This window comes from Aulonocara sp. 'chitande type north' Nkhata Bay, linkage group LG10 (genome assembly GCF_057382095.1).
Source record: "Aulonocara sp. 'chitande type north' Nkhata Bay isolate Kocher_YH1m ecotype deep benthic linkage group LG10, A_spYH_male_GT1.1, whole genome shotgun sequence".
Lineage (NCBI taxonomy): Eukaryota > Metazoa > Chordata > Actinopteri > Cichliformes > Cichlidae > Aulonocara > Aulonocara sp. 'chitande type north' Nkhata Bay.
In genome coordinates this window covers 37424-168527 of record NC_141353.1, presented here as the reverse complement: position 1 = coordinate 168527, position 131104 = coordinate 37424, and the positions used below count along the sequence as shown (strand labels likewise).

The 131104-nt window shown below is 42.1% G+C and overlaps 3 protein-coding genes and 2 long non-coding RNA genes across 6 annotated transcripts; 4 read left to right on the top strand and 1 right to left on the bottom strand.

Moving 5' to 3' along the window:
- Positions 1-23685: 23685 nt before the first annotated feature.
- Positions 23686-41198, top strand: LOC147319935 (rab3 GTPase-activating protein catalytic subunit-like). The gene is made up of 7 exons (XM_086307643.1): positions 23686-23813; positions 36218-36383; positions 37374-37473; positions 39804-39896; positions 40037-40209; positions 40818-40906; positions 41050-41198. The coding sequence occupies exons 2-7, from the start codon at positions 36228-36230 to the stop codon at positions 41066-41068; spliced, it is 630 nt and encodes a 209-aa protein (XP_086163769.1). The 5' UTR covers positions 23686-23813; positions 36218-36227; the 3' UTR covers positions 41069-41198.
- A 2001-nt stretch (positions 41199-43199) lies between these two features.
- Positions 43200-48898, top strand: LOC147319934 (uncharacterized). 2 transcript variants are annotated; one of them, XM_086307642.1, is made up of 3 exons: positions 43200-43256; positions 45712-47010; positions 47667-48898. In XM_086307642.1, exons 2-3 carry the CDS (start codon positions 46092-46094, stop codon positions 47768-47770), a joined length of 1023 nt encoding a protein of 340 aa, XP_086163768.1. In that variant the 5' UTR covers positions 43200-43256; positions 45712-46091; the 3' UTR covers positions 47771-48898. The 2 variants fall into 2 exon arrangements, with proteins under 2 accessions (XP_086163768.1, XP_086163767.1); XM_086307641.1 differs by having other exon boundaries at positions 45712-48898.
- Positions 48899-58688: 9790 nt separating this feature from the next.
- LOC147319933 (uncharacterized) lies at positions 58689-60644 on the top strand. Its single transcript, XR_015131178.1, has 3 exons — positions 58689-58980; positions 59056-59141; positions 59659-60644. It is a non-coding gene; the product is annotated as an uncharacterized LOC147319933 (long non-coding RNA).
- A 2607-nt stretch (positions 60645-63251) lies between these two features.
- On the top strand, positions 63252-64558 carry LOC147319932 (uncharacterized). Its single transcript, XR_015131179.1, has 3 exons — positions 63252-63354; positions 63430-63515; positions 64096-64558. It is a non-coding gene; the product is annotated as an uncharacterized LOC147319932 (long non-coding RNA).
- Positions 64559-66755: 2197 nt separating this feature from the next.
- Positions 66756-84627, bottom strand: LOC147319931 (rab3 GTPase-activating protein catalytic subunit-like). Its single transcript, XM_086307639.1, has 7 exons — positions 84499-84627; positions 71995-72160; positions 70905-71004; positions 68486-68578; positions 68173-68345; positions 67476-67564; positions 66756-67332 (listed from the first exon to the last, which is right to left on the bottom strand). The coding sequence occupies exons 2-7, from the start codon at positions 72148-72150 to the stop codon at positions 67314-67316; spliced, it is 630 nt and encodes a 209-aa protein (XP_086163765.1). The 5' UTR covers positions 72151-72160; positions 84499-84627; the 3' UTR covers positions 66756-67313.
- Positions 84628-131104: the final 46477 nt, after the last annotated feature.

Below are 131104 nucleotides of genomic sequence, written 5' to 3'. Positions count from 1 at the left end.
CAGTCTCTCTGCTGTGATGTCAAATATCACTGCCAGACTCGCTTCTCTTTTATGATGTCAAATATCACTGCCAGATTCATCTCTGTTGTGATGTCAAATATTAATGCCAGACTCGACCTCTCTGTTGTGATGTCAAATATTAATGCCAGATTCAGGTACTCCACTCCTTCAGACGTACTCAGACTAGAACTTCTGTCCAAGGAGCTTTAGACCTTTATTTTATTGCTGCAGCCACCAGTGTCGTCCAGTTGGGTGGTCTTTTGCTCTTCTTTCTTCAACCTCAGGGGTTAGACAACCCTTCAGTCGTTGCACAGATCAGGGGATTATTCTGCCCCGATTTCAAACAACAATCTGTGTATCCTCCGGTCCGGTGTATCCTCCAGAAAAAGGAACAGGAACGTGTCCCCCTTTTGCCCAAGAGCCTCTCGAACCTATATTTATCCAAACAGATGGGACCAATAATGCTTCACTGAGTCAGAGACTTTAATGTCTCTTCTATGTAAGAATGTCTCGTGCTGATATACCTGCAAACTTGACAACAAAGGTTTTTCAGACTACATGTAGCTGTCCTCTATGTCAGCTAACACATTTACATTTATGTCACACTTATTTCTGCTTTCCCATTTTATAATTATTACTTACATTTTGATTAGATACCTTGAGTTTGTAAATGATCAGATTACATAATTGGAATACAATGTATCCAATTCAGGGTTGCGGGTGGATGAAGCCTATCCCAGCTGATACAGGACAAAGACAGGCTGCCAGTTTATCGCAGGGCTAACACAACATGTGTAACAGAAAATCCACTTAAATGTTTGATATTTCTTATAATAATCATAATTATGACTATTATTTAAAGGTTTCTTTATAAATACATTTTGATTTTTTTATAACCTCTAAAATATAAACCTGAGCTGTTTCAGATTCTGACCTCTGACCTCACTGCAGCTCCCTCTTGGAAGTATGTCTGCTTCTTGTCCCCAGTGTTGACCGCCTGCCCTTGATATCACGTACTGTACCTGAGGAACAAAAAAGGACAAACACTTGCCTTCATTTAAGAAGTACATTCATACAGAGGTAATCTATGGAAACACACTAGTTCAACCTTTGGGAGAAATCAGTTCCTGTGAAACATTTCTGTAAATGAACATCATGTGGAGAATGAATGAAATGAGTTCTTCAGGTGACTCAGCAGTCCTACACTGACAAATGAAATCTAGTTAAACTATTAAGCATATTTGCTCTTCTGAAATCCGTGTTAAACAACAACAAACATAAATTAGTAACAAAAATACAGCTGAGTAGAGGCTTTACAAACCAGTAGCAGCCATAATGCTAAATTTTAATCTTCAAATGTTTCTGAGCCGTCTTCAACCTGCTTTTAACACATTAAAGTCCCACAGTCAATGCAGCCTGACTCAATCCTAGATGTTCAGCACACAGAGGTGCTGTTTAAAGTTTAGTGATAACCTGAGTCACTGATCATTTGCAGTATTACAGAGTCTGGCAGTCTTTGCATGATTTCCACGTCACTGTAAGTTTCTAGCTGACTCTCAGGTGTGACAGGTGTGCCAGCAGGAAAGAGTAATAATAACCAGCATCCTGAGGTTTGTCATACAGGATTAAATTTACAGTGGCTTTGTTCACACAGCTGGGATTGTATTTTACACTGACCCTGGGTCAGTATAAGTATCATACAGTTTAAACGAAGCAGTGAAACTTGCACATATTTATTACAGATGCACTGAAGCTAATCGAGATATTTGCTGTCAACCTCTTTTTTTATTAAAACCACCTTATAGAACATCACATCAGTTACAATGTAGAATCAATGTCATTTATAGTTTACAAATGACAAAATGTTTACACAAAATCATGACAGTGTTTACATGATATCACCCACTACTAACATTACTTTATTTACTGTATCTTTTGAAAAAATACAGCAATTTTAACAACACAAGACTTAAGAATATTTAACAGGAGCAGGTTTCATTTTTCCCTGGTTTTATTATCACACTGTTCACCAAACGCAGCAAACCTTCACCATCTTATCCAAAGCTACTTGTAAACTGTGTCATAAAATTGGACATTTTGCTTGTGTCTGCTGCTCATCCAAGACAAGAGATGTACGGGAAGTCCATTTGCCAAAACTCACAGTCCTTTACTTAACAGATCCTTCTCATGCATCAAAAGGATTGCAATGCAGCATAAATGTGAGCACACCTACGTCATCAGCTAAGGACATTGAACTGATTGTGGACACAGGTTCTGCAGTTTCTATCCTGCCTAACCACATCTACGAAGAGCACTTCAGTGGTACGCCACTAAAACCACCTGACCTTCAACTAGCTACTGACTGAGTACCACTGTTCAAAAGTTGAATAAAGAAACAAACTAATTTTTGCCTCTTTTTTTATTAAAACCACCTTATAGAACATCACATCAGTTTTATTATCACACTGTTCACCAAAACGCAGCAAACCTTCACCATCTTATCCAGGAGGGTCACCTCTTCACCCTCACATGGAAGAAGTAATCTGATTGGCATGGTGGTATGTTTGAAGCAGGTCCCTTGTGTAGCGCTGGAACCCAGTCATGATGTGTTTCACCCATTTCATAGGCTGGTTTACTACAATAATGCCAAATAATTAGCAACTCTATAAATAGAAGGTAGTTCTGCAAAATCACTCAGTAGGATGTTTGTTCTAATTTGCTATGAGCTCAGAGCGCATAGAAAATAAAACTAATAGGCTATAAAGAGTGATATGAACATATTTAGAACTTACCGGAATGAAAATGTCAGGAGCATCAACAGATATTTGGAGATGGAAGAGAACTGGATATCAGCTCGTCTCACAGCTGCTATCCAGGCTAGACACCTTCGTTTGGTAACATCAATACACGAGCTGCCTCGTGTTGTGCCTCGTGCGATCGAACATTGCAGACGACCACACAGCAAGAACGAACCATGGCTGTTGGTGTGTGCCTGTTGGTGTGTGCCTTCGCTCCCTCTTCACTTGTGCTAGACCCCCAAAATGGCGGATCGGGCCAAAATCCTTTCCAAGCCCACCCCCGTGACATCACGCTCCAAAGCCCTATAACTGTGTCCAGGTGTTAAATTCATCCATGTGATTCAGCAACACTGTAAAATAATATTCATTTCTTCGGTAAGAAGTGTGTGTTTCTAAAAAAAGCTAAACAATTCTCAGTTATCGACTGGGAATGAAGAGATTATAAATATATTCGAGAATGCATATAGAGATGGACCCTATCAAAAAATCATTTACAAATTATATTGTTCACTGATCAATCTACGGGGTCATGATACAAGATATGTTAAAGGAAGATGGGAAACAGAGAGCAATCTATTCTTAACAGGAGAGGAATGGGATGGGATTTGTAGGCAGCAGTGGTCAGTAACAAGCTCCCCCTCGTGGAGGGAATTCAGCTGGAAGAATGTATTTCGTTATTTTATTACCCCAGCCCAAAAATCCAATTATTCTCAGAACACAACATGCTGGAGGCATTGTGGACATGCAACAGCAAATCATTTTCACATTTTTTGGGAAGGTCCCCGTGTGGTTCCATTTTGGAAGGAAATACATAAGGTCATGGAAACAATCTTCCAAAAGAAAATACAATTTCATTTTGCATTATTGTACCTAGGCAACCTAGAGAGTCTTAATCTATGCAAACCGGATAAGTATTTGTTCAGTGTGCTGTCGGTAGCTTGCAAAAAGGCCATAACTCGCCTTTGGATTAAAGAGGATATTCCTACCATAGATGAATGGATTGATGTGATATATAATATTTTTGTTATGGAAAGAATAACTTTTAGGCTAAAGTGCCAGGCGGACTCTTTTGAAGAATATTGGTTGAAATGGTTGAAATATGTACAAAATGGGAGGCCCGATTTTGTATAATGTCATTGTATTTCTTGGTTTGTTTATTCTTGTGTTTTGTTTGGTCTTGTTTTGGTCCGTTTGTCTCTTCTGTTGTTGTTCGGTTTGGTTTTGCTTTCCCCCTCACGGTGATTAAATTGAATTTGTTGTATATGTTGTATAAATAAGAAAACTAATAAAACATAAATTTAAAAAAAAAAAGTGTGTGTTTCTGTCGTCATTATTTTACGCGTCGGGAGTGAGAACGGGTTGATTTCACTCACATGTGCTGTACCAGTGTACCTGCACATGTGATGTGACAATAAGTGATTTGATTTGAGAGTTCAAACTCACTGCTGTAATAACTTATAATGATTAATATAATAACTAGAATATTGGCCACATATATTTACACTGACTTTAGTCTCATGAACAACATTAGCTAATTGTTCAGGGCCCTAGAGTGCGACCAATATGGTCTTGTGATAATAACAGAAACAGATGCATCTATGTCATTATCTTTGAGCTTTTAAACTTAGCATAATTATAAAAACATGAGTATAAAAGGTGTTAAAACTCTGATGCCATCTTGGAATACTGCACTTTGTTCATGTCATTACTCATTACAACATTTCTCTCTTTCTAATCATACATCTAGATGTTATGTCAACACACATTTAATCTACATTATAAGAGTGCCTTTGTGATAAATGTGTCTTTCATTCTTGAATTAACTGGTTAAATATTTAATCTAACTAAACCATAAAGATGGAGTCAGAAGACAACAGTCACCTGAAGGGGCTGAAAATTGTAAAGACCCTACAGAACAATCAGTAAATGTGAGTAAATCTGTGATTCTGGCAGTAACACACTGGGTTCAGTTTGGAGGTTGAACTCTCACTCACCAGGATTGACAGCTGTCTGTGCCACAGTTAAACTCATGCAGTGCTAATTTAAAAACTCTCAAATGTTTTGGACAATTTATATTTTTCTATCACAAAAAATACACGTCTTCATTGAAATAAACACACAGAGCAACTAGAAAGTGCATTTTCTGAAGAAACTGCAGTGTGAATGCTTGAATCTGAATGTATGCACTGAAATGAATTAATTGCTGAATTTTGAGTTAAAAATATTGAATGAGATTAAAAAAAAACAAAAAAAACCCGAATTTAACCTGAAAACAAAGGTGCTGAACTGCTAAAAGCTGAAGGTTACACAGAAGAAGGAGTTGGAAAAAAACTGAAAATGTTTTAAATGTAAATTAGAAAACCCTAAGAAATGAGAAAAGAACATTTAGAGTCAGAAAACATCTGAATGAATATTAAAAGGTCATATTCTTTGAATCACTGAATGACTCAAATGTGATCCCTCCACTTTGATCCACACAGTTTAAAAAGTTTAAATGCCTGAGCTTTGAAAGACACGGTGTTGGAAAGAGAACAATAATGGCGACAATTTGAGGGTAAAATGATGGCTGTAACACTGTGGACACAGCAGCAGTTGAAAGAGAAGTGCTTAAGATGAATCTTGGCACAGTGGCAGGCAGAGCTCGTTAACATTCCGTCCCATACACACCCATTATAAACTCTGAAACGGCTGAAAAAACATCATGAAACTTAAACTGGAACTGAAGAAAAAGTATAATAGATATTGAAAAGATAAATACAAGTTGAATAGTTGAATGTCTTGTCTTCGTTTTAAAGTTTGAATGGTGGCTCTATGTCAATGTATGTGGAAGTAGTAAGAGTTTAAAAATGAGTAAGTTGAATGAGGATTTGAAGGGTCTCCCCATTGAAATACATTATAAATTTTTGTTGAATAAAGTTGAATAAAATTAAAAATATAAATGTTAAAAATATGAAAAATAGAAGCAGTGTTGTCCAAAAGAATAGGAATCTAACGGTGTTTGAATGGTTTTTCTAAGTTGAACGGTTTTGAAGTTATAGGATTACAAAAAACGTACGGAATACAGAATAAAATATAATAATAATAATAATAATAAAGATTAGAAGAACAATACTGTGAATGCTTTTCAAGCATTCACACTAATTAATATATATTTTTAAATATAATTTTTCTTTATTTTAATTAGCAAGTGAGGGCAAAATAAAACTTAACATAAATGAGAGCAGAGTATAGTTATTATGTTATAAGCAGCCAATCAAGGTGGACAGGTAAGCTGCACCGAAGATGGGGCCCATTATGGCAAGACCTAGACCTAGACCTAGACCTAGACCTAGGTTGCCAAGGGCACTCTGTGGTGCTTTCTCACGCCTCCTTTCCTTTCTGAACTCCCATTCAAGGTTGTCCATCCTAGCACTAATCGTTCTATTTTCCTCTATGAGGAACTCTAAACGCTGAGCTATTCTCTCCATTGGCTCACTTTGGAGCTGCTGCAGGGACAAGGTCCAAAACAGCGATACCTGCTCCACGTCACGGGTTCTATTTATGGACTCACCTGGCAACTTTAGTGATGTCACTGCTTATGTTGTCACTGTTGGTGTGACCTCATGACTCATTCATGCTATCTGAATTGTGGTGTAATTATGAGGTCACAGGGGGACGTGAATTTATTCATAAAGTTGATAGAGAGTTTGGGTCATAACTCAAAGATGCAATGATGCAGTCAAATAATTTGGAATTAAATATCTCTGAATCTGGTGTCCTTAGGGACTAGTAAAGCGCTATACAAATACAGGCCATTTACCATCTGTAAATTACAACATTTAAAGGGTTCTGACATCACAGTCATCTTTGTGACATCACATCCAGTCTCTCTGTTGTGATGTCAAATATCAATGCCAGATTCGCTTCTCTGTTGACATCACAGCAGAGAGATGAATCTGGCATTGATATTTGACATCACAGCAGAGAGATGAATCTGGCATTGATATTTGACATCACAGCAGAGATATGAATCTGGCATTGATATTTGACATCACAGCAGAGATGAATCTGGTGTCCTTAGGGACTAGTAAAGCGCTATACAAATACAGGCCATTTACCATCTGTAAATTACAACATTTAAAGGGTTCTGACATCACAGTCATCTTTGTGACATCACATCCAGTCTCTCTGTTGTGATGTCAAATATCAATGCCAGATTCGCTTCTCTGTTGACATCACAGCAGAGAGATGAATCTGGCATTGATATTTGACATCACAGCAGAGAGATGAATCTGGCATTGATATTTGACATCACAGCAGAGATATGAATCTGGCATTGATATTTGACATCATAGCAGAGATGAATCTGGTGTCCTTAGGGACTAGTAAAGCGCTATACAAATACAGGCCATTTACCATCTGTAAATTACAACATTTAAAGGGTTCTGACATCACAGTCATCTTTGTGACATCACATCCAGTCTCTCTGTTGTGATGTCAGATATCAATGCCAGATTCGCTTCTCTGTTGACATCACAGCAGAGAGATGAATCTGGCATTGATATTTGACATCACAGCAGAGAGATGAATCTGGCATTGTTATTTGACATCACAGCAGAGAGATGAATCTGGCATTGATATTTGACATCACAGCAGAGAGATGAATCTGGCATTGATATTTGACATCACAGCAGAGAGACTGGATGTGATGTCACAAAGATGACTGTGATGTCAGAACCCTTTAAATGTTGTAATTTACAGATGGTAAATGGCCTGTATTTGTATAGCGCTTTACTAGTCCCTAAGGACACCAGATTCATCTCTGCTGTGATGTCAAATATCAATGCCAGATTCATATCTCTGCTGTGATGTCAAATATCAATGCCAGATTCATCTCTCTGCTGTGATGTCAAATATCAATGCCAGATTCATCTCTCTGCTGTGATGTCAACAGAGAAGCGAATCTGGCATTGATATTTGACATCACAACAGAGAGACTGGATGTGATGTCACAAAGATGACTGTGATGTCAGAACCCTTTAAATGTTGTAATTTACAGATGGTAAATGGCCTGTATTTGTATAGCGCTTTACTAGTCCCTAAGGACACCAGATTCATCTCTGCTGTGATGTCAAATATCAATGCCAGATTCATATCTCTGCTGTGATGTCAAATATCAATGCCAGATTCATCTCTCTGCTGTGATGTCAAATATCAATGCCAGATTCATCTCTCTGCTGTGATGTCAACAGAGAAGCGAATCTGGCATTGATATTTGACATCACAACAGAGAGACTGGATGTGATGTCACAAAGATGACTGTGATGTCAGAACCCTTTAAATGTTGTAATTTACAGATGGTAAATGGCCTGTATTTGTATAGCGCTTTACTAGTCCCTAAGGACACCAGATTCAGAGATATTTAATTCCAAATTATTTGACTGCATCATTGCATCTTTGAGTTATGACCCAAACTCTCTATCAACTTTATGAATAAATTCACGTCCCCCTGTGACCTCATAATTACACCACAATTCAGATAGCATGAATGAGTCATGAGGTCACACCAACAGTGACAACATAAGCAGTGACATCACTAAAGTTGCCAGGTGAGTCCATAAATAGAACCCGTGACGTGGAGCAGGTATCGCTGTTTTGGACCTTGTCCCTGCAGCAGCTCCAAAGTGAGCCAATGGAGAGAATAGCTCAGCGTTTAGAGTTCCTCATAGAGGAAAATAGAACGATTAGTGCTAGGATGGACAACCTTGAATGGGAGTTCAGAAAGGAAAGGAGGCGTGAGAAAGCACCACAGAGTGCCCTTGGCAACCTAGGTCTAGGTCTAGGTCTAGGTCTAGGTCTAGGTCTTGCCATAATGGGCCCCATCTTCGGTGCAGCTTACCTGTCCACCTTGATTGGCTGCTTATAACATAATAACTATACTCTGCTCTCATTTATGTTAAGTTTTATTTTGCCCTCACTTGCTAATTAAAATAAAGAAAAATTATATTTAAAAATATATATTAATTAGTGTGAATGCTTGAAAAGCATTCACAGTATTGTTCTTCTAATCTTTATTATTATTATTATTATTATATTTTATTCTGTATTCCGTACGTTTTTTGTAATCCTATAACTTCAAAACCGTTCAACTTAGAAAAACCATTCAAACACCGTTAGATTCCTATTCTTTTGGACAACACTGCTTCTATTTTTCATATTTTTAACATTTATATTTTTAATTTTATTCAACTTTATTCAACAAAAATTTATAATGTATTTCAATGGGGAGACCCTTCAAATCCTCATTCAACTTACTCATTTTTAAACTCTTACTACTTCCACATACATTGACATAGAGCCACCATTCAAACTTTAAAACGAAGACAAGACATTCAACTATTCAACTTGTATTTATCTTTTCAATATCTATTATACTTTTTCTTCAGTTCCAGTTTAAGTTTCATGATGTTTTTTCAGCCGTTTCAGAGTTTATAATGGGTGTGTATGGGACGGAATGTTAACGAGCTCTGCCTGCCACTGTGCCAAGATTCATCTTAAGCACTTCTCTTTCAACTGCTGCTGTGTCCACAGTGTTACAGCCATCATTTTACCCTCAAATTGTCGCCATTATTGTTCTCTTTCCAACACCGTGTCTTTCAAAGCTCAGGCATTTAAACTTTTTAAACTGTGTGGATCAAAGTGGAGGGATCACATTTGAGTCATTCAGTGATTCAAAGAATATGACCTTTTAATATTCATTCAGATGTTTTCTGACTCTAAATGTTCTTTTCTCATTTCTTAGGGTTTTCTAATTTACATTTAAAACATTTTCAGTTTTTTTCCAACTCCTTCTTCTGTGTAACCTTCAGCTTTTAGCAGTTCAGCACCTTTGTTTTCAGGTTAAATTCGGGGTTTTTTTGTTTTTTTTTAATCTCATTCAATATTTTTAACTCAAAATTCAGCAATTAATTCATTTCAGTGCATACATTCAGATTCAAGCATTCACACTGCAGTTTCTTCAGAAAATGCACTTTCTAGTTGCTCTGTGTGTTTATTTCAATGAAGACGTGTATTTTTTGTGATAGAAAAATATAAATTGTCCAAAACATTTGAGAGTTTTTAAATTAGCACTGCATGAGTTTAACTGTGGCACAGACAGCTGTCAATCCTGGTGAGTGAGAGTTCAACCTCCAAACTGAACCCAGTGTGTTACTGCCAGAATCACAGATTTACTCACATTTACTGATTGTTCTGTAGGGTCTTTACAATTTTCAGCCCCTTCAGGTGACTGTTGTCTTCTGACTCCATCTTTATGGTTTAGTTAGATTAAATATTTAACCAGTTAATTCAAGAATGAAAGACACATTTATCACAAAGGCACTCTTATAATGTAGATTAAATGTGTGTTGACATAACATCTAGATGTATGATTAGAAAGAGAGAAATGTTGTAATGAGTAATGACATGAACAAAGTGCAGTATTCCAAGATGGCATCAGAGTTTTAACACCTTTTATACTCATGTTTTTATAATTATGCTAAGTTTAAAAGCTCAAAGATAATGACATAGATGCATCTGTTTCTGTTATTATCACAAGACCATATTGGTCGCACTCTAGGGCCCTGAACAATTAGCTAATGTTGTTCATGAGACTAAAGTCAGTGTAAATATATGTGGCCAATATTCTAGTTATTATATTAATCATTATAAGTTATTACAGCAGTGAGTTTGAACTCTCAAATCAAATCACTTATTGTCACATCACATGTGCAGGTACACTGGTACAGCACATGTGAGTGAAATCAACCCGTTCTCACTCCCGACGCGTAAAATAATGACGACAGAAACACACACTTTTTTTTTTTAAATTTATGTTTTATTAGTTTTCTTATTTATACAACATATACAACAAATTCAATTTAATCACCGTGAGGGGGAAAGCAAAACCAAACCGAACAACAACAGAAGAGACAAACGGACCAAAACAAGACCAAACAAAACACAAGAATAAACAAACCAAGAAATACAATGACATTATACAAAATCGGGCCTCCCATTTTGTACATATTTCAACCATTTCAACCAATATTCTTCAAAAGAGTCCGCCTGGCACTTTAGCCTAAAAGTTATTCTTTCCATAACAAAAATATTATATATCACATCAATCCATTCATCTATGGTAGGAATATCCTCTTTAATCCAAAGGCGAGTTATGGCCTTTTTGCAAGCTACCGACAGCACACTGAACAAATACTTATCCGGTTTGCATAGATTAAGACTCTCTAGGTTGCCTAGGTACAATAATGCAAAATGAAATTGTATTTTCTTTTGGAAGATTGTTTCCATGACCTTATGTATTTCCTTCCAAAATGGAACCACACGGGGACCTTCCCAAAAAATGTGAAAATGATTTGCTGTTGCATGTCCACAATGCCTCCAGCATGTTGTGTTCTGAGAATAATTGGATTTTTGGGCTGGGGTAATAAAATAACGAAATACATTCTTCCAGCTGAATTCCCTCCACGAGGGGGAGCTTGTTACTGACCACTGCTGCCTACAAATCCCATCCCATTCCTCTCCTGTTAAGAATAGATTGCTCTCTGTTTCCCATCTTCCTTTAACATATCTTGTATCATGACCCCGTAGATTGATCAGTGAACAATATAATTTGTAAATGATTTTTTGATAGGGTCCATCTCTATATGCATTCTCGAATATATTTATAATCTCTTCATTCCCAGTCGATAACTGAGAATTGTTTAGCTTTTTTTAGAAACACACACTTCTTACCGAAGAAATGAATATTATTTTACAGTGTTGCTGAATCACATGGATGAATTTAACACCTGGACACAGTTATAGGGCTTTGGAGCGTGATGTCACGGGGGTGGGCTTGGAAAGGATTTTGGCCCGATCCGCCATTTTGGGGGTCTAGCACAAGTGAAGAGGGAGCGAAGGCACACACCAACAGGCACACACCAACAGCCATGGTTCGTTCTTGCTGTGTGGTCGTCTGCAATGTTCGATCGCACGAGGCACAACACGAGGCAGCTCGTGTATTGATGTTACCAAACGAAGGTGTCTAGCCTGGATAGCAGCTGTGAGACGAGCTGATATCCAGTTCTCTTCCATCTCCAAATATCTGTTGATGCTCCTGACATTTTCATTCCGGTAAGTTCTAAATATGTTCATATCACTCTTTATAGCCTATTAGTTTTATTTTCTATGCGCTCTGAGCTCATAGCAAATTAGAACAAACATCCTACTGAGTGATTTTGCAGAACTACCTTCTATTTATAGAGTTGCTAATTATTTGGCATTATTGTAGTAAACCAGCCTATGAAATGGGTGAAACACATCATGACTGGGTTCCAGCGCTACACAAGGGACCTGCTTCAAACATACCACCATGCCAATCAGATTACTTCTTCCATGTGAGGGTGAAGAGGTGACCCTCCTGGATAAGATGGTGAAGGTTTGCTGCGTTTTGGTGAACAGTGTGATAATAAAACTGATGTGATGTTCTATAAGGTGGTTTTAATAAAAAAAGAGGCAAAAATTAGTTTGTTTCTTTATTCAACTTTTGAACAGTGGTACTCAGTCAGTAGCTAGTTGAAGGTCAGGTGGTTTTAGTGGCGTACCACTGAAGTGCTCTTCGTAGATGTGGTTAGGCAGGATAGAAACTGCAGAACCTGTGTCCACAATCAGTTCAATGTCCTTAGCTGATGACGTAGGTGTGCTCACATTTATGCTGCATTGCAATCCTTTTGATGCATGAGAAGGATCTGTTAAGTAAAGGACTGTGAGTTTTGGCAAATGGACTTCCCGTACATCTCTTGTCTTGGATGAGCAGCAGACACAAGCAAAATGTCCAATTTTATGACACAGTTTACAAGTAGCTTTGGATAAGATGGTGAAGGTTTGCTGCGTTTGGTGAACAGTGTGATAATAAAACCAGGGAAAAATGAAACCTGCTCCTGTTAAATATTCTTAAGTCTTGTGTTGTTAAAATTGCTGTATTTTTTCAAAAGATACAGTAAATAAAGTAATGTTAGTAGTGGGTGATATCATGTAAACACTGTCATGATTTTGTGTAAACATTTTGTCATTTGTAAACTATAAATGACATTGATTCTACATTGTAACTGATGTGATGTTCTATAAGGTGGTTTTAATAAAAAAAGAGGTTGACAGCAAATATCTCGATTAGCTTCAGTGCATCTGTAATAAATATGTGCAAGTTTCACTGCTTCGTTTAAACTGTATGATACTTATACTGACCCAGGGTCAGTGTAAAATACAATCCCAGCTGTGTGAACAAAGCCACTGTAAATTTAATCCTGTATGACAAACCTCAGGATGCTGGTTATTATTACTCTTTCCTGCTGGCACACCTGTCACACCTGAGAGTCAGCTAGAAACTTACAGTGACGTGGAAATCATGCAAAGACTGCCAGACTCTGTAATACTGCAAATGATCAGTGACTCAGGTTATCACTAAACTTTAAACAGCACCTCTGTGTGCTGAACATCTAGGATTGAGTCAGGCTGCATTGACTGTGGGACTTTAATGTGTTAAAAGCAGGTTGAAGACGGCTCAGAAACATTTGAAGATTAAAATTTAGCATTATGGCTGCTACTGGTTTGTAAAGCCTCTACTCAGCTGTATTTTTGTTACTAATTTATGTTTGTTGTTGTTTAACACGGATTTCAGAAGAGCAAATATGCTTAATAGTTTAACTAGATTTCATTTGTCAGTGTAGGACTGCTGAGTCACCTGAAGAACTCATTTCATTCATTCTCCACATGATGTTCATTTACAGAAATGTTTCACAGGAACTGATTTCTCCCAAAGGTTGAACTAGTGTGTTTCCATAGATTACCTCTGTATGAATGTACTTCTTAAATGAAGGCAAGTGTTTGTCCTTTTTTGTTCCTCAGGTACAGTACGTGATATCAAGGGCAGGCGGTCAACACTGGGGACAAGAAGCAGACATACTTCCAAGAGGGAGCTGCAGTGAGGTCAGAGGTCAGAATCTGAAACAGCTCAGGTTTATATTTTAGAGGTTATAAAAAAATCAAAATGTATTTATAAAGAAACCTTTAAATAATAGTCATAATTATGATTATTATAAGAAATATCAAACATTTAAGTGGATTTTCTGTTACACATGTTGTGTTAGCCCTGCGATAAACTGGCAGCCTGTCTTTGTCCTGTATCAGCTGGGATAGGCTTCATCCACCCGCAACCCTGAATTGGATACATTGTATTCCAATTATGTAATCTGATCATTTACAAACTCAAGGTATCTAATCAAAATGTAAGTAATAATTATAAAATGGGAAAGCAGAAATAAGTGTGACATAAATGTAAATGTGTTAGCTGACATAGAGGACAGCTACATGTAGTCTGAAAAACCTTTGTTGTCAAGTTTGCAGGTATATCAGCACGAGACATTCTTACATAGAAGAGACATTAAAGTCTCTGACTCAGTGAAGCATTATTGGTCCCATCTGTTTGGATAAATATAGGTTCGAGAGGCTCTTGGGCAAAAGGGGGACACGTTCCTGTTCCTTTTTCTGGAGGATACACCGGACCGGAGGATACACAGATTGTTGTTTGAAATCGGGGCAGAATAATCCCCTGATCTGTGCAACGACTGAAGGGTTGTCTAACCCCTGAGGTTGAAGAAAGAAGAGCAAAAGACCACCCAACTGGACGACACTGGTGGCTGCAGCAATAAAATAAAGGTCTAAAGCTCCTTGGACAGAAGTTCTAGTCTGAGTACGTCTGAAGGAGTGGAGTACCTGAATCTGGCATTAATATTTGACATCACAACAGAGAGGTCGAGTCTGGCATTAATATTTGACATCACAACAGAGATGAATCTGGCAGTGATATTTGACATCATAAAAGAGAAGCGAGTCTGGCAGTGATATTTGACATCACAGCAGAGAGACTGGATGTGATGTCAGAACCCTCTAAATGTTGTAATTTACAGATGATAAATTGTATAGCGCTTTACTAGTCCCTAAGGACCCCAAAGCACCTTACACATCCAGTCATCCACCCATTCACACACCGGTGACGGCAAGCTACATTGTAGCCACAGCCACCCTGGGGCGCCCTGACAGAGATATTTAATTCCAAATGATTTGACTGCATCATTGCGTCTTTGAGTTATGATCATAGGCTTAGGGTTAGCACCACTGTTCAAAAGTTGAATAAAGAAACGAACTAATTTTTGCCTCTTTTTTTACAGGCCATTTACTATCTGTAAATTACAACATTTAGAGGGTTCTGACATCACAGTCATCCTTCTGACATCACATCCAGTCTCTCTGTTGTGATGTCAAATATCAATGCCAGACTCGCTTCTCTGCTGTGATGTCAAATATCAATGCCAGATTCATCTCTCTGTTGTGATGTCAAATATCAATGCCAGATTGATCTCTCTGCTGTGATGTCAAATATCAATGCCAGATTCATCTCTCTGCTGTGATGTCAAATATCAATGCCAGATTCATCTCTCTGCTGTGATGTCAAATATCAATGCCAGATTCATCTCTCTGCTGTGATGTCAAATATCAATGCCAGATTCATCTCTCTGCTGTGATGTCAAATATCAATGCCAGATTCATCTCTCTGCTGTGATGTCAAATATCAATGCCAGATTCATCTCTCTGCTGTGATGTCAAATATCAATGCCAGATTCATCTCTCTGCTGTGATGTCAAATAACAATGCCAGATTCATATCTCTGCTGTGATGTCAAATATCAATGCCAGATTCATCTCTCTGCTGTGATGTCAAATATCAATGCCAGATTCATCTCTCTGCTGTGATGTCAACAGAGAAGCGAATCTGGCATTGATATTTGACATCACAACAGAGAGACTGGATGTGATGTCACAAAGATGACTGTGATGTCAGAACCCTCTAAATGTTGTAATTTACAGATGGTAAATGGCCTGTATTTGTATAGCGCTTTACTAGTCCCTAAGGACACCAGATTCAGAGATATTTAATTCCAAATTATTTGACTGCATCATTGCATCTTTGAGTTATGACCCAAACTCTCTATCAACTTTATGAATAAATTCACGTCCCCCTGTGACCTCATAATTACACCACAGTTCAGATAGCATGAATGAGTCATGAGGTCACACCAACAGTGACAACATCAGCAGTGACATCACTAAAGTTGCCACATGAGTCCATAAATAGAGACATTGCCCCGCAGCAGCTCCAAAGTGAGCCAATGGAGAGAATAGCTGAGCGTCTTGACGTCCTCATAGAGCAAAATAGAATGCTCATTGCCAAGATGGACAACCTTGAAAGGAATTTGAATGATGTCCATAAGGTGAGGCATGAGGAAGGAGCACAGACCTCCGTTGCCAACGTTGTGCGCATCCTAGGCCTAGGCCTAGGCCTTGCCACAACGGGCACCATCCTCGGTGCAGTCCTCGGCAAGATGGCTCACCAACCTTAGGGCAAGTCAATAAACTAATAAATGCATCAAAAAATTGTGATATTGTAATTCATTTGTATTTGTAATAAGGTTTTTGAAGAAAGGAAGGAGAGGCACACCTGGACAGGTGTGCCTCTCCTTCCTTTCTTCTTACAGGCACACCTGGACAGGTGTGCCTGTAAGATGTGTTGAATTATAATATCATTTTATGGAGTCGAGAACAACTACCGGTAAGTGGCTTCACCACTTCACCGTCTGAAACGGTGCTTTGTGCTTTTTTGGACACAGTTAAATTGAGTTAGGGACTTTAGGGATTAGACCGTTAACATGACCGTTAACATGTGCAACTTAGAAGTAGTCAGAGGTAACTGGATGTTCAATGGGATTAAATGCAAGGTTGATTGGATTATATCTGAAGATCATATGCTATTCGTGATAACTCTGCTAGACTCCAAATTGCGGCTCGTCCATGCAGGAGTATCCCAAAATTAAATGAAACCACTTAACACTATTTCCCTAAAATGGACTGACATGGGACACATTAAAGTTGGATCGGAACCAGCTAATCAGTCTGAAGGTAAGTGTTTTTTTCACTTATTCGAGAGAAGTCCGAAATGCGTTCTTAGTACTGTTTGTTTTGACTTTTAAGCTACCCTACCAGGATATTTTCATTCAAAGACAAAATGTCAATATCTATGAATGTGGAGACTCAAAAGACTGGTTAGGTAATAGTTGCCGATGGATTTATGAGACTTGATAGAAACTTGGACGTTTGCAACAGGTGAATCGGTGAACTACCGAGGTTGCGCCCAAATGCTTAAAGCTGTTAGCTGGTCAGTGTTTTCAGGTGTGCTTGTACTACCTGTACGGTGCGGAGTGCTGACTAAGTCATGTTAAACCCATTAAAGCGTCGAGCTCAAATATCTTTTCATTTTTGTGCACTGTTCTCTTGTTGGCACACATTTTCTGTTTATTGAAGCCTTTTGTGAATAATTTTGATCATGTAAAAACTGGGAATTGGTCCCTATTGACAATACTCTTATTTTTTGCATTGCATATGTCCTTTAGCAAAGGTAATTGGTCACTGAACTTTTTGCAACTGTGTATTTCTAAATTTTGTGGCTTCAGTGCACACAAATTTATATTGTTCAGCTTGCATGTTAAAAGCCTGCCAAGCACCCCAAGGCTGATTATGCTTGGTAAGAAGTCATTTATGAAATAGAGCTGATTAGACCATATTAAAATTTCTGTTTGGCACAGGAGCTTTTCGTGGACACAGGTATCCAGTCTCTGTTTTGTTAGCTCAAATTTCTGTAATTTCCTTTATAAACCAAGGTTGTTGGACATGTGTCTCAGTGAATCCAGCAAAGTAACAATATCAAATTTCACATTACATATTACTGATCAACATAGTAGTCTAGCTACACCAACAGCAGGAATACTGAAGTCAATACTGTAAAGTTTAACAGCAGCACAAACTATAAACTCCAAAATAACCATACAGTTGATTCACCTCCGGTACTTTAACTGGGCTGACTCTTTGTTAGGTGTGTTTAATGGGCAGAATAATTCCCAATTATGTACAATTATAATATGTTAAAATGGACTTGTGTACATAAGGCCATTAATAATTAACTGTACGTAGCTATTTGCTTTATGACTATCTAGACAGTGTGAAGAAGTGAAGTATTGAAATTATTTTATGTTGCATAATGACAACATGTTGCCCCTATACATTTAAGGACAAAGTTCAATGACCGCCACCTGCTGGATGGTGAGTGCAGAGGGGCGTGTAATTGTTGAGCTGGACAAAGAGAACACCTGTGCTGATGCAATGTCAGTCTTCTTTGGTTCATTCTATGTATTGAACCTGGAATACCAGGAGTCAGCGGGTGCAAGGTTTTTTGTAAGGATAAACCCTGAAGAGGGAACAAAATGTACCTCCAAGGTTGGGACAAGCAGGAAGACTGGGACCACTGTGAAGCGAAAGGTTGTTCACATTAACCCTCATGTCACAACTTTCCTCCAGTGGCTTACTGAATTTGAGTGGAGAACTTCAAATTAGGGAAATTAGTAAATTTCTTGTATAATTTAAGTGACCAATGTGTTGTTACCCATGTCTCCACAGATGATCCATGGCCCATGCTTTCTGGACATTTACACAAGACGAGCAACAATGAAGACAAGCTCTCTCGCCATCTTGCAAGACGCTGTCTCTGTCCAATAGGTTTTTTTGAGTGCAACAGTTTTGATTTTTTTTCCTTCTTTTACCCATCCATCCATCCATCCATTCGCTTCCGCTTATCCTTTTTCAGGGTCGCGGGGGGCGCTGGAGCCTATCCCAGCTGTCATAGGGCGAAAGGCGGGGTACACCCTGGACAGGTCGCCAGTCTGTCGCAGGGCCAACACATAGGGACAGACAACCATTCACACTCACATTCACTCGCACATTCACACCTAGTGGCAATTTGGATTATCCAATTAACCTATCCCCACAAGCTGCATGTCTTTGGACGGTGGGAGGAAGCCGGAGTACCCGGAGAGAACCCACGCAAACACGGGGAGAACATGCAAACTCCACACAGAAAGACCTGATGGTGGAATTGAACTCAGGACCTTCTTGCTGTGCAGCACCAGTGCTAACCTTCTTTTACCCGTTTGTTAAAAATTATTTCAGCTACTTACACTTTAATTGTCACATGTATTGGCTCACCCTACAAATCAACGAACTCAGTCCACAAAGCAAGATCAGGGTTCAGTGCAGGTCAGTCAAGTTCCTTCACACCACACACGCTCATCCATGTCCTTGTGGACCCTGTTTTGTGCAATGATTTGGTCGTGTGAGCCAGTATTTTGGACAAAGTGTATATAAAGGCAGACGTGTGGGGCTTGATATTATATCCATTACAATTCAGTTTATTTGTATGGTGCCAACAAAATGAATGCCAAGGCACTTCACATTGTAGGTTTGAGACCCTACAAAATATAAGTAAGGAAACCCAACACTTGAGCATGTGTTGTCTGCCATGATATGGATATGACATAATATCGTTATTGTTTGGACAACCATCTGAGAAAATAATGGATTACATGGTTTAGTAAAAACAAGTGCTTCCTCAATGAAAATATGTTTTCAGTTCTTTTCAGTTTTTGATTTTGGAAATGTGTATTTCAGCAGGGAAGAATCAGAATTGAAATAAAGTGGTGCAAAGCACATGAATTATATTTTGTGTGTGTGTGTGTGTGTGTGTGTCTATCCATCCATCCAATTTTTTTGGAACCCTCCAGTCTCTTACAGTATGTTACTGTTAACTGAAATTACGGTAAATTACGACCTGTTAAAAGAGTAAATGACCGCCTGTTGGGACACGGTATCCTCTAGCAGAGATGAATATTTTTGGTACTGATGATGCGTGATAACGGTAAGTTACTGGTTAATATATTGCAGTTTATTACCTTGCAGCGGGCTTACAGTGACATACCGTGAATAAGCGGTAGTATACCAATTTCTTAATCACAGTATGATGTTACTTTGTTGACGTAATTTACGACATAACGACATAACGGTATCTCACTGACATAACTGTCGCCAGTGAGATACCGTAAAAAAGGCTACGGTGCGTTACCATAATTTGTCCAAGAGTATTATACCACACCAGCAAAAAACGGTATCATCCTGCAGAAAGGTAAGCTAGCGTAACACGGCGTCACGGTATGACGCTGGCAGCAGTGACGCCAGTATGTTACCGTAAAGTGGCGATGAAAAGTCTAACGGTGCAGATACACGGAGTAATCAGAAAAGTTTAGCATGAATCTGGACATTAGATTTAAGATTTAAGCTTATCAGATATCACTTGTTAGAAGCTCCTTACCGTTTGAAGAAATCTCTTCTCAATCTGCTGTCCTCTTCTGCTTGCATCTTTTTTTTTTCATCTAACACTGACGTTATTCCATGTTAATTATTTTTTCTCCGTGAAAAACACAGCAACTCATCTTATCCCGGGGTGCCAGGAAGTCGAGCTGCGGATCTCAGCAGAAAACTTTTCAAACTGATTGCAGGTTGATCCAGGTATACATTTGAAACAGGTTCTCCTCTGTGACGTGACAGTCGGAACGCATCTGCGTAACCATGGTTACAGGGGGACGCTTTGGAGCTCTGCTGCTCAGCAGCAAAATATTTCAGATCAATATGTAAATACTCCAACTCTAAAACCAAGTAAAATAAATATGCTGCATATGTGTATAGTGCGTTCATGTGTGTGTGTGCGCTGCGTGGTAACGTAGGCGCGTGCATGTGTGCCCCGGTCACAGCTCCTTTCAGCATGGCCGGAGGTAAGTCACTGCCACGTTGCTCTCAGCTAATTAAAGTTTGTTCAGATCCCAAGCTGCAATGTGAATACAGCCAAACCGCCGCGTTTTTGTTTGTCATTAAGAGACTCATTCGGGATAAGTTTTGTGGAGGGCGGAGTTCACTAATATACACTTATAATGAGTTTTAGCCGAGAACGCAGCTAAAATGCTAGCATGCTAAGTTAGCCTGATTGCTAGCGGCTACTCGCGGCAGTCTTTTTTTAACAGCATGCACTCTTTTTTCCTTCGTCAGGAGAGGTGTACTGGCAGTCGCGTGACACACACAGATCAGACACATATTTCTGTGTTGCAGATATGGAGATGTTCTTATGTTTTGGAGATGCAGTCTTTCAGTCATTGTTTTTATAAGTACAGTGTTGTACTGCCTGTTAGATGGCGGTTATTAATATAATTGTACTGAAGTATAATGTTTGAACTATAAGTACCAGAATATTGGGTCCTGGTTATTGAATTGTATTTATCTGACTGTTTATTTGTTTTTGAATTATTTTGTTTATTGTTCTTATAAGTTGTTTTTGATGTTTTTTCAGTGACATATTATTTATTTTGTGCTTTTTGTTTTTGAGAGCTTAAGTTGTATTTGATTCATTATATTATTGTAGTGTTAATGAAGCTGCAGACACAGCTGCTTTCAGCATGGCCGGAGGAGAGGTGTACTGGCAGTCGCGTGACACACACAGATCAGACACATGTTTCTGTGTTGCAGATGTGCAGTAAAGAGCCAAAGACCCAGTACTGTCTCCTGCCTCTTACTTTCACGCCAGAACACAACGCAAGAACAACAGGCGTAACACATGAACGGGTTACACATACTGAGGTGAGTTGTTGAGGATATGTCGAGCTGTCGATAAGCACGGCTGTTTTTGTGCTCTTATATACTGTTAGCCTGTTTTGCTGGCGTTAGTGAAGCTGTTTTCAACTGGATGTAACATTGTTGAACTCTGATGATTAATGAATAAACTCTCGATGTGACGACGTGAGCATGTAATTGTAACCCTGTGTTCATTTAGTCGTTTGATACCGTTTAATATCCAGTACATCTATTGGGTGTTTTATAACATGCCCTGGAATCATTTTAAGTTTTACAATGCCGGTGATTTACGACTCTTTCGCGACAGTCAACTGTGGCGTAAACTCTGGCGGGTCTCAGAGCTAGCTTATGTGAGCCAGCAGTGACATCTATACATGCAGTAGCCTTAAAATACTGATTATTTATTCTCCTGCTAGGTAAGAATTTGTGTTTTATACGTTTATTGTCACATTGTGCGCCATGTTATTGTTTCGGTGAAATGAATTTCTACAATGGCGGACTTAGACAAAATAGTGTTACTGTTAATTTGACTCTCTGCAGTGTTTAAATGCTTACATATACACACACAGTTACTGTCCCTCCACACGTAGGACTCAGTTCTGCTTCTATGCCCCATCTTTGTTTACTCTTTCCCACCCAACAAGTGCATAAATAAGATGTTAAAAACGTCATCATCATATCAAACATGATCGATTTGGGGGGAGTTTGTTTGGCACATGCTGACTGCATCTAATTATAATCAGAAGAGGAGGCGAGAGCAGAGAACGAGAGTGCAGCAGTTTGGTGAAAGGAACAGGTGAAGAAGAGGTGAGCATCCAAGAGACGAGCAAGAGGACGGTTTCAAAGCAGACATTATGGCACAATAAAAGCTGTAAGAGCAGAGATTCATTCATATCTTTACTATTTTTCTTTAGCTTTTACTCCGGCTGCTTACAATAAATCCGAGATAAAGAACAAACAAGAACAACTCACATGGCATTGATTGTTTAGTTCAGTGTCACTCTGTGATTGTTTGACATTTCATATAAATGTGACTCTAAAATATAGCCAATAATAAAAAGCTGCTGTTACTGAGTGAAACTTGAAGGATTATGATAAACTTCAGTTCTTACTGAATCTGTAACATTGCTTTTTTTAAAATTGTTAAATGACTTTTGTGTCACTGTGCACAGTGAAAAGCTCACCTGATGTAGTGGTGAGGCCATGTTCACCACTAGATGGAGACAACCTGGCACAGGTATTTTCTATACACTAAATTTCACACTGAAAAGCCTTGGTGGGAACTTTTGTTTCATAGAAAGTAAAGGAAAACATGTCTTGAGGTCTTTTTCCAGTGTTTTCAAAATTGTGTTTTTCACATACACATCAAAACTTCACACAGACAAACACACACACAAAACAACAAAATATGTCAAATTACATATTTTGTTGACTATTTTGTTGACTATGCACCCCTACCCATAATAAATGGGTAGGGGTGCATAGTCAGTAAAAGTCACCAAGGCTCTGCAGAGCTCCAAACCTGCTCTGCCACAGACAGAAGCATCAAAAATGTGCGCTGGGAGCTTCATGGCATGGATTTCTACAGCCAAGCAAATCTATATGTGTGTGGCCAAGAACCTTAGTCCATGTAGGGCATCTTAGCACAGTTTACTTGTGTCAGCTAGTGGGAGGGCAGAGAGGGCAGCCTTTACATTGTTTTATTGTAGAGTGACAGGAACTGCCTATGAGCTTCTAATCAAGCAGAAGTGTTGACGGAAAATCTATCAAAGGAAATACATTGATGAAAATCAAAGAAGAGAAATATTTATGTGATGTTCCATTTTCCTGAGAGCTGATTGGCTGTGATGACTCCTTCAAGTACTACATGCTACTTTGTCCTGCTAGTTAAGCCTGCTGTCTGTTCTCAGGCCTCCTCCTGTTTCACTGCCATATATCCACCACCAGAGGGCTCCACTGACCTGCCTGCTGACATCAGAGCACACCCCTGTGTCATGTGACCTGGCAGGAGTAGCAAAGCTGGACTCAGACCTGGCCAGGCAAGTTCAAAGGCAGCTGTGGTAGAGAGAGTATATGGGCTCAAATTGTGGTCATAAATATTTTGTACTTGTAAATCAGGATTTGTGTGTGTATGGGATCAGAACGATGCCACCTTGAAATGAAACCGAAAAAAATATTGAAACTGAAAAAAATATTGAAACTGAAATAAATGTACAGCGCGGCTGCAGTCACGGACAAACTTGCATGTGTCTGTTCGGGAATGGCAGATGCTGAGAGGTCCAGCGTTTACATTACCGGCTATTTCAAAGTGACAGCCTGAGGTGTTCTTCAGTAAATTGGACTACCAGACAGGAGGACCTGAGGCCCCACCGTATTATTTTCGGTAAGTTAAATGTGTGTGTAAGCTAATCCGTAACTTAGGTCCTTAGGTGAGCACTCGGCTGTCGGGGAAACTTGTTTTGTAAAGTTCGTTTAGCTAACCCGTGCAGGTGAATGAATTTACCCTGACTAAAGAAATCAAGAGAAACGCACCGGGCTGCTCAGTGACTAACCACGGTTACTGTACTTTCTTTATGAGTATTATACTGTAAGAGCAACAGGCTGGACTCTGCTTCTGCTCCTGTGCAGAGCTGATTATTAAATATGTGCAAACAGCAGCATGTTTTCTGTCGCTTTCCACATGTGGAACGACATTAACGCCAACTTTTAAAAACCTGGCACTTCAGTAACCCCTCATTAGTCAATAGCTACGGATTAAATAGCAAAGCCCGATACTTATGTACTGAAACCAACTACTTCCGCTTGGCAGCTTAAGTTAAAATGTTAATTTTTTCCTCTGATTATTTTTTTAGCACTGACTCTGTATATTTTTTGTTTGTTGCAAATATTCAGGTTAAAAAACTGTCCGAATTATATTTAATGAGGTATGTTCACAAAGTCATATGTGCAGTACTCTGTATAGCTTGCATCCTTTAGGACAAATAATTTGAAGCATTAATATTTCTTGTTCAATACTGAGCTGATAACACCTCCGTATTGTCATGGCCCTGGGTCATGTGACCCAGTATTCTGAGTTTCTTGGTGTTTTGTTATTCTTTTTAGTCTAGTTTCATTTCGGTTTATCTAGTTCAGGGGTGCCCAATCCCGGTCCTCGAGAGCTACCGTCCTGCAGCTTTTAGATGCATCCCTACTCCAACACAGCTGAATCAAATGGTTTGATTACCTCTTCAGCATGCCATCGTGTTTGGCAAAGGCCTGATAACAAGCCATTCATTTGATTCAGCTGTGTTGGAGTAGGGATGCATCTAAAAGCTGCAGGACGGTAGCTCTCGAGGACCGGGATTGGGCACCCCTGATCTAGTTACATTCTGCCATGTTTCATGTCCAAGTTTTCTTTGTTTGTCAAGTTCATGTCACGTCTAATCTCCATGTTTTCTGTTTTACTTTGAAAGTCTGTATTCAATGTCAGTGTATTCAGTTTCATTTCTCCTGTCCTGTCGTTAGGTTCATGTGTGTCAGCTGTGCTCCCATGTGTGGCCACTTCCCCTGATCATCCCTCATGTGTATTTAGTCTCTGTGTTTCATACAGTCTGTGTCGCGTCGTCTGTGTACTTCCCCCCGGTCAAGTTAAGTGTTTTTCAGGATTCTGTGCAGTTCATGTTTGCCATTTGGTTTATGTTGTTTTTCATGCAGCCGCACGATGAGGTTCCGTGCAGGTCATGTTCATGTCTCTTTCGTCACGCCACTTGGTTCACAGTTTCCATGCATCTGCACAGCATTCTGTTCACAGTGATCATAGTTATGCCTTTCAGTCAGGTTAGTGTTTTTCCAGTTTAGGTTTTTGGTTAGTTGCAGTCTCAGTCCCTGTTATGTTTTGTCTACTCCCTTCTGCATCAGCCCAAATTCAATTCAATTCAATTCAATTCAATTTTATTTATATAGCGCCAAATCACAACAAAAGTCGCCTCAAGGCGCTTCATAATAAAGGCTCGCTTTCAGTTTAAGTTTTCCTTAAAGTGTCCTTAAGTGTCCTTCCCAGCGCTCATGAGACTGCTTTGCTGCACTGTGGTATGAGGTGCTAACCTGTTGACAGTGTTAATTTTAAAATGTATTCCACCAAAGATAATAGAAGTAACATATTCTGAATACTTTACAACTACATGAATATCCTATTGCTGTGTGATTTATTACTATTACCGAAGGTTACTCTCCATACCAACACCAACTAGATGTTTAAATCTTAATATAAATGAGTAACAGTAGGTGCACATTAGGTAAGGCTGCACTTTTTGCAGTGATAAAACAGGTCCGCGGCTCCGAACCGTAGTAAAGGGACCTCTGGCTAATACGTTGGGGTCTTTTTTTTTTTTTTTTCCTGGATCACCTGTTGAGAAAGAAAAAAGAAAACAAGCAGAAGAAGACTAGAGCAATAAAATAAACAACACCATGATGATCTATGGGAATATAACAGTAAATACTAAATGTTAAACATTATTGTGCAGCACGTAAGATCGACAGCGCACAGTGTGCTTTAAGGTAGGAGCCAAAAAGGAGCAGAGCAGCGGCGTTAAGGACGTCCTCGCCGTACCTGGGTCCATCAGGTCCTCCAGACGCGTGAGCAGTTTGGTGAGTTTCACCATTTGCTCCAGGAGCTGCGCCTGGATGACGGCAGATTCCAGCAATACCACCGTCTTTCACTCGCCCAGTTTGAGGACCTGCTGTCCCGCGTTGGTCCCAGCATTGCCCGCCTTGACACCAACTACAGACGCTCAATCCCACCTGCAGAGCGCCTGTCCATCTCCCTGAGGTTAGTAAAAGTGTTTAATACGGTAGTCCTTTATTGATACCTGTGCTAACATGGATGTGCTATGCTATCAATGAATGCTGTCGGTGTTTACTGATAGCAAGCTGTGGTACGGAGACGACTGTTTATAATATTTCTAGTGATACTCGGGTCTCATCAAGTCCCGATTTACAGTGGGGCAAAAAAGTATTTAGTCAGCCACCGATTGTGCAAGTTCCCCCACTTAAAATGATGACAGAGGTCAGTAATTTGCACCAGAGGTACACTTCAACTGTGAGAGACAGAATGTGAAAAAAAAATCCATGAATTCACATGGTAGGATTTGTAAAGAATTTATTCGTAAATCAGGGTGGAAAATAAGTATTTGGTCACCTCAAACATGGAAAATCTCTGGCTCTCACAGACCTGTAACGTCTTCTGTAAGACGCTTTTCTGTCCCCCACTCGTTACCTGTATGAATGGCACCTGTTTGAACTCATCATCTGTATAAAAGACACCTGTCCACAGCCTCAAACAGTCAGACTCCAAACTCCGCCATGGCCAAGACCAAAGAGCTTTCGAAGGACACCAGGAAAAGTATTGTAGACCTGCACCAGACTGGGAAGAGTGAATCTACAATAGGCAAGCAGCTTGGTGTGAAAAAATCAACTGTGGGAGCAATCATCAGAAAATGGAAGACATACAAGACCACTGATAATCTCCCTCGATCTGGGGCTCCACGCAAGATCTCATCCCGTGGGGTCAAAATGATCATGAGAACGGTGAGCAAAGATCCCAGAACCACACGGGGGGACCTGGTGAATGACCTGCAGAGAGCTGGGACCAAAGTAACAAAGGTCACCATCAGTAACACACTACAACGGCAGGGAATCAAATCCCGCAGTGCCAGACGTGTTCCGCTGCTGAAGCCAGTGCATGTCCAGGCCCGTCTGAAGTTTGCCAGAGAGCACATGGATGATACAGCAGAGGATTGGGAGAATGTCATGTGGTCAGATGAAACCAAAGTAGAACTTTTTGGTATAAACTCAACTCGTCGTGTTTGGAGGACGAAGAATACTGAGTTGCATCCCAAGAACACCATACCTACTGTGAAGCATGGGGGTGGAAACATCATGCTATGGGGCTGTTTTTCTGCCAAGGGGACAGGACCACTGATCCGTGTTGGGGACAGGACCACTGATCCGTGTTAAGGACAGAATGAATGGGGCCATGTATCGTGAGATTTTGAGCCAAAACCTCCTTCCATCAGTGAGAACTTTGAAGATGAAACGAGGCTGGGTCTTCCAACATGACAATGATCCAAAACACACCGCCCGGGCAACAAAGGAGTGGCTCCGTAAGAAGCATTTGAAAGTCCTGGAGTGGCCTAGCCAGTCTCCAGACCTCAACCCCATAGAAAATCTGTGGCGGGAGTTGAAAGTCCGTGTTGCTCGGCGACAGCCCCAAAACATCACTGCTCTCGAGAAGATCTGCATGGAGGAATGGGCCAAAATACCAGCTACTGTGTGTGCAAACCTGGTAAAGACCTATAGTAAACGTTTGACCTCTGTTATTGCCAACAAAGGTTATGTTACAAAGTATTGAGTTGTATTTTTGTTATTGACCAAATACTTATTTTCCACCCTAATTTACGAATAAATTCTTTACAAATCCTACCATGTGGATTCATGGATTTTTTTTTCACATTCTGTCTCTCACAGTTGAAGTGTACCTCTGGTGCAAATTACTGACCTCTGTCATCATTTTAGGTGGGGGAACTTGCACAATCGGTGGCTGACTAAATACTTTTTTGCCCCACTGTAATTCGATTTATGCCGTTATCAGTGTTTGAATGATAGCATGGCTGTGGTGTCATATCAATGTATGCTCTCGCTGTTTGCTGATATCAAACTGTGGTATGAGGACCACTGTGGGTTAATCTTTGTAGTGATACTCACTCCTTTCTTTTTATTTAGACCTGGTTTAATTCTGGGATAGTTGAATATTTGTATATAATCCCAGCAGACTGTTTTAGATTATATCTAATATATATCATGTAATTATCCTTGTAATTACAAAAGGTTTTATGTAAGATTTATGTTTTGTAATTTAAATCTGACATCACAAAAGTATTTTGGAATTTGAATAATGTATTTTGTAACTGCAGCATTTTGTCCAGGTTCCTTGCCACCGAGGACTCCTTCAGGACCATCGCATTCAGTTTTCGAGTTGGCGTGTCCTTGGTGAGCCAGATCACCCCCCAGGTAGCGACGTCCATCTGGGACTGTCTAGTGGACGACTTCATGGCTGTGCCTTCAACTGAAGACTGGCGGTGCATTGCAGAGGGATTCCAGGAGCGCTGGAACTTCCCTCTCTCCCTCACAGTAGAGGTTGTATCTGCGCTCCATGGAGCTCCGTCCTGAAATTGCGGAGAAGTGTGTGAAGGCAACGTGTGTTCTCCACAATTTTCTGTGCTGTTTGGACAAGAGAGGGGCACCTGCTGTGAGGGGTGTGGCACCTGCTGTGAGGGGTGTGGCACCTACTGTGGTGGAGCCGTTGCAAGGCCTGGGTCGTGTAGCAGCAAACAACTCCTCCAGAGAGGCTGTCCTGGTGGGGGAGAAGTTCATGGCCCACTTCTCGGCGGAGGGAGCCGTGTCTTGGCAACCAAAGGAGTAGCCTGTTTGAAGTCTGAGTGACTTCCCCACAACGGCTCTTTTGAGAGCCACCCACAAACCTCTAAAGAGTGTTCCTGTCTTTTTTAATTTTTCTTAATAAATGGAGCTCTACTCCAAAATAAACTAACCTCTCTTTACTCTCTTAAAGACATATTTACATATAATTGTTACACAAAGTTTTGGCTGTCTCACCTTGTTTTGGTACAATCTGCCAGGTGTAACAATTTTTAATCATGTTTTTGCTGGAGAAGTGCAAGGTTTTAGTCAACACCATCAGACACAAAGAAATGTAAAAATATATATTTTAAATTAAGTTGTTTCAGCTATTTTGACTATTACCAGCTTCTCTGTTCTACTGTTTATGCACATATGTTTTCAAAGTAATTATACCACATTTAAAAGTAAGATTGTTTTGGCTTTTTATTATTAGAGTTAGGCAGCACGGTGGTTAGCACTGTTGCCGCACAGCAAGAAGGTCCTGAGTTCAATTCCAACATCAGGCTGGGGTCTTTCTGTGTGGAGTTTGCATGTTCTCCCCGTGTTTGCATGGGTTCCCTCCGGGTACTCCGGCTTCCTCCCACCGTCCAAAGACATGAAGCTTGTGGGGATAGGTTAATTGGATAATCCAAATTGCCACTAGGTGTGAATGTGCGAGTGAATGTGAGTGTGAATGGTTGTCTGTCCCTGTATGTTGGCCCTGCGACAGACTGGCGACCTGTCCAGGGTGTACCCCGCCTTTCGCCCTATGACAGCTGGGATAGGCTCCAGCGCCCCCCGCGACCCTGAAAAGGATAAGCGGAAGCGAATGGATGGATGGATGCATGGATTATTAGAGTTACAGTCATACATATTTTCAGAAGCTTGTATTTAATCTCCATAAGAAACGATCATATTTAGCAGCGTGAAAATTACATATTTATTTAGAAAATTACGTATTTTTATTGGAAGATCATGAGGGAGGAAAATATATGGTTCTTCAAAACAGAAAAATAAACAAAAAATCCATATTATGGAGTTGACAAGTGGTGACACATGAGTAGAAAACAGGATATTATTTCTTTCAAAATGACCATTAAACCTTAACAACCTTTGTAATATCACAAGACACATCATAACAATTCTGTTTTTGCACATGTCAAGTTCTACATCTTAATAGTTCACCAGCAAGTAGCTGCCTACTGCTCCTTGATTCCTAAAGTACTCTGTGGTTGTGTGTTTAGACGCTGCTGGACTTTCTCTCCTTTTGACTCTCTGTGCTTGTTTCCAAAACCTTCTCTTCTGCCTTTTTTTCTCTTCCTTTCAGATCACTGATGTTCTTTATTTTTCCCTCTTTCACTCTATTTCTCCATCTTTCCCTTTATGAGAAACTCAGGCTGGCTGTTAATTTTTTCTCTACTTATTTTTTGATCATCCCTGTTCCTTCTCTTTTGTTCCTCTACTGACAGCTTCCTCTTTGCTATTCTAGCCTGAAATGTACCATTTTGTAATTGCTATAATTTTTCTGAAGCATATGCATTTACACATATTAAGGATGAATATTCACAACACAAATATGTATTAAGCAACAGAAATGCTATCCGGTCTTTAAGTCTGATGTCATTAGCCGTTTCCAGGTCCAAACTCCGCTGCAGATCCCAAAGTCAAAGGAACTCTGCGGCATCACTGAGAGTTACAAACTGTCTAAATTCTTTCATCTTTAATAAAATGATCAGTGTGGCTGTTTTACCAGGTGTAACATCCAGGCATCCATGAAAACAGAATATATGAAATTTAACAGAGTTAGAAGTTAGCTCGCCGGTTTCCACCTTAACACCAGCTCTGCTATCACTTCCAACATAAATGAAGACAAAACTAAACAGCACTGGCGTTTGTAGGGTTACTGATGTTGGACTAGCTGGTATATAATGATGTGCTACGTGATTGCTAGCAACACAGCTATGTTAGCGTAACATAAACACAGTGAAACTTTTTTCCACTTGATAAAAGTTAACGTGAGGGTTCCCGATGGTTAGGCTGACAGTGATCACTGACTGTTTTTAGGGGCTTGTTCAGATTAAATAGAACAAGATAAAAAAGAATAAAAACATGTTAAAACACAACAGCCTTAATAAACACAGAGTAGTTTGGACCCGAAAGCAGGGTTCATACATCATCACTTAAAAGACCAGCTCTCGGGGCAGAGATAGCTCAGTAGATAGTGTTTGCCCCATGATCGTTGGGCAGGGCTCTAGACTAACTTTTTGCCATGGGCGTACGCGTACCGGCACAAAAGTTAGGCGCACACAAGTTTTATAATAATTTATATAATATAATGTGTTTTTCTGGATACACTGTGCTTTTTCAGCATTCAAAGATTGATGACACCGTGTCAGAGCACTGGCTATGAATTTCAGAAGGATCAGGCCTTAACTTAACAGAAAAGTTAGCAATAGTTCTTTTCCTGTTACAGCTACATCCACTTCTGTCGTGCCCAGGCTGCTCACTAGGGCTGGGTATCATCACTGATTTCTATAATCCATTCGATTCCGGTTTTCAAAGTCCCGATTCGATTCAACTTAGCCTCAGACAGTCAGAAATATTATAATTCTGATCATTTATCAGTACTGACTTCATCAGAATTGTGAACATCACAGCAGATTCCTTTGTGTGAAAGTAACTGAGAATAAAACACAGAAAAACATGAAGGAGATTTTCCTGGTCTGGCTTTTTATAGCAGATAACCTTAAAAATATTCTACAATGTTCTGCATATAAAGTTTAAATTTCTTCAGTATTGAACAACAGAAAAAATAGGCTTTCTTGAAGAAAAAGACAGTAGCCGACAGCACTGTAAACAACGGTAGACTGGTGGGTAATAAGCGAATAAATAATACAGAAAACAGAGATTGGAGACGGGAAACTGTTCTTGAAGTACAGAGAGAGATAGAGAGAGAGCTAGCTGTGCATGGATGTGATTTTAATAGTCGTGGAAGCAAAACAGCAAAATTCAGCTCGGTGAATTTTGGTTGGAGAGAGACAAAACCTGCAGCTCAGAATCAGCGCAAAAAGACGTAAACACATCGCGGACCGGACGCATCAGATTCGCTAAGCTCCGACAGCGTGTCCGTCTACGGGCCGTCGGGTGAGAAAGCCGAGAAAGACAAAGTTAATTCTGATGCGTCGGGTCCGCTCTGTGTTTACGTCTTTGTGTGGAGTCCGTGTACCTGCTCTGATTTGCTGTTTGGTTGTTGTTGAACTGGTTTTGTGAGCTTTAATCTGAGAATCTGGCGTTTCTGGCAAAACACAGTTATATTTAAAAGTCGATTCAGGATTTAATGAATTGATATCGCTTTATTCAAGCTACTCACCTCCCACTTCCACCTGCACTTTCAACTGGACCACGGCCAATCAGAGAGGTCCCGCCCCTTACTATCTCTGATTGGTTTAGTCCACGATAGGGACAAAATGTGTGTCTGTTGTTGACCACAGGGAAGGTTGCAGATTTTTTTTTTTTTTTTTTGCTACCCGAACAGTTGGTCGCACAGGTGCAACCAAATATTTTTTTTTAGTCGCACCACTGAAAAATTTGGTCGCACTCTAGAGCCCTGTTGGGGGTTCAAATCCACCAAACAGCGGCTATCCTGAGATACCCTTGAGCAAGGTACCGTCTCTACACACTGCTCCCCGGGTCATGGATTGGTAGCTGCCCACTGCTTCACTGAGTAAATGGGTTAAATGCAGAGGACTAAGCATTTTCCTACAGGATTAATAAAGTATACATTAACTATGAGATTCAAGATCAGGCAAATTCCATAATATTCGACACATCTGTAAAGCAGAAATATCAGTAAAATGCACAGGAAGTAATATGACTGAAATAGTAATAAAAATAACTTAATATAATTAGTGAATAGGACACTTTTGTGACATTTGCCAAAATCATTAGAAAAAGGGTCAACACCGTCAGGCAAAAATCCTGATGGTGCTGACAAAATACCCTACTTTCTCTCATAGCACGTTTTTCTGACAGACGCCATCTTGTTGTTCATCAGTTGCTTATGGCCTCTACTGTGGTGTTGATGCACTATGGTTGTGACACAGAGTTTTATCAGAAAGGTATGCAATAAATGAAATAAAAATGAAAAAAACTCACCAGAGCAGTGACCTCATGGCATGTGTATCAAACAGGAAGTGGTAAAGGGGTCCTCACAGTGTAAGTTACCCACAATAATTCCTGATTTTTTTGTACTTTTTAAAAAATCTGATGGTGTTGACAGAAACTTTGGACATGTTTTGTCCCTTATCTCAAGAATCACTGATATATTCTCAAAATCTTTCATAAACTGCCTGCTTTTCAGGAATGAGGTGGTAATTCGATTTTGGAGCAGTTCTTGAGCCATAACCAATGATGAGCAGCTTTCCTCACTGTCACTGGTACGGTGCTGCACTGATGCCTTCCTGAGAGCCAATGCAAGCACAAAGAGTTAAGTCAGCAGTTTTTTGATGAGCTTTCAATATTTCCTTTAACTAACGGGGAGTGAGGTCCTTTTATCTCAGGCATGTCAGGAATACTGAAACCTGGGCTGACTGACCTGACCACAGCCTCTATGACTTCAGCATCACTGTGTCCTTTACACAAGAGGCTGACTGGCCCACAGATCTTGACACCTCTCCTTACTGTCACTTCTTGAAGCCTGTTTGCTGCTGTAGGAAACACGTTTTATGGAGCTGTCAGCTGACTCGGCGATGTTCTGTTCACTCTTTGACACACCCTGCTAATTGCTTATATTAACATCTCTTGGCTGGTCTGAGAATGGGTTGGCGTTCCCCGGACAAGCTGGAGGAGGCTTCTCTGCTTGGGCTGCTGCTGTGTTACTGCTGCATTTCTGCTCATCAGACTCACCTAATGAGATGGCTGGAACTGTTTCTTTTTGGCGAGGTGTCTGATGTCAGCTGGCAGTGATGATGATGATGCCACTCGAAGCTGCTTTTTCAAGTTTGATTCAGTTAGTCTTGAGTGGAAGCGCCTCTTTGCAAGAGTCAGTTTTGAAAAGACCTGTTCAAAGTGGTACGTTGTCCCAAACAGAGATGCAAATTTCAGGGCATGTCTCGCCAGGATGGGAAAAGCCTCAGCATGAACGTACAGTTTGTGAAAGTCCAGCAGAGAGAGGCTGTTATACTTAGCTTTGAGCTCGTAGTTGTTTTGCAGCCCAATTATTTCCACTTGGAAAGTGTCTGGCACAGATGGTTGCACATTAAACGGCGTAGCAAACATCTCCAGTTCCTTTTGGATATTCTTCACATCTTGAAACCTGTCATCAAATGCCTGAATGAGTTTTGCACAACGACTGTTGTTGTGATTTGGCGCTACACAAATAAAATTGAATTGAATTTAGAATTGTCCCTATTGCCAGTCTTGGCAGCCGGGGGTCAGTCCGCCAGGGCCTCCGCTCCTGGCCGCCACCCGGCACACAATGCACCCAGCTCGCACTGGAACGTTTCGCAGCCGAGTGTGAAGCAGCGGGAATGAGGATCAGCACCTCCAAATCTGAGGCCATGGTTCTCAGCCGGAAAAGGGTGGAGTGCCCACTCCGGGTCGGGGATGAGTTCCTGCCCCAAGTGGAGGAGTTCAAGTATCTCGGGGTCTTGTTCGCGAGTGATGGGAGAAGGGAGCCGGAGATCGACAGACGGATTGGGGCTGCAGCTGCAGTAATGCGGACGCTGCACCGGTCCGTCGTGGTGAAGAGGGAGCTGAGTGTAAAAGCGAAGCTCTCCATTTACCGGTCGATCTACGTCCCTACCCTCACCTATGGCCACGAGCTGTGGGTAGTGACCGAAAGAACGAGATCGCGGATAGAAGCGGCAGAAATGAGCTTCCACCGAAGGGTGGCTGGCCTCTCCCTTAGAGATTGGAGCCTCCTGGGCGCCTCCTGGGTGAGGTGTTCCAGGCATGTCCCACCGGGAGGAGGCCCCGGGGCAGACCCAGGACACGCTGGAGAGATTATATCTCTCGGCTGGCCTGGGAACGCCTTGGTATTCCCCCGGATAAGCTGGAGGAGGTGGCTGGGGAGAGGGAGGTCTGGGCCTCTTTGCTTAGGCTGCTGCCCCCGCGACCCGGCCTCGGATAAAGCGGATGAAGATGGATGGATGAATTTAGAATTTGTTTGTTTTATTTTATTGTGAAAGAACTATAGAGGAAGCGACCACCTTTTCGCACATGCGTAGAAAAACATCCTAATTTCCTGAACCGATCAGGCAGCCAAAGGCAACAACATGGCTGCTGATAGCGATGTGAGTTTGTTTTGTAACATGTCAGTGGTCGTGTCCAAATTCATGGGCTGCATCCTCCTGAGGACCCGGCCTTCGCGGTCTATGTGGGCCGGGTCCTGAGAAGGTCGGGTAGGCCGGAAGTAAACGGCTGTTAAATTGGACGGTCTCGCCTTCGGATTAGCGTCACTGCTGTCTCGGTGGAGTTTAATAAACTCGGCCGTCTGCTCCTTGCTGTCTAAAATATAACAGGACACTGGAGTAAACTCTCGACCATCTCACACTTCTGTTTAATCAGTTTTCTGTTTGACGTTTATTCAGCTGTGTGAAAACCAAGGAGGAACCCACCTGGGGGATTAATAAAGTTTTATTTTATCTAATCTAATAACTTTAATCTCAGCCAAACCGATTTACTCACGAACAAATAAAACACTGAAAAAAGTCCAACAATAACATTTTTAGGTTGTCTAAGTGACTTATATATCACGTTTAACCTGAGTAGCGAAAGTCTGCGGTGATCTGAATATGATGTGCCGGGAGTTGTGCCGTTCTCTGCGGCTTCAGTGACCCTCGAGCTCCCGGCTAGCTATCGAGCTGGTGGGTAGCAGACGTGTAGGGACCTTGCTCAGGGGTACCTCAGCTTAGCTTTTCACTTGATTCAAACCCCCAACCTTCTGATCCCGGGGCAGCCACTCTACCTACTGACCTATCCCTCACACACGTTTACATCGTTGAACAAGTCTGTGCCACAGAGCACGCTGCATCGCTGCATCGCTGCATCGCTGCATCGCAGCAAAGAATGGGTTTGGAGGATTTTTTTAGAAGTGATGAATTGCTGCAGCCCCAGATTACGCCAATGAGCACAACATATTAAAACCAGTCTGTGTAGCACTCAGTGGTCCGTGCAGTGACAGTGCTGACATACATGCCAGTACAATGCAGTTCTGCAGCTTGTTGCTCTGTGTTTCAGTCGGACTGTTTAGTTTAGCTGGATTGTTGCTGGTTGAGAGAAACTGAAGCTGGATGTCGGGCGTGTACCAGAGATCCTGCTAGTAATGCCTTCTGCTGTTTATCTTGTGTTCAGTCAGGTGCCGATGTTTGTGCAGATCCAGCAGAAGTGGAGGCGGATGTATGCCGGAGAGTGCAAAGGACCAGGCGTGCGCACCGACTTTGAGATCGTTCACCTGCGTCGAGCGCCCGTGCAGTACAACCACCTGTCCGGCCTGCTCGACATCTTCAAATCTAAGATAGTAAGTGCTCTGGAACAAACATCTTTATATGGATCATATTTCAAGGTTGTTTGTTTGTTTTTAATAAAGAAAAATTAAAATTGTGCAGCCACAGAGCGTCATGTACCCATGTTCTACAAGTATCACCTCAGCATCCTGTTCCAGACGATTTTAGGACGATGTGAATCCTGTTAAATGCAACTAATAATCATAAAAGCATCCACGAAGTGCATGTAAATGTATTTTCTAAAACATTTATTCATCTGGTTTTTCCTGCTCATGTACAGTCTCTCCTCCTCCTCCTCCTCCTGCTGTGCTCTGACAGTCACACAAAAACTGTATTCAACTTGAAAATAACACAAACATCTTATCTTATAATAAGAATATATTCTTGTAATAGTTCGTCAAAGAGCAGGTTGATAACAGTACAGCACACTGCTTAGTTATGTGAACATTGGGAAAACAGAAGAGGAAGAAGAAGACGTCTAATTCTGTGTAAATTCGGTTTCTGGATTTTTGTGGAGTTAATTTGTGAATAAAATAAAGACTGTTAGGAAGTGGATGTCGGTTTAATGATCAGTTTGTTTGAACTTTGTTTATTCCTATTCCTGGAAACACAATGGATTCCCAGACATCACGTTGTTTAACCCTTTCATGCACAGTGGTCTGCAGCTATTCAAAGGCTGTTTTCTTGTATTTGTGTTGGTGTTGATGGTAAACTTGCACAGAAACACTACACACTGATGTCTCCATACCCTTCATAAGTCAAAACCGATGTTGTCCACCTAAGTGGACATTTAAAAAATGAAGTTCAAAAATCTTATATTCATTCCTAAAGAAGAATAAAAATCCTGATTGATGTTGTCATCATCCACACATGAGGGTTAAATGTGTTCAGTATGTTCCCAGAAACAGCCGACAATGACGAGGTGTAATCCACGCCTGTACAGAGAGATTAATGCTGCAGCTTGTTACCATAAACATGAGCTGATGTCTTCCTGTTGTCATCAGGGTTGTTCCCTGTTCCCTCTGCCTCCAGTCAACATCGCCATTCGCTTCACCTACGTGCTCCAAGACTGGCAGCAGTATTCATGGCCACAGCAGCCTCCAGGTAGGCAGTACATGTCATGTCATTAATACACAAATAGAAAAATGTAATATTATTATTAAGAAATTATTAAATTTTTTTTAAATACATGTCAGCAAGTGGCTGACATCCAGAAACCCTGCCAGTGGCTTTTAGGAGTCGTGTGTGTGATGCAGGTCATGTTGTTGTTTCCTGTGGAACGATTGTACCTGCTGGTTCCAGGTCGTTCTTCTGATAAGTCTTTTCACTCGTCTGTCTGAAATCGTGTGGGGAGCGCTTGGTCGTGGCTGGTTTATCGTAAATAAATAAAAACCCTGCAGGGGCAACGCCAGGTTTATGGCCCCAACAGTGCTCACTGGAACCTTCAGTAACTTAGAAGTTCTTCTGTAGCCGATGCCATCAGTCTTAAGTGTGCAAAGGTCTTGAGAGAGCTTGTTGGTTTTACCCATCATGAGACGCTTCTTGTGTGAAACCTGGCTAATGAGGCCATAGTTGGGACTGAACCGGCTGATATTAATTTGCACTAAGTGGCAGGATTGCTCTGTAATTACTCATAAATGTGTCTTTTTGCACCTTTCTTTCTGTCCAATACATTTCCCCCGTGTCATTCTTCATTGTTAGACGTCATGTATGGACATCTATGGTGGCGCTGGGTGATATGAGGAAAATGTAATATCACAATATTTTTTTGCTATATCACAAAACACGAAATAAATCACGATATGTTTAAGTTATTTTCAACCATATAGGATCTAAATTTGCACTTATTCAAACCGACCATTCAGGATGGTTTTCTATTGTCAACATAAAAATGATCTGAATGAACTGAAATGTTTTCTTTTAACCATCAGCTGCACACAGAGGATTTTCACAGATTACAGTATAATCACAGTAAGTCTCTTTCTGTGGTCAACACTAGACTTTAACATCAAAAGATCACAGCAACAAAAAACGACGTCAAGAAAAAAATCATGAGTCAAAATAAAACGACTGAAATGAAAAAGCTGCTCTGTTGTTCTTATAAAAATGGCAAAATAAAAAAAATGGATGACATCAAATTACAGAAACAAGTCGAGACAGTGACTATAAAACAGTTTATTTAATGTTTGCTTGGTGTGCAGGGAGACGTTGACATGCAGGGTTTAAAACATCATTTCTTTTGCAGCGAGATTCATTCTCTCACCGTCTGAAACTCCTGATGTCGCCATATTTTTACCTGTTCAGTTCAGTTCAGTTTTATTTATACAGCACCAAATCACAACAACAGTCGCCTCAAGGTGCTTTATATTGCACAGTAGATCGTACAATAATAGATACAGAGAAAAACCCAACAATCATATGACCCCCTATGAGCAAGCACTTTGGGGACAGTGGGAAGGAAAAACTCCCTTTAAACAGGAAGAAACCTCCAGCAGAACCAGGCTCAGGGAGGGGCGGAGCCATCTGCTGTGATTGGTTGGGGTGAGAGAAGGAAGACAGGATAAAGACATGCTGTGGAAGAGAGACAGAGATTAATAACAGATGTGATTCAATGCAGAGAGGTCTGTTAACACATAGTGAGTGAAGAAGAAACACTCAATGCATCATGGGAATCCCCCGGCAGCCTGCGTCTATTGCAGCATAACTAAGGGAGGATTCAGGGTCACCTGGTCCAGCCCTAACTATATGCTTTAGCAAATAGGAAAGTTTGAAGCCTAATATTGAAAGTAGAGATAGTGTCTGTCTCCTGAATCCAAACTGGAAGCTGGTTCCACAGAAGAGGGGCCTGAAAACTGAAGGCTCTGCCTCCCATTCTACTTTTAAATACTCTAGGAACAACAAGTAGGCCTGCAGTGTGAGAGCGAAGTGCTCTAATAGGGTGATATGGTACTACAAGGTCATTAAGATAAGCACAGAGGAAACTATTTCTAAGCTAAAATTCATGCATCAAATGATACGCAGCAGATAAGACGGATGTAATCAAGCTACCGATAGAAAGAACATAGTAAAGGACAAATAAAGTGTCTTTTTTTCCTCATTGTTCTATGTGTGGGCCTCCTACTTCCTCCCACAGTCCAAAGACATGCAGTTAGTGGGGACAGGTTCATTGGGGCCCTAAATTTCCCACGGTGTGAATGTCTGTCTCTGTGTTTGCCCTGCGGCAGACTGGCGACCTGTCCAGGGTGTGCCCCGCCTCTCATGACAGCCCCAAGCACTTTACATGTGATGTAAAGTGGACTTTTCTTTTGTTGCCACGTCCATGATTTAGAAAATGTTACACAGATGTTGTCCTGCTTCGCTGTGCTGAAGCGTGTGCTTCATGAAAAGTTTGAATAAGAAAATATCAGGTCAGTAACTGTTTGTGTTCCCTGTAGGTGAGGCTGTGACAGAGCTCTTTAAACTCTGCTGTAGGACTGAGTGTACAGAGGAGATTCCTGGAAGAGGATACGCTGAAGATGAGGGCAAAGGTCAGGTTCCTGGCTTTACTTGTTGAGTGACCATACTGCATTCTGGAAACGTGCGTAGCTTACTGGGAGATCTGGGCATCTGTGCTGACCCGGGCCTCAGCAATTGAACAGAAACTCTTGGATGTGTTTGTCGTCTGTAGAAAACAGTGATATCAGCTCTGCTTTGTCCAAGCTGACCGAGCCAGCAGCAACTGTGCCCATTTCCAAACTGTCTGTCTCCAACATGGTGCACAGTGCCCGGAAGCACATTCGCCGCCATCGACGCATCGATGAGTCGCCCCTTAACACCGAGATACTCAATTCTGTCCTTCTGGTAAGAGTTAATCATGTAACCTGTTTAAAAGGCATTAACTAGTCGGAGTTGACTAATACTTGACTGAGTTTTAATGGTTTCAGCTCATTTTATGAGGAAACTGATTCTGACAGAAGAGGTGTGGATCCCGTGTTAGGAGACGGTGAGCGTGATATTCAGAGCAGCAGAGACCTCGGAGCGTGTGGTAGTTTGACTCGTACTGATGTGGCTCCTCTGCTTCTTTTCACAAACAGTTTTTCCTTCCTGGTTACTGTTGAGCCCGTCACACTCAGCAGCTCGAGCTCGAGCTAAGACAGCCTTGAATCTTAAAACTACAGCCGTAATTGCATTTATGTCTTAGAGTGCTGGCCACAGATATTGATCCCATCTGACAGCAGCTCAGTAAAGCACAAGAGCGTCATCTTAAACAGGATATCAGGCAGCGTTCTTATTTTTATTGTCTACTTCTGGTCACATCCTGCTTTTGCCACTGAGCGATCAGCATCCTGTGTTTTATCATGAAGTGATGACTACGTGAGCTGCACTTGTTTAATTCTTCTAACATCTAGAAAACAACAGAGTTTCTAAATGACAGACTTATTTATTTGTGTTTGTGTCTCTGTTTCCAGATGCTGCTGTGGAGAAGTCTGACTGTAAGAATAACACTCAGCTGTCCAACTCCAGTGGGACATCGGAGCAAGAGAAAACCTCTGATTATGTATGTTTGCCTCTTCACCACTCGCACACTCAAGGTTACACTCAGGTCAGGTCCAATATAAGTTTCAGAGTGAAGACAGGCTCAGTGCTGTCAGTACTTTGTCAGGATTTTTATTGATTTCATGGTCTTTTCCCTCGTTGTAGAACCTTTTCCACCAGCTGAAGTCGGCCCCCAGTGACAGTCTGACCTACCGTCTGGCTCTGTGTGTGTGTCTGTTCAACTATTACTACGGTGGGCTGCGGGCTGTTCTCTAAGTAAATATATTTCTAAAGGTGCTTTGATGTGAAATTATCACCAGATGTCGGTAACAACACTTCCAATCCAGACGTGCAAAGGAATCAAACCACAGATGAAGTTGTGTAATAATACAAAGTGACACAGGGACATTTATTTATTACTTTATACAAATGTTGGTGATGACAGTTCATGGCAGCGTCTGTATGGAGAAACCAGTCCCATCATTGCTCATGACTTTGACCCACTCACCACACAAACAGTCTATAAATCCCGAATGCTCCGTGGATCCTTCCCACAGATTCAGCTCAGGTGATTGGCTGGGCCGTTCCAGCAGCTTTACTTGATTTCTCTGAAACCAACCGTTTCCATTGGCTGTGTTTGTGATCATGGTCTTGCTGAAACATCCATCCTTGTTTCATCTTCATCATCCTGGTAGATGGCAGCAGATTCTAATCAACAATGTCTCCATTCATCCTTCCTGGAGTTATGTTTAATGTCTCAGTGCTGTACGCTGAATAAACAGCCCCCCCCCCCCCCCCCCCCATGATGCTCCCGCCTCCAGACTTCAGTGTTGCTGTGGTGTTTTTGGGGTGAAGCCACCCAAACATGGTGTGTTTACAGCCTTCAAAGAGTTCAGTTTTGGTCTTTTGTGACCAAACTATATTAAAGATAAAGCATATTGTTGTACCTATGCATTACACTGGAGCAGAGCTTACATACACTCAACAAAAATATAAACGCAACACCTTTGTTACTGCTCCCATTCCCCATGGGATGGACGTAGAGACCTAAAATTCATTCCAGATACACAATATAACCATCCCTCCCAAACAGTGGTCACAAATCAGTCCAAATGTGTGGTAGTGGGCACATCTGCTATATTGAGATAATCCATCCCACCTCACAGGTGTGCCACATCAGGATGCTGATCTGACATCATGAGTAGTGCACAGGTGTACCTCAGACTGCCCACAACAAAAGGCCACCCTGGAATGTGCAGTTTTGTCTCACAGCAAAATGCCACAGATGCCACAAGCAATGAGGGAGCGTGCAATTGGCATGCTGACAGCAGGAATGTCAACCAGATCTGTCGCCCGTGCATTGAATGTTCATTTCTCAACCATAAGCCGTCTCCACAGGCTCCACACTTTCAGCTTGATGTGTTTGTGGATATATGACTTTAATTATCCACAAAATCATCACATTCTCTGTAAGATTAAGGTCGACTATTGAACGGCGTATATTTTAAAGTAAAGGCTTTAAAACCAAGTTAGTACAAATAATAATAATGGATTGGATTTATATAGCGCTTTTCAAGGCACCCAAAGCCACTATTCATTCACTCTCGCATTCACACACTGGTGGAGGCAGCTACGGTTGTAGCCACAGCTGCCCTGGGGCAGACTGACAGAAGCGAGGCTGCCATATCGCGCCATCGGCCCCTCTGGCCAGCACCAGTAGGCGGTAGGGTAAAGTGTCTTGCCCAAGGACACAACGACCAGGACAGAGAGCCCGGGGATCGAACCGGCGACCTTCCGGTTACAGATACGCTTCCCAACCCCCTGAGCTACGGTTGCCCCACAAACATCACTAATGTCACATAACTTTGCCGACATGTGGCCAACAGCAATGTTTTAATGTTCTTCATTATTAAACATTTGCACATAAATAAGTGACATAATATTCAGTACTTACTTTTGAAAGTTTACTCTTCGGCCGCCCTGCTTCAGCCATGCACGTTTTTTTTCCGGCAAAATTATCCACACCCACCGCCGCGCTATGAAGTCTGGGCTATGGTGGGCAACGAAGGATACACAGACCCATCCTTAAAATTCAGGGCAATGAAGGACGCATTTCGAGCAGCCTTTGAATTGGGACAGCCTTCGTCGCGTTTCTGATGTAATCGGCCTTAAAATGTGGCCTTTAAGGCTGCAGACCCTGAATTGGGACACAGCCGAAGTGTGTGTTTCCACCTGAGATTATGGATCTGACCTCAGCTGTTCTTCATCACTCTCATGTTGATGATGTCACTGCTGTGTTTGTCCTCTGCAGAGACCTGGTGGAAAATCATCACAGGCTTGTCTGAGAGGAGAACCCTCGACACTGAAGAAAAGTAAGTGTTCAGTGAGTTTATCTGAAGGTTTGTCATGAATGATTCTCACAGTCATGATGTTTGACTCCTTCCCCTCTGTGGACACATGTTCACATCATCATCATCATATTTACTTAAAAAACACTTTGAAACAATCACAGCTGACACAAAGTTCTGTACATTGGAACTAAATAACAAAATGACATAAGATATAAATAAAAGCCAAATAAAATACAAAGTAAAATAATTCATTAGAGAAACTAAGTCTCACTGAGTTTAAAAGCCAAAGAATAAAAGTGGTTTTAAGACGTGATTTAAAAGTGGACAGTTAAGAGGCTTCTCTAACGTGCAGGGCAAATTATTCCATAATTTTGAAACCACGATAGAGAAGGCCCTGTCCCCTCTGAGCTTCCTCCTGGATCTCGGTACCTCCAGGAGCAGCTGGTCAGCTGACCTGAGAGACCGACAGGGTATGTGGGGATGAAGAAGCTCAGAGAGGTAAGGCGGGGCAAGATTGTAAAAGCATTTAAAAACAAACATGAGAATTTTAAAATGAACTCTAAAAGACACAGGCAGCCAGTGCAGTGAGGCTAAGACAGGGCTTATATGCTCTCTTTTACAAGTTCCTGTTAGGAGTCGTGCAGCCGCATTTTGAACCTGCTGCAGACCCGAGAGCAACAACTGACTGACCCCCACATAGAGTGAGTTACAGTCGTCCAGGCGGGAAGAAATAAAAGCATGGATCACTGTTTCAAAGTGCTTCCTAGAAAGAAAAGATTTTACTGCTGCCAGTTGCCTTAAATAATAAAAACTAGACTTCACCACTGCTCTAATTTGGTTGTCCATCCATCCATCCATCTTCATCCGCTTTATCCGAGGCTGGGTCGCGGGGGAAGCAGCCTAAGCAAAGCAAATTTGGTCGTCCAATTTAAAATAACTGTCCAACTTAAATGGCAAATGGTAAATGGCCTGTATTTGTATAGCACTTTACTAGTCCCTAAGGACCCCAAAGCGCTTTACACATCCAGTCATCCACCCATTCACACACTGGTGAATGGTGGTAAAACCAAACAACAGGTTTAAAATAGACTTCCAGGCGTCCCAAATCACAGAGGACGACTCACAGGGACCACTGGGTCCAAACACCATCACTTCTGTTTTCTTGTCATTAAAATTTAAAAATGTTCAGAGCCAACCAAGTTTTAATGTCATCTAGGAATGTCATGAGAGGTTTTACGGAGATGCCATCCATCTGCTTGAGTGGCAAATAAATTTGGCATAACAATGAAATGAGATCCCATGCCTTCTAAAGATGGAACCCAGAGGCAATAAATACAGTAAATAGAGCAGTGGCCCTAAAATTGAGCCCTGTGGGATGCTGCAATTTGGGGTTAGTATCTTGCCCAAGGATATTTGGCATGCAGACTAGAAGAAGCCAGGAATTGAATCACCAACCTTCCAATCAGTAGATGACCTGCTCTACCGCCTGAGCTACAGCCACCCCACAAACCCTTAATAATGCAGATTCTGTGCTATGAAGGGTTTTAAAACCTGACTGAAAAACCTCAAAGATGCCATTATCATCTAGAAAATCTTTCAGTTGACTAAAAACAATTTCTCTAAAACCTTGGAAAGTAAAGGCAGCTTGGAAACAAGCCTATAATTAGCTAAAACTGTGTGATCAAGGCCAGGTTTTGAAATTTGCAGGAACCACACCAGAAGTCAGACTGCTGTTAATAATGTCAAGGACATACTGCTCTATACTAGGAAAAATTATTTTAAAAATTGTGGAGGAAAAGGATCCTGAGGGGAACCTGCGGGCTTAATATTGTCATGATCCTGGGCCATGTTGGCCCAGCAGTCTTAGTATTCATGTCTTTTTGTGTATTGTTCCTTATTTGATTTCCCCTTGTGACTTTTATCCCCTGTGTGCCCCTCTATGTATCTGAGAGCCCTCGTGTCCCCTCCTTGTGTTTCATTCCATGTTTCCCCAGCCCACTATGCCCGTGCTCTCTCTCTCCTCCGGTCTGCACCTCTGTGTACTTCCTGTTTTACTTTGACAGTCTCCCGTCAGTGTTGTTTACTCCTGCCATGTCTTGTTATGTTTATCTGTGTCAGCTGTGCTCCCATGGGTGGCCACTTCCCCTGATCATCCCTCTTGTGTATTTAGTCTCTGTGTTTCATGTAGTCTGTGTCGCGTCGTCTGTGTTCCCACCCTCCGTGTTTCCATGCCCAGTCTTTTGTATCCCCAGCCATAGCATAGATTGTTCCCAGTTTAGGTTTGTTTAGTTCCTGCTCTTGTGCTGCCCTCATTCTTGTTTGTTTCTTTCGTGATCATCAGCCACAATAAAAGGCTCGCTTTTGTTTAAGTGCACTCCCGTATCCTCACTTGTGTTCGCACCTGGGTCCTCAACACACTCTCCACACGGTCTGCCACTGCGACCGTGACAGTACGACGCGACCATGCCGGACCCAGCGACACAAGAGAGTGGGATCATCCAGACGGTGGAGTCGCTATGTAGCAAATGGCTGCAGTGTTCCGGAGTGGAGGAACGGGAGGAGTTAGCCCGCCAAGTGGGAGTATGCGCGTCTGTATTTCCCTGGTTATGGGAGGCACTACACCCGCTGATCGTTGACTTTCTCGTCACCGCTCTCCAACTCCGTCCGCAGCCGCAGCTGCCCAGTGTGCGGGCTGCGCCGCCAGAGCCCTGCTGTTGTCCTGTTTCCCCGCTGCTTCGCGAGCCAGACGCAGTTAGGGTCGGAACGGTGAGGCTCACCACCGTCACACCATCCGCTCGCGCCTCATCGGCTTCCGGGTCTTCACCGCGGTCTGGCCACACGGCGCAGCGCACAGAGATGACGGAGGCCATAGACTTTGGTGAGGAAGAGCGGCAGCAGGTGTTACGGGCTTATCGGGAGGACGAGCTCCGGTGGAAGCCCTGGCTCATTCTGGAGGAGGAACTCACACCTGTTGCATCACCTACCAGCCGCTCGCCCTCTCCACCCCGCTCGGACTTCACTTCCCCTGCCTCGCCTTTAGCGAGGATATGGGCAGAGGATGAGATTGCCGCTACGTCACCCTCTGCTTTGGTGGCATCAGCGTCCATGGCACCAGCTACCAGAAAGAAGCGGCGCCGGCGCCGCTGTTGCACCGCGCTAACTCCGGTGAGTGACTGTGTTTTTGTGCCTCACGATCCTTCTATGGAGAAGAGGGAGATGAGCATTGATTTGCAGGGGCCGGAAACTATAGCGGAATTGTGCTCCAAAGCCGACAGAACTGTGTTTAGTTGTTCAGAAAGAGCTACTACGGAAATCATGGAGGCCGGCCTCTGTGAGCGGCAGCAAGCAGCTTGCACCCACGTAGAGGAGGAGCTCCGGGGAATGCCGTGGCTCACCCCCGATTGTCAGCACATCTTTCGGGGAACACGCCTGGCTCTCGGGGGCCCTCGGAGCTGCCAGGGTCTGCCACCCCTCACTTCCCCAACAGCCAATGCTTCAGCCTCAGTGGTTTCCTCAAGGAAGAGGCGACATCCACGTCGCCGCAGCACCATGCAGCAGCTGGAGGTTGGTGGAACTCTCGTTTCCTCTCGGACTCCGTTAATAATAGAGGTTAGTGACAATCTTTCGCCTCAAAGTCTTCCTGAGTTGCTGGAATGTGACTGTCATGAAGGGTTCGCAGACGCTCCAGAGATAAAGACAATTTCTACATGTGCTGGAGGAGCGATAGCGACCCAGTGCTCCTCAACACCACCCATTCTCTTGCTAAACGATGAAAGTATTGATCACGAACTCATGTTTGGTGTGAAGGGTGGTGATATAACCTCTGGTCATGAGCGGTGTGACTTTAATAATGACACCCTGTCTGTACCCGGTGATCAACTTGACTGTTCCTTAGCTCATCCATCTTGTGACTCATCTACTTGTTATGAATTGTGTAAACCAGAGGAGAACAATTCAAAGCGATCTCTGAGTGATGCTCTCACTCCTGTACTCAACAAGCACAATTCACCTGAGTTTTGTGTTCCAGGTCAAGAGAACAGTAATGGCAATGTGGTCTATGCTCTGAACTCTAAGAGTGAATTGTGCCCCCCGGAAGAAGATGGGGCACACATGTCTGAACCATGTAGCTCCAGCACCCCTCAGGGTGCAGGGAATGCTGAAGCTGAGATCTGGGCCTCCGATACTGTCTCTAATGGTCATGTTTTACCGTCAGTTTGCGTAAATTTGGAACCATGTTCTTTTGATTCTTCTAAATCATTTCAGGATGGGGTGTTGGTTGGGAGTACTACTGATATAGTAAGCTCACAGTCTGCACCACCACTGGCAGCCACAGCTCTATTAGACACTGTGTTAGCGGCACCTCCATTCATAGATGACTCAGAGTCTCTGTCTAAGTCAGCTTCTGGTGGGGGGGCTAGCTGGGGAATGCAGGCCTGAGACTGCGAAATACCAGGCCGAGCCGCATGATTCCTGTCAGTCAGAGCATAATGAGGCTTCAATCCCCTCTGACAGCATCACTTTTGATTTGTTTGTGACTAATGTGGTCACTGCTAAAGCTAATGGCTCTGTCAAACCAATCACAGAAGAGTTTATTCAGACTCTTGCCGTTAACCTAGTGCCAGCCGTCCCATCAGAAGGAAGTGTAACTACTGTGTGTGTAAGCACAGACACCGATGAGGTTACAAGTCCACCACATGACTGCAAAATGAGCGTGTATGTGTCTTGTTTGACCAGTTGTGCCGACTTAATGGATGTCCAGGAACCTAGCCGTGAACTGATTAATCATGTTTCTAGGAACGGTTCAGTTATAAATGCAGCTCATGTGGTCGAACTAGCCCCTTTGGTGACTGAAACCCTGTCACAGGTGGACACTGAAGAAACGTCACGTTGTCTTCCTGTGACAGAGGAAATAAACTGTGCTGAGAGCCTTGGGGGTCCACTTTTCGAACAGGGTTTGTCCATAACAGTTAACTTGCTTGCTAGGAATGGCGAGATTTCCGCTAGAGATGGTGCAGAGACTGTTACTGACTCTGGGCAATATTATGGGGTAGATGCTGCCTGTGTGTTCAAGATTAATCAATGTAATTCTGGTGAGGGTGAGGCAGCCAATCTGAGTTTGTGTTTTTCTGCTTCTGAGTTAAAAGAACCAAATACTGAGAATAAAGACTCTGACTTTATGTTTGTGAAGGAAAACGAGAATATGAATTTGGACAATGACAGGCAGACCTCTGAAAGGAACACACACCTAGTACTTGGCTGCGACACCACTTTCTCCCAGACTGCCATGGACATGTCTGTTCTGGGTTCTGAACCAGACGGTGACCAAATGAATAATGTTTTCAGGGGTGATCTGGTGGGAAATGAACCGTGTGATGTTACATTAAATTCCCCAGAGAGTCAGCGGCATCTTTCTTCTGCCAGGGTAACGGCTCAGCCCCCTGCTCAGCTCTCTGTTTTGCCAGGGGTCTCCATAACTGCTCATCCTGCATCTGTAGCTGAATGCCTGGGTGTGCCACTCCAGCACCCTGCAGCAGGCACACCACTTCACGCCACATCAGCTGGAGGGTCCGAGGGTCCCGTCCAGCCTCACGCCACGTCAGCTGGAGGGTCCGAGAGGCCCGTTCAGCCACCTGTCTCCGCTGGAGGGTCCGAGGGGCCCGTTCAGCCTCCTGTCTCCGCTGGAGGGTCCGAGTGGCCCGTTCAGCCTCACGCCACGTCGGCTGGAGGGTCCGAGGGGCCCGTTCAGCCTCCTGTCTCCGCTGGAGGGTCCGAGTGGCCCGTTCAGCCTCACGCCACGTCGGCTGGAGGGTCCGAGGGGCCCGTTCAGCCTCACGCCACGTCGGCTGGAGGGTCCGAGGGGCCCGTTCAGCCTCCTGTCTCCGCTGGAGGGTCCGAGGGGCCCATTCAGCCTCCTGTCTCCGCTGGAGGGTCCGAGGGGCCCGTTCAGCCTTGAGCCACGTCAGCTGGAGGGCCCGGGGAGCCCGTCCAGCCACCATCTACTTCTGCGTCGTCTGGTCCAGCCGCAGCCTCTGCTTCTGCCACGCCTGGTCCGGCCTCCGAGCCTTCATCCTCCACGCCTGGTTGTTACACCCCCGTCCAAAGTACATCCGGTACCTCGGCATCGTCGGCCAGTTTCTGGGCCTCTAGCCAGACGTCATCGCCGTCGTGGTCGGCCCCAAGACCGCCTTCGCCTGAGTCGCCGCCGTTGCCTTCCGCACGGTCGGCCCCCTGACCTGTCTCTACGTCATTGCCGCCGTTGCCTTCCACGCGGCCGGCCTCCGGACCCGCTCTGTAGCCGCTGCCGTCTTCCACGCGGCCGGCCTCCGGACCCGCTCTGTAGCTGCCGCCGTCTTCCACGCGGCCGGCCTCCGGACCCGCTCTGTAGCCGCCGCCGTCTTCCACGCGGCCGGCCTCCGGATCTGTTCTGCCGGCCACTGCCACTTTTTCCGGCCCCGGAACAGCTGAATTGTGAACTTTTGTGCTGTCGCCCCCCAGGTTGACCTTCTGACCTCTTTGGACATTTGCCTCCCTGTTTTGAACTGTTTTTGTGTCTTTGTGGGCTCAGTTTTGGTTCATGCTCCTCGTCTTTGTTTGGTTTTGTTCCCTCCGTCCGGGTCCCCCGCCTCCCGCCCTGGGTGGGTTGTTCTGTTTGTCTTGTGTTTTGGTTCTCGGGTTTGGGCTGTCGGGAGCCGGCCCTTGGGGGGGGGGGGGGGGGGGGGGTGATGTCATGATCCTGGGCCATGTTGGCCCAGCAGTCTTAGTATTCATGTCTTTTTGTGTATTGTTCCTTATTTGATTTCCCCTTGTGACTTTTAATATGCAAAACACACTAACATTTTTATTGCAGGATTATAGGTCCAGGGTGGTGCTGCTCCAGGGGAGGAGATGCCCTGCTGTTGCCTGGGACATGATCTGGCTACCCTTTTTCTTTCAGACAGGAATCTGAGTTTGATGAGTTGACGCATGAGAGTGTCCATGCGTCAAGTGGTGGGGTCCAGAATTAACACTAAACAATGTTTACTATTATTGTTGCAGTGAGTTGTGTGATTAACCGTTTATTTACATGTTCAGATGAGGCTTTGATGGCCTATAAGTGAAGTTCACTGAACTAAAGAATGTGGTTTGATGATTGTTGACGTGCTCTCCAAATAGAAGTTTTTCTGAAATACAGGTGCAGCAGTGAGACGCGAGAAACATTCCAGGCATAGCGGACAGCCCAGGCAGTGGTTGAGGTCAAAGGTCAAGCTGGTTGGGGCCCATCATGAGATCAGACCTTGGAGCCACAGCAAGGACCATTTCAACTGCCTGCAAAATAGCGAGAGACCCTCCTGGATTTATCAGAGCCACTGCAAAGAGGTCGAGGTCCCAGGAAACCCCGGCACCCCCAAGACAGCACAATAGAGAAATCTCACACTTGGTTGTTTCAGTGGTGAGGGGGGAGTGCTGATTGAGCCCCCGTAGGGTAAGCTCGCACTTCAACCTCCAGCCTCTGATCAACTCTAGGGCAACCAAGTGCGAGGCGTGACGCACCTGTGTGCAACCATGGGAAGGTGGACCCTCTTGGTTACCTTGACTACGACGCTCACCTTTACAGGACCCCAGCTGGTGCCGGAATCAGCTGAACCAGGAGGAAGGCAGAGAGGATGGACACATGACAACTCTCACCTAAGAGACATGATGCAAGACCACATCCCTCCATGGATGAATAATGCCTGGTACCGTTATATCCACGACAGAACAAAAGCAGAATCTGCAAATACAGACTATTATGTCTGTTCCCATCTACCCAGCACGGCAACATACCCCACACTATATATGTTCCTGGACCAACTCTCAGGGAAGAACTACTCTATGATATTAGCAGAGAAAGGGGACTTTGTGTCCTCTTCAACAACACATGCTGCATTTACATAAAGAAGACGCACATTCATCAAACATGACTGACGCCCTGAATGTTTTGAGACAGATCCAGCAGGCCCAAAATCAGGACTATCCATGACGAAAAGGAGTGCCTGAGAGGATCGTCCACAAGATGGGAGCTGAGGCCAGGAGAGAGACTTCAGGAGGATCAGAGATCATCTTCAGCACAGCAGACATCACACAGAGAGCTGTGCTACTAAGCTTCCAGGAGATCAAGAGGAGACTTCCCACAGCAAGATTTTAAATACAATGAAAGATTCAATGTTGACGCTGAGGAAGACAACTAAGGTGTACGACGTGCTCTGCCTTAAACCTTCAGCAGCGTTGGAAGGAGTCTAAGGATGACATCATGATTCTGTGAAAAGCACAGGAACCAGAAGCTATGGTGGTGATAACAGCAGTTTCCTATGAGGTCTGCAGCTTTGGAAATAGCTGAGACCCATGTTGACAAACAACAAAACTAACTGGTATGTTTGAATGTCTATTCTACATACATTTGGACTCTGGTCCTATGGACAGTGATGGAAACAACTGGAAGAGACATTTATGACACCCTGCAGAACTCAAACCACTCTGCAGAGAGACATGTGATTGCACACCCGGAGGAAGCATCACCAAGATGGGATGTTTTTGAAAATGTTATCTTCTTATTTTCACTATTAAATTAACAATTTCTTTGTTTGTTTGTAGGATGCAGTTTGCCATGAGATGAGATCAATGGGGAATGGGATATCCGCTAATACCTTTGTTAAACTCTGTACTTTTACAGTGATTTAGGGTGATTTGACGTATGCTGAGTATAACAATGTTGGCATTGAAACTGTCAGACATGAGGTATTCATAACTGGAAACTTTTCTAGCATAAAGGTCAATAAAGGGGGGAATGTTAGGTTTTGTATTGTTGATTGTCATTTATGCTTAGAAACATTTACTCATATATGCTTAGAAGTGTATAATCAATTGTAGATTGAAAGAATGTCTCATCCTAGGAGGTCTGTAACAACTCTGTGTAGCATGAAGAGGGGAGTGCGTTCACTCCTCTACAGAGTGTGTTCTGGCATAGATCACACCCCCTAGGAGAGGTTTTATCTTTTCTTGATATATGGTATAGCAAACACATGTATATCTGTTTGAGTGTAAGAGCCTTTTGTTTAGATGGACCTGTTAGACTCCTGGCACCAGCTTTGGGGAGTCTTCACAGGGTCACATCTTGACCTCACACACACAGTATTCTTTGTTCACATGTATACCTATGTAAGATGTTATATGTTAATGACCCAATGCATATTCATGTCACCACAATAAAAGGAGTGCTCTGGGGAGTCTGGCTGAGAGTCTGACGGAGGTCAAGTGGTGGGACGACACTTGGCTCCAGCCAGATCTCCCTCATGCATGAGTGAACCAGAGAACTTTGGTGCCTTGAGTCTTGCTTTTTGCTGCGTAGCAGATTGTCCTTAACGTTCCAGCGAATAGGTTTATGCTACAAACCTATCATTCCCCATCACATTCATCACCTGTTCCTCTGGTGTCTCTGATTGGAGCACGCAGGTGTGTGGAGCAGAGTGAAATCACACACCTAATGCTGTTTTATTCAACCTGGATCTTAGAAGTTTTGATTAACATTAAACATCGTTTAAACTGTATGTGTCTGTATCATGGGATGGATACACCCTTAACAAAACAAAGAAAATATGACAAAACCAAGTTTCCCCTCATGCTGTCGGACGCGCCTCGAGGAACCAGCTCCATTTAAAACATCACAGTCAGCTGTAAAGTGTCGTTTCAGTTTTTATACAACGTCAAAGAGCTTCATGTTTGAACAATCAGCTTATGAACAGGAATAAGAACTGCACGGTCTGGTTCTGGTTGGATGCAAACAAACAGCTGTGTGTTAATCCAGCAGCAGGACATGCTGGAGGATGGAGCTCAGCTGAAACGACCCATGAAGTCCTCACCGACTCTCATGTTTACCATCAGGACCAATCCCTGCAACTGAAATATAATCTACTAAATATCAGAGTTGAGAAGGTTGTGTTAGCGTGTGGTGAGTGCAGGATGGGGAACTCCATCCTAACGACAAATTTCATTTCCTTAAAAAGGCATCAAGAGAAGCTTTGAAGGTAAAATGAAGGTTTTAGTGTGAAACTGTTTTATCACAGCTGCAGGAAGCTGCAGATTTATGAATACACAGAAGGATTTAGTTTCACATATTTCCAGACAAAGCCATAAATGCTTCTTAATCAATGCCAGTAATATACTGCTTCCTGCTTTTAAGCTTGGGCGAGCCGTAGATGCTGAAATATTGCACCGTTCTTACAAATAAAGCAAACAAATGAAGAAATGTATTTCTATGATCTTACTCCATGGCCACATTCATACATGTGAAAGTCTCCATCCTGTGTCCTTCACTTATCTTCATCCCAGGTGTGAATTGTTCACAGGACTTAAAAGGAGGACGTGTCTGTGGAAAAGCCTCCGGTCAACCTAAACTCCTCCCTCATCAGGACACAGAAGAGCCGCTGAGGCAGCGCCTTGGAGTACGCTGCTGGTCGCGGCACACAGGTGCGCAACAAGATCTCCCGGCCTGCTGGAGGAGGGAAGTCTGGTACTCTGCTACTTCCCCCAGTTTGCTTCTTGTCAGATCCCAAGTCCTCATCGACGGGCGCCAGAAGGGCAGCCTAAAAGGGCAAAGGTCAAATGTTAGCAAACAGCAACCGATTCTGAAGAAATGTGCTGTGTGAGGTGGACACGTGGATATTCAGAAGTACTGTAACCGAGTCTCCCACAGAGACCTGATCCAGACTACAGCTCACAAACACAGCTCCTCTACTAACACCTCACTGCAGCTGCACGCTGCTGATCCTGTCTGTGATTAGAAATGATTTCAATAAAGTAAAACAGAGGCTCGTTTTCTATGAGCGTAAACAGGGATCTCTGTTTCAGTCTCAGTGTAACAAACATGTTTACTGAATAAGTCTTTCAGTAAATATGTTTTTGTTAATTCAGTAAAATCTGCAAAGATGACTTGTACTGTTGGCAGCAACAAACAGAGACAGAGTGTGGGACAGACAGGAAGTCAGGACACGTCTATGTGCTTCACAGTGGGACTAGAACATGAACATTTCTACACACACCACAGGCAGCAACTGTGCAAACCTCCACGTCACCAAAAACACCCTGCAGGTCCCATCAGAGCAACGGCAGAGAAAACAGATGAAACATCTGTTAGAGAGAAAAACGCTTCGCTGCTTTCTTACCTGTATGACACTAAAAGGGTTTTGTTTTTTTAATAATAAAGGCTTCATGTTTTACAGTTAAAGCTCATGCAAACATGCAGGCTTATTTGTCTGATCAATGCAAAAGTTCAAACATGTCTCTTTCAAGCCTCATTATCAGCTGAGATCATAGTAAAGACACAGACAGGATCCTGATCCATCTGTTCTTTATATAATTACTGTTTTTACTGTAATGTACAGTGGGGCAAAAAAGTATTTAGTCAGCCACCGATTGTGCAAGTTCCCCCACCTAAAATGATGACAGAGGTCAGTAATTTGCACCAGAGGTACACTTCAACTGTGAGAGACAGAATGTGAAAAAAAAATCCATGAATCCACATGGTAGGATTTGTAAAGAATTTATTCGTAAATCAGGGTGGAAAATAAGTATTTGGTCAATAACAAAAATACAACTCAATACTTTGTAACATAACCTTTGTTGGCAATAACAGAGGTCAAACGTTTACTATAGGTCTTTACCAGGTTTGCACACACAGTAGCTGGTATTTTGGCCCATTCCTCCATGCAGATCTTCTCGAGAGCAGTGATGTTTTGGGGCTGTCGCCGAGCAACACGGACTTTCAACTCCCGCCACAGATTTTCTATGGGGTTGAGGTCTGGAGACTGGCTAGGCCACTCCAGGACTTTCAAATGCTTCTTACGGAGCCACTCCTTTGTTGCCCGGGCGGTGTGTTTTGGATCATTGTCATGTTGGAAGACCCAGCCTCGTTTCATCTTCAAAGTTCTCACTGATGGAAGGAGGTTTTGGCTCAAAATCTCACGATACATGGCCCCATTCATTCTGTCCTTAACACGGATCAGTGGTCCTGTCCCCTTGGCAGAAAAACAGCCCCATAGCATGATGTTCCCACCCCCATGCTTCACAGTAGGTATGGTGTTCTTGGGATGCAACTCAGTATTCTTCTTCCTCCAAACACGACGAGTTGAGTTTATACCAAAAAGTTCTACTTTGGTTTCATCTGACCACATGACATTCTCCCAATCCTCTGCTGTATCATCCATGTGCTCTCTGGCAAACTTCAGACGGGCCTGGACATGCACTGGCTTCAGCAGCGGAACACGTCTGGCACTGCGGGATTTGATTCCCTGCCGTTGTAGTGTGTTACTGATGGTGACCTTTGTTACTTTGGTCCCAGCTCTCTGCAGGTCATTCACCAGGTCCCCCCGTGTGGTTCTGGGATCTTTGCTCACCGTTCTCATGATCATTTTGACCCCACGGGATGAGATCTTGCGTGGAGCCCCAGATCGAGGGAGATTATCAGTGGTCTTGTATGTCTTCCATTTTCTGATGATTGCTCCCACAGTTGATTTTTTCACACCAAGCTGCTTGCCTATTGTAGATTCACTCTTCCCAGTCTGGTGCAGGTCTACAATACTTTTCCTGGTGTCCTTCGAAAGCTCTTTGGTCTTGGCCATGGCGGAGTTTGGAGTCTGACTGTTTGAGGCTGTGGACAGGTGTCTTTTATACAGATGATGAGTTCAAACAGGTGCCATTCATACAGGTAACGAGTGGGGGACAGAAAAGCGTCTTACAGAAGACGTTACAGGTCTGTGATAGCCAGAGATTTTCCATGTTTGAGGTGACCAAATACTTATTTGCCACCCTGATTTACCAATAAATTCTTTACAAATCCTACCATGTGGATTCATGGATTTTCTTTTTCACATTCTGTCTCTCACAGTTGAAGTGTACCTCTGGTGCAAATTACTGACCTCTGTCATCATTTTAAGTGGGGGAACTTGCACAATCGGTGGCTGACTAAATACTTTTTTGCCCCACTGTAGAATATCATGGACATAATACACAGACTGCAGCCTAAATACTGCTAAAAACAGCCCTTTTTATTTTTAAGGTTTTACGTATTAACATTTTATTATAAGAGTCACCTGATCCTTAGCAGGTGTGTATACAGAAATACACCAGGTCATTATTTAAGCAAAGCGAAGCCAAACTGCTCCTGTGTGACAGATGAAGTCCACCTTTAAACAGCATTTAGATGCTGTTATTGAAACTCGATTAGTGGCAGCACTGGTCTGTGGGCTGGGGACACTGGTGCCACCAGTACAGCGCGCACTTTTCACAGCGCCATCATGTGGATCAAACTGTATTCTGGGTCAAACCTGATGTTTTATCATTTACACTGAACAAAAATATAAACGCAACACTTTTGTTTTTGCTCCTGTTTTCCATGAGCTCAACTCAAAGATATGAAACATTTTCTACAAACACAAAAGACCCGACACTCGCAAGCAATGTTCCCTCTAAGCTGCGCGCGTGCACAATTGCGCACTGCTGGCACAATTGCGCACTGCTGGCACGGTCTCTGCACAGAAAATCTGCGTTGCGCACAAAAAAAAAAAAAAAAGAAAAATCACCTGAATTGAAATTAAAATGAAAACTTTAACGATTCTGTTTTGCAGTGTTAGTCAGTGACTGGCTGCTCCCGTATGGGATCAGAACGAGGCCACCTTATCCCGTAGTCCAGCCAATCACGCGATTCACATTCGTATATACGCAGCTGATCAACGTGGCTGACAGGCTATGACAGCGTCCTTATGTGCGACACCGGTGTTTTAGCAAAGCGGCTGATGTGGAGTGAAGCCACGTTAATGACAACGTGTACAACCATTGGAGATGTGAGCAGGACAGACGGAACAACTGACGGACAAAGTGTGGACTTTATACCAGTTTTTGAATTGTGTTGATCGGCCACGTAAAACCAGAGTTATGATAAAATATCTGCAATGTTTGGTTTTCTTCCTGAATACTGTCGTTGTTTATATTTACTGCAGGAAGAAACGGTAAAAACGCCGTTTTATAAGGAAAACGCTCGAAAGCCTGTGAGCAAAAACAACACCAAAACAAACCCCCACCAGCCTTTCCTATTGGTGGAAAAATGCACCATGTCGACCAATCAAAAAATGATATGGCAACATGACATTTAGTTGTTTAGGAAGGGGGAAGTTTTAGGAGTGACGGCGTGTTTGAGATGCGATTGCCAAGTTTAGCACAAATCTTGTGTAGTTAGAGTGTAGTTAGTGTGTAGTTAAGAGTGTAGTTAGTGTGTAGTTAGTGTGTAGTGTAGTCAATAGTTTTGTTGTGTGTGTCAGAACAATGGTTTACAGGTGTTGCAGCAGTGACACATCTGCTGCTGTCAGGCCTGCAGGTATCAGGCTGTTGTTCTCCTTCATCTCATAGTGGACAGAAATTATTTTTTGCAGCGGCACAAATAATTTGTGTGGCATCAGATTTGATGCAGAACAGCTGATTGTTCTGCAAATAGTTTGAAATGTTTATTTAAAAAACACCTCGGCTGCATTTTTAGGTAAACAGCTGCAAAAAACTCTGTTTGCAAAACTCAGTTACTTTTTTGAAGAAGTCTTGTTGTGTAAAAGTATTCTTGGATGCTGGTGTGACCACAGTGCACACGTCTGCTGTTGCTCACAGTGGTCCAAGGGACGCTCAGGGAGTTTGTGTGTTCAGACACGTGAAACATTACAGGGAACATTGCTCGCAAACACTGCTCACAAATCTGTCTAAATGTGTGTTAGTGAGAACTTCTCGTTAGCTGAGATAATCCATCCCACCTCACAGGTGTGGCATGTCAAGGTGCTGATTAGACAGCATGAATATTGCACAGGTGTGTCTGAGACTGCCCACAATAAAAGGCCACTCTGAAATATGCCGTACATGTGTAGCACAATGACACACATGTCGCAAAACCAGTCAGGATCCGGTTCAGCTCATGGAAACAAAAGTGTTGTGTTTATATTTGTGTTCAGTGTAACAAATACTGAGACGTGTAATAATGTCGTGTGTTGTTCATCTGAGGACGCTGCAAAGAACCAGATTATTTTTATTATCCTGTTTGTCTGTTATGTGAACCTTTAGAGGATGTACCTTATAATGACTGAGTGTGTTTATCGCACTATGTTAAATGTAACTGTGAGCGACACGAGGCTTACTGCTCATGGTTACCTCATCAGTGGTGAAGTCAGCCAGCTTGATGCAAGAAACAGGAAGAAGAAAAGGATGAAAGAGCAACACACAGATGAAAAACAAAAACAGACTTTCTAATCGACAGAGCTGAAATCTGAACATGTCACCAGCTGCAGGAGGCAACGCTCTGAACCACGTCGTTCCTCCTCCAGATGGAGCTTTCACTGCCTATAGTCTCTTGACATACAATGGTTGGATTCTCCTATGATACTGTATCAGCTGAGCCTCAAATTCTTATTGTAGCCAGATGGGCTACTCGCCTTCCGTTGTTTTTCTTCTCTCATTCTCTCTCTCTCTCGCTCGCTCTACCACCCTCGCTCTCTTTCCACTGCACTCGCTCCTTGTATCAGGTGATCGGGTTAATTGGGAACCCACCTGCACATTGATTGCAGGGTGGCGCTAGCCTGTATAAAGCTAAGCCGATGTCTTGTTGGATTAATTCCTCCCGAGCTTCTGGTACGATACAGCAGTAAATGCTGGCGTACTGCGACGGACTGATCAGCAAGAGCCGATTATACGACAGCTACAGGTATGCTCTCGCTTAACCTTGGATTCCCTCCGAATACTGGAATTGGTGTTAATATCCTTTTCCGGCCTGTTGTAGCGCAGCAGTCTGTTTAATTCTGCCATTGCGGAGAGAGGTGTTCGTGGTATCTCCACCAATGAGAGTATAGTGCCTCCGGTCCTGGGGTAAGCTGTTAGAACTACTTTTATTAGCATTCATAGCTATAAGAGTTTAAGGTTACACTTATCTGTTTCAGGGTTCACTGCTGTACTCACCTCTCCATGGTAAATTGTCCAACCTAAATTGGAAGAGTGGACTGCCTTCTCAGTTGCTGTTGTGAACTCCTCCTTGGTGGAGTCTGCTGTCTTGTCTTGTTTTGTCTTATCTTGTTTTTATTAAGTAGGCTTACCTTTTTTTTGGGTTCGCCTGGTGTTCTATTTTACCCTGGACTGTTGCTCGTACCCACACTTCTGTGATCGGGCTGAAGTGATTCTTAATAATTATTACCAGCACGAGTGGTAGTTTGACCCGTGGGGAATAAGCCTTTCCCGTGTGTGTGTGTGTGTGTGTGTGTGTGTGTGTGTGTGTGATTTCTTTTATTAAAGTTATTAAAGTGTGTTTTAGTCTTTTTATGATTTGTAGCGAGCCTGACGCTCAGTGTCCTTTTATTCTTTTAACATACTTTTCTGTGTTTTATTTCAGTGAAGGAGGACGAGCCAGTGGCCCTGGGACCTCAGGTGGTGGGTCGTTTTCACACTTTCTTTTGTACAGCACTGGGTGGTCTGCAGTGATTCTTTTGGTGTGATTTTCTTTTGGTTCCACGGCTGCTGGTAAGTCCAAGTTCCACGATTGTTTATTTTTACTGTAGGACACTGTCAATAATGACGCTACATCTTGACTTTTAATATTTTATTTATAAAATATTATTTATAATATTTTATTTATTTCTATAAATAAAACTGTTTTAATATTGGAAGCCAACCTGCCTCAGTGTGCATCCTTGAATCTGTGCGGTCTTCTTTTATTCCTTTTATTTATTTTTCTTAAATATATTTCCTGGGGGTGTAATTCCCCTAGGTGGCGTTGTCAAGTTTATTTATTTTGTGCATAACCCCGCCGACCACTTGGTCACATACTTGGCGTCACGAACAGGGTGCACGTTTGAGGTAGATGTTTGGTTTTGTAAATTGTTTTATTTTTTTGCAACGAGTCTAGTTCACCTGTTTGAAGGCTCTATTTGTTTTAGAGTGTGATTATAGACAAGACAGCAGTATCCAGGTAGAAGGAAGAGTAATAGGATTTTAGCACCTTGCTGATTTAATTTTCTCTTTTTTTTGGGTCAAAATTTATTATGGAGGAAGAATTGCAGCAACTTAGAGACTTGGTAGCGCAGTTAAGGGCAGATAATGAGCAATTGCGCCGGGATGGGGGCGCTGTGCTCGAGTCTGGTGGCGGGGCCGCGTCATCCTCTTTCGTACCAGCTGGTTGCGTACCAAATGTTGGTAGCCAGGCCGCCGTTACAGAGCGTCTGGTGGTGGTGCCTAGGGACCGTAAATGTCCCATGTTCAATGGTAGAACAGGCATCAATATAGCTGAATGGGTCGAAGAGGTTCAAGCATGCATGCGTGCCCGGCACCTGTCTGTTGCTGATCAAGCTTTCTTTATTTTTGACCATTTAGAGGGAGAAGCAAGGGAGGAGATCAAATTTCGCCCTAATTTAGAGCGAGGGGATCCTGCTCGGGTGTTGACCATTTTAAAGGAACTGTATGGCAATGCGCAGTCCTATGTCACTCTGCAGCAGGCTTTCTTTTCGAGGAGACAACGGGAGGAAGAGACTTTGCAGGAGTTTTCCTTAGCGCTAATGGCTCTGATGGAGCAAGTAAAACAAAGTGCACCTGATGGTATGCGTAACGCAGAGGTGCTGCTCCGAGACCAATTTGTAGAACATGTTGTTGATAGTGGTCTCCGCAGAGAGCTTAAACAATACGTTCGCCGTGTGCCCACTGCCACCTTGTTAGAGGTGCGCGGGGAAGCAATTAGATGGGAAAGAGAAGGGTTTTCAGGCGGTGTTCGCGACCGTGGCTATTCTCAACCATCGGCATATGGTTTTCAGTGTGGAGTGCACACTAGCCCTAGGTTCGCTCCTGTTGGTACACCCGAGTCCGAGTGGCGTGAGCTAAAGGAACTCCTAAAGCGCCAACAAGAGCAGTTAAATCGGCTCACTGAGACAGTGGCTTCTCTACAGAACCCCCGAAGAAGTGTTCGGCCTTCACGGGCTGGCTCGGTGATTTGTCGCCGGTGTCAGCAGCCAGGACACTTTGCTAGGGAGTGCACTGGGGAGCGGGCTTCACGCCGCCCTAGAGCAGGTTCTGATTCAGGCCCTCCTTACGCCGCAGTTGGCAATCATCTTCCCGCTACCCAGTCGGAAAACTAACGCCATCTGTGCTGCAGAGTCACAGTTCAGGTGGGGAGTTCACTGGCTCACAGAAAGATAGGATTGGCAGGCTAATTTCATCGTGTCCAAAGATGGATGTGCTTATTAGTGGGGTAACTGTCCCTTGTTTGGTGGATACTGGGTCCATGGTTTCCACCATCACAGAAAGTTTCTTTTTGGCACATTTTGCCCCTTGGGGACAAGAACGCCTTCAGTCATGTCATTGGCTACAGCTTCGGGCTGCCAATGGGCTTGCCATCCCTTACATTGGCTATTTGGAGCTCAGTGTACTCCTGTGTGGCAAGGAAATGCCCTCTTGTGGAATCCTTATAGTGAAGGACCCTCCTGGGGCTACGCCCTCTGTCCCTGGCATCTTAGGAATGAACGTAATCCGCCGCTGTTATCAAGAACTGTTTGGGGCTTTCGGTGGCTCCTTGTTTAATTCTCCTTCTGTGTCACAGGCACCGAGACCAGTTTTGGAGGCCTTACATCAGTGTCACCAGTCTGCAGCCCAAGCCCCAGAGGACCCTGTCGGTACCGTTAAGGTACAGGGCCCGCGGGCCGTGCGGATACCTGGTGGTGTTATGCAGCTGGTGGCCACTACTTGTTCTCAGCAGTTGTCAGGTCAGGCTGTGCTTTTTGAACCTTCTGAGTCCGGGTTGCCAGTTGGGTTGCTGGCCTCTCCATGTTTGGTTCAGGTGGATAAGGGCGTTGCCTACATCCCAGTCACCAATGTAGGGACAGCGGAAGCTGTTCTCCACCCGCGGACCCGTTTGGGAGTGATAAGCAAAGCTACTGTTGTTAGCCTCCCTGCCGGTGTTAGCGAGGAACACTCTTTTCCCGTTACCGTTTCCTCCCATACAACCAGCAGCCCTGCTCAAGAGATGGTGGATACGATTGACCTGTCTGCTCTCGCTGAGTCAGAGCAACACGAGGTACGGTTACTTTTGCGGAAGTACCGCTCTGTTTTCTCCACTTATGAGGGAGACTTGGGCTGCACAAACCTCATTTCGCACGACATACCGCTACTCGATGACGCACCTGTCCGGCAGAGGTACAGGCGAATTCCTCCTTCTGATTATGAGGCTGTCAGGGCTCATATCAACCAGCTACTGGAGGCCCAGGTAATTAGGGAAAGTAGCAGCCCTTATGCCTCTCCCATCGTGTTGGTCCGCAAGAAGGATGGAAGCCTCCGGCTGTGCGTTGACTATCGTTTGCTGAATAGCAAAACAAGGAAGGACGCCTTCCCCTTACCTCGCATCGAGGAAAGTCTGGATGCCCTAGCTGGCGCACGCTGGTTTTCTACCATCGACCTGGCCAGCGGGTACAACCAGGTGCCAGTTTCTGAGCCGGATAAGCCCAAGACCGCTTTTTGCACGCCGTTTGGCCTGTTCGAGTGGAATCGTATGCCATTCGGGCTGTGCAATGCTCCTGGTACCTTTCAGCGCCTAATGCAGAGGATGTTCGGGGATCAGCAGTGCCAGTCATTACTGCTGTACCTAGACGACATCATTGTGTTCTCCTCGTCTGTCTCTCAGCACCTGCAACGGCTAGAGATGGTGATGGCAAGGCTGCAGCAACAGGGGCTCAAGGCTAAGTTAGAAAAGTGTGCCTTTTTCCAGCAGAAGGTTAACTACTTGGGCCATGTAATCTCCTGTGAGGGTGTCTCGAGATGTAGCCAGATGGGCTACTCGCCTTCCGTTGTTTTTCTTCTCTCATTCTCTCTCTCTCTCGCTCGCTCTACCACCCTCGCTCTCTTTCCACTGCACTCGCTCCTTGTATCAGGTGATCGGGTTAATTGGGAACCCACCTGCACATTGATTGCAGGGTGGCGCTAGCCTGTATAAAGCTAAGCTGATGTCTTGTTGGATTAATTCCTCCCGAGCTTCTGGTACGATACAGCAGTAAATGCTGGCGTACTGCGACGGACTGATCAGCAAGAGCCGATTATACGACAGCTACAGGTATGCTCTCGCTTAACCTTGGATTCCCTCCGAATACTGGAATTGGTGTTAATATCCTTTTCCGGCCTGTTGTAGCGCAGCAGTCTGTTTAATTCTGCCATTGCGGAGAGAGGTGTTCGTGGTATCTCCACCAATGAGAGTATAGTGCCTCCGGTCCTGGGGTAAGCTGTTAGAACTACTTTTATTAGCATTCATAGCTATAAGAGTTTAAGGTTACACTTATCTGTTTCAGGGTTCACTGCTGTACTCACCTCTCCATGGTAAATTGTCCAACCTAAATTGGAAGAGTGGACTGCCTTCTCAGTTGCTGTTGTGAACTGCTCCTTGGTGGAGTCTGCTGTCTTGTCTTGTTTTGTCTTATCTTGTTTTTATTAAGTAGGCTTACCTTTTTTTGGGTTCGCCTGGTGTTCTATTTTACCCTGGACTGTTGCTCGTACCCACACTTCTGTGATCGGGCTGAAGTGATTCTCTGCCCGAGTGTCGTGCTGGGACTCTAAATCGCCTGGGTGGCCGGTCTCAGCCGGTGGGGAGCCAGACCGGCCTATGCCTGAGAATAATTATTACCAGCACGAGTGGTAGTTTGACCCGTGGGGAATAAGCCTTTCCCGTGTGTGTGTGTGTGTGTGTGATTTCTTTTATTAAAGTTATTAAAGTGTGTTTTAGTCTTTTTATGATTTGTAGCGAGCCTGACGCTCAGTGTCCTTTTATTCTTTTAACATACTTTTCTGTGTTTTATTTCAGTGAAGGAGGACGAGCCAGTGGCCCTGGGACCTCAGGTGGTGGGTCGTTTTCACACTTTCTTTTGTACAGCACTGGGTGGTCTGCAGTGATTCTTTTGGTGTGATTTTCTTTTGGTTCCACGGCTGCTGGTAAGTCCAAGTTCCACGATTGTTTATTTTTACTGTAGGACACTGTCAATAATGACGCTACATCTTGACTTTTAATATTTTATTTATAAAATATTATTTATAATATTTTATTTATTTCTATAAATAAAACTGTTTTAATATTGGAAGCCAACCTGCCTCAGTGTGCATCCTTGAATCTGTGCGGTCTTCTTTTATTCCTTTTATTTATTTTTCTTAAATATATTTCCTGGGGGTGTAATTCCCCTAGGTGGCGTTGTCAAGTTTATTTATTTTGTGCATAACCCCGCCGACCACTTGGTCACATTATGATCTCGAGCTTCTTCAGTCTCAGTGAATCCTTAGTTGGCTCAGATGCATCATCTGGTGTTTGAGTGTAACAAGGTGGTTGTAACACAAAAGGAGTGTAAACAGGTGAGTGTGGTTTGTAGTGTAAACTAAAGCAGCGTGTCTAACCAACCACATCTCCATCGCTCCACAGCTGCTGAGGGAGCTACAACCCTCATTCAGCCTTTCACAGACATACAGCAATGAACTGTATGAACAATAAACTTTATTCATACACACAAATCCCTTTAGGGTTGTGTCAGCGAGGGCAAACGTGCCGCATCAAATACATGGAGCTACAAGCTGTGGTGACCCACTGTCAGTAAGGGAGCTTTATTACACACACACAGCATCACAACAACAGTTACCTCAAGCTGCTTCTATGTTATAAGGCAAAGACCCTGCAGTTACACAGGAAACATTAGGTGACCATCTGTGAGCGACAGTGGGAACCAAAGCCTCTAACATCCATCGATAGATGAGGGGCAGACGGACTGAATGCAGAGAGGTGTACTAACACATGTTGAGTGAAGAAGAAACACCCAGTGCATTATGGGGAACTTAGACCTATAACTTAGACCTGTGCGCCTTAGCATATGCTACTTCCGGCGCATAGCGCTTAGTTTCCGGTGTGATATTCGCTCCTTGTTCAAGGTCGGGTTTTTCAACCAAATGGACGAATCAAGTGGCGATTTACATTTCTCGAGATGTCGAATGTATCTGTAGATGATGTTGATCGACTTGTCGATATTTTTTCCCCCCGCGCCTCAGAGAGAGACAGGATTCAAATTTTATACTTCTCAGTATTTGTATACAGCGCTCCCTCGTTTATCGCGGGAGTTACGTTCTAAAAATAACCTGCGATTGGTGAAATCTGAAGTAGACAACTTTATTTTTTACAATTATTATAGATGTGTTAAGGTAAAACCCGTCACTACACACTTTATACACTCAGACCGACATGAACATTTTCACTCGTTTCTCTCCTGTTTAAGCTCTCAAAGTTCAAACCTTCGTAGACAAATAAGTCCAGTATTACAGAAACCAAAGATCAAACCGTGTTTTCAGGTCCAGCACATGAGAACAGAGCAGCTGAGAGATAATTCAACATCAATGAATCATTAATGAACCAATGAATAAGCGATTCTGTACTGTACAGGAGAGACGGCACGGAGGAGATCAACAATAGTCTGCAGCCAATCAGGACGCAGAACACAAAGCGCTGTGATTCATCCGTGAAGCGCACACCTCTCCAACGTGCCAGACGCCATCGAATGTGAGCATTTGCCCACACAAGTCTGTTACGGCGACGAGCTGGAGTCAGGTCAAGACCCCGATGAGGACGACGGGCATGCAGTTGAGCGTCCCTGAGACGGTTTCTGACAGTTTGTGCAGAAATTGTTTGGTTGTGCAAACCAATTGTTCCAGCAGCTGTCTGGGTGGCTGGTCTCAGACGATCTTGGAGGTGAACCTGCTGGATGTGGAGGTCCTGGGCTGGTGTGGTTACACGAGGTCTGCGGTTGTGAGGCCGGTTGGATGTGCTGCCATATTCTCTGAAACGCCTGTGGAGACGGCTTATGGTTGAGAAATGAACATTCAATGCACGGGCGACAGATCTGGTTGACATTCCTGCTGTCAGCATGCCAATTGCACGCTCCCTCATTGCTTGTGGCATCTGTGGCATTTTGCTGTGAGACAAAACTGCACATTCCAGGGTGGCCTTTTGTTGTGGGCAGTCTGAGGTACACCTGTGCACTACTCATGATGTCAGATCAGCATCCTGATGTGGCACACCTGTGAGGTGGGATGGATTATCTCAATATAGCAGATGTGCCCACTACCACACATTTGGACTGATTTGTGACCACTGTTTGGGAGGGATGGTTATATTGTGTATCTGGAATGAATTTTAGGTCTCTACGTCCATCCCATGGGGAATGGGAGCAGTAACAAAGGTGTTGCGTTTATATTTTTGTTGAGTGTATGTAAGCTCTGCTCCAGTGTAATGCATAGGTACAACAATATGCTTTATCTTTAATATAGTTTGGTCACAAAAGACCAAAACTGAACTCTTTGAAGGCTGTAAACACACCATGTTTGGGTGGCTTCACCCCAAAAACACCACAGCAACACTGAAGTCTGGAGGCGGGAGCATCATGGGGGGGGGGCTGTTTATTCAGCGTACAGCACTGAGACATTAAACATAACTCCAGGAAGGATGAATGGAGACATTGTTGATTAGAATCTGCTGCCATCTACCAGGATGATGAAGATGAAACAAGGATGGATGTTTCAGCAAGACCATGATCACAAACACAGCCAATGGAAACGGTTGGTTTCAGAGAAATCAAGTAAAGCTGCTGGAACGGCCCAGCCAATCACCTGAGCTGAATCTGTGGGAAGGATCCACGGAGCATTCGGGATTTATAGACTGTTTGTGTGGTGAGTGGGTCAAAGTCATGAGCAATGATGGGACTGGTTTCTCCATACAGACGCTGCCATGAACTGTCATCACCAACATTTGTATAAAGTAATAAATAAATGTCCCTGTGTCACTTTGTATTATTACACAACTTCATCTGTGGTTTGATTCCTTTGCACGTCTGGATTGGAAGTGTTGTTACCGACATCTGGTGATAATTTCACATCAAAGCACCTTTAGAAATATATTTACTTAGAGAACAGCCCGCAGCCCACCGTAGTAATAGTTGAACAGACACACACACAGAGCCAGACGGTAGGTCAGACTGTCACTGGGGGCCGACTTCAGCTGGTGGAAAAGGTTCTACAACGAGGGAAAAGACCATGAAATCAATAAAAATCCTGACAAAGTACTGACAGCACTGAGCCTGTCTTCACTCTGAAACTTATATTGGACCTGACCTGAGTGTAACCTTGAGTGTGCGAGTGGTGAAGAGGCAAACATACATAATCAGAGGTTTTCTCTTGCTCCGATGTCCCACTGGAGTTGGACAGCTGAGTGTTATTCTTACAGTCAGACTTCTCCACAGCAGCATCTGGAAACAGAGACACAAACACAAATAAATAAGTCTGTCATTTAGAAACTCTGTTGTTTTCTAGATGTTAGAAGAATTAAACAAGTGCAGCTCACGTAGTCATCACTTCATGATAAAACACAGGATGCTGATCGCTCAGTGGCAAAAGCAGGATGTGACCAGAAGTAGACAATAAAAATAAGAACGCTGCCTGATATCCTGTTTAAGATGACGCTCTTGTGCTTTACTGAGCTGCTGTCAGATGGGATCAATATCTGTGGCCAGCACTCTAAGACATAAATGCAATTACGGCTGTAGTTTTAAGATTCAAGGCTGTCTTAGCTCGAGCTCGAGCTGCTGAGTGTGACGGGCTCAACAGTAACCAGGAAGGAAAAACTGTTTGTGAAAAGAAGCAGAGGAGCCACATCAGTACGAGTCAAACTACCACACGCTCCGAGGTCTCTGCTGCTCTGAATATCACGCTCACCGTCTCCTAACACGGGATCCACACCTCTTCTGTCAGAATCAGTTTCCTCATAAAATGAGCTGAAACCATTAAAACTCAGTCAAGTATTAGTCAACTCCGACTAGTTAATGCCTTTTAAACAGGTTACATGATTAACTCTTACCAGAAGGACAGAATTGAGTATCTCGGTGTTAAGGGGCGACTCATCGATGCGTCGATGGCGGCGAATGTGCTTCCGGGCACTGTGCACCATGTTGGAGACAGACAGTTTGGAAATGGGCACAGTTGCTGCTGGCTCGGTCAGCTTGGACAAAGCAGAGCTGATATCACTGTTTTCTACAGACGACAAACACATCCAAGAGTTTCTGTTCAATTGCTGAGGCCCGGGTCAGCACAGATGCCCAGATCTCCCAGTAAGCTACGCACGTTTCCAGAATGCAGTATGGTCACTCAACAAGTAAAGCCAGGAACCTGACCTTTGCCCTCATCTTCAGCGTATCCTCTTCCAGGAATCTCCTCTGTACACTCAGTCCTACAGCAGAGTTTAAAGAGCTCTGTCACAGCCTCACCTACAGGGAACACAAACAGTTACTGACCTGATATTTTCTTATTCAAACTTTTCATGAAGCACACGCTTCAGCACAGCGAAGCAGGACAACATCTGTGTAACATTTTCTAAATCATGGACGTGGCAACAAAAGAAAAGTCCACTTTACATCACATGTAAAGTGCTTGGGGCTGTCATGAGAGGCGGGGCACACCCTGGACAGGTCGCCAGTCTGCCGCAGGGCAAACACAGAGACAGACATTCACACCGTGGGAAATTTAGGGCCCCAATGAACCTGTCCCCACTAACTGCATGTCTTTGGACTGTGGGAGGAAGTAGGAGGCCCACACATAGAACAATGAGGAAAAAAAGACACTTTATTTGTCCTTTACTATGTTCTTTCTATCGGTAGCTTGATTACATCCGTCTTATCTGCTGCGTATCATTTGATGCATGAATTTTAGCTTAGAAATAGTTTCCTCTGTGCTTATCTTAATGACCTTGTAGTACCATATCACCCTATTAGAGCACTTCGCTCTCACACTGCAGGCCTACTTGTTGTTCCTAGAGTATTTAAAAGTAGAATGGGAGGCAGAGCCTTCAGTTTTCAGGCCCCTCTTCTGTGGAACCAGCTTCCAGTTTGGATTCAGGAGACAGACACTATCTCTACTTTCAAGATTAGGCTTCAAACTTTCCTATTTGCTAAAGCATATAGTTAGGGCTGGACCAGGTGACCCTGAATCCTCCCTTAGTTATGCTGCAATAGACGCAGGCTGCCGGGGGATTCCCATGATGCATTGAGTGTTTCTTCTTCACTCACTATGTGTTAACAGACCTCTCTGCATTGAATCACATCTGTTATTAATCTCTGTCTCTCTTCCACAGCATGTCTTTATCCTGTCTTCCTTCTCTCACCCCAACCAATCACAGCAGATGGCTCCGCCCCTCCCTGAGCCTGGTTCTGCTGGAGGTTTCTTCCTGTTTAAAGGGAGTTTTTCCTTCCCACTGTCCCCAAAGTGCTTGCTCATAGGGGGTCATATGATTGTTGGGTTTTTCTCTGTATCTATTATTGTACGATCTACTGTGCAATATAAAGCACCTTGAGGCGACTGTTGTTGTGATTGCTGTATAAATAAAACTGAACTGAACTGAACAGGTAAAAATATGGCGACATCAGGAGTTTCAGACGGTGAGAGAATGAATCTCGCTGCAAAAGAAATGATGTTTTAAACCCTGCATGTCAACGTCTCCCTGCACACCAAGCAAACATTAAATAAACTGTTTTATAGTCACTGTCTCGACTTGTTTCTGTAATTTGATGTCATCCATTTTTTTTATTTTGCCATTTTTATAAGAACAACAGAGCAGCTTTTTCATTTCAGTCGTTTTATTTTGACTCATGATTTTTTTCTTGACGTCGTTTTTTGTTGCTGTGATCTTTTGATGTTAAAGTCTAGTGTTGACCACAGAAAGAGACTTACTGTGATTATACTGTAATCTGTGAAAATCCTCTGTGTGCAGCTGATGGTTAAAAGAAAACATTTCAGTTCATTCAGATCATTTTTATGTTGACAATAGAAAACCATCCTGAATGGTCGGTTTGAATAAGTGCAAATTTAGATCCTATATGGTTGAAAATAACTTAAACATATCGTGATTTATTTCGTGTTTTGTGATATAGCAAAAAAATATTGTGATATTACATTTTCCTCATATCACCCAGCGCCACCATAGATGTCCATACATGACGTCTAACAATGAAGAATGACACGGGGGAAATGTATTGGACAGAAAGAAAGGTGCAAAAAGACACATTTATGAGTAATTACAGAGCAATCCTGCCACTTAGTGCAAATTAATATCAGCCGGTTCAGTCCCAACTATGGCCTCATTAGCCAGGTTTCACACAAGAAGCGTCTCATGATGGGTAAAACCAACAAGCTCTCTCAAGACCTTTGCACACTTAAGACTGATGGCATCGGCTACAGAAGAACTTCTAAGTTACTGAAGGTTCCAGTGAGCACTGTTGGGGCCATAAACCTGGCGTTGCCCCTGCAGGGTTTTTATTTATTTACGATAAACCAGCCACGACCAAGCGCTCCCCACACGATTTCAGACAGACGAGTGAAAAGACTTATCAGAAGAACGACCTGGAACCAGCAGGTACAATCGTTCCACAGGAAACAACAACATGACCTGCATCACACACACGACTCCTAAAAGCCACTGGCAGGGTTTCTGGATGTCAGCCACTTGCTGACATGTATTTAAAAAAAATTTAATAATTTCTTAATAATAATATTACATTTTTCTATTTGTGTATTAATGACATGACATGTACTGCCTACCTGGAGGCTGCTGTGGCCATGAATACTGCTGCCAGTCTTGGAGCACGTAGGTGAAGCGAATGGCGATGTTGACTGGAGGCAGAGGGAACAGGGAACAACCCTGATGACAACAGGAAGACATCAGCTCATGTTTATGGTAACAAGCTGCAGCATTAATCTCTCTGTACAGGCGTGGATTACACCTCGTCATTGTCGGCTGTTTCTGGGAACATACTGAACACATTTAACCCTCATGTGTGGATGATGACAACATCAATCAGGATTTTTATTCTTCTTTAGGAATGAATATAAGATTTTTGAACTTCATTTTTTAAATGTCCACTTAGGTGGACAACATCGGTTTTGACTTATGAAGGGTATGGAGACATCAGTGTGTAGTGTTTCTGTGCAAGTTTACCATCAACACCAACACAAATACAAGAAAACAGCCTTTGAATAGCTGCAGACCACTGTGCATGAAAGGGTTAAACAACGTGATGTCTGGGAATCCATTGTGTTTCCAGGAATAGGAATAAACAAAGTTCAAACAAACTGATCATTAAACCGACATCCACTTCCTAACAGTCTTTATTTTATTCACAAATTAACTCCACAAAAATCCAGAAACCGAATTTACACAGAATTAGACGTCTTCTTCTTCCTCTTCTGTTTTCCCAATGTTCACATAACTAAGCAGTGTGCTGTACTGTTATCAACCTGCTCTTTGACGAACTATTACAAGAATATATTCTTATTATAAGATAAGATGTTTGTGTTATTTTCAAGTTGAATACAGTTTTTGTGTGACTGTCAGAGCACAGCAGGAGGAGGAGGAGGAGGAGAGACTGTACATGAGCAGGAAAAACCAGATGAATAAATGTTTTAGAAAATACATTTACATGCACTTCGTGGATGCTTTTATGATTATTAGTTGCATTTAACAGGATTCACATCGTCCTAAAATCGTCTGGAACAGGATGCTGAGGTGATACTTGTAGAACATGGGTACATGACGCTCTGTGGCTGCACAATTTTAATTTTTCTTTATTAAAAACAAACAAACAACCTTGAAATATGATCCATATAAAGATGTTTGTTCCAGAGCACTTACTATCTTAGATTTGAAGATGTCGAGCAGGCCGGACAGGTGGTTGTACTGCACGGGCGCTCGACGCAGGTGAACGATCTCAAAGTCGGTGCGCACGCCTGGTCCTTTGCACTCTCCGGCATACATCCGCCTCCACTTCTGCTGGATCTGCACAAACATCGGCACCTGACTGAACACAAGATAAACAGCAGAAGGCATTACTAGCAGGATCTCTGGTACACGCCCGACATCCAGCTTCAGTTTCTCTCAACCAGCAACAATCCAGCTAAACTAAACAGTCCGACTGAAACACAGAGCAACAAGCTGCAGAACTGCATTGTACTGGCATGTATGTCAGCACTGTCACTGCACGGACCACTGAGTGCTACACAGACTGGTTTTAATATGTTGTGCTCATTGGCGTAATCTGGGGCTGCAGCAATTCATCACTTCTAAAAAAATCCTCCAAACCCATTCTTTGCTGCGATGCAGCGATGCAGCGATGCAGCGTGCTCTGTGGCACAGACTTGTTCAACGATGTAAACGTGTGTGAGGGATAGGTCAGTAGGTAGAGTGGCTGCCCCGGGATCAGAAGGTTGGGGGTTTGAATCAAGTGAAAAGCTAAGCTGAGGTACCCCTGAGCAAGGTCCCTACACGTCTGCTACCCACCAGCTCGATAGCTAGCCGGGAGCTCGAGAGTCACTGAAGCCGCAGAGAACGGCACAACTCCCGGCACATCATATTCAGATCACCGCAGACTTTCGCTACTCAGGTTAAACGTGATATATAAGTCACTTAGACAACCTAAAAATGTTATTGTTGGACTTTTTTCAGTGTTTTATTTGTTCGTGAGTAAATCGGTTTGGCTGAGATTAAAGTTATTAGATTAGATAAAATAAAACTTTATTAATCCCCCAGGTGGGTTCCTCCTTGGTTTTCACACAGCTGAATAAACGTCAAACAGAAAACTGATTAAACAGAAGTGTGAGATGGTCGAGAGTTTACTCCAGTGTCCTGTTATATTTTAGACAGCAAGGAGCAGACGGCCGAGTTTATTAAACTCCACCGAGACAGCAGTGACGCTAATCCGAAGGCGAGACCGTCCAATTTAACAGCCGTTTACTTCCGGCCTACCCGACCTTCTCAGGACCCGGCCCACATAGACCGCGAAGGCCGGGTCCTCAGGAGGATGCAGCCCATGAATTTGGACACGACCACTGACATGTTACAAAACAAACTCACATCGCTATCAGCAGCCATGTTGTTGCCTTTGGCTGCCTGATCGGTTCAGGAAATTAGGATGTTTTTCTACGCATGTGCGAAAAGGTGGTCGCTTCCTCTATAGTTCTTTCACAATAAAATAAAACAAACAAATTCTAAATTCATCCATCCATCTTCATCCGCTTTATCCGAGGCCGGGTCGCGGGGGCAGCAGCCTAAGCAAAGAGGCCCAGACCTCCCTCTCCCCAGCCACCTCCTCCAGCTTATCCGGGGGAATACCAAGGCGTTCCCAGGCCAGCCGAGAGATATAATCTCTCCAGCGTGTCCTGGGTCTGCCCCGGGGCCTCCTCCCGGTGGGACATGCCTGGAACACCTCACCCAGGAGGCGCCCAGGAGGCTCCAATCTCTAAGGGAGAGGCCAGCCACCCTTCGGTGGAAGCTCATTTCTGCCGCTTCTATCCGCGATCTCGTTCTTTCGGTCACTACCCACAGCTCGTGGCCATAGGTGAGGGTAGGGACGTAGATCGACCGGTAAATGGAGAGCTTCGCTTTTACACTCAGCTCCCTCTTCACCACGACGGACCGGTGCAGCGTCCGCATTACTGCAGCTGCAGCCCCAATCCGTCTGTCGATCTCCGGCTCCCTTCTCCCATCACTCGCGAACAAGACCCCGAGATACTTGAACTCCTCCACTTGGGGCAGGAACTCATCCCCGACCCGGAGTGGGCACTCCACCCTTTTCCGGCTGAGAACCATGGCCTCAGATTTGGAGGTGCTGATCCTCATTCCCGCTGCTTCACACTCGGCTGCGAAACGTTCCAGTGCGAGCTGGGTGCATTGTGTGCCGGGTGGCGGCCAGGAGCGGAGGCCCTGGCGGACTGACCCCCGGCTGCCAAGACTGGCAATAGGGACAATTCTAAATTCAATTCAATTTTATTTGTGTAGCGCCAAATCACAACAACAGTCGTTGTGCAAAACTCATTCAGGCATTTGATGACAGGTTTCAAGATGTGAAGAATATCCAAAAGGAACTGGAGATGTTTGCTACGCCGTTTAATGTGCAACCATCTGTGCCAGACACTTTCCAAGTGGAAATAATTGGGCTGCAAAACAACTACGAGCTCAAAGCTAAGTATAACAGCCTCTCTCTGCTGGACTTTCACAAACTGTACGTTCATGCTGAGGCTTTTCCCATCCTGGCGAGACATGCCCTGAAATTTGCATCTCTGTTTGGGACAACGTACCACTTTGAACAGGTCTTTTCAAAACTGACTCTTGCAAAGAGGCGCTTCCACTCAAGACTAACTGAATCAAACTTGAAAAAGCAGCTTCGAGTGGCATCATCATCATCACTGCCAGCTGACATCAGACACCTCGCCAAAAAGAAACAGTTCCAGCCATCTCATTAGGTGAGTCTGATGAGCAGAAATGCAGCAGTAACACAGCAGCAGCCCAAGCAGAGAAGCCTCCTCCAGCTTGTCCGGGGAACGCCAACCCATTCTCAGACCAGCCAAGAGATGTTAATATAAGCAATTAGCAGGGTGTGTCAAAGAGTGAACAGAACATCGCCGAGTCAGCTGACAGCTCCATAAAACGTGTTTCCTACAGCAGCAAACAGGCTTCAAGAAGTGACAGTAAGGAGAGGTGTCAAGATCTGTGGGCCAGTCAGCCTCTTGTGTAAAGGACACAGTGATGCTGAAGTCATAGAGGCTGTGGTCAGGTCAGTCAGCCCAGGTTTCAGTATTCCTGACATGCCTGAGATAAAAGGACCTCACTCCCCGTTAGTTAAAGGAAATATTGAAAGCTCATCAAAAAACTGCTGACTTAACTCTTTGTGCTTGCATTGGCTCTCAGGAAGGCATCAGTGCAGCACCGTACCAGTGACAGTGAGGAAAGCTGCTCATCATTGGTTATGGCTCAAGAACTGCTCCAAAATCGAATTACCACCTCATTCCTGAAAAGCAGGCAGTTTATGAAAGATTTTGAGAATATATCAGTGATTCTTGAGATAAGGGACAAAACATGTCCAAAGTTTCTGTCAACACCATCAGATTTTTTAAAAAGTACAAAAAAATCAGGAATTATTGTGGGTAACTTACACTGTGAGGACCCCTTTACCACTTCCTGTTTGATACACATGCCATGAGGTCACTGCTCTGGTGAGTTTTTTTCATTTTTATTTCATTTATTGCATACCTTTCTGATAAAACTCTGTGTCACAACCATAGTGCATCAACACCACAGTAGAGGCCATAAGCAACTGATGAACAACAAGATGGCGTCTGTCAGAAAAACGTGCTATGAGAGAAAGTAGGGTATTTTGTCAGCACCATCAGGATTTTTGCCTGACGGTGTTGACCCTTTTTCTAATGATTTTGGCAAATGTCACAAAAGTGTCCTATTCACTAATTATATTAAGTTATTTTTATTACTATTTCAGTCATATTACTTCCTGTGCATTTTACTGATATTTCTGCTTTACAGATGTGTCGAATATTATGGAATTTGCCTGATCTTGAATCTCATAGTTAATGTATACTTTATTAATCCTGTAGGAAAATGCTTAGTCCTCTGCATTTAACCCATTTACTCAGTGAAGCAGTGGGCAGCTACCAATCCATGACCCGGGGAGCAGTGTGTAGAGACGGTACCTTGCTCAAGGGTATCTCAGGATAGCCGCTGTTTGGTGGATTTGAACCCCCAACAGGGCTCTAGAGTGCGACCAAATTTTTCAGTGGTGCGACTAAAAAAAAATATTTGGTTGCACCTGTGCGACCAACTGTTCGGGTAGCAAAAAAAAAAAAAAAAAATCTGCAACCTTCCCTGTGGTCAACAACAGACACACATTTTGTCCCTATCGTGGACTAAACCAATCAGAGATAGTAAGGGGCGGGACCTCTCTGATTGGCCGTGGTCCAGTTGAAAGTGCAGGTGGAAGTGGGAGGTGAGTAGCTTGAATAAAGCGATATCAATTCATTAAATCCTGAATCGACTTTTAAATATAACTGTGTTTTGCCAGAAACGCCAGATTCTCAGATTAAAGCTCACAAAACCAGTTCAACAACAACCAAACAGCAAATCAGAGCAGGTACACGGACTCCACACAAAGACGTAAACACAGAGCGGACCCGACGCATCAGAATTAACTTTGTCTTTCTCGGCTTTCTCACCCGACGGCCCGTAGACGGACACGCTGTCGGAGCTTAGCGAATCTGATGCGTCCGGTCCGCGATGTGTTTACGTCTTTTTGCGCTGATTCTGAGCTGCAGGTTTTGTCTCTCTCCAACCAAAATTCACCGAGCTGAATTTTGCTGTTTTGCTTCCACGACTATTAAAATCACATCCATGCACAGCTAGCTCTCTCTCTATCTCTCTCTGTACTTCAAGAACAGTTTCCCGTCTCCAATCTCTGTTTTCTGTATTATTTATTTGCTTATTACCCACCAGTCTACCGTTGTTTACAGTGCTGTCGGCTACTGTCTTTTTCTTCAAGAAAGCCTATTTTTTCTGTTGTTCAATACTGAAGAAATTTAAACTTTATATGCAGAACATTGTAGAATATTTTTAAGGTTATCTGCTATAAAAAGCCAGACCAGGAAAATCTCCTTCATGTTTTTCTGTGTTTTATTCTCAGTTACTTTCACACAAAGGAATCTGCTGTGATGTTCACAATTCTGATGAAGTCAGTACTGATAAATGATCAGAATTATAATATTTCTGACTGTCTGAGGCTAAGTTGAATCGAATCGGGACTTTGAAAACCGGAATCGAATGGATTATAGAAATCAGTGATGATACCCAGCCCTAGTGAGCAGCCTGGGCACGACAAAAGTGGATGTAGCTGTAACAGGAAAAGAACTATTGCTAACTTTTCTGTTAAGTTAAGGCCTGATCCTTCTGAAATTCATAGCCAGTGCTCTGACACGGTGTCATCAATCTTTGAATGCTGAAAAAGCACAGTGTATCCAGAAAAACACATTATATTATATAAATTATTATAAAACTTGTGTGCGCCTAACTTTTGTGCCGGTACGCGTACGCCCATGGCAAAAAGTTAGTCTAGAGCCCTGCCCAACGATCATGGGGCAAACACTATCTACTGAGCTATCTCTGCCCCGAGAGCTGGTCTTTTAAGTGATGATGTATGAACCCTGCTTTCGGGTCCAAACTACTCTGTGTTTATTAAGGCTGTTGTGTTTTAACATGTTTTTATTCTTTTTTATCTTGTTCTATTTAATCTGAACAAGCCCCTAAAAACAGTCAGTGATCACTGTCAGCCTAACCATCGGGAACCCTCACGTTAACTTTTATCAAGTGGAAAAAAGTTTCACTGTGTTTATGTTACGCTAACATAGCTGTGTTGCTAGCAATCACGTAGCACATCATTATATACCAGCTAGTCCAACATCAGTAACCCTACAAACGCCAGTGCTGTTTAGTTTTGTCTTCATTTATGTTGGAAGTGATAGCAGAGCTGGTGTTAAGGTGGAAACCGGCGAGCTAACTTCTAACTCTGTTAAATTTCATATATTCTGTTTTCATGGATGCCTGGATGTTACACCTGGTAAAACAGCCACACTGATCATTTTATTAAAGATGAAAGAATTTAGACAGTTTGTAACTCTCAGTGATGCCGCAGAGTTCCTTTGACTTTGGGATCTGCAGCGGAGTTTGGACCTGGAAACGGCTAATGACATCAGACTTAAAGACCGGATAGCATTTCTGTTGCTTAATACATATTTGTGTTGTGAATATTCATCCTTAATATGTGTAAATGCATATGCTTCAGAAAAATTATAGCAATTACAAAATGGTACATTTCAGGCTAGAATAGCAAAGAGGAAGCTGTCAGTAGAGGAACAAAAGAGAAGGAACAGGGATGATCAAAAAATAAGTAGAGAAAAAATTAACAGCCAGCCTGAGTTTCTCATAAAGGGAAAGATGGAGAAATAGAGTGAAAGAGGGAAAAATAAAGAACATCAGTGATCTGAAAGGAAGAGAAAAAAAGGCAGAAGAGAAGGTTTTGGAAACAAGCACAGAGAGTCAAAAGGAGAGAAAGTCCAGCAGCGTCTAAACACACAACCACAGAGTACTTTAGGAATCAAGGAGCAGTAGGCAGCTACTTGCTGGTGAACTATTAAGATGTAGAACTTGACATGTGCAAAAACAGAATTGTTATGATGTGTCTTGTGATATTACAAAGGTTGTTAAGGTTTAATGGTCATTTTGAAAGAAATAATATCCTGTTTTCTACTCATGTGTCACCACTTGTCAACTCCATAATATGGATTTTTTGTTTATTTTTCTGTTTTGAAGAACCATATATTTTCCTCCCTCATGATCTTCCAATAAAAATACGTAATTTTCTAAATAAATATGTAATTTTCACGCTGCTAAATATGATCGTTTCTTATGGAGATTAAATACAAGCTTCTGAAAATATGTATGACTGTAACTCTAATAATCCATGCATCCATCCATCCATTCGCTTCCGCTTATCCTTTTCAGGGTCGCGGGGGGCGCTGGAGCCTATCCCAGCTGTCATAGGGCGAAAGGCGGGGTACACCCTGGACAGGTCGCCAGTCTGTCGCAGGGCCAACATACAGGGACAGACAACCATTCACACTCACATTCACTCGCACATTCACACCTAGTGGCAATTTGGATTATCCAATTAACCTATCCCCACAAGCTTCATGTCTTTGGACGGTGGGAGGAAGCCGGAGTACCCGGAGGGAACCCATGCAAACACGGGGAGAACATGCAAACTCCACACAGAAAGACCCCAGCCTGATGTTGGAATTGAACTCAGGACCTTCTTGCTGTGCGGCAACAGTGCTAACCACCGTGCTGCCTAACTCTAATAATAAAAAGCCAAAACAATCTTACTTTTAAATGTGGTATAATTACTTTGAAAACATATGTGCATAAACAGTAGAACAGAGAAGCTGGTAATAGTCAAAATAGCTGAAACAACTTAATTTAAAATATATATTTTTACATTTCTTTGTGTCTGATGGTGTTGACTAAAACCTTGCACTTCTCCAGCAAAAACATGATTAAAAATTGTTACACCTGGCAGATTGTACCAAAACAAGGTGAGACAGCCAAAACTTTGTGTAACAATTATATGTAAATATGTCTTTAAGAGAGTAAAGAGAGGTTAGTTTATTTTGGAGTAGAGCTCCATTTATTAAGAAAAATTAAAAAAGACAGGAACACTCTTTAGAGGTTTGTGGGTGGCTCTCAAAAGAGCCGTTGTGGGGAAGTCACTCAGACTTCAAACAGGCTACTCCTTTGGTTGCCAAGACACGGCTCCCTCCGCCGAGAAGTGGGCCATGAACTTCTCCCCCACCAGGACAGCCTCTCTGGAGGAGTTGTTTGCTGCTACACGACCCAGGCCTTGCAACGGCTCCACCACAGTAGGTGCCACACCCCTCACAGCAGGTGCCACACCCCTCACAGCAGGTGCCACACCCCTCACAGCAGGTGCCCCTCTCTTGTCCAAACAGCACAGAAAATTGTGGAGAACACACGTTGCCTTCACACACTTCTCCGCAATTTCAGGACGGAGCTCCATGGAGCGCAGATACAACCTCTACTGTGAGGGAGAGAGGGAAGTTCCAGCGCTCCTGGAATCCCTCTGCAATGCACCGCCAGTCTTCAGTTGAAGGCACAGCCATGAAGTCGTCCACTAGACAGTCCCAGATGGACGTCGCTACCTGGGGGGTGATCTGGCTCACCAAGGACACGCCAACTCGAAAACTGAATGCGATGGTCCTGAAGGAGTCCTCGGTGGCAAGGAACCTGGACAAAATGCTGCAGTTACAAAATACATTATTCAAATTCCAAAATACTTTTGTGATGTCAGATTTAAATTACAAAACATAAATCTTACATAAAACCTTTTGTAATTACAAGGATAATTACATGATATATATTAGATATAATCTAAAACAGTCTGCTGGGATTATATACAAATATTCAACTATCCCAGAATTAAACCAGGTCTAAATAAAAAGAAAGGAGTGAGTATCACTACAAAGATTAACCCACAGTGGTCCTCATACCACAGTTTGATATCAGCAAACAGCGAGAGCATACATTGATATGACACCACAGCCATGCTATCATTCAAACACTGATAACGGCATAAATCGAATTACAGTGGGGCAAAAAAGTATTTAGTCAGCCACCGATTGTGCAAGTTCCCCCACCTAAAATGATGACAGAGGTCAGTAATTTGCACCAGAGGTACACTTCAACTGTGAGAGACAGAATGTGAAAAAAAAATCCATGAATCCACATGGTAGGATTTGTAAAGAATTTATTCGTAAATTAGGGTGGAAAATAAGTATTTGGTCAATAACAAAAATACAACTCAATACTTTGTAACATAACCTTTGTTGGCAATAACAGAGGTCAAACGTTTACTATAGGTCTTTACCAGGTTTGCACACACAGTAGCTGGTATTTTGGCCCATTCCTCCATGCAGATCTTCTCGAGAGCAGTGATGTTTTGGGGCTGTCGCCGAGCAACACGGACTTTCAACTCCCGCCACAGATTTTCTATGGGGTTGAGGTCTGGAGACTGGCTAGGCCACTCCAGGACTTTCAAATGCTTCTTACGGAGCCACTCCTTTGTTGCCCGGGCGGTGTGTTTTGGATCATTGTCATGTTGGAAGACCCAGCCTCGTTTCATCTTCAAAGTTCTCACTGATGGAAGGAGGTTTTGGCTCAAAATCTCACGATACATGGCCCCATTCATTCTGTCCTTAACACGGATCAGTGGTCCTGTCCCCAACACGGATCAGTGGTCCTGTCCCCTTGGCAGAAAAACAGCCCCATAGCATGATGTTTCCACCCCCATGCTTCACAGTAGGTATGGTGTTCTTGGGATGCAACTCAGTATTCTTCGTCCTCCAAACACGACGAGTTGAGTTTATACCAAAAAGTTCTACTTTGGTTTCATCTGACCACATGACATTCTCCCAATCCTCTGCTGTATCATCCATGTGCTCTCTGGCAAACTTCAGACGGGCCTGGACATGCACTGGCTTCAGCAGCGGAACACGTCTGGCACTGCGGGATTTGATTCCCTGCCGTTGTAGTGTGTTACTGATGGTGACCTTTGTTACTTTGGTCCCAGCTCTCTGCAGGTCATTCACCAGGTCCCCCCGTGTGGTTCTGGGATCTTTGCTCACCGTTCTCATGATCATTTTGACCCCACGGGATGAGATCTTGCGTGGAGCCCCAGATGGAGGGAGATTATCAGTGGTCTTGTATGTCTTCCATTTTCTGATGATTGCTCCCACAGTTGATTTTTTCACACCAAGCTGCTTGCCTATTGTAGATTCACTCTTCCCAGTCTGGTGCAGGTCTACAATACTTTTCCTGGTGTCCTTCGAAAGCTCTTTGGTCTTGGCCATGGCGGAGTTTGGAGTCTGACTGTTTGAGGCTGTGGACAGGTGTCTTTTATACAGATGATGAGTTCAAACAGGTGCCATTCATACAGGTAACGAGTGGGGGACAGAAAAGCGTCTTACAGAAGACGTTACAGGTCTGTGAGAGCCAGAGATTTTCCATGTTTGAGGTGACCAAATACTTATTTTCCACCCTGATTTACGAATAAATTCTTTACAAATCCTACCATGTGAATTCATGGATTTTTTTTTCACATTCTGTCTCTCACAGTTGAAGTGTACCTCTGGTGCAAATTACTGACCTCTGTCATCATTTTAAGTGGGGGAACTTGCACAATCGGTGGCTGACTAAATACTTTTTTGCCCCACTGTAAATCGGGACTTGATGAGACCCGAGTATCACTAGAAATATTATAAACAGTCGTCTCCGTACCACAGCTTGCTATCAGTAAACACCGACAGCATTCATTGATAGCATAGCACATCCATGTTAGCACAGGTATCAATAAAGGACTACCGTATTAAACACTTTTACTAACCTCAGGGAGATGGACAGGCGCTCTGCAGGTGGGATTGAGCGTCTGTAGTTGGTGTCAAGGCGGGCAATGCTGGGACCAACGCGGGACAGCAGGTCCTCAAACTGGGCGAGTGAAAGACGGTGGTATTGCTGGAATCTGCCGTCATCCAGGCGCAGCTCCTGGAGCAAATGGTGAAACTCACCAAACTGCTCACGCGTCTGGAGGACCTGATGGACCCAGGTACGGCGAGGACGTCCTTAACGCCGCTGCTCTGCTCCTTTTTGGCTCCTACCTTAAAGCACACTGTGCGCTGTCGATCTTACGTGCTGCACAATAATGTTTAACATTTAGTATTTACTGTTATATTCCCATAGATCATCATGGTGTTGTTTATTTTATTGCTCTAGTCTTCTTCTGCTTGTTTTCTTTTTTCTTTCTCAACAGGTGATCCAGGAAAAAAAAAAAAAAAAGACCCCAACGTATTAGCCAGAGGTCCCTTTACTACGGTTCGGAGCCGCGGACCTGTTTTATCACTGCAAAAAGTGCAGCCTTACCTAATGTGCACCTACTGTTACTCATTTATATTAAGATTTAAACATCTAGTTGGTGTTGGTATGGAGAGTAACCTTCGGTAATAGTAATAAATCACACAGCAATAGGATATTCATGTAGTTGTAAAGTATTCAGAATATGTTACTTCTATTATCTTTGGTGGAATACATTTTAAAATTAACACTGTCAACAGGTTAGCACCTCATACCACAGTGCAGCAAAGCAGTCTCATGAGCGCTGGGAAGGACACTTAAGGACACTTTAAGGAAAACTTAAACTGAAAGCGAGCCTTTATTTGGGCTGATGCAGAAGGGAGTAGACAAAACATAACAGGGACTGAGACTGCAACTAACCAAAAACCTAAACTGGAAAAACACTAACCTGACTGAAAGGCATAACTATGATCACTGTGAACAGAATGCTGTGCAGATGCATGGAAACTGTGAACCAAGTGGCGTGACGAAAGAGACATGAACATGACCTGCACGGAACCTCATCGTGCGGCTGCATGAAAAACAACATAAACCAAATGGCAAACATGAACTGCACAGAATCCTGAAAAACACTTAACTTGACCGGGGGGAAGTACACAGACGACGCGACACAGACTGTATGAAACACAGAGACTAAATACACATGAGGGATGATCAGGGGAAGTGGCCACACATGGGAGCACAGCTGACACACATGAACCTAACGACAGGACAGGAGAAATGAAACTGAATACACTGACATTGAATACAGACTTTCAAAGTAAAACAGAAAACATGGAGATTAGACGTGACATGAACTTGACAAACAAAGAAAACTTGGACATGAAACATGGCAGAATGTAACTAGATCAGGGGTGCCCAATCCCGGTCCTCGAGAGCTACCGTCCTGCAGCTTTTAGATGCATCCCTACTCCAACACAGCTGAATCAAATGAATGGCTTGTTATCAGGCCTTTGCCAAACACGATGGCATGCTGAAGAGGTAATCAAACCATTTGATTCAGCTGTGTTGGAGTAGGGATGCATCTAAAAGCTGCAGGACGGTAGCTCTCGAGGACCGGGATTGGGCACCCCTGAACTAGATAAACCGAAATGAAACTAGACTAAAAAGAATAACAAAACACCAAGAAACTCAGAATACTGGGTCACATGACCCAGGGCCATGACAATACGGAGGTGTTATCAGCTCAGTATTGAACAAGAAATATTAATGCTTCAAATTATTTGTCCTAAAGGATGCAAGCTATACAGAGTACTGCACATATGACTTTGTGAACATACCTCATTAAATATAATTCGGACAGTTTTTTAACCTGAATATTTGCAACAAACAAAAAATATACAGAGTCAGTGCTAAAAAAATAATCAGAGGAAAAAATTAACATTTTAACTTAAGCTGCCAAGCGGAAGTAGTTGGTTTCAGTACATAAGTATCGGGCTTTGCTATTTAATCCGTAGCTATTGACTAATGAGGGGTTACTGAAGTGCCAGGTTTTTAAAAGTTGGCGTTAATGTCGTTCCACATGTGGAAAGCGACAGAAAACATGCTGCTGTTTGCACATATTTAATAATCAGCTCTGCACAGGAGCAGAAGCAGAGTCCAGCCTGTTGCTCTTACAGTATAATACTCATAAAGAAAGTACAGTAACCGTGGTTAGTCACTGAGCAGCCCGGTGCGTTTCTCTTGATTTCTTTAGTCAGGGTAAATTCATTCACCTGCACGGGTTAGCTAAACGAACTTTACAAAACAAGTTTCCCCGACAGCCGAGTGCTCACCTAAGGACCTAAGTTACGGATTAGCTTACACACACATTTAACTTACCGAAAATAATACGGTGGGGCCTCAGGTCCTCCTGTCTGGTAGTCCAATTTACTGAAGAACACCTCAGGCTGTCACTTTGAAATAGCCGGTAATGTAAACGCTGGACCTCTCAGCATCTGCCATTCCCGAACAGACACATGCAAGTTTGTCCGTGACTGCAGCCGCGCTGTACATTTATTTCAGTTTCAATATTTTTTTCAGTTTCAATATTTTTTTCGGTTTCATTTCAAGGTGGCATCGTTCTGATCCCATACACACACAAATCCTGATTTACAAGTACAAAATATTTATGACCACAATTTGAGCCCATATACTCTCTCTACCACAGCTGCCTTTGAACTTGCCTGGCCAGGTCTGAGTCCAGCTTTGCTACTCCTGCCAGGTCACATGACACAGGGGTGTGCTCTGATGTCAGCAGGCAGGTCAGTGGAGCCCTCTGGTGGTGGATATATGGCAGTGAAACAGGAGGAGGCCTGAGAACAGACAGCAGGCTTAACTAGCAGGACAAAGTAGCATGTAGTACTTGAAGGAGTCATCACAGCCAATCAGCTCTCAGGAAAATGGAACATCACATAAATATTTCTCTTCTTTGATTTTCATCAATGTATTTCCTTTGATAGATTTTCCGTCAACACTTCTGCTTGATTAGAAGCTCATAGGCAGTTCCTGTCACTCTACAATAAAACAATGTAAAGGCTGCCCTCTCTGCCCTCCCACTAGCTGACACAAGTAAACTGTGCTAAGATGCCCTACATGGACTAAGGTTCTTGGCCACACACATATAGATTTGCTTGGCTGTAGAAATCCATGCCATGAAGCTCCCAGCGCACATTTTTGATGCTTCTGTCTGTGGCAGAGCAGGTTTGGAGCTCTGCAGAGCCTTGGTGACTTTTACTGACTATGCACCCCTACCCATTTATTATGGGTAGGGGTGCATAGTCAACAAAATAGTCAACAAAATATGTAATTTGACATATTTTGTTGTTTTGTGTGTGTGTTTGTCTGTGTGAAGTTTTGATGTGTATGTGAAAAACACAATTTTGAAAACACTGGAAAAAGACCTCAAGACATGTTTTCCTTTACTTTCTATGAAACAAAAATTCCCACCAAGGCTTTTCAGTGTGAAATTTAGTGTATAGAAAATACCTGTGCCAGGTTGTCTCCATCTAGTGGTGAACATGGCCTCACCACTACATCAGGTGAGCTTTTCACTGTGCACAGTGACACAAAAGTCATTTAACAATTTTAAAAAAAGCAATGTTACAGATTCAGTAAGAACTGAAGTTTATCATAATCCTTCAAGTTTCACTCAGTAACAGCAGCTTTTTATTATTGGCTATATTTTAGAGTCACATTTATATGAAATGTCAAACAATCACAGAGTGACACTGAACTAAACAATCAATGCCATGTGAGTTGTTCTTGTTTGTTCTTTATCTCGGATTTATTGTAAGCAGCGGGAGTAAAAGCTAAAGAAAAATAGTAAAGATATGAATGAATCTCTGCTCTTACAGCTTTTATTGTGCCATAATGTCTGCTTTGAAACCGTCCTCTTGCTCGTCTCTTGGATGCTCACCTCTTCTTCACCTGTTCCTTTCACCAAACTGCTGCACTCTCGTTCTCTGCTCTCGCCTCCTCTTCTGATTATAATTAGATGCAGTCAGCATGTGCCAAACAAACTCCCCCCAAATCGATCATGTTTGATATGATGATGACGTTTTTAACATCTTATTTATGCACTTGTTGGGTGGGAAAGAGTAAACAAAGATGGGGCATAGAAGCAGAACTGAGTCCTACGTGTGGAGGGACAGTAACTGTGTGTGTATATGTAAGCATTTAAACACTGCAGAGAGTCAAATTAACAGTAACACTATTTTGTCTAAGTCCGCCATTGTAGAAATTCATTTCACCGAAACAATAACATGGCGCACAATGTGACAATAAACGTATAAAACACAAATTCTTACCTAGCAGGAGAATAAATAATCAGTATTTTAAGGCTACTGCATGTATAGATGTCACTGCTGGCTCACATAAGCTAGCTCTGAGACCCGCCAGAGTTTACGCCACAGTTGACTGTCGCGAAAGAGTCGTAAATCACCGGCATTGTAAAACTTAAAATGATTCCAGGGCATGTTATAAAACACCCAATAGATGTACTGGATATTAAACGGTATCAAACGACTAAATGAACACAGGGTTACAATTACATGCTCACGTCGTCACATCGAGAGTTTATTCATTAATCATCAGAGTTCAACAATGTTACATCCAGTTGAAAACAGCTTCACTAACGCCAGCAAAACAGGCTAACAGTATATAAGAGCACAAAAACAGCCGTGCTTATCGACAGCTCGACATATCCTCAACAACTCACCTCAGTATGTGTAACCCGTTCATGTGTTACGCCTGTTGTTCTTGCGTTGTGTTCTGGCGTGAAAGTAAGAGGCAGGAGACAGTACTGGGTCTTTGGCTCTTTACTGCACATCTGCAACACAGAAACATGTGTCTGATCTGTGTGTGTCACGCGACTGCCAGTACACCTCTCCTCCGGCCATGCTGAAAGCAGCTGTGTCTGCAGCTTCATTAACACTACAATAATATAATGAATCAAATACAACAAATTGTTTTAAAACATTAACTTAAGCTCTCAAAAACAAAAAGCACAAAATAAATAATATGTCACTGAAAAAACATCAAAAACAACTTATAAGAACAATAAACAAAATAATTCAAAAACAAATAAACAGTCAGATAAATACAATTCAATAACCAGGACCCAATATTCTGGTACTTATAGTTCAAACATTATACTTCAGTACAATTATATTAATAACCGCCATCTAACAGGCAGTACAACACTGTACTTATAAAAACAATGACTGAAAGACTGCATCTCCAAAACATAAGAACATCTCCATATCTGCAACACAGAAATATGTGTCTGATCTGTGTGTGTCACGCGACTGCCAGTACACCTCTCCTGACGAAGGAAAAAAGAGTGCATGCTGTTAAAAAAAGACTGCCGCGAGTAGCCGCTAGCAATCAGGCTAACTTAGCATGCTAGCATTTTAGCTGCGTTCTCGGCTAAAACTCATTATAAGTGTATATTAGTGAACTCCGCCCTCCACAAAACTTATCCCGAATGAGTCTCTTAATGACAAACAAAAACGCGGCGGTTTGGCTGTATTCACATTGCAGCTTGGGATCTGAACAAACTTTAATTAGCTGAGAGCAACGTGGCAGTGACTTACCTCCGGCCATGCTGAAAGGAGCTGTGACCGGGGCACACATGCACGCGCCTACGTTACCACGCAGCGCACACACACACATGAACGCACTATACACATATGCAGCATATTTATTTTACTTGGTTTTAGAGTTGGAGTATTTACATATTGATCTGAAATATTTTGCTGCTGAGCAGCAGAGCTCCAAAGCGTCCCCCTGTAACCATGGTTACGCAGATGCGTTCCGACTGTCACGTCACAGAGGAGAACCTGTTTCAAATGTATACCTGGATCAACCTGCAATCAGTTTGAAAAGTTTTCTGCTGAGATCCGCAGCTCGACTTCCTGGCACCCCGGGATAAGATGAGTTGCTGTGTTTTTCACGGAGAAAAAATAATTAACATGGAATAACGTCAGTGTTAGATGAAAAAAAAAAGATGCAAGCAGAAGAGGACAGCAGATTGAGAAGAGATTTCTTCAAACGGTAAGGAGCTTCTAACAAGTGATATCTGATAAGCTTAAATCTTAAATCTAATGTCCAGATTCATGCTAAACTTTTCTGATTACTCCGTGTATCTGCACCGTTAGACTTTTCATCGCCACTTTACGGTAACATACTGGCGTCACTGCTGCCAGCGTCATACCGTGACGCCGTGTTACGCTAGCTTACCTTTCTGCAGGATGATACCGTTTTTTGCTGGTGTGGTATAATACTCTTGGACAAATTATGGTAACGCACCGTAGCCTTTTTTACGGTATCTCACTGGCGACAGTTATGTCAGTGAGATACCGTTATGTCGTTATGTCGTAAATTACGTCAACAAAGTAACATCATACTGTGATTAAGAAATTGGTATACTACCGCTTATTCACGGTATGTCACTGTAAGCCCGCTGCAAGGTAATAAACTGCAATATATTAACCAGTAACTTACCGTTATCACGCATCATCAGTACCAAAAATATTCATCTCTGCTAGAGGATACCGTGTCCCAACAGGCGGTCATTTACTCTTTTAACAGGTCGTAATTTACCGTAATTTCAGTTAACAGTAACATACTGTAAGAGACTGGAGGGTTCCAAAAAAATTGGATGGATGGATAGACACACACACACACACACACACACACAAAATATAATTCATGTGCTTTGCACCACTTTATTTCAATTCTGATTCTTCCCTGCTGAAATACACATTTCCAAAATCAAAAACTGAAAAGAACTGAAAACATATTTTCATTGAGGAAGCACTTGTTTTTACTAAACCATGTAATCCATTATTTTCTCAGATGGTTGTACAAACAATAACGATATTATGTCATATCCATATCATGGCAGACAACACATGCTCAAGTGTTGGGTTTCCTTACTTATATTTTGTAGGGTCTCAAACCTACAATGTGAAGTGCCTTGGCATTCATTTTGTTGGCACCATACAAATAAACTGAATTGTAATGGATATAATATCAAGCCCCACACGTCTGCCTTTATATACACTTTGTCCAAAATACTGGCTCACACGACCAAATCATTGCACAAAACAGGGTCCACAAGGACATGGATGAGCGTGTGTGGTGTGAAGGAACTTGACTGACCTGCACTGAACCCTGATCTTGCTTTGTGGACTGAGTTCGTTGATTTGTAGGGTGAGCCAATACATGTGACAATTAAAGTGTAAGTAGCTGAAATAATTTTTAACAAACGGGTAAAAGAAGGTTAGCACTGGTGCTGCACAGCAAGAAGGTCCTGAGTTCAATTCCACCATCAGGTCTTTCTGTGTGGAGTTTGCATGTTCTCCCCGTGTTTGCGTGGGTTCTCTCCGGGTACTCCGGCTTCCTCCCACCGTCCAAAGACATGCAGCTTGTGGGGATAGGTTAATTGGATAATCCAAATTGCCACTAGGTGTGAATGTGCGAGTGAATGTGAGTGTGAATGGTTGTCTGTCCCTATGTGTTGGCCCTGCGACAGACTGGCGACCTGTCCAGGGTGTACCCCGCCTTTCGCCCTATGACAGCTGGGATAGGCTCCAGCGCCCCCCGCGACCCTGAAAAAGGATAAGCGGAAGCGAATGGATGGATGGATGGATGGGTAAAAGAAGGAAAAAAAATCAAAACTGTTGCACTCAAAAAAACCTATTGGACAGAGACAGCGTCTTGCAAGATGGCGAGAGAGCTTGTCTTCATTGTTGCTCGTCTTGTGTAAATGTCCAGAAAGCATGGGCCATGGATCATCTGTGGAGACATGGGTAACAACACATTGGTCACTTAAATTATACAAGAAATTTACTAATTTCCCTAATTTGAAGTTCTCCACTCAAATTCAGTAAGCCACTGGAGGAAAGTTGTGACATGAGGGTTAATGTGAACAACCTTTCGCTTCACAGTGGTCCCAGTCTTCCTGCTTGTCCCAACCTTGGAGGTACATTTTGTTCCCTCTTCAGGGTTTATCCTTACAAAAAACCTTGCACCCGCTGACTCCTGGTATTCCAGGTTCAATACATAGAATGAACCAAAGAAGACTGACATTGCATCAGCACAGGTGTTCTCTTTGTCCAGCTCAACAATTACACGCCCCTCTGCACTCACCATCCAGCAGGTGGCGGTCATTGAACTTTGTCCTTAAATGTATAGGGGCAACATGTTGTCATTATGCAACATAAAATAATTTCAATACTTCACTTCTTCACACTGTCTAGATAGTCATAAAGCAAATAGCTACGTACAGTTAATTATTAATGGCCTTATGTACACAAGTCCATTTTAACATATTATAATTGTACATAATTGGGAATTATTCTGCCCATTAAACACACCTAACAAAGAGTCAGCCCAGTTAAAGTACCGGAGGTGAATCAACTGTATGGTTATTTTGGAGTTTATAGTTTGTGCTGCTGTTAAACTTTACAGTATTGACTTCAGTATTCCTGCTGTTGGTGTAGCTAGACTACTATGTTGATCAGTAATATGTAATGTGAAATTTGATATTGTTACTTTGCTGGATTCACTGAGACACATGTCCAACAACCTTGGTTTATAAAGGAAATTACAGAAATTTGAGCTAACAAAACAGAGACTGGATACCTGTGTCCACGAAAAGCTCCTGTGCCAAACAGAAATTTTAATATGGTCTAATCAGCTCTATTTCATAAATGACTTCTTACCAAGCATAATCAGCCTTGGGGTGCTTGGCAGGCTTTTAACATGCAAGCTGAACAATATAAATTTGTGTGCACTGAAGCCACAAAATTTAGAAATACACAGTTGCAAAAAGTTCAGTGACCAATTACCTTTGCTAAAGGACATATGCAATGCAAAAAATAAGAGTATTGTCAATAGGGACCAATTCCCAGTTTTTACATGATCAAAATTATTCACAAAAGGCTTCAATAAACAGAAAATGTGTGCCAACAAGAGAACAGTGCACAAAAATGAAAAGATATTTGAGCTCGACGCTTTAATGGGTTTAACATGACTTAGTCAGCACTCCGCACCGTACAGGTAGTACAAGCACACCTGAAAACACTGACCAGCTAACAGCTTTAAGCATTTGGGCGCAACCTCGGTAGTTCACCGATTCACCTGTTGCAAACGTCCAAGTTTCTATCAAGTCTCATAAATCCATCGGCAACTATTACCTAACCAGTCTTTTGAGTCTCCACATTCATAGATATTGACATTTTGTCTTTGAATGAAAATATCCTGGTAGGGTAGCTTAAAAGTCAAAACAAACAGTACTAAGAACGCATTTCGGACTTCTCTCGAATAAGTGAAAAAAACACTTACCTTCAGACTGATTAGCTGGTTCCGATCCAACTTTAATGTGTCCCATGTCAGTCCATTTTAGGGAAATAGTGTTAAGTGGTTTCATTTAATTTTGGGATACTCCCGCATGGACGAGCCGCAATTTGGAGTCTAGCAGAGTTATCACGAATAGCATATGATCTTCAGATATAATCCAATCAACCTTGCATTTAATCCCATTGAACATCCAGTTACCTCTGACTACTTCTAAGTTGCACATGTTAACGGTCATGTTAACGGTCTAATCCCTAAAGTCCCTAACTCAATTTAACTGTGTCCAAAAAAGCACAAAGCACCGTTTCAGACGGTGAAGTGGTGAAGCCACTTACCGGTAGTTGTTCTCGACTCCATAAAATGATATTATAATTCAACACATCTTACAGGCACACCTGTCCAGGTGTGCCTGTAAGAAGAAAGGAAGGAGAGGCACACCTGTCCAGGTGTGCCTCTCCTTCCTTTCTTCAAAAACCTTATTACAAATACAAATGAATTACAATATCACAATTTTTTGATGCATTTATTAGTTTATTGACTTGCCCTAAGGTTGGTGAGCCATCTTGCCGAGGACTGCACCGAGGATGGTGCCCGTTGTGGCAAGGCCTAGGCCTAGGCCTAGGATGCGCACAACGTTGGCAACGGAGGTCTGTGCTCCTTCCTCATGCCTCACCTTATGGACATCATTCAAATTCCTTTCAAGGTTGTCCATCTTGGCAATGAGCATTCTATTTTGCTCTATGAGGACGTCAAGACGCTCAGCTATTCTCTCCATTGGCTCACTTTGGAGCTGCTGCGGGGCAATGTCTCTATTTATGGACTCATGTGGCAACTTTAGTGATGTCACTGCTGATGTTGTCACTGTTGGTGTGACCTCATGACTCATTCATGCTATCTGAACTGTGGTGTAATTATGAGGTCACAGGGGGACGTGAATTTATTCATAAAGTTGATAGAGAGTTTGGGTCATAACTCAAAGATGCAATGATGCAGTCAAATAATTTGGAATTAAATATCTCTGAATCTGGTGTCCTTAGGGACTAGTAAAGCGCTATACAAATACAGGCCATTTACCATCTGTAAATTACAACATTTAGAGGGTTCTGACATCACAGTCATCTTTGTGACATCACATCCAGTCTCTCTGTTGTGATGTCAAATATCAATGCCAGATTCGCTTCTCTGTTGACATCACAGCAGAGAGATGAATCTGGCATTGATATTTGACATCACAGCAGAGAGATGAATCTGGCATTGATATTTGACATCACAGCAGAGATATGAATCTGGCATTGTTATTTGACATCACAGCAGAGAGATGAATCTGGCATTGATATTTGACATCACAGCAGAGAGATGAATCTGGCATTGATATTTGACATCACAGCAGAGAGATGAATCTGGCATTGATATTTGACATCACAGCAGAGAGATGAATCTGGCATTGATATTTGACATCACAGCAGAGAGATGAATCTGGCATTGATATTTGACATCACAGCAGAGAGATGAATCTGGCATTGATATTTGACATCACAGCAGAGAGATCAATCTGGCATTGATATTTGACATCACAACAGAGAGATGAATCTGGCATTGATATTTGACATCACAGCAGAGAAGCGAGTCTGGCATTGATATTTGACATCACAACAGAGAGACTGGATGTGATGTCAGAAGGATGACTGTGATGTCAGAACCCTCTAAATGTTGTAATTTACAGATAGTAAATGGCCTGTAAAAAAAGAGGCAAAAATTAGTTCGTTTCTTTATTCAACTTTTGAACAGTGGTGCTAACCCTAAGCCTATGATCATAACTCAAAGACGCAATGATGCAGTCAAATCATTTGGAATTAAATATCTCTGTCAGGGCGCCCCAGGGTGGCTGTGGCTACAATGTAGCTTGCCGTCACCGGTGTGTGAATGGGTGGATGACTGGATGTGTAAGGTGCTTTGGGGTCCTTAGGGACTAGTAAAGCGCTATACAATTTATCATCTGTAAATTACAACATTTAGAGGGTTCTGACATCACATCCAGTCTCTCTGCTGTGATGTCAAATATCACTGCCAGACTCGCTTCTCTTTTATGATGTCAAATATCACTGCCAGATTCATCTCTGTTGTGATGTCAAATATTAATGCCAGACTCGACCTCTCTGTTGTGATGTCAAATATTAATGCCAGATTCAGGTACTCCACTCCTTCAGACGTACTCAGACTAGAACTTCTGTCCAAGGAGCTTTAGACCTTTATTTTATTGCTGCAGCCACCAGTGTCGTCCAGTTGGGTGGTCTTTTGCTCTTCTTTCTTCAACCTCAGGGGTTAGACAACCCTTCAGTCGTTGCACAGATCAGGGGATTATTCTGCCCCGATTTCAAACAACAATCTGTGTATCCTCCGGTCCGGTGTATCCTCCAGAAAAAGGAACAGGAACGTGTCCCCCTTTTGCCCAAGAGCCTCTCGAACCTATATTTATCCAAACAGATGGGACCAATAATGCTTCACTGAGTCAGAGACTTTAATGTCTCTTCTATGTAAGAATGTCTCGTGCTGATATACCTGCAAACTTGACAACAAAGGTTTTTCAGACTACATGTAGCTGTCCTCTATGTCAGCTAACACATTTACATTTATGTCACACTTATTTCTGCTTTCCCATTTTATAATTATTACTTACATTTTGATTAGATACCTTGAGTTTGTAAATGATCAGATTACATAATTGGAATACAATGTATCCAATTCAGGGTTGCGGGTGGATGAAGCCTATCCCAGCTGATACAGGACAAAGACAGGCTGCCAGTTTATCGCAGGGCTAACACAACGTGTAACAGAAAATCCACTTAAATGTTTGATATTTCTTATAATAATCATAATTATGACTATTATTTAAAGGTTTCTTTATAAATACATTTTGATTTTTTTATAACCTCTAAAATATAAACCTGAGCTGTTTCAGATTCTGACCTCTGACCTCACTGCAGCTCCCTCTTGGAAGTATGTCTGCTTCTTGTCCCCAGTGTTGACCGCCTGCCCTTGATATCACGTACTGTACCTGAGGAACAAAAAAGGACAAACACTTGCCTTCATTTAAGAAGTACATTCATACAGAGGTAATCTATGGAAACACACTAGTTCAACCTTTGGGAGAAATCAGTTCCTGTGAAACATTTCTGTAAATGAACATCATGTGGAGAATGAATGAAATGAGTTCTTCAGGTGACTCAGCAGTCCTACACTGACAAATGAAATCTAGTTAAACTATTAAGCATATTTGCTCTTCTGAAATCCGTGTTAAACAACAACAAACATAAACTAGAAAGTGCATTTTCTGAAGAAACTGCAGTGTGAATGCTTGAATCTGAATGTATGCATTGAAATGAAATAATTACTGAATTTAAGTTAAAAATTTTGAATGAGATAAAAAAAAACAAAAACGAATTTAACCTGAAAACAAAAGTGCTGAACTGCTAAAAGCTGAAGGTTACACAGAAGAAGAAGTTGGAAAAAAGCTGAAAATGTTTTAATTGTAAATTAGAAAAACCTAAGAAATGAGAAAAGAACATTTAGAGTCAGAAAACATCTGAAAGAATATTAAAAGGTCATATTCTTTGAATCACTGAATGACTAAAATGTGATCCCTCCACTTGGACCCACACAGTTTAAAAAGTTTACATCTCTGAGCTTTGAAAGACAAGATGTTGGAAAAAGAACAACGATGGCGACGTTTTGAGGGTAAAATGATGGCTTTAACACTGTGGACACAGCAGCAGTTGAAAGAGAAGTGCTTAAGATGAATCTTGGCAGAGTGGCAGAGAGAGCTCGTTAAGCAGGCAGGTGTGAGCCTGGTTGCTATAGTGACCGCACCCAATGGCTCCATACACACGGACACAGACATGCACCTCACTTTTGCTGCTTAAAATGAACAGAAAAGTCAGGCCGAAACAAATCGTTCCCAAATGAAAAGTAAAAGTCGTATTGACAAAATTCTTTCACTGTGAGCGACAGCAATGTCTAGTCTACCAAATTCTCAGTTTTCATGTCTGTGGAGTTTATTATATGGACGTGGTGACAGTGGAAAGACACCATGCTCTTCTGATTTTCAAACGAACCTTCTGAGCCATTTTAACATTAGAGTCTATGGAAGAGTTGGAGGGAGGAGGCTGTGCATTGGTGACATTTATGAAAGAACCATAACACCTAGTACAATAGTAAACACATTGGATGAAAGAGGACAGCCATGGCTACGTTTTGAGGGTAAAATCATACCTGTAGAGCAAACGCTGCGGACACAGCAGCAGTTTTAAAAAAGATTTTAAGATTAATTTTTTTGCTCCTCTCACTCTAGCAGTTGAGCTCTCTCACTCTAGCCCCAACATTCCGTCCCATACACACCCATTATAAACTCTGAAACGGGTGAAAAAACATCATGAAACTTAAACTGGAACTGAAGAAAAAGTATAATAGATATTGAAAAGATAAATACAAGTTGAATAGTTGAATGTCTTGTCTTCGTTTTAAAGTTTGAATGGTGGCTCTATGTCAATGTATGTTGAAGTAGATACAGTTTAAAGAGGAGGAAGTTGAATGAGAATTTGAAGGGTCTCCCCATTGAAATACATGGGAAATTTTTGTTGAATAAAGTTGAATAAAATTAAAAATATAAATGTTAAAAATGAGAAAAATAGAAGCAGTGTTGTCCAAAAGAATAGGAATCTAACGGTGTTTGAATGGTTTTTCTAAGTTGAACGGTTTTGAAGGAGTAGGCTTTCAAAAAACGTACGGAATAGATAATAATAAAATAGAACTAGAAAGTGCATTTTCTGAAGAAACTGCAGTGTGAATGCTTGAATCTGAATGTATGCATTGAAATGAAATAATTACTGAATTTAAGTTAAAAATTTTGAATGACATTAAAAAAAAAACCCGAATTTAACCTGAAAACAAAAGTGCTGAACTGCTAAAAGCTGAAGGTTACACAGAAGAAGAAGTTGGAAAAAAGCTGAAAATGTTTTAATTGTAAATTAGAAAAACCTAAGAAATGAGAAAAGAACATTTAGAGTCAGAAAACATCTGAAAGAATATTAAAAGGTCATATTCTTTGAATCACTGAATGACTAAAATGTGATCCCTCCACTTGGACCCACACAGTTTAAAAAGTTTACATCTCTGAGCTTTGAAAGACAAGATGTTGGAAAAAGAACAACGATGGCGACGTTTTGAGGGTAAAATGATGGCTTTAACACTGTGGACACAGCAGCAGTTGAAAGAGAAGTGTTTAAGATTAATTTTGGCAGAGTGGCAGAGAGAGCTCGTTAAGCAGGCAGGTGTGAGCCTGGTTGCTATAGTGACCGCACCCAATGGCTCCATACACACGTACACAGACATGCGCCTCACTTTTGCTGCTTAAAATGAACAGAAAAGTCAGGCCGAAACAAATCGTTCCCAAATGAAAAGTAAAAGTCGTATTGACAAAATTCTTTCACTGTGAGCGACAGCAATGTCTAGTCTACCAAATTCTCAGTTTTCATGTCTGTGGAGTTTATTATATGGACGTGGTGACAGTGGAAAGACACCATGCTCTTCTGATTTTCAAACGAACCTTCTGAGCCATTTTAACATTAGAGTCTATGGAAGAGTTGGAGGGAGGAGGCTGTGCATTGGTGACATTTATGAAAGAACCATAACACCTAGGACAATAGTAAACACATTGGATGAAAGAGGACAGCGATGGCTACGTTTTGAGGGTAAAATCATACCTGTAGAGCAAACGCTGCGGACACAGCAGCAGTTTTAAAAAAGATTTTAAGATTAATTTTTTTGCTCCTCTCACTCTAGCAGTTGAGCTCTCTCACTCTAGCCCCAACATTCCGTCCCATACACACCCATTATAAACTCTGAAACGGGTGAAAAAACATCATGAAACTTAAACTGGAACTGAAGAAAAAGTATAATAGATATTGAAAAGATAAATACAAGTTGAATAGTTGAATGTCTTGTCTTCGTTTTAAAGTTTGAATGGTGGCTCTATGTCAATGTATGTGGAAGTAGTAAGAGTTTAAAAATGAGTAAGTTGAATGAGGATTTGAAGGGTCTCCCCATTGAAATACATTATAAATTTTTGTTGAATAAAGTTGAATAAAATTAAAAATATAAATGTTAAAAATATGAAAAATAGAAGCAGTGTTGTCCAAAAGAATAGGAATCTAACGGTGTTTGAATGGTTTTTCTAAGTTGAACGGTTTTGAAGTTATAGGATTACAAAAAACGTACGGAATAGATAAAATATAATAATAATAATAATAATAAAGATTAGAATAACAATACTGTGAATGCTTTTCAAGCATTCACACTAATAATAATAAAGATTCGAATAACAATACTGTGAATGCTTTTCAAGCATTCACACTAATTAGTAACAAAAATACAGCTGAGTAGAGGCTTTACAAACCAGTAGCAGCCATAATGCTAAATTTTAATCTTCAAATGTTTCTGAGCCGTCTTCAACCTGCTTTTAACACATTAAAGTCCCACAGTCAATGCAGCCTGACTCAATCCTAGATGTTCAGCACACAGAGGTGCTGTTTAAAGTTTAGTGATAACCTGAGTCACTGATCATTTGCAGTATTACAGAGTCTGGCAGTCTTTGCATGATTTCCACGTCACTGTAAGTTTCTAGCTGACTCTCAGGTGTGACAGGTGTGCCAGCAGGAAAGAGTAATAATAACCAGCATCCTGAGGTTTGTCATACAGGATTAAATTTACAGTGGCTTTGTTCACACAGCTGGGATTGTATTTTACACTGACCCTGGGTCAGTATAAGTATCATACAGTTTAAACGAAGCAGTGAAACTTGCACATATTTATTACAGATGCACTGAAGCTAATCGAGATATTTGCTGTCAACCTCTTTTTTTATTAAAACCACCTTATAGAACATCACATCAGTTACAATGTAGAATCAATGTCATTTATAGTTTACAAATGACAAAATGTTTACACAAAATCATGACAGTGTTTACATGATATCACCCACTACTAACATTACTTTATTTACTGTATCTTTTGAAAAAATACAGCAATTTTAACAACACAAGACTTAAGAATATTTAACAGGAGCAGGTTTCATTTTTCCCTGGTTTTATTATCACACTGTTCACCAAACGCAGCAAACCTTCACCATCTTATCCAAAGCTACTTGTAAACTGTGTCATAAAATTGGACATTTTGCTTGTGTCTGCTGCTCATCCAAGACAAGAGATGTACGGGAAGTCCATTTGCCAAAACTCACAGTCCTTTACTTAACAGATCCTTCTCATGCATCAAAAGGATTGCAATGCAGCATAAATGTGAGCACACCTACGTCATCAGCTAAGGACATTGAACTGATTGTGGACACAGGTTCTGCAGTTTCTATCCTGCCTAACCACATCTACGAAGAGCACTTCAGTGGTACGCCACTAAAACCACCTGACCTTCAACTAGCTACTGACTGAGTACCACTGTTCAAAAGTTGAATAAAGAAACAAACTAATTTTTGCCTCTTTTTTTATTAAAACCACCTTATAGAACATCACATCAGTTTTATTATCACACTGTTCACCAAAACGCAGCAAACCTTCACCATCTTATCCAGGAGGGTCACCTCTTCACCCTCACATGGAAGAAGTAATCTGATTGGCATGGTGGTATGTTTGAAGCAGGTCCCTTGTGTAGCGCTGGAACCCAGTCATGATGTGTTTCACCCATTTCATAGGCTGGTTTACTACAATAATGCCAAATAATTAGCAACTCTATAAATAGAAGGTAGTTCTGCAAAATCACTCAGTAGGATGTTTGTTCTAATTTGCTATGAGCTCAGAGCGCATAGAAAATAAAACTAATAGGCTATAAAGAGTGATATGAACATATTTAGAACTTACCGGAATGAAAATGTCAGGAGCATCAACAGATATTTGGAGATGGAAGAGAACTGGATATCAGCTCGTCTCACAGCTGCTATCCAGGCTAGACACCTTCGTTTGGTAACATCAATACACGAGCTGCCTCGTGTTGTGCCTCGTGCGATCGAACATTGCAGACGACCACACAGCAAGAACGAACCATGGCTGTTGGTGTGTGCCTGTTGGTGTGTGCCTTCGCTCCCTCTTCACTTGTGCTAGACCCCCAAAATGGCGGATCGGGCCAAAATCCTTTCCAAGCCCACCCCCGTGACATCACGCTCCAAAGCCCTATAACTGTGTCCAGGTGTTAAATTCATCCATGTGATTCAGCAACACTGTAAAATAATATTCATTTCTTCGGTAAGAAGTGTGTGTTTCTAAAAAAAGCTAAACAATTCTCAGTTATCGACTGGGAATGAAGAGATTATAAATATATTCGAGAATGCATATAGAGATGGACCCTATCAAAAAATCATTTACAAATTATATTGTTCACTGATCAATCTACGGGGTCATGATACAAGATATGTTAAAGGAAGATGGGAAACAGAGAGCAATCTATTCTTAACAGGAGAGGAATGGGATGGGATTTGTAGGCAGCAGTGGTCAGTAACAAGCTCCCCCTCGTGGAGGGAATTCAGCTGGAAGAATGTATTTCGTTATTTTATTACCCCAGCCCAAAAATCCAATTATTCTCAGAACACAACATGCTGGAGGCATTGTGGACATGCAACAGCAAATCATTTTCACATTTTTTGGGAAGGTCCCCGTGTGGTTCCATTTTGGAAGGAAATACATAAGGTCATGGAAACAATCTTCCAAAAGAAAATACAATTTCATTTTGCATTATTGTACCTAGGCAACCTAGAGAGTCTTAATCTATGCAAACCGGATAAGTATTTGTTCAGTGTGCTGTCGGTAGCTTGCAAAAAGGCCATAACTCGCCTTTGGATTAAAGAGGATATTCCTACCATAGATGAATGGATTGATGTGATATATAATATTTTTGTTATGGAAAGAATAACTTTTAGGCTAAAGTGCCAGGCGGACTCTTTTGAAGAATATTGGTTGAAATGGTTGAAATATGTACAAAATGGGAGGCCCGATTTTGTATAATGTCATTGTATTTCTTGGTTTGTTTATTCTTGTGTTTTGTTTGGTCTTGTTTTGGTCCGTTTGTCTCTTCTGTTGTTGTTCGGTTTGGTTTTGCTTTCCCCCTCACGGTGATTAAATTGAATTTGTTGTATATGTTGTATAAATAAGAAAACTAATAAAACATAAATTTAAAAAAAAAAAGTGTGTGTTTCTGTCGTCATTATTTTACGCGTCGGGAGTGAGAACGGGTTGATTTCACTCACATGTGCTGTACCAGTGTACCTGCACATGTGATGTGACAATAAGTGATTTGATTTGAGAGTTCAAACTCACTGCTGTAATAACTTATAATGATTAATATAATAACTAGAATATTGGCCACATATATTTACACTGACTTTAGTCTCATGAACAACATTAGCTAATTGTTCAGGGCCCTAGAGTGCGACCAATATGGTCTTGTGATAATAACAGAAACAGATGCATCTATGTCATTATCTTTGAGCTTTTAAACTTAGCATAATTATAAAAACATGAGTATAAAAGGTGTTAAAACTCTGATGCCATCTTGGAATACTGCACTTTGTTCATGTCATTACTCATTACAACATTTCTCTCTTTCTAATCATACATCTAGATGTTATGTCAACACACATTTAATCTACATTATAAGAGTGCCTTTGTGATAAATGTGTCTTTCATTCTTGAATTAACTGGTTAAATATTTAATCTAACTAAACCATAAAGATGGAGTCAGAAGACAACAGTCACCTGAAGGGGCTGAAAATTGTAAAGACCCTACAGAACAATCAGTAAATGTGAGTAAATCTGTGATTCTGGCAGTAACACACTGGGTTCAGTTTGGAGGTTGAACTCTCACTCACCAGGATTGACAGCTGTCTGTGCCACAGTTAAACTCATGCAGTGCTAATTTAAAAACTCTCAAATGTTTTGGACAATTTATATTTTTCTATCACAAAAAATACACGTCTTCATTGAAATAAACACACAGAGCAACTAGAAAGTGCATTTTCTGAAGAAACTGCAGTGTGAATGCTTGAATCTGAATGTATGCACTGAAATGAATTAATTGCTGAATTTTGAGTTAAAAATATTGAATGAGATTAAAAAAAAACAAAAAAACCCCGAATTTAACCTGAAAACAAAGGTGCTGAACTGCTAAAAGCTGAAGGTTACACAGAAGAAGGAGTTGGAAAAAAACTGAAAATGTTTTAAATGTAAATTAGAAAACCCTAAGAAATGAGAAAAGAACATTTAGAGTCAGAAAACATCTGAATGAATATTAAAAGGTCATATTCTTTGAATCACTGAATGACTCAAATGTGATCCCTCCACTTTGATCCACACAGTTTAAAAAGTTTAAATGCCTGAGCTTTGAAAGACACGGTGTTGGAAAGAGAACAATAATGGCGACAATTTGAGGGTAAAATGATGGCTGTAACACTGTGGACACAGCAGCAGTTGAAAGAGAAGTGCTTAAGATGAATCTTGGCACAGTGGCAGGCAGAGCTCGTTAACATTCCGTCCCATACACACCCATTATAAACTCTGAAACGGCTGAAAAAACATCATGAAACTTAAACTGGAACTGAAGAAAAAGTATAATAGATATTGAAAAGATAAATACAAGTTGAATAGTTGAATGTCTTGTCTTCGTTTTAAAGTTTGAATGGTGGCTCTATGTCAATGTATGTGGAAGTAGTAAGAGTTTAAAAATGAGTAAGTTGAATGAGGATTTGAAGGGTCTCCCCATTGAAATACATTATAAATTTTTGTTGAATAAAGTTGAATAAAATTAAAAATATAAATGTTAAAAATATGAAAAATAGAAGCAGTGTTGTCCAAAAGAATAGGAATCTAACGGTGTTTGAATGGTTTTTCTAAGTTGAACGGTTTTGAAGTTATAGGATTACAAAAAACGTACGGAATACAGAATAAAATATAATAATAATAATAATAATAAAGATTAGAAGAACAATACTGTGAATGCTTTTCAAGCATTCACACTAATTAATATATATTTTTAAATATAATTTTTCTTTATTTTAATTAGCAAGTGAGGGCAAAATAAAACTTAACATAAATGAGAGCAGAGTATAGTTATTATGTTATAAGCAGCCAATCAAGGTGGACAGGTAAGCTGCACCGAAGATGGGGCCCATTATGGCAAGACCTAGACCTAGACCTAGACCTAGACCTAGGTTGCCAAGGGCACTCTGTGGTGCTTTCTCACGCCTCCTTTCCTTTCTGAACTCCCATTCAAGGTTGTCCATCCTAGCACTAATCGTTCTATTTTCCTCTATGAGGAACTCTAAACGCTGAGCTATTCTCTCCATTGGCTCACTTTGGAGCTGCTGCAGGGACAAGGTCCAAAACAGCGATACCTGCTCCACGTCACGGGTTCTATTTATGGACTCACCTGGCAACTTTAGTGATGTCACTGCTTATGTTGTCACTGTTGGTGTGACCTCATGACTCATTCATGCTATCTGAATTGTGGTGTAATTATGAGGTCACAGGGGGACGTGAATTTATTCATAAAGTTGATAGAGAGTTTGGGTCATAACTCAAAGATGCAATGATGCAGTCAAATAATTTGGAATTAAATATCTCTGAATCTGGTGTCCTTAGGGACTAGTAAAGCGCTATACAAATACAGGCCATTTACCATCTGTAAATTACAACATTTAAAGGGTTCTGACATCACAGTCATCTTTGTGACATCACATCCAGTCTCTCTGTTGTGATGTCAAATATCAATGCCAGATTCGCTTCTCTGTTGACATCACAGCAGAGAGATGAATCTGGCATTGATATTTGACATCACAGCAGAGAGATGAATCTGGCATTGATATTTGACATCACAGCAGAGATATGAATCTGGCATTGATATTTGACATCACAGCAGAGATGAATCTGGTGTCCTTAGGGACTAGTAAAGCGCTATACAAATACAGGCCATTTACCATCTGTAAATTACAACATTTAAAGGGTTCTGACATCACAGTCATCTTTGTGACATCACATCCAGTCTCTCTGTTGTGATGTCAAATATCAATGCCAGATTCGCTTCTCTGTTGACATCACAGCAGAGAGATGAATCTGGCATTGATATTTGACATCACAGCAGAGAGATGAATCTGGCATTGATATTTGACATCACAGCAGAGATATGAATCTGGCATTGATATTTGACATCATAGCAGAGATGAATCTGGTGTCCTTAGGGACTAGTAAAGCGCTATACAAATACAGGCCATTTACCATCTGTAAATTACAACATTTAAAGGGTTCTGACATCACAGTCATCTTTGTGACATCACATCCAGTCTCTCTGTTGTGATGTCAGATATCAATGCCAGATTCGCTTCTCTGTTGACATCACAGCAGAGAGATGAATCTGGCATTGATATTTGACATCACAGCAGAGAGATGAATCTGGCATTGTTATTTGACATCACAGCAGAGAGATGAATCTGGCATTGATATTTGACATCACAGCAGAGAGATGAATCTGGCATTGATATTTGACATCACAGCAGAGAGACTGGATGTGATGTCACAAAGATGACTGTGATGTCAGAACCCTTTAAATGTTGTAATTTACAGATGGTAAATGGCCTGTATTTGTATAGCGCTTTACTAGTCCCTAAGGACACCAGATTCATCTCTGCTGTGATGTCAAATATCAATGCCAGATTCATATCTCTGCTGTGATGTCAAATATCAATGCCAGATTCATCTCTCTGCTGTGATGTCAAATATCAATGCCAGATTCATCTCTCTGCTGTGATGTCAACAGAGAAGCGAATCTGGCATTGATATTTGACATCACAACAGAGAGACTGGATGTGATGTCACAAAGATGACTGTGATGTCAGAACCCTTTAAATGTTGTAATTTACAGATGGTAAATGGCCTGTATTTGTATAGCGCTTTACTAGTCCCTAAGGACACCAGATTCATCTCTGCTGTGATGTCAAATATCAATGCCAGATTCATATCTCTGCTGTGATGTCAAATATCAATGCCAGATTCATCTCTCTGCTGTGATGTCAAATATCAATGCCAGATTCATCTCTCTGCTGTGATGTCAACAGAGAAGCGAATCTGGCATTGATATTTGACATCACAACAGAGAGACTGGATGTGATGTCACAAAGATGACTGTGATGTCAGAACCCTTTAAATGTTGTAATTTACAGATGGTAAATGGCCTGTATTTGTATAGCGCTTTACTAGTCCCTAAGGACACCAGATTCAGAGATATTTAATTCCAAATTATTTGACTGCATCATTGCATCTTTGAGTTATGACCCAAACTCTCTATCAACTTTATGAATAAATTCACGTCCCCCTGTGACCTCATAATTACACCACAATTCAGATAGCATGAATGAGTCATGAGGTCACACCAACAGTGACAACATAAGCAGTGACATCACTAAAGTTGCCAGGTGAGTCCATAAATAGAACCCGTGACGTGGAGCAGGTATCGCTGTTTTGGACCTTGTCCCTGCAGCAGCTCCAAAGTGAGCCAATGGAGAGAATAGCTCAGCGTTTAGAGTTCCTCATAGAGGAAAATAGAACGATTAGTGCTAGGATGGACAACCTTGAATGGGAGTTCAGAAAGGAAAGGAGGCGTGAGAAAGCACCACAGAGTGCCCTTGGCAACCTAGGTCTAGGTCTAGGTCTAGGTCTAGGTCTAGGTCTTGCCATAATGGGCCCCATCTTCGGTGCAGCTTACCTGTCCACCTTGATTGGCTGCTTATAACATAATAACTATACTCTGCTCTCATTTATGTTAAGTTTTATTTTGCCCTCACTTGCTAATTAAAATAAAGAAAAATTATATTTAAAAATATATATTAATTAGTGTGAATGCTTGAAAAGCATTCACAGTATTGTTCTTCTAATCTTTATTATTATTATTATTATTATATTTTATTCTGTATTCCGTACGTTTTTTGTAATCCTATAACTTCAAAACCGTTCAACTTAGAAAAACCATTCAAACACCGTTAGATTCCTATTCTTTTGGACAACACTGCTTCTATTTTTCATATTTTTAACATTTATATTTTTAATTTTATTCAACTTTATTCAACAAAAATTTATAATGTATTTCAATGGGGAGACCCTTCAAATCCTCATTCAACTTACTCATTTTTAAACTCTTACTACTTCCACATACATTGACATAGAGCCACCATTCAAACTTTAAAACGAAGACAAGACATTCAACTATTCAACTTGTATTTATCTTTTCAATATCTATTATACTTTTTCTTCAGTTCCAGTTTAAGTTTCATGATGTTTTTTCAGCCGTTTCAGAGTTTATAATGGGTGTGTATGGGACGGAATGTTAACGAGCTCTGCCTGCCACTGTGCCAAGATTCATCTTAAGCACTTCTCTTTCAACTGCTGCTGTGTCCACAGTGTTACAGCCATCATTTTACCCTCAAATTGTCGCCATTATTGTTCTCTTTCCAACACCGTGTCTTTCAAAGCTCAGGCATTTAAACTTTTTAAACTGTGTGGATCAAAGTGGAGGGATCACATTTGAGTCATTCAGTGATTCAAAGAATATGACCTTTTAATATTCATTCAGATGTTTTCTGACTCTAAATGTTCTTTTCTCATTTCTTAGGGTTTTCTAATTTACATTTAAAACATTTTCAGTTTTTTTCCAACTCCTTCTTCTGTGTAACCTTCAGCTTTTAGCAGTTCAGCACCTTTGTTTTCAGGTTAAATTCGGGGTTTTTTTGTTTTTTTTTAATCTCATTCAATATTTTTAACTCAAAATTCAGCAATTAATTCATTTCAGTGCATACATTCAGATTCAAGCATTCACACTGCAGTTTCTTCAGAAAATGCACTTTCTAGTTGCTCTGTGTGTTTATTTCAATGAAGACGTGTATTTTTTGTGATAGAAAAATATAAATTGTCCAAAACATTTGAGAGTTTTTAAATTAGCACTGCATGAGTTTAACTGTGGCACAGACAGCTGTCAATCCTGGTGAGTGAGAGTTCAACCTCCAAACTGAACCCAGTGTGTTACTGCCAGAATCACAGATTTACTCACATTTACTGATTGTTCTGTAGGGTCTTTACAATTTTCAGCCCCTTCAGGTGACTGTTGTCTTCTGACTCCATCTTTATGGTTTAGTTAGATTAAATATTTAACCAGTTAATTCAAGAATGAAAGACACATTTATCACAAAGGCACTCTTATAATGTAGATTAAATGTGTGTTGACATAACATCTAGATGTATGATTAGAAAGAGAGAAATGTTGTAATGAGTAATGACATGAACAAAGTGCAGTATTCCAAGATGGCATCAGAGTTTTAACACCTTTTATACTCATGTTTTTATAATTATGCTAAGTTTAAAAGCTCAAAGATAATGACATAGATGCATCTGTTTCTGTTATTATCACAAGACCATATTGGTCGCACTCTAGGGCCCTGAACAATTAGCTAATGTTGTTCATGAGACTAAAGTCAGTGTAAATATATGTGGCCAATATTCTAGTTATTATATTAATCATTATAAGTTATTACAGCAGTGAGTTTGAACTCTCAAATCAAATCACTTATTGTCACATCACATGTGCAGGTACACTGGTACAGCACATGTGAGTGAAATCAACCCGTTCTCACTCCCGACGCGTAAAATAATGACGACAGAAACACACACTTTTTTTTTTTAAATTTATGTTTTATTAGTTTTCTTATTTATACAACATATACAACAAATTCAATTTAATCACCGTGAGGGGGAAAGCAAAACCAAACCGAACAACAACAGAAGAGACAAACGGACCAAAACAAGACCAAACAAAACACAAGAATAAACAAACCAAGAAATACAATGACATTATACAAAATCGGGCCTCCCATTTTGTACATATTTCAACCATTTCAACCAATATTCTTCAAAAGAGTCCGCCTGGCACTTTAGCCTAAAAGTTATTCTTTCCATAACAAAAATATTATATATCACATCAATCCATTCATCTATGGTAGGAATATCCTCTTTAATCCAAAGGCGAGTTATGGCCTTTTTGCAAGCTACCGACAGCACACTGAACAAATACTTATCCGGTTTGCATAGATTAAGACTCTCTAGGTTGCCTAGGTACAATAATGCAAAATGAAATTGTATTTTCTTTTGGAAGATTGTTTCCATGACCTTATGTATTTCCTTCCAAAATGGAACCACACGGGGACCTTCCCAAAAAATGTGAAAATGATTTGCTGTTGCATGTCCACAATGCCTCCAGCATGTTGTGTTCTGAGAATAATTGGATTTTTGGGCTGGGGTAATAAAATAACGAAATACATTCTTCCAGCTGAATTCCCTCCACGAGGGGGAGCTTGTTACTGACCACTGCTGCCTACAAATCCCATCCCATTCCTCTCCTGTTAAGAATAGATTGCTCTCTGTTTCCCATCTTCCTTTAACATATCTTGTATCATGACCCCGTAGATTGATCAGTGAACAATATAATTTGTAAATGATTTTTTGATAGGGTCCATCTCTATATGCATTCTCGAATATATTTATAATCTCTTCATTCCCAGTCGATAACTGAGAATTGTTTAGCTTTTTTTAGAAACACACACTTCTTACCGAAGAAATGAATATTATTTTACAGTGTTGCTGAATCACATGGATGAATTTAACACCTGGACACAGTTATAGGGCTTTGGAGCGTGATGTCACGGGGGTGGGCTTGGAAAGGATTTTGGCCCGATCCGCCATTTTGGGGGTCTAGCACAAGTGAAGAGGGAGCGAAGGCACACACCAACAGGCACACACCAACAGCCATGGTTCGTTCTTGCTGTGTGGTCGTCTGCAATGTTCGATCGCACGAGGCACAACACGAGGCAGCTCGTGTATTGATGTTACCAAACGAAGGTGTCTAGCCTGGATAGCAGCTGTGAGACGAGCTGATATCCAGTTCTCTTCCATCTCCAAATATCTGTTGATGCTCCTGACATTTTCATTCCGGTAAGTTCTAAATATGTTCATATCACTCTTTATAGCCTATTAGTTTTATTTTCTATGCGCTCTGAGCTCATAGCAAATTAGAACAAACATCCTACTGAGTGATTTTGCAGAACTACCTTCTATTTATAGAGTTGCTAATTATTTGGCATTATTGTAGTAAACCAGCCTATGAAATGGGTGAAACACATCATGACTGGGTTCCAGCGCTACACAAGGGACCTGCTTCAAACATACCACCATGCCAATCAGATTACTTCTTCCATGTGAGGGTGAAGAGGTGACCCTCCTGGATAAGATGGTGAAGGTTTGCTGCGTTTTGGTGAACAGTGTGATAATAAAACTGATGTGATGTTCTATAAGGTGGTTTTAATAAAAAAAGAGGCAAAAATTAGTTTGTTTCTTTATTCAACTTTTGAACAGTGGTACTCAGTCAGTAGCTAGTTGAAGGTCAGGTGGTTTTAGTGGCGTACCACTGAAGTGCTCTTCGTAGATGTGGTTAGGCAGGATAGAAACTGCAGAACCTGTGTCCACAATCAGTTCAATGTCCTTAGCTGATGACGTAGGTGTGCTCACATTTATGCTGCATTGCAATCCTTTTGATGCATGAGAAGGATCTGTTAAGTAAAGGACTGTGAGTTTTGGCAAATGGACTTCCCGTACATCTCTTGTCTTGGATGAGCAGCAGACACAAGCAAAATGTCCAATTTTATGACACAGTTTACAAGTAGCTTTGGATAAGATGGTGAAGGTTTGCTGCGTTTGGTGAACAGTGTGATAATAAAACCAGGGAAAAATGAAACCTGCTCCTGTTAAATATTCTTAAGTCTTGTGTTGTTAAAATTGCTGTATTTTTTCAAAAGATACAGTAAATAAAGTAATGTTAGTAGTGGGTGATATCATGTAAACACTGTCATGATTTTGTGTAAACATTTTGTCATTTGTAAACTATAAATGACATTGATTCTACATTGTAACTGATGTGATGTTCTATAAGGTGGTTTTAATAAAAAAAGAGGTTGACAGCAAATATCTCGATTAGCTTCAGTGCATCTGTAATAAATATGTGCAAGTTTCACTGCTTCGTTTAAACTGTATGATACTTATACTGACCCAGGGTCAGTGTAAAATACAATCCCAGCTGTGTGAACAAAGCCACTGTAAATTTAATCCTGTATGACAAACCTCAGGATGCTGGTTATTATTACTCTTTCCTGCTGGCACACCTGTCACACCTGAGAGTCAGCTAGAAACTTACAGTGACGTGGAAATCATGCAAAGACTGCCAGACTCTGTAATACTGCAAATGATCAGTGACTCAGGTTATCACTAAACTTTAAACAGCACCTCTGTGTGCTGAACATCTAGGATTGAGTCAGGCTGCATTGACTGTGGGACTTTAATGTGTTAAAAGCAGGTTGAAGACGGCTCAGAAACATTTGAAGATTAAAATTTAGCATTATGGCTGCTACTGGTTTGTAAAGCCTCTACTCAGCTGTATTTTTGTTACTAATTTATGTTTGTTGTTGTTTAACACGGATTTCAGAAGAGCAAATATGCTTAATAGTTTAACTAGATTTCATTTGTCAGTGTAGGACTGCTGAGTCACCTGAAGAACTCATTTCATTCATTCTCCACATGATGTTCATTTACAGAAATGTTTCACAGGAACTGATTTCTCCCAAAGGTTGAACTAGTGTGTTTCCATAGATTACCTCTGTATGAATGTACTTCTTAAATGAAGGCAAGTGTTTGTCCTTTTTTGTTCCTCAGGTACAGTACGTGATATCAAGGGCAGGCGGTCAACACTGGGGACAAGAAGCAGACATACTTCCAAGAGGGAGCTGCAGTGAGGTCAGAGGTCAGAATCTGAAACAGCTCAGGTTTATATTTTAGAGGTTATAAAAAAATCAAAATGTATTTATAAAGAAACCTTTAAATAATAGTCATAATTATGATTATTATAAGAAATATCAAACATTTAAGTGGATTTTCTGTTACACATGTTGTGTTAGCCCTGCGATAAACTGGCAGCCTGTCTTTGTCCTGTATCAGCTGGGATAGGCTTCATCCACCCGCAACCCTGAATTGGATACATTGTATTCCAATTATGTAATCTGATCATTTACAAACTCAAGGTATCTAATCAAAATGTAAGTAATAATTATAAAATGGGAAAGCAGAAATAAGTGTGACATAAATGTAAATGTGTTAGCTGACATAGAGGACAGCTACATGTAGTCTGAAAAACCTTTGTTGTCAAGTTTGCAGGTATATCAGCACGAGACATTCTTACATAGAAGAGACATTAAAGTCTCTGACTCAGTGAAGCATTATTGGTCCCATCTGTTTGGATAAATATAGGTTCGAGAGGCTCTTGGGCAAAAGGGGGACACGTTCCTGTTCCTTTTTCTGGAGGATACACCGGACCGGAGGATACACAGATTGTTGTTTGAAATCGGGGCAGAATAATCCCCTGATCTGTGCAACGACTGAAGGGTTGTCTAACCCCTGAGGTTGAAGAAAGAAGAGCAAAAGACCACCCAACTGGACGACACTGGTGGCTGCAGCAATAAAATAAAGGTCTAAAGCTCCTTGGACAGAAGTTCTAGTCTGAGTACGTCTGAAGGAGTGGAGTACCTGAATCTGGCATTAATATTTGACATCACAACAGAGAGGTCGAGTCTGGCATTAATATTTGACATCACAACAGAGATGAATCTGGCAGTGATATTTGACATCATAAAAGAGAAGCGAGTCTGGCAGTGATATTTGACATCACAGCAGAGAGACTGGATGTGATGTCAGAACCCTCTAAATGTTGTAATTTACAGATGATAAATTGTATAGCGCTTTACTAGTCCCTAAGGACCCCAAAGCACCTTACACATCCAGTCATCCACCCATTCACACACCGGTGACGGCAAGCTACATTGTAGCCACAGCCACCCTGGGGCGCCCTGACAGAGATATTTAATTCCAAATGATTTGACTGCATCATTGCGTCTTTGAGTTATGATCATAGGCTTAGGGTTAGCACCACTGTTCAAAAGTTGAATAAAGAAACGAACTAATTTTTGCCTCTTTTTTTACAGGCCATTTACTATCTGTAAATTACAACATTTAGAGGGTTCTGACATCACAGTCATCCTTCTGACATCACATCCAGTCTCTCTGTTGTGATGTCAAATATCAATGCCAGACTCGCTTCTCTGCTGTGATGTCAAATATCAATGCCAGATTCATCTCTCTGTTGTGATGTCAAATATCAATGCCAGATTGATCTCTCTGCTGTGATGTCAAATATCAATGCCAGATTCATCTCTCTGCTGTGATGTCAAATATCAATGCCAGATTCATCTCTCTGCTGTGATGTCAAATATCAATGCCAGATTCATCTCTCTGCTGTGATGTCAAATATCAATGCCAGATTCATCTCTCTGCTGTGATGTCAAATATCAATGCCAGATTCATCTCTCTGCTGTGATGTCAAATATCAATGCCAGATTCATCTCTCTGCTGTGATGTCAAATAACAATGCCAGATTCATATCTCTGCTGTGATGTCAAATATCAATGCCAGATTCATCTCTCTGCTGTGATGTCAAATATCAATGCCAGATTCATCTCTCTGCTGTGATGTCAACAGAGAAGCGAATCTGGCATTGATATTTGACATCACAACAGAGAGACTGGATGTGATGTCACAAAGATGACTGTGATGTCAGAACCCTCTAAATGTTGTAATTTACAGATGGTAAATGGCCTGTATTTGTATAGCGCTTTACTAGTCCCTAAGGACACCAGATTCAGAGATATTTAATTCCAAATTATTTGACTGCATCATTGCATCTTTGAGTTATGACCCAAACTCTCTATCAACTTTATGAATAAATTCACGTCCCCCTGTGACCTCATAATTACACCACAGTTCAGATAGCATGAATGAGTCATGAGGTCACACCAACAGTGACAACATCAGCAGTGACATCACTAAAGTTGCCACATGAGTCCATAAATAGAGACATTGCCCCGCAGCAGCTCCAAAGTGAGCCAATGGAGAGAATAGCTGAGCGTCTTGACGTCCTCATAGAGCAAAATAGAATGCTCATTGCCAAGATGGACAACCTTGAAAGGAATTTGAATGATGTCCATAAGGTGAGGCATGAGGAAGGAGCACAGACCTCCGTTGCCAACGTTGTGCGCATCCTAGGCCTAGGCCTAGGCCTTGCCACAACGGGCACCATCCTCGGTGCAGTCCTCGGCAAGATGGCTCACCAACCTTAGGGCAAGTCAATAAACTAATAAATGCATCAAAAAATTGTGATATTGTAATTCATTTGTATTTGTAATAAGGTTTTTGAAGAAAGGAAGGAGAGGCACACCTGGACAGGTGTGCCTCTCCTTCCTTTCTTCTTACAGGCACACCTGGACAGGTGTGCCTGTAAGATGTGTTGAATTATAATATCATTTTATGGAGTCGAGAACAACTACCGGTAAGTGGCTTCACCACTTCACCGTCTGAAACGGTGCTTTGTGCTTTTTTGGACACAGTTAAATTGAGTTAGGGACTTTAGGGATTAGACCGTTAACATGACCGTTAACATGTGCAACTTAGAAGTAGTCAGAGGTAACTGGATGTTCAATGGGATTAAATGCAAGGTTGATTGGATTATATCTGAAGATCATATGCTATTCGTGATAACTCTGCTAGACTCCAAATTGCGGCTCGTCCATGCGGGAGTATCCCAAAATTAAATGAAACCACTTAACACTATTTCCCTAAAATGGACTGACATGGGACACATTAAAGTTGGATCGGAACCAGCTAATCAGTCTGAAGGTAAGTGTTTTTTTCACTTATTCGAGAGAAGTCCGAAATGCGTTCTTAGTACTGTTTGTTTTGACTTTTAAGCTACCCTACCAGGATATTTTCATTCAAAGACAAAATGTCAATATCTATGAATGTGGAGACTCAAAAGACTGGTTAGGTAATAGTTGCCGATGGATTTATGAGACTTGATAGAAACTTGGACGTTTGCAACAGGTGAATCGGTGAACTACCGAGGTTGCGCCCAAATGCTTAAAGCTGTTAGCTGGTCAGTGTTTTCAGGTGTGCTTGTACTACCTGTACGGTGCGGAGTGCTGACTAAGTCATGTTAAACCCATTAAAGCGTCGAGCTCAAATATCTTTTCATTTTTGTGCACTGTTCTCTTGTTGGCACACATTTTCTGTTTATTGAAGCCTTTTGTGAATAATTTTGATCATGTAAAAACTGGGAATTGGTCCCTATTGACAATACTCTTATTTTTTGCATTGCATATGTCCTTTAGCAAAGGTAATTGGTCACTGAACTTTTTGCAACTGTGTATTTCTAAATTTTGTGGCTTCAGTGCACACAAATTTATATTGTTCAGCTTGCATGTTAAAAGCCTGCCAAGCACCCCAAGGCTGATTATGCTTGGTAAGAAGTCATTTATGAAATAGAGCTGATTAGACCATATTAAAATTTCTGTTTGGCACAGGAGCTTTTCGTGGACACAGGTATCCAGTCTCTGTTTTGTTAGCTCAAATTTCTGTAATTTCCTTTATAAACCAAGGTTGTTGGACATGTGTCTCAGTGAATCCAGCAAAGTAACAATATCAAATTTCACATTACATATTACTGATCAACATAGTAGTCTAGCTACACCAACAGCAGGAATACTGAAGTCAATACTGTAAAGTTTAACAGCAGCACAAACTATAAACTCCAAAATAACCATACAGTTGATTCACCTCCGGTACTTTAACTGGGCTGACTCTTTGTTAGGTGTGTTTAATGGGCAGAATAATTCCCAATTATGTACAATTATAATATGTTAAAATGGACTTGTGTACATAAGGCCATTAATAATTAACTGTACGTAGCTATTTGCTTTATGACTATCTAGACAGTGTGAAGAAGTGAAGTATTGAAATTATTTTATGTTGCATAATGACAACATGTTGCCCCTATACATTTAAGGACAAAGTTCAATGACCGCCACCTGCTGGATGGTGAGTGCAGAGGGGCGTGTAATTGTTGAGCTGGACAAAGAGAACACCTGTGCTGATGCAATGTCAGTCTTCTTTGGTTCATTCTATGTATTGAACCTGGAATACCAGGAGTCAGCGGGTGCAAGGTTTTTTGTAAGAATAAACCCTGAAGAGGGAACAAAATGTACCTCCAAGGTTGGGACAAGCAGGAAGACTGGGACCACTGTGAAGCGAAAGGTTGTTCACATTAACCCTCATGTCACAACTTTCCTCCAGTGGCTTACTGAATTTGAGTGGAGAACTTCAAATTAGGGAAATTAGTAAATTTCTTGTATAATTTAAGTGACCAATGTGTTGTTACCCATGTCTCCACAGATGATCCATGGCCCATGCTTTCTGGACATTTACACAAGACGAGCAACAATGAAGACAAGCTCTCTCGCCATCTTGCAAGACGCTGTCTCTGTCCAATAGGTTTTTTTGAGTGCAACAGTTTTGATTTTTTTTCCTTCTTTTACCCATCCATCCATCCATCCATTCGCTTCCGCTTATCCTTTTTCAGGGTCGCGGGGGGCGCTGGAGCCTATCCCAGCTGTCATAGGGCGAAAGGCGGGGTACACCCTGGACAGGTCGCCAGTCTGTCGCAGGGCCAACACATAGGGACAGACAACCATTCACACTCACATTCACTCGCACATTCACACCTAGTGGCAATTTGGATTATCCAATTAACCTATCCCCACAAGCTGCATGTCTTTGGACGGTGGGAGGAAGCCGGAGTACCCGGAGAGAACCCACGCAAACACGGGGAGAACATGCAAACTCCACACAGAAAGACCTGATGGTGGAATTGAACTCAGGACCTTCTTGCTGTGCAGCACCAGTGCTAACCTTCTTTTACCCGTTTGTTAAAAATTATTTCAGCTACTTACACTTTAATTGTCACATGTATTGGCTCACCCTACAAATCAACGAACTCAGTCCACAAAGCAAGATCAGGGTTCAGTGCAGGTCAGTCAAGTTCCTTCACACCACACACGCTCATCCATGTCCTTGTGGACCCTGTTTTGTGCAATGATTTGGTCGTGTGAGCCAGTATTTTGGACAAAGTGTATATAAAGGCAGACGTGTGGGGCTTGATATTATATCCATTACAATTCAGTTTATTTGTATGGTGCCAACAAAATGAATGCCAAGGCACTTCACATTGTAGGTTTGAGACCCTACAAAATATAAGTAAGGAAACCCAACACTTGAGCATGTGTTGTCTGCCATGATATGGATATGACATAATATCGTTATTGTTTGTACAACCATCTGAGAAAATAATGGATTACATGGTTTAGTAAAAACAAGTGCTTCCTCAATGAAAATATGTTTTCAGTTCTTTTCAGTTTTTGATTTTGGAAATGTGTATTTCAGCAGGGAAGAATCAGAATTGAAATAAAGTGGTGCAAAGCACATGAATTATATTTTGTGTGTGTGTGTGTGTGTGTGTGTGTCTATCCATCCATCCAATTTTTTTGGAACCCTCCAGTCTCTTACAGTATGTTACTGTTAACTGAAATTACGGTAAATTACGACCTGTTAAAAGAGTAAATGACCGCCTGTTGGGACACGGTATCCTCTAGCAGAGATGAATATTTTTGGTACTGATGATGCGTGATAACGGTAAGTTACTGGTTAATATATTGCAGTTTATTACCTTGCAGCGGGCTTACAGTGACATACCGTGAATAAGCGGTAGTATACCAATTTCTTAATCACAGTATGATGTTACTTTGTTGACGTAATTTACGACATAACGACATAACGGTATCTCACTGACATAACTGTCGCCAGTGAGATACCGTAAAAAAGGCTACGGTGCGTTACCATAATTTGTCCAAGAGTATTATACCACACCAGCAAAAAACGGTATCATCCTGCAGAAAGGTAAGCTAGCGTAACACGGCGTCACGGTATGACGCTGGCAGCAGTGACGCCAGTATGTTACCGTAAAGTGGCGATGAAAAGTCTAACGGTGCAGATACACGGAGTAATCAGAAAAGTTTAGCATGAATCTGGACATTAGATTTAAGATTTAAGCTTATCAGATATCACTTGTTAGAAGCTCCTTACCGTTTGAAGAAATCTCTTCTCAATCTGCTGTCCTCTTCTGCTTGCATCTTTTTTTTTTCATCTAACACTGACGTTATTCCATGTTAATTATTTTTTCTCCGTGAAAAACACAGCAACTCATCTTATCCCGGGGTGCCAGGAAGTCGAGCTGCGGATCTCAGCAGAAAACTTTTCAAACTGATTGCAGGTTGATCCAGGTATACATTTGAAACAGGTTCTCCTCTGTGACGTGACAGTCGGAACGCATCTGCGTAACCATGGTTACAGGGGGACGCTTTGGAGCTCTGCTGCTCAGCAGCAAAATATTTCAGATCAATATGTAAATACTCCAACTCTAAAACCAAGTAAAATAAATATGCTGCATATGTGTATAGTGCGTTCATGTGTGTGTGTGCGCTGCGTGGTAACGTAGGCGCGTGCATGTGTGCCCCGGTCACAGCTCCTTTCAGCATGGCCGGAGGTAAGTCACTGCCACGTTGCTCTCAGCTAATTAAAGTTTGTTCAGATCCCAAGCTGCAATGTGAATACAGCCAAACCGCCGCGTTTTTGTTTGTCATTAAGAGACTCATTCGGGATAAGTTTTGTGGAGGGCGGAGTTCACTAATATACACTTATAATGAGTTTTAGCCGAGAACGCAGCTAAAATGCTAGCATGCTAAGTTAGCCTGATTGCTAGCGGCTACTCGCGGCAGTCTTTTTTTAACAGCATGCACTCTTTTTTCCTTCGTCAGGAGAGGTGTACTGGCAGTCGCGTGACACACACAGATCAGACACATATTTCTGTGTTGCAGATATGGAGATGTTCTTATGTTTTGGAGATGCAGTCTTTCAGTCATTGTTTTTATAAGTACAGTGTTGTACTGCCTGTTAGATGGCGGTTATTAATATAATTGTACTGAAGTATAATGTTTGAACTATAAGTACCAGAATATTGGGTCCTGGTTATTGAATTGTATTTATCTGACTGTTTATTTGTTTTTGAATTATTTTGTTTATTGTTCTTATAAGTTGTTTTTGATGTTTTTTCAGTGACATATTATTTATTTTGTGCTTTTTGTTTTTGAGAGCTTAAGTTAATGTTTTAAAACAATTTGTTGTATTTGATTCATTATATTATTGTAGTGTTAATGAAGCTGCAGACACAGCTGCTTTCAGCATGGCCGGAGGAGAGGTGTACTGGCAGTCGCGTGACACACACAGATCAGACACATGTTTCTGTGTTGCAGATGTGCAGTAAAGAGCCAAAGACCCAGTACTGTCTCCTGCCTCTTACTTTCACGCCAGAACACAACGCAAGAACAACAGGCGTAACACATGAACGGGTTACACATACTGAGGTGAGTTGTTGAGGATATGTCGAGCTGTCGATAAGCACGGCTGTTTTTGTGCTCTTATATACTGTTAGCCTGTTTTGCTGGCGTTAGTGAAGCTGTTTTCAACTGGATGTAACATTGTTGAACTCTGATGATTAATGAATAAACTCTCGATGTGACGACGTGAGCATGTAATTGTAACCCTGTGTTCATTTAGTCGTTTGATACCGTTTAATATCCAGTACATCTATTGGGTGTTTTATAACATGCCCTGGAATCATTTTAAGTTTTACAATGCCGGTGATTTACGACTCTTTCGCGACAGTCAACTGTGGCGTAAACTCTGGCGGGTCTCAGAGCTAGCTTATGTGAGCCAGCAGTGACATCTATACATGCAGTAGCCTTAAAATACTGATTATTTATTCTCCTGCTAGGTAAGAATTTGTGTTTTATACGTTTATTGTCACATTGTGCGCCATGTTATTGTTTCGGTGAAATGAATTTCTACAATGGCGGACTTAGACAAAATAGTGTTACTGTTAATTTGACTCTCTGCAGTGTTTAAATGCTTACATATACACACACAGTTACTGTCCCTCCACACGTAGGACTCAGTTCTGCTTCTATGCCCCATCTTTGTTTACTCTTTCCCACCCAACAAGTGCATAAATAAGATGTTAAAAACGTCATCATCATATCAAACATGATCGATTTGGGGGGAGTTTGTTTGGCACATGCTGACTGCATCTAATTATAATCAGAAGAGGAGGCGAGAGCAGAGAACGAGAGTGCAGCAGTTTGGTGAAAGGAACAGGTGAAGAAGAGGTGAGCATCCAAGAGACGAGCAAGAGGACGGTTTCAAAGCAGACATTATGGCACAATAAAAGCTGTAAGAGCAGAGATTCATTCATATCTTTACTATTTTTCTTTAGCTTTTACTCCCGCTGCTTACAATAAATCCGAGATAAAGAACAAACAAGAACAACTCACATGGCATTGATTGTTTAGTTCAGTGTCACTCTGTGATTGTTTGACATTTCATATAAATGTGACTCTAAAATATAGCCAATAATAAAAAGCTGCTGTTACTGAGTGAAACTTGAAGGATTATGATAAACTTCAGTTCTTACTGAATCTGTAACATTGCTTTTTTTAAAATTGTTAAATGACTTTTGTGTCACTGTGCACAGTGAAAAGCTCACCTGATGTAGTGGTGAGGCCATGTTCACCACTAGATGGAGACAACCTGGCACAGGTATTTTCTATACACTAAATTTCACACTGAAAAGCCTTGGTGGGAATTTTTGTTTCATAGAAAGTAAAGGAAAACATGTCTTGAGGTCTTTTTCCAGTGTTTTCAAAATTGTGTTTTTCACATACACATCAAAACTTCACACAGACAAACACACACACAAAACAACAAAATATGTCAAATTACATATTTTGTTGACTATTTTGTTGACTATGCACCCCTACCCATAATAAATGGGTAGGGGTGCATAGTCAGTAAAAGTCACCAAGGCTCTGCAGAGCTCCAAACCTGCTCTGCCACAGACAGAAGCATCAAAAATGTGCGCTGGGAGCTTCATGGCATGGATTTCTACAGCCAAGCAAATCTATATGTGTGTGGCCAAGAACCTTAGTCCATGTAGGGCATCTTAGCACAGTTTACTTGTGTCAGCTAGTGGGAGGGCAGAGAGGGCAGCCTTTACATTGTTTTATTGTAGAGTGACAGGAACTGCCTATGAGCTTCTAATCAAGCAGAAGTGTTGACGGAAAATCTATCAAAGGAAATACATTGATGAAAATCAAAGAAGAGAAATATTTATGTGATGTTCCATTTTCCTGAGAGCTGATTGGCTGTGATGACTCCTTCAAGTACTACATGCTACTTTGTCCTGCTAGTTAAGCCTGCTGTCTGTTCTCAGGCCTCCTCCTGTTTCACTGCCATATATCCACCACCAGAGGGCTCCACTGACCTGCCTGCTGACATCAGAGCACACCCCTGTGTCATGTGACCTGGCAGGAGTAGCAAAGCTGGACTCAGACCTGGCCAGGCAAGTTCAAAGGCAGCTGTGGTAGAGAGAGTATATGGGCTCAAATTGTGGTCATAAATATTTTGTACTTGTAAATCAGGATTTGTGTGTGTATGGGATCAGAACGATGCCACCTTGAAATGAAACCGAAAAAAATATTGAAACTGAAAAAAATATTGAAACTGAAATAAATGTACAGCGCGGCTGCAGTCACGGACAAACTTGCATGTGTCTGTTCGGGAATGGCAGATGCTGAGAGGTCCAGCGTTTACATTACCGGCTATTTCAAAGTGACAGCCTGAGGTGTTCTTCAGTAAATTGGACTACCAGACAGGAGGACCTGAGGCCCCACCGTATTATTTTCGGTAAGTTAAATGTGTGTGTAAGCTAATCCGTAACTTAGGTCCTTAGGTGAGCACTCGGCTGTCGGGGAAACTTGTTTTGTAAAGTTCGTTTAGCTAACCCGTGCAGGTGAATGAATTTACCCTGACTAAAGAAATCAAGAGAAACGCACCGGGCTGCTCAGTGACTAACCACGGTTACTGTACTTTCTTTATGAGTATTATACTGTAAGAGCAACAGGCTGGACTCTGCTTCTGCTCCTGTGCAGAGCTGATTATTAAATATGTGCAAACAGCAGCATGTTTTCTGTCGCTTTCCACATGTGGAACGACATTAACGCCAACTTTTAAAAACCTGGCACTTCAGTAACCCCTCATTAGTCAATAGCTACGGATTAAATAGCAAAGCCCGATACTTATGTACTGAAACCAACTACTTCCGCTTGGCAGCTTAAGTTAAAATGTTAATTTTTTCCTCTGATTATTTTTTTAGCACTGACTCTGTATATTTTTTGTTTGTTGCAAATATTCAGGTTAAAAAACTGTCCGAATTATATTTAATGAGGTATGTTCACAAAGTCATATGTGCAGTACTCTGTATAGCTTGCATCCTTTAGGACAAATAATTTGAAGCATTAATATTTCTTGTTCAATACTGAGCTGATAACACCTCCGTATTGTCATGGCCCTGGGTCATGTGACCCAGTATTCTGAGTTTCTTGGTGTTTTGTTATTCTTTTTAGTCTAGTTTCATTTCGGTTTATCTAGTTCAGGGGTGCCCAATCCCGGTCCTCGAGAGCTACCGTCCTGCAGCTTTTAGATGCATCCCTACTCCAACACAGCTGAATCAAATGGTTTGATTACCTCTTCAGCATGCCATCGTGTTTGGCAAAGGCCTGATAACAAGCCATTCATTTGATTCAGCTGTGTTGGAGTAGGGATGCATCTAAAAGCTGCAGGACGGTAGCTCTCGAGGACCGGGATTGGGCACCCCTGATCTAGTTACATTCTGCCATGTTTCATGTCCAAGTTTTCTTTGTTTGTCAAGTTCATGTCACGTCTAATCTCCATGTTTTCTGTTTTACTTTGAAAGTCTGTATTCAATGTCAGTGTATTCAGTTTCATTTCTCCTGTCCTGTCGTTAGGTTCATGTGTGTCAGCTGTGCTCCCATGTGTGGCCACTTCCCCTGATCATCCCTCATGTGTATTTAGTCTCTGTGTTTCATACAGTCTGTGTCGCGTCGTCTGTGTACTTCCCCCCGGTCAAGTTAAGTGTTTTTCAGGATTCTGTGCAGTTCATGTTTGCCATTTGGTTTATGTTGTTTTTCATGCAGCCGCACGATGAGGTTCCGTGCAGGTCATGTTCATGTCTCTTTCGTCACGCCACTTGGTTCACAGTTTCCATGCATCTGCACAGCATTCTGTTCACAGTGATCATAGTTATGCCTTTCAGTCAGGTTAGTGTTTTTCCAGTTTAGGTTTTTGGTTAGTTGCAGTCTCAGTCCCTGTTATGTTTTGTCTACTCCCTTCTGCATCAGCCCAAATAAAGGCTCGCTTTCAGTTTAAGTTTTCCTTAAAGTGTCCTTAAGTGTCCTTCCCAGCGCTCATGAGACTGCTTTGCTGCACTGTGGTATGAGGTGCTAACCTGTTGACAGTGTTAATTTTAAAATGTATTCCACCAAAGATAATAGAAGTAACATATTCTGAATACTTTACAACTACATGAATATCCTATTGCTGTGTGATTTATTACTATTACCGAAGGTTACTCTCCATACCAACACCAACTAGATGTTTAAATCTTAATATAAATGAGTAACAGTAGGTGCACATTAGGTAAGGCTGCACTTTTTGCAGTGATAAAACAGGTCCGCGGCTCCGAACCGTAGTAAAGGGACCTCTGGCTAATACGTTGGGGTCTTTTTTTTTTTTTTTTCCTGGATCACCTGTTGAGAAAGAAAAAAGAAAACAAGCAGAAGAAGACTAGAGCAATAAAATAAACAACACCATGATGATCTATGGGAATATAACAGTAAATACTAAATGTTAAACATTATTGTGCAGCACGTAAGATCGACAGCGCACAGTGTGCTTTAAGGTAGGAGCCAAAAAGGAGCAGAGCAGCGGCGTTAAGGACGTCCTCGCCGTACCTGGGTCCATCAGGTCCTCCAGACGCGTGAGCAGTTTGGTGAGTTTCACCATTTGCTCCAGGAGCTGCGCCTGGATGACGGCAGATTCCAGCAATACCACCGTCTTTCACTCGCCCAGTTTGAGGACCTGCTGTCCCGCGTTGGTCCCAGCATTGCCCGCCTTGACACCAACTACAGACGCTCAATCCCACCTGCAGAGCGCCTGTCCATCTCCCTGAGGTTAGTAAAAGTGTTTAATACGGTAGTCCTTTATTGATACCTGTGCTAACATGGATGTGCTATGCTATCAATGAATGCTGTCGGTGTTTACTGATAGCAAGCTGTGGTACGGAGACGACTGTTTATAATATTTCTAGTGATACTCGGGTCTCATCAAGTCCCGATTTACAGTGGGGCAAAAAAGTATTTAGTCAGCCACCGATTGTGCAAGTTCCCCCACTTAAAATGATGACAGAGGTCAGTAATTTGCACCAGAGGTACACTTCAACTGTGAGAGACAGAATGTGAAAAAAAAATCCATGAATTCACATGGTAGGATTTGTAAAGAATTTATTCGTAAATCAGGGTGGAAAATAAGTATTTGGTCACCTCAAACATGGAAAATCTCTGGCTCTCACAGACCTGTAACGTCTTCTGTAAGACGCTTTTCTGTCCCCCACTCGTTACCTGTATGAATGGCACCTGTTTGAACTCATCATCTGTATAAAAGACACCTGTCCACAGCCTCAAACAGTCAGACTCCAAACTCCGCCATGGCCAAGACCAAAGAGCTTTCGAAGGACACCAGGAAAAGTATTGTAGACCTGCACCAGACTGGGAAGAGTGAATCTACAATAGGCAAGCAGCTTGGTGTGAAAAAATCAACTGTGGGAGCAATCATCAGAAAATGGAAGACATACAAGACCACTGATAATCTCCCTCCATCTGGGGCTCCACGCAAGATCTCATCCCGTGGGGTCAAAATGATCATGAGAACGGTGAGCAAAGATCCCAGAACCACACGGGGGGACCTGGTGAATGACCTGCAGAGAGCTGGGACCAAAGTAACAAAGGTCACCATCAGTAACACACTACAACGGCAGGGAATCAAATCCCGCAGTGCCAGACGTGTTCCGCTGCTGAAGCCAGTGCATGTCCAGGCCCGTCTGAAGTTTGCCAGAGAGCACATGGATGATACAGCAGAGGATTGGGAGAATGTCATGTGGTCAGATGAAACCAAAGTAGAACTTTTTGGTATAAACTCAACTCGTCGTGTTTGGAGGACGAAGAATACTGAGTTGCATCCCAAGAACACCATACCTACTGTGAAGCATGGGGGTGGAAACATCATGCTATGGGGCTGTTTTTCTGCCAAGGGGACAGGACCACTGATCCGTGTTGGGGACAGGACCACTGATCCGTGTTAAGGACAGAATGAATGGGGCCATGTATCGTGAGATTTTGAGCCAAAACCTCCTTCCATCAGTGAGAACTTTGAAGATGAAACGAGGCTGGGTCTTCCAACATGACAATGATCCAAAACACACCGCCCGGGCAACAAAGGAGTGGCTCCGTAAGAAGCATTTGAAAGTCCTGGAGTGGCCTAGCCAGTCTCCAGACCTCAACCCCATAGAAAATCTGTGGCGGGAGTTGAAAGTCCGTGTTGCTCGGCGACAGCCCCAAAACATCACTGCTCTCGAGAAGATCTGCATGGAGGAATGGGCCAAAATACCAGCTACTGTGTGTGCAAACCTGGTAAAGACCTATAGTAAACGTTTGACCTCTGTTATTGCCAACAAAGGTTATGTTACAAAGTATTGAGTTGTATTTTTGTTATTGACCAAATACTTATTTTCCACCCTAATTTACGAATAAATTCTTTACAAATCCTACCATGTGGATTCATGGATTTTTTTTTCACATTCTGTCTCTCACAGTTGAAGTGTACCTCTGGTGCAAATTACTGACCTCTGTCATCATTTTAGGTGGGGGAACTTGCACAATCGGTGGCTGACTAAATACTTTTTTGCCCCACTGTAATTCGATTTATGCCGTTATCAGTGTTTGAATGATAGCATGGCTGTGGTGTCATATCAATGTATGCTCTCGCTGTTTGCTGATATCAAACTGTGGTATGAGGACCACTGTGGGTTAATCTTTGTAGTGATACTCACTCCTTTCTTTTTATTTAGACCTGGTTTAATTCTGGGATAGTTGAATATTTGTATATAATCCCAGCAGACTGTTTTAGATTATATCTAATATATATCATGTAATTATCCTTGTAATTACAAAAGGTTTTATGTAAGATTTATGTTTTGTAATTTAAATCTGACATCACAAAAGTATTTTGGAATTTGAATAATGTATTTTGTAACTGCAGCATTTTGTCCAGGTTCCTTGCCACCGAGGACTCCTTCAGGACCATCGCATTCAGTTTTCGAGTTGGCGTGTCCTTGGTGAGCCAGATCACCCCCCAGGTAGCGACGTCCATCTGGGACTGTCTAGTGGACGACTTCATGGCTGTGCCTTCAACTGAAGACTGGCGGTGCATTGCAGAGGGATTCCAGGAGCGCTGGAACTTCCCTCTCTCCCTCACAGTAGAGGTTGTATCTGCGCTCCATGGAGCTCCGTCCTGAAATTGCGGAGAAGTGTGTGAAGGCAACGTGTGTTCTCCACAATTTTCTGTGCTGTTTGGACAAGAGAGGGGCACCTGCTGTGAGGGGTGTGGCACCTGCTGTGAGGGGTGTGGCACCTGCTGTGAGGGGTGTGGCACCTACTGTGGTGGAGCCGTTGCAAGGCCTGGGTCGTGTAGCAGCAAACAACTCCTCCAGAGAGGCTGTCCTGGTGGGGGAGAAGTTCATGGCCCACTTCTCGGCGGAGGGAGCCGTGTCTTGGCAACCAAAGGAGTAGCCTGTTTGAAGTCTGAGTGACTTCCCCACAACGGCTCTTTTGAGAGCCACCCACAAACCTCTAAAGAGTGTTCCTGTCTTTTTTAATTTTTCTTAATAAATGGAGCTCTACTCCAAAATAAACTAACCTCTCTTTACTCTCTTAAAGACATATTTACATATAATTGTTACACAAAGTTTTGGCTGTCTCACCTTGTTTTGGTACAATCTGCCAGGTGTAACAATTTTTAATCATGTTTTTGCTGGAGAAGTGCAAGGTTTTAGTCAACACCATCAGACACAAAGAAATGTAAAAATATATATTTTAAATTAAGTTGTTTCAGCTATTTTGACTATTACCAGCTTCTCTGTTCTACTGTTTATGCACATATGTTTTCAAAGTAATTATACCACATTTAAAAGTAAGATTGTTTTGGCTTTTTATTATTAGAGTTAGGCAGCACGGTGGTTAGCACTGTTGCCGCACAGCAAGAAGGTCCTGAGTTCAATTCCAACATCAGGCTGGGGTCTTTCTGTGTGGAGTTTGCATGTTCTCCCCGTGTTTGCATGGGTTCCCTCCGGGTACTCCGGCTTCCTCCCACCGTCCAAAGACATGAAGCTTGTGGGGATAGGTTAATTGGATAATCCAAATTGCCACTAGGTGTGAATGTGCGAGTGAATGTGAGTGTGAATGGTTGTCTGTCCCTGTATGTTGGCCCTGCGACAGACTGGCGACCTGTCCAGGGTGTACCCCGCCTTTCGCCCTATGACAGCTGGGATAGGCTCCAGCGCCCCCCGCGACCCTGAAAAGGATAAGCGGAAGCGAATGGATGGATGGATGCATGGATTATTAGAGTTACAGTCATACATATTTTCAGAAGCTTGTATTTAATCTCCATAAGAAACGATCATATTTAGCAGCGTGAAAATTACATATTTATTTAGAAAATTACGTATTTTTATTGGAAGATCATGAGGGAGGAAAATATATGGTTCTTCAAAACAGAAAAATAAACAAAAAATCCATATTATGGAGTTGACAAGTGGTGACACATGAGTAGAAAACAGGATATTATTTCTTTCAAAATGACCATTAAACCTTAACAACCTTTGTAATATCACAAGACACATCATAACAATTCTGTTTTTGCACATGTCAAGTTCTACATCTTAATAGTTCACCAGCAAGTAGCTGCCTACTGCTCCTTGATTCCTAAAGTACTCTGTGGTTGTGTGTTTAGACGCTGCTGGACTTTCTCTCCTTTTGACTCTCTGTGCTTGTTTCCAAAACCTTCTCTTCTGCCTTTTTTTCTCTTCCTTTCAGATCACTGATGTTCTTTATTTTTCCCTCTTTCACTCTATTTCTCCATCTTTCCCTTTATGAGAAACTCAGGCTGGCTGTTAATTTTTTCTCTACTTATTTTTTGATCATCCCTGTTCCTTCTCTTTTGTTCCTCTACTGACAGCTTCCTCTTTGCTATTCTAGCCTGAAATGTACCATTTTGTAATTGCTATAATTTTTCTGAAGCATATGCATTTACACATATTAAGGATGAATATTCACAACACAAATATGTATTAAGCAACAGAAATGCTATCCGGTCTTTAAGTCTGATGTCATTAGCCGTTTCCAGGTCCAAACTCCGCTGCAGATCCCAAAGTCAAAGGAACTCTGCGGCATCACTGAGAGTTACAAACTGTCTAAATTCTTTCATCTTTAATAAAATGATCAGTGTGGCTGTTTTACCAGGTGTAACATCCAGGCATCCATGAAAACAGAATATATGAAATTTAACAGAGTTAGAAGTTAGCTCGCCGGTTTCCACCTTAACACCAGCTCTGCTATCACTTCCAACATAAATGAAGACAAAACTAAACAGCACTGGCGTTTGTAGGGTTACTGATGTTGGACTAGCTGGTATATAATGATGTGCTACGTGATTGCTAGCAACACAGCTATGTTAGCGTAACATAAACACAGTGAAACTTTTTTCCACTTGATAAAAGTTAACGTGAGGGTTCCCGATGGTTAGGCTGACAGTGATCACTGACTGTTTTTAGGGGCTTGTTCAGATTAAATAGAACAAGATAAAAAAGAATAAAAACATGTTAAAACACAACAGCCTTAATAAACACAGAGTAGTTTGGACCCGAAAGCAGGGTTCATACATCATCACTTAAAAGACCAGCTCTCGGGGCAGAGATAGCTCAGTAGATAGTGTTTGCCCCATGATCGTTGGGCAGGGCTCTAGACTAACTTTTTGCCATGGGCGTACGCGTACCGGCACAAAAGTTAGGCGCACACAAGTTTTATAATAATTTATATAATATAATGTGTTTTTCTGGATACACTGTGCTTTTTCAGCATTCAAAGATTGATGACACCGTGTCAGAGCACTGGCTATGAATTTCAGAAGGATCAGGCCTTAACTTAACAGAAAAGTTAGCAATAGTTCTTTTCCTGTTACAGCTACATCCACTTCTGTCGTGCCCAGGCTGCTCACTAGGGCTGGGTATCATCACTGATTTCTATAATCCATTCGATTCCGGTTTTCAAAGTCCCGATTCGATTCAACTTAGCCTCAGACAGTCAGAAATATTATAATTCTGATCATTTATCAGTACTGACTTCATCAGAATTGTGAACATCACAGCAGATTCCTTTGTGTGAAAGTAACTGAGAATAAAACACAGAAAAACATGAAGGAGATTTTCCTGGTCTGGCTTTTTATAGCAGATAACCTTAAAAATATTCTACAATGTTCTGCATATAAAGTTTAAATTTCTTCAGTATTGAACAACAGAAAAAATAGGCTTTCTTGAAGAAAAAGACAGTAGCCGACAGCACTGTAAACAACGGTAGACTGGTGGGTAATAAGCGAATAAATAATACAGAAAACAGAGATTGGAGACGGGAAACTGTTCTTGAAGTACAGAGAGAGATAGAGAGAGAGCTAGCTGTGCATGGATGTGATTTTAATAGTCGTGGAAGCAAAACAGCAAAATTCAGCTCGGTGAATTTTGGTTGGAGAGAGACAAAACCTGCAGCTCAGAATCAGCGCAAAAAGACGTAAACACATCGCGGACCGGACGCATCAGATTCGCTAAGCTCCGACAGCGTGTCCGTCTACGGGCCGTCGGGTGAGAAAGCCGAGAAAGACAAAGTTAATTCTGATGCGTCGGGTCCGCTCTGTGTTTACGTCTTTGTGTGGAGTCCGTGTACCTGCTCTGATTTGCTGTTTGGTTGTTGTTGAACTGGTTTTGTGAGCTTTAATCTGAGAATCTGGCGTTTCTGGCAAAACACAGTTATATTTAAAAGTCGATTCAGGATTTAATGAATTGATATCGCTTTATTCAAGCTACTCACCTCCCACTTCCACCTGCACTTTCAACTGGACCACGGCCAATCAGAGAGGTCCCGCCCCTTACTATCTCTGATTGGTTTAGTCCACGATAGGGACAAAATGTGTGTCTGTTGTTGACCACAGGGAAGGTTGCAGATTTTTTTTTTTTTTTTTTGCTACCCGAACAGTTGGTCGCACAGGTGCAACCAAATATTTTTTTTTAGTCGCACCACTGAAAAATTTGGTCGCACTCTAGAGCCCTGTTGGGGGTTCAAATCCACCAAACAGCGGCTATCCTGAGATACCCTTGAGCAAGGTACCGTCTCTACACACTGCTCCCCGGGTCATGGATTGGTAGCTGCCCACTGCTTCACTGAGTAAATGGGTTAAATGCAGAGGACTAAGCATTTTCCTACAGGATTAATAAAGTATACATTAACTATGAGATTCAAGATCAGGCAAATTCCATAATATTCGACACATCTGTAAAGCAGAAATATCAGTAAAATGCACAGGAAGTAATATGACTGAAATAGTAATAAAAATAACTTAATATAATTAGTGAATAGGACACTTTTGTGACATTTGCCAAAATCATTAGAAAAAGGGTCAACACCGTCAGGCAAAAATCCTGATGGTGCTGACAAAATACCCTACTTTCTCTCATAGCACGTTTTTCTGACAGACGCCATCTTGTTGTTCATCAGTTGCTTATGGCCTCTACTGTGGTGTTGATGCACTATGGTTGTGACACAGAGTTTTATCAGAAAGGTATGCAATAAATGAAATAAAAATGAAAAAAACTCACCAGAGCAGTGACCTCATGGCATGTGTATCAAACAGGAAGTGGTAAAGGGGTCCTCACAGTGTAAGTTACCCACAATAATTCCTGATTTTTTTGTACTTTTTAAAAAATCTGATGGTGTTGACAGAAACTTTGGACATGTTTTGTCCCTTATCTCAAGAATCACTGATATATTCTCAAAATCTTTCATAAACTGCCTGCTTTTCAGGAATGAGGTGGTAATTCGATTTTGGAGCAGTTCTTGAGCCATAACCAATGATGAGCAGCTTTCCTCACTGTCACTGGTACGGTGCTGCACTGATGCCTTCCTGAGAGCCAATGCAAGCACAAAGAGTTAAGTCAGCAGTTTTTTGATGAGCTTTCAATATTTCCTTTAACTAACGGGGAGTGAGGTCCTTTTATCTCAGGCATGTCAGGAATACTGAAACCTGGGCTGACTGACCTGACCACAGCCTCTATGACTTCAGCATCACTGTGTCCTTTACACAAGAGGCTGACTGGCCCACAGATCTTGACACCTCTCCTTACTGTCACTTCTTGAAGCCTGTTTGCTGCTGTAGGAAACACGTTTTATGGAGCTGTCAGCTGACTCGGCGATGTTCTGTTCACTCTTTGACACACCCTGCTAATTGCTTATATTAACATCTCTTGGCTGGTCTGAGAATGGGTTGGCGTTCCCCGGACAAGCTGGAGGAGGCTTCTCTGCTTGGGCTGCTGCTGTGTTACTGCTGCATTTCTGCTCATCAGACTCACCTAATGAGATGGCTGGAACTGTTTCTTTTTGGCGAGGTGTCTGATGTCAGCTGGCAGTGATGATGATGATGCCACTCGAAGCTGCTTTTTCAAGTTTGATTCAGTTAGTCTTGAGTGGAAGCGCCTCTTTGCAAGAGTCAGTTTTGAAAAGACCTGTTCAAAGTGGTACGTTGTCCCAAACAGAGATGCAAATTTCAGGGCATGTCTCGCCAGGATGGGAAAAGCCTCAGCATGAACGTACAGTTTGTGAAAGTCCAGCAGAGAGAGGCTGTTATACTTAGCTTTGAGCTCGTAGTTGTTTTGCAGCCCAATTATTTCCACTTGGAAAGTGTCTGGCACAGATGGTTGCACATTAAACGGCGTAGCAAACATCTCCAGTTCCTTTTGGATATTCTTCACATCTTGAAACCTGTCATCAAATGCCTGAATGAGTTTTGCACAACGACTGTTGTTGTGATTTGGCGCTACACAAATAAAATTGAATTGAATTTAGAATTGTCCCTATTGCCAGTCTTGGCAGCCGGGGGTCAGTCCGCCAGGGCCTCCGCTCCTGGCCGCCACCCGGCACACAATGCACCCAGCTCGCACTGGAACGTTTCGCAGCCGAGTGTGAAGCAGCGGGAATGAGGATCAGCACCTCCAAATCTGAGGCCATGGTTCTCAGCCGGAAAAGGGTGGAGTGCCCACTCCGGGTCGGGGATGAGTTCCTGCCCCAAGTGGAGGAGTTCAAGTATCTCGGGGTCTTGTTCGCGAGTGA

Excerpts from the sequence above, each read along its gene's own strand:
- LOC147319931 (XM_086307639.1), bottom strand. The coding sequence starts at position 72,150 with ATGTTTGTGCAGATCCAGCAGAAGTGGAGGCGGATGTATGCCGGAGAG. Across the intron at positions 68,579-70,904 it reads ATGGCCACAGCAGCCTCCAG|GTGAGGCTGTGACAGAGCTC; the intron begins GTAGGCAGTACA and ends TGTTCCCTGTAG. Across the intron at positions 68,346-68,485 it reads CGCTGAAGATGAGGGCAAAG|AAAACAGTGATATCAGCTCT; the intron begins GTCAGGTTCCTG and ends TGTCGTCTGTAG.
- LOC147319934 (XM_086307641.1), top strand. The coding sequence starts at position 46,092 with ATGACGGAGGCCATAGACTTTGGTGAGGAAGAGCGGCAGCAGGTGTTA.
- LOC147319935 (XM_086307643.1), top strand. The coding sequence starts at position 36,228 with ATGTTTGTGCAGATCCAGCAGAAGTGGAGGCGGATGTATGCCGGAGAG. Across the intron at positions 37,474-39,803 it reads ATGGCCACAGCAGCCTCCAG|GTGAGGCTGTGACAGAGCTC; the intron begins GTAGGCAGTACA and ends TGTTCCCTGTAG. Across the intron at positions 40,210-40,817 it reads TACTCAATTCTGTCCTTCTG|ATGCTGCTGTGGAGAAGTCT; the intron begins GTAAGAGTTAAT and ends CTCTGTTTCCAG.